Raw genomic sequence first — 144,179 nt, 5'->3', positions numbered from 1 at the left:
TTACTATCACTTTACCACGTGCTCCGGAGCTTGTCAACTTAGATAGTAACCATTTAATCACAATTTACCTCATCAAACATAATGATCCAATGTCTTACGCTACCATCCCCAAAAGTATCAAATACTTGTGTCACCATATTGGTAAGGCCTTGTAAGTCCCCATACATTTTTGAAAAATAACATCATTTAAATTCAGAAAAACTCTTTCACAGTTCAATAATAACTAACTGGTACATAAGCTGCATAGTAAGGCATTTGTAGAGCTGCCCAAGGTACTCCAAACTGGTCATAGAATGGCGGTGCTGCTGCACTGGCATACAATGGGTTAACACTGTGACCAATTGCTCTTTGAACTGGTTGGCCAAATGCATCATAAGTCAATATTTTCCATGGACATCTCTCCCTCTGAGATCTTCTCGGCTGCGGTTCCGACAGTTCTGGGTTCATTTCACTGGGCTGACCTGACGAAGCAACAGTGTCTGGTGATGCTGAGGTGTCATGTTTAGCGTTACCTTGTCCATTCACCATATCTACTTGAAACTCTTCAGCATCCACTCTAAGCTCCGTGCTCTTTCGCTGAAGGTCCTGGTCCAGTTCAGTAGCAGGTGCAGACACCATTAAATCCCCTTGAGGCTGACAGTGGTGGTGCCTCACTCTCTGAGACCAATACTGCTCTTCATCATCTGAGCTCTCTATATGGTTCGATGCGTCTTGTAGGTCTCTTTGTTTTTGTGTCTGTGTAGTGTGGCTTCGTTCAGTTCTTGTTATTGTGGGAAGCGGTAATGCATTACAGGGCATTAACATGTTGCGGTGGAGGATACGGCCTCGCCCAGCACCACGCTCCGGCTTAACCTCATAGACAGGGCTGTTTTCCCCCTTTTGAGAGATCACTATGTGAACTTGATCCTCCCAATAGGAGCGTAACTTTCCCGGGCCTCCCCTCTTTGACATGTTCCTGACAAGTACCCTGTCCCCAGGTGAGAGTACAGCACTTTGTCTCTTCAGGTCATAATGTGATTTCCCTCTTGCCAGAGTCTTTTTAATGTTTCTGGATGCAATGTCATATGCTTCTTTCATTTGTTGTTGTCATTTGTGAGCATAATCCTCATATGATTTGCATTTGTTCGTCTCACTCAGTCCAAAAATTACATCAATAGGGAGACGTGGATGTCTACCAAAGAGTAAATAAAAGGGCGAGTATCCTGTCGAGTCACTAGTTGTGCAATTATAGGCATGCACAACTTTGTTTACGTAGTCACTCCAGTTTCCTTTCTTTTCCTCATCCAGGGTCCGCAGCATTGACAGCAAAGTGCGATTAAACCTTTCCACCGGGTTCCCCTGTGGATGGTAGGGTATAGTCTTTGAATTGGCTATTCCTGTGTACTTCTGCAGCTGTTTGAATAAATGGTTTTCAAATTCTCTGCCTTGATCGTGATGTAATTTACCAGGAAAACCAAATTTCAAGGAGAAGTCATTAAAAATTTTATCTGCTGCTGTTTTGCCAGATTTGTTGCGTGTAGGGTAGGCTTGAGCAAACTTGGTGAAGTTGTCCTGTAACACTAAAATATACTCATACCCTCCCCTGCTCTTTTCGAGATGGACATAGTCTATTGAGACCATTTCAAAGTGTGCAGTAGCCGGTACATGACACATGGGGGCCCTACACTGAACTGTAGGTTTTTTCTGAATATTACATTTGCACACCTGTGTAATGAAAAACTCAATATCTTTGTACATATTCGGCCAATAAAACCTACTCCTTGCCAAATTCATCACACGGTCCACCCCCAAGTGACCCATTTTGCAGTGAAGGTGTTTGTACACCAGTTCTTTGTGCGATTCCGGAATCACAATCTGAGTGTAAGTCACAGTCTTTCGTATCAGCAACCCGTCATCTGAGATAAACAGCTTTTTCCACTCGTGTAGTAGCTGTTTTCCTTTAGGGGTTTTGAGCGCTGATGTCTTGTCAAAACTCGCACCAGTACTCTTTAAGTTGAGAACATAAGCTATGGCAGGGTCCTGCTTTTGAGCTTGCAATAGCTCCTGCGTTGTGATCCTCACATCTGGCGGATTTTCTGTAAGTATTTTGTTTACTTCTGGATTGCACGTTATGGCTGATATCCAATACAGTTGTTTGTCTTCCTGTGTTTCAATGGCATTCAGTACTGCGCTTAACACTTCAGGCGAACACAGCTCAGTACATTCTGACATGTATGAATCCATACTAGAAGGTGTTCTGGACAAAAAGTCTGCATCAACGTTACTTTTTCCGGGTCGGTATTTCAGTGTTATGTTAAAATCAGCCAGCTCGGAAACCCATCTGTGTCCTGTTGCATTCAGTTTAGCTGTGCCTAAAACATAGCTTAAAGGGTTGTTATCACTGTACACTGTCACTGAGGGAGCATAGAACAAATAGTCTCTAAAGCGCTCAGTCACAGCCCATTTTAGTGCCAAAAACTCAAGTTTCCCTGAGTGCCACCTGTAATTCCTCTCAGCTTGTGTTAATGTTCTTGACCCATATCCAATGACTCTTAATTTACTGTCCTGCCTCTGATACAAGACTGCACCAAGGCCTTCTTCTGAAGCATCGATGTGCAGAATGAAGGGTTCCTCAAATTTAGGATAAGCCATCACAGGTGGATTAGTCAAAACATCCACCAAATAGTCTAGTGCTTTTTGGTGGCTGTCACTCCATATGATTTTTTGGGTGGGTGCAGCATGCCCCGCCTTGGCTGACCGCGCTGGTGTTTGCGTGTGGTCAACTGAGAGTAAATCATATAGGCACTTTGCATGTCTTGAAAAATCTTGTACATAGCTTCGGTAGTATCCTAAAAATCCTAAAAGCTTTCTCAGCTCTTTAATGTTTGTTGGTGGGTTGTCCTTCAAAGCTCGTACTGCTTGTACCTCTTTCTCATCCATTTTGTAGCCGTCTGCTGAAATGATTTTGCCCACATAGCGGACCTCATTTTTAAACAAGTCACATTTATCAGGTCTTAGTTTTACTCCCCAAGCCCGCTGACGTTTGAGAACTGATCTCAAATCTTCAATATGCTGTTCAAATGTTTGACTGTACACCAAAACATCATCTAAATATGGAGTGCATATTTTGTCCCTCAAGCCTTCCAAACTTTCCTCCATGCTCCGCTGGAAAGCTGCAGGTGCATTGGTGAGTCCAAATGGGATCCTATTCCATTCGTACAGCCCCCAGGGTGTTGTGAAGGCGGTATATTTTTTCGAGTCTTCGCTGATTTCACCTTGATAGTACGCTTTGCCTTGGTCAAGCACACTAAACCACCTATTGCCGCCAAGTCCATCAAGGATTTCCTGTATTCGTGGAATAGGGTGTCTGTCTGGAATGGTCTTTTTATTGAGGCCCCTATAATCGACACACAGTCTCAGGCCTCCATCCCGCCTTCTCACACACACTATTGGAGAGGCATATGGTGAGGTTGATTTGTGAATAAAGTCTTTTTTTAACAAGTCCTGAATGTGACTTTTTACTTCATCGTAGAGAGCACGTGGGACTGCATTATAGGATTTGGCTACAGGAATCTGATCAGTGAGTTTGATATCCATTTTTAGATTTCTTATGTAACCAACTTCCTCTTTGTGTTAAGCAAATGCGCCTGACTCCTCCCTTAACATTTTCATGACGACCGCCTGTTGTTCTGTGTTAAGGTGGCCCAAATTGACAGGTGGTTCCCAAGGCTCTTCTGCTGAGCTAGGTGAGTTCTGATTGTCTTTTTCTACAATCGAGCCTATCTGAGCTTCTTTGAGATTTACAGGATAACTATGTGTTACCCTCTCTATGTTACCTAGAAGGGTTTTAGGTGGCAACACAATGTCATGTTTGGTAGCATTAGTGTCATGCGCCGTGGTGCGCGGGCACGAAAGGATCCAGGCGCAGACTCCGAGCTAACAAAAAGACACTTTAATAAAACAACGAAAGGCGACCCGGGGAAAGTAGAGAGCAAAACAGAAACTAAAAATCCGGGGAAACAATGACACGAGGAAGCCGGGATCGGGACGGCGGGGGGCTGCAATAGAAAGGGGAGATGATTACTAGGGAGCCAGGAAGCGGGGAGAACATATCAGGACTGAGTTAGAGTAGGGGCTTACGATAGAACGGAACCGTGGGAGCTCGGGAGGGAAGTGTGGCAGTCCGTGGGGGCAGGAAGTCCGTGGAATGGCGAGTGGGCCAGGTGAGCACCGCGAGATCCAGTTGAGCCGGAGGACAGGCAGGTAGCAGACGCCGAGTAGAAACCACTGTGGGGATGACTACGAACTGGCGTGGAGCATCCGTCAGCGCCGGATTAAGTGGATCTCCGTGTAATCACCGGGATGGAGAGCAGGTGTGCTGGTGATGGCCCAGCCCGGGGGTGTGGCTACCCGAGCATCACGCATTCCACAGACACAGGACCACGGACCATGACAATTAGTAACATAGATATTGACTTTGCAGGTGCTGCCTGATATAGACAGCAACTGGCAGTTAGATTTCAGACCCTCATCTAAAGACAAGTTTTCATCTGGCTCGAAAAGCATTTCACTTTTTACCTTTAGGTCTGTTTTGATGGAACAACTAACGCCGTACATTTGCCCACCCGGTACGACAATAGCTTTGCGTCCTGATCTGATAGGATAAGTAACTATCTCGTTACTGGTGGTGTGGATAAGGTTCAACAGTGCTTCTGCTTTGCTTGATCCTACTCTTAGAGAGTTTCTGAGTAGAGACAAGCTTTCACTGGACTGAGTAGTGTCTTTTTTGATCAGTTCCTCAATAGCATTAAACCCTATTATTGGTTTTTGCATCACATCCTGACTTACTAGGATTGGAACCCAAACCTCATTCTGAGCTGCAGCTTTTCCTCTCACAAAGGCTAAGGCTAACTTCTACCCAACCCTGGAAAGGGACTTCAGATCCATTTACAGCTCTCAAGTCTAAAAGTTCATCCTTACTTAATAAATCGCTGATGGGGTGAACTTCTAAGTGAGGTAAATTGTCTGATTTCCAGCATGCACTCATTATTGAAACTTCGGCTCCCGTGTCCCACAGTGCCTGTGTTTTGCAGTTATTCATTCTACACCATACTAGACACTTTCTGCCCACGAGCTGTGCTACTTTTCTTTTTTTGGTACTTAAATTGAACACGTTTGGTAGTTGGTTCCTAATTTTAGGATTTCCTGAGTCAGTTGGTGATGCAAGGGATAAGCTTCGGGCCTTGGGAATGTTATCACATTGGGACATTGGTGCTGAAGCTGTGGCTTGTCCCGCAGTCACAGCCCCGCCCAGTTTTCCTGCTTCTGAGCTCCCCTTACTTTGCATCCCTTTGCCCAGTGAGAGTCACTGCCACATTTGAAACAATGGTCACAGTCCATGTTTTCTTGTTGACATGCAGAGCATCGCCTTTTTGGTCTCTGAGCTGCCTTTCTGTACGCCCTGACTTGTCTATCACCATCACCACTTCTATGTCGTTGGACAGTTTGCACTAGTGAAGCTACCTGTCCTGTGAGTTCCCTGATTGCTGAGTTACTTTCCTCAATTTTTGCAAATAAGGAGTTATCTTTGAGGGTTTTAGCCGGTTTTGTGTCAGGCTGGCTTGTGCGGGGATCAGTAAGCGCTACATTCTGCTCAACTACATTTAGTCCTGTTCTAAATGACCTGTGGGCTTTTGCCTTTAACGCTCTCTCGCTTTCATTGTACTGGGCTGTTTGCATTTTCATTAATAAGAGTTCATCGCTACAGTTTTCATCCTGCAAATATGCTCTCATTTCTGCTCTGACATTGTCATTTAGAAGACCCGTTCTAATGGACTGAAAACATTGACTTTGAACAAGTTCTTTGTTATACTTTAGGCTAGACTGGGTGCGCTCAGATGCGAAAAGGATTTTTTGACGCAAATCCAGCACTCTAATCAGGAACTCAAGTGGTGTTTCATTTGCCCCCTGTGTAGCTTTGGTTAATTGCTGGTACAGTACTGTTGCATCCGTTTCTGCATAATGGGCTTTTAGAACTTGTCTCAGGCTGGTCAATGTGAGATCTTCTTTCCCTTCCAAATAGCTCCTTAGTTTTAACCCAGGACTGATGCACGTATGACAGCCTCCACAATCTCAGCTTCAGAGTAGCCCGTTTTTAAGCCGCTTTCCATCTGGTGCTCTAAGCTACTGAAACTCAGCGTGTCTTTAGCTGTCGACTTATCCATGTCCACTTATCCTGAAGTCTTTTCTGAATCCACCTGATGAAACATTACAGCAGCTGTTGCCAATACAGTTTCTCCCCCTGCGCTGTGTTTCGCCGTCCAGCGACGTCTTCATGGCCACCTGCTGCTCTGCTGATGTCCCTTGAGCCGCCTGATGCTCCAGCGATGTCATCGGCCCTGTCCGCCGCTCCGGAGGTGCCCGCGCCGCTGCCAGTTGCTCCTCGTGCACAGCCTCCGCCGTCATCTCCGCTCTGTCTGAAGATGAAGACCGGACCACCGCTCCTGCGCCGACAGCCGCTGACCGCGCCTCCACCAGCAAAACCAGCACATCATTTAGCTCCAGAAGCACCGACATGCCTTCATCCTCTCGCTGTAAAAACTCTTCTCGTTCACAAAACTGGCTAATAAGCTTAACGAGAGCTCTGCGAGATTTGCTTTGTATTTCTTCGCTGCCCTTTTCTGTAATATTACATAGTTCACATACTCTGAGCAGTTCTTCCAAAGAAAGTCCACATAACTTCTGCTCCAATTCCAACAAAAAATCTTCACGGTTCACAGACATGCTTGAAAGATAACTAAGATGAATAAAACTCTCTCAGTGTATCCGACCGGAGAAAACACAGTTTGCGTGGCATTAGCTAGACTGTCGCAATCCGTTAGCATTAGCTCCTTTGCTCTGTCATGCTCCTTTACCGTGTTCCTCTGTGTGAAGTAGTCCCAAAACGATCTCGGTGGAACCTCCAAAATGTTACACCACTCCAGGACAACTTGGTGTAAACAGCAGAACCGAGTTTATTTGGGTACTTCAGAACCGTGGCTTTCACATACAGAGCCCAAGAATACACTCTTCTCTCTTTTTCTTCTCTTTTCTTTTTTTTTTTACATAGTTTTTCTTTTTCCGTGACTGCCCCCTACTGGTGGAAAAACATGTAGCAGCCAAAAATCCAAACATATAGTTGAATAACACAAATACCAACAGATTCGTGCAATGTTTTGGACATATTTTAGCTTTACAATAACAAACCCTGCCGCAGTCATGCTGTCCAAAGTCCCTGTTAATGTTGGAAAAAAATTAAAAAATAAATAAAAATAACTCTTCCAATTTTTTACAGTATAATGATTTTTACTTCTGTCATCCTAAATGGGATTAAACAAGTCTTAAACAATGCAGATGTTTGGTTTGAAACCTATGAGCCACATTTTAAGGGTTTTGTTCATGTTAGAAGTGATTCATTTCTCATATAAGATGCTGTAAGGACTCATTCTCAGGATTGATGAGAATGCTAATAAGTAATAATAATAGTTACAGAGGATTTTTAACCTCGCCCATATGTGTGCTATGGCTTCAATTGCTTGAGGGGAAACTTAATCGCAAACCTTTGCTAAGAAAAGTTTAAATGAAATTCATCAAATCAAATGCATATGTAACATACAACAATACATTTGTTCTTTTATATTAAAAAATGTGATGTTTGCATGTTTGCAAAGCATGTAAACATGTAAACATTGCAAAGCAATAAACATCTAAAAAATTGACTTCTTGTTTTCGCAATTATTTCATTTTAGCTAGATTTCATGGCCATGGTGCAGTGGTTAGCACTGTCACCTTGGAGCAACATGGGGTTTTTTTGTGTGGAGTTTGTGTCATGGCTGTGTGAAGGCAGGCAGGAATGGTGGACCCAAGAGCAGGACTCACGGAGGCAAAGGTGAACTCAAAACACTTGGCTTTGATGGGAGATTGCAGACTGAACAAAAAAACGAACTAAACTGAGAAAGCAAATAAACAAACAGGCAGGCAAACGGAGCACTGGAGAACACACACTATAAATACATAAGTAGGAACATGAGGGAACAAGGAACAGGAGGCAACACAGCTGGAACTAATTGGGCAAGATGAGACAAGAAGCAAAACAGAACACACTAACATGAGACACAGACCTTCAAAGTAAAACAGGGCACAGAACTAAACCTCAAAACTAGAATAGAAAACAGAACTCAGAACACTAGAAGTTATATACAAAGAAGGAATCATGAAATAACAACAATAATACAAAAAACACTGGGTCACCGACCCAGGACCGTGACAGTTTGTGTGTTCTCCCTGTATCTGCATGGGTTTCTTCCCACAGTTCAAAGACATGCAGTGTGATTGGTGACTCTAAATGGATGTGAGGTAGATAAAGAGAAAAGTGTGGACAATGAAGCACTGTATGAACTTATGGTTCCGTGTGGCCTGTAGTCTAAAAGTACTTTGCATGACCAGAAGGATCAGAAAAGTGATATATAAATGAGGCTTGGTCCAAAAGTCCATTAATCACCATAGTCTCCCACGTTAAAATGCAGCTTCACTTATAGTATAAACCTCAGTATTCACCACCTGTGTGGCAAGTGGTGTGCTGGAGATTTTTGGCTGTCACTCGGTGAACCTGGTCACACAGGTGTTGCACCAAGAACTGTGGTTGCCTGTAGTTTGCAACGAAGACACTAATCTGTCTAAAGACAAGTGCTAACTGAGTGGCTGAAACACAAACCAGAAGTGTAAGCTGTTTGCCTACAAATTTGCATAATGACTGAAACCAGCCCACTGAAGGAACAATGGGCTGGGAGGTCAACCCATTGTTCCACTGAAGGAACAATGGAACAAAGGAACAACCTCCCAGCTGATTGTTCCTTCAGTGGGCTGGGTTTTAGTCATTATGCAAATGTACTGTTTATAAGATTGGGGAAACCTGCCGTCAGCTGAGACTGAAGAAGTCACTTGGATGAGTGACAAAACGTTTCTCCCCCAAAACGCTATGTCCAGATGAACAGAATCAACTTTTGGAGATATATCATATATTATGATGTTATGTTTTCTAACAAACACCTAAGAATGGCTTTAGCATTTATGAGTCTATAACACCTTATGAAATCATTGTATCATTTGATTTTCATGGCCCGCTACCAAAACAGGCCAATCAACACAGTACCATGGGTGTGTACTATTAGGGTTAGAGAAGTGGAGGCAGCTGGGCAAACATACTCAGGTAATCCAGACAGTCACAGGGGAGGAAGTAAAACACAGGTTCAGAAAAAAAAGTCCATGAAAGACACTGGAGCTCAGGAAACAGTTCACACGCAGTTCAGGGGGCCGGCCTGGAGGTTGACAGCACAATAGTCCATAACAGGGCAGTTCAGGGGGCCGACCCGGAGGTAGATAGCACAGGAGTCCAGACCAAAACAGTTCAGCGGGCCGACACCGTGGAAAGCAGTAGTGCAGGCACAGTTCAGGGAGCAGACCACGTGGAAAGTGGCAACACAGGCACAATTCAGGGAGCCAACCTCGTGAAAAGCGGAGGTGGTAGCAAAGCTCCCTGGTGGATGGCCAGTGTTGGTGTGGTTTGGTGTATAAAGAATGTTGGTGTGGTTGGGTTGTTGGACAAGGACGCGGAGGCCAAACAGGACATGGATAAGGACACAGAGGACCAGATGATGACGTGGCAGCCGCAGGCCGTTGACCAAATGGTGGCCTGGAAGCCAGAGGCGGTTGAACGGCTGGCGGCGTGGCTGTTGCAGGTGATGGATCTGATAGCAGCGTGGCTGCCGCAGTCATGATCCTGGTTCATTTGACCCAGAGTTTTTTTGTGTTTTTTGTCATTTTGTATTATGTTTAAGTTTACTTTTTTATTCTAAGGATTTATATTATAGTACCTAGGTTATTCTGTTTAGCTTTTTGATTATTAGATTCCCCCTTGTGTCTTTGCCCTCTGTGTCTCCCTCTGTGTGTTTGTGTTTATATAGTTTTGTGAATTCTTGTGTTTTGTTTTCCCTCCTTGTGTTTTATTCCACGTTTATCCAAGTTTCCCCTTCGGTCATGTCTCCTCGCTCTTTCCCTCGTGCTCCTTTGTGTTCCCTTGCTCCTGCTCGTCTGCGTCTCCTCCACTCCTATGTCATGTTCCCCAGTTTCCTGTTTTATTATTATTGTGGCATGGAAGCCGCGGAGTGTTGGAGCAGCTAACCAGAGCCCCCAGTGGAGATGAGGAAATGCTGGAGCGGGAACAGACAGCTGGAGAAGTTCTCCAGAGGCCCCAAGCGGGTATCAAACAGCTAGAGCGGCTCTCCAGAGCCTCCAGCGGGAACAGACGCAGGACCAGCAGGTATGGAGACCTCTGGGTGAGGCGGAGCAGGGCCAACAGGTGCAGAGACCTGAGCTGATGACTGAGCAAGTAACAAAGCTAATGATTGAGCAAGGGACAGAAGTGGCGGTTGTAGTGGTGGTTGAAGTGGTTGTTGTAGTGGTTCTCCTGAGCCTCCAGAAAACAAGGGAAATGGCTGGACGGGCTCACATGAGCCTCCAGCGAAGACAGGAACGGGTGCAGACATCTGCCGGACATAGCCGCTCCAACCCAAGGAGTAGGTAGGGGTGCGGAGGCCGGCTGTATCCTGGCTGGCCTCACCTCAGGGACCGGCACGGGTCCCGGGGCAGACAAAACACCAGCTGCTCCCACCCAAGGAGTAGGTATGGGTGCAGGAGTAAACTGGTTCACAGGTGCCTTCACCCTGGGATCCGGAACAGGCACCGGCAACTGCTGGCCAGCTGCTGTCCCCACCTGAGGAGCTGGTACAGGTGCAGGGGCTTGCAGAGCTTCATCCGACCTAGAAACTGGATCAAGGACCAACTGGGCCCTAGCTCTCCTCACCCAGGAAACTGATTCAGGTGCAGGGGAGACTGCCTCCCACCACTTGTGCAGCTCGAAGTCTGCTGGGTCCATAGTATGGTCAGATTGTACTGTTACGGTTAGCAAGGAAAATGAGAGAGGAGTGGACCCAAACACAGACAACGGAGAGACAGGTGGAGGTTTAACAGAAAGCGAGCCTTTATTTGGGCTGCACAAAAACGCTATAAACAAAAGGCGACTGGAGACTACGATAAACTAACAAAGACCTAAACTGGGACAGCTAAATTTAACTGTGCGAAATACATAGAAAAACAATACAGAAAGTAATAATACAAAAACTCCTGATGCTGGGAATGAGGAACCTGAGGCATGGAAAGACAGAGGAAGAAACAGGGGATGATACGCAGGAAGATGAACAGACAATCTGCTGAGGAACAGAGGTAAACACACACAATATTTACACACAGAGAGAAACGAGGAAATGGTAAACAGGAAGGAACACAGCTGTGACTAATCCAACATGACGAGACAGGGAGAAAGCAAAACAGACTACACTGACACAGGACACAGACTCGACACTGAGACATGGCGACATGAGGTGCAGAACCAGAACAGAAGCCTAGAAACCAGAAACAATAAATCTAATATAACAAAATAACATAATTCCAAAAGGAAAACTTAAACTAACAACACGACCATGACAAGATATTTCATTATGCTTTGTCTTTTGAGCAGTTGACACTCTGAAGAACATTTAACTTTTGTACAAACAAATAATTGATCACCTTATTTCAGGATTAGTAACTTTAGATCATACCTTGTCACTGAAATTTGTTTCATTCCAGGAAAACAACTGCCATTTTTTTCTGTACTGCTGTAAGATAACAAAATAAAACTGAGGTAAAATCACACTACAAGATCACCTCATCCACCCATTCATAGAGCACTTGATCTAACATTCACATACGTTCTCACGCTTTGATAGATATATTGTTATCTTACCCTTCAATATGCCAGTACTTCAATATGCAGACTGGAGGAACCAGGGATCAAACCATCAACCTTCCGATAAACAAACATCCTGAACCACTGTCATGCATTGTTCATTTAACAATCTAACAATTATCTAACAATTAACTCAATTAATTCACCCATCCATCCATTCGCTTCCGCTTATCCTTTTCAGGGTCGCGGGGGGCACTGGAGCCTATCCCAGCTGTCATAGGGCGAGAGGCAGGGTACACCCTGGACAGGTCGCCATTCTGTCGCAGGGCCAACACACAGGGACAGACAACCATTCGCACTCACATTCATTCGAACATTCACACCTAGTGACAATTTGGATTATCCAATTAACCTATCCCCACAAGCTGCATGTCTTTGGACGGTGGGAGGAAGCCGGAGTACCCGGAGGGAACCCACGCAAACACGGGGAGAACATGCAAACTCCACACAGAAAGACCCCGGCCTGGTGTTGGAATTGAACTCAGGACCTTCTTGCTGTGCGGCAACAGTGCTAACCACCGTGCCACCGTGCTGCTGCAATTACTGTGCTTCCTAAATTTGTCCAGTTTGTGGACTTTGCTACGAGAGGAGAACACACTTTGGACCATGTCTATTCAAACATCAGGCATGCTTTCAGAGCGACACCCCTCTCCCACCTGGCTGGATCTGACCACCTCTGCATGTCCCTCACCCCCACCTACACCCCCCTGCTGAGAAAAACAAAGCCCCAGTCAAAGACAATAAAAACCTGGCCTGAAGGAGCCCTTTCTCAACTGCAGGACTGCTTCTCAACAACTGTATGGGATTTATTCTCCAGCCACAACCTCCAGGAGTACACGGACACTGTACTCTCATACATCAGGAACTGTGTTGACAATGTCACCGTCAACAAAAGGGTCAGGGTGTTTCCAAATCAAAAACCCTGGATGAATAGCGAAGTGCAATCCCTCCTATAAAGCCGCAACACTGCCTTCAAGTCAGGGGACAGGGCTGCGTATAGGGCGGCCAGGGCAGACCTGAGTAGAGGCATCAGGAAAGCTAAGGCTGCCTATAGGAGGAGGATTGAAGATCACTTTGCTGACAACGACCCCAGAAAAATGTGGCAGGGGATCAATCACATTACCAACTACAGAAGCAATAACCAGGCAACATCTAGGACTGATGCCTCACTGGCTGAGGATCTAAACCGTTTCTTCGCCCGCTTTGAGACGACCAAGCCCTCAGCTGCCACACCACTTCCACCCGCCCCCAGCACTGGCACACTAACACTTAGGGAGCACCAAGTGAGGTGTGTTCTAAGGTCAGTGAATCCCAGGAAGGCGGCAGGTCCTGATGGAATACATGGAAAGGTTCTCAGAGCATGTGCTGACGAACTGACCGGAGTCTTCACTAAAATCTTCAACCTTTCCTTGTCATCAAACACCGTCCCGCCCTGCCTCAAAACCTCCACCATCATCCCCATCGCCAAGAAGACAGCTGTGGCCAGCCCAAATGACTACAGGCCTGTTGCACTTACGCCTGTAGTGATGAAGTGCTTTGAGAGACTGGTCTGTCAGCACATCAGGGCCGGTCTGCCTCCCACTCTGGACCCCCACCAATTTGCCTACAGGACAAATCGTTCCACCGAGGACGCTATCACCATAGCGCTCCACACTGCGCTGAGTCACCTGGAGCACCGAGGAAGCTATGTGAGAATGCTCTTTCTGGACTTCAGCTCAGCATTCAATCATATCATCCCGGAGATCCTGGTCCAGAAACTGTCTCACCTGGGACTCTCCACCCCCATCTGCCTCTGGATCAAGGACTTCCTGACAAATAGACGACAGTCTGTCAGACTCGGCCCCCACCGGTCCAGCACCATCACACTCAGCACCGGGTCTCCACAAGGATGTGTTTTGAGTCCCCTCCTGTTTACGCTCTACACATCCGACTGCTCCCCTACCCATCTCTCAAACACCATCATAAAGTTCGCGGATGACACCACAGTGGTTGGACTCATCTCAAGGGGGGATGAGTCGGACTACAGAGATGAGGTCAACAGACTGACTGAGTGGTGTTCAGTTAACAACCTCCAACTGAACACCACGAAAACTAAAGAACTTATCTTGGACTTCAGGAAGGGCAGAGCAGACCCGGCCCCACTTTACATTCACGGGAGCTGTGTGGAGAGGGTACACTCCATGAGGTTTCTGGGCGTGCAGATCTCTGATGACCTCTCCTGGACTGCAAATACTACAGCGGTGGTTAAAAAGGCCCAGCAGCGTCTCCACTTTCTGAGAGTGCTCAGGAGAAACAACCTGGAGGAGAGGCTGCTGGTGACATTTTACAGAGCCACCATAGAGAGCATCCTAACGTACGGCATAACAACATGGTATGCAGGGTGCTCAGCTGCAGACAGGAAAGTACTGCAGAGGGTCATCAACACAGCCCAGAAGATCACTGGCTGCTCTCTGCCCAGCCTGGAGGTCACTGCAAACTCTCGGTACCTCAGCAGAGCTGGCAATATCATCAAGGACCACTCTCACCCCAGCAACCAACTGTTTGAACTATTACCGTCAGGCCGACGGTACAGGTCACATAAAACCAGGACAAACAGATTCAGGGATAGCTTCTTTCCCAGAGCTATCACCGTAGTAAATAAGCACAAAAACAATTGAACCTATTCCATACCGTCACTGTCATTATATTATGCTGCTATTCATACTGTCATTATATTAATGCTGCTATCCTGTATATATTGTACATACTATTGTTTGAGTACTTACGATTGTTTTTTTTGTACCTTTTATATTTTACATTTATATTTATTATTGAAACTTGCACCAAGGGAGTGGCACTCCAATTTCGTTGTACTCTGTACAATGACAATAAAGGCTATTCTATTCTATTCTATTCTATTCTATTCTAATTCATTTAAGTCAATTTCCTCACAGAAAGTACCAAAAACTGCGAAACAATTATAAGTCCTATGTGAGGTTGAGCATGACAGTTTGGTCTGAGTGCAGTCAGTTGCCCATAGACATTGCCTGATGAGTGCTAATGACTAAAACAAGTGCACCTCTGTGTAATCTAATGTCAGTACAAATACAGCTGCTCTGTGATGGCCTCAGAGGTTGTCTAAGAGAATATTGGGAGCAACAACACCATGAAGTCCAAAGAACACACCAGACAGGTCAGGTATAAAGTTATTGAGAAATTTAAAGCAGGCTTAGGCTACAAAAAGATTTCCCAAGCCTTGAACATCCCACGGAGCACTGTTCAAGCGATCATTCAGAAATGGAAGGAGTATGGCACAACTGTAAACCTACCAAGACAAGGCCCACAGGGCGAACAAGGGGAGCGCTGATCAGAAATGCAGCCAAGAGGCCCATGGTGACTCTGGACGAGCTGCAGAAATCTACAGCTCAGGTGGGGGAATCTGTCCATAGGACAACTATTAGTTGTGCACTGCACAAAGTTGGCGTTTATGGAAGAGTGGCAAGAAGAAAGCCATTGTTAACAGAAAACCATAAGAAGTCCCGTTTGCAGTTTGCCACAAGCCATGTGGGGACACAGCAAACATGTGGAAGAAGGTGCTCTGGTCAGATGAGACCAAAATGGAACTTTTTGGCCAAAATGCAAAACACTATGTGTGGCAGAAAACTAACACTGCACATCACTCTGAACACACCATCCCCACTGTCAAATATGGTGGTGGCAGCATCATGCTCTGGGGGTGCTTCTCTTCAGCAGGGACAGGGAAGCTGGTCAGAGTTGATGGGAAGATGGGTTGAGCCAAATACAGGGCAATCTTGGAAGAAAACCTCTTGGAGTCTGCAAAAGACTTGAGACTGGGGCGGAGGTTCACCTTCCAGCAGGACAACGACCCTAAACATAAAGCCTGGGCAACAATGGAAGGGTTTAAAACAAAACATATCCATGTGTTAGAATGGCCCAGTCAAAGTCCAGATCTAAATCCAATCGAGAATCTGTGGCAAGATCATTTCCTGCAAGAATCTGACAAAAAGTTTGAAGTTTATTTAGCAATTTTTGGCATTACAAAAATAATTAAATCAAACCCGCTTGTTAAGTGATGACGTATCAGCTCTGCTTCCGAGTCCAAGTGTGTGCTGTGTTGATTGAGGCTTGCTTGGTGTCTTATTTTATTTAACTTAAACAAGCTCAGAAAAAAATAATCAGTGGTAATTTTTGGCCTTTTATTAACACTATTTATTTGTCAGTCTATATTACATCCCATGGGCTCATGTGAATGCTTCAGAAGAGAATCCCTCTTGGGTCAACATAATTTCAGTGTGGACATTAGGCTTAGGATCATAATCCCAGCAAGCTGATTTTGATCATCTGGAGATTGTGTTTTCAGAGGGGGGAATGTTTCATCGCTCATACAAGTGATTTTTTTCAGTCTTGACACTGGGATTGAGCATGCATCAAGACTTAGGATCATAATGTTTTTCATAGTGAGTAATCCAAACCACACAGCAAGAAACTAATGACCAACCACGTGTTATGGATTGGCTCTTATCTGAGGTTTTCTTAGCTGGAGTTGGGTCCATTTTAAGTGTCTTCTTCCTGCCATATGATGGGCCTACCTATCAGGGATCCTCCAAATAAACTTTTCCCGGGAAGCATTAAACCTCCATCCTATATGTTCTGCTCTTTGATTTTAGCCTAACCACCTATTAGCCTAGCTCCATAGCTAGCTACCAATTAGTACATCATTATATATGTGAGCTAGCCCAAATTCACTAATTCACCCTCCAAACTTTATTGCTATTTTGTTTTCCATTTTTGTTTACTTGCAAAGTGGTGGCAGAGCTGCACACTAGTGAGCTAACTTCTTGCTTATTCATTTTTATGTGGCCTCTTGCCTGGAATGCTGCAATACATTATTTACTTGTTAAGCTCAATTTAATCTTACACACAACAAAAAAAATAAAGCTTTTCCTTACCTTCAAATCAAACATGCTGTAAGTCTCACATCACTGTGTTAACTTTACATCTGTTTGTATGAACAACGACATGAGTTCAAAGAAAGAAAGAAACATCAAACATTGATATTTTTTTTGCATGCCTAGACTACAATCAGCTGATTTCAGTTCATATGTAGAGAGGGGTAAAATGGCAACGTGGTCTAGAACTTTGAGGAGTAGATATTATAAAGATCGACCCAACACACTGTTATTATCTACAGTTGAGGAGTGTTTATTGAAGCACCACACCTGTGATTTTATGGTTCGGCACCGTGTTCACCAACTTTCCAGTTGCTTGTCCACTTCCAGACACACACACCTCTCTCCAGGTTTCCAGCTTCGCTAAGAACCTAGAGTGATATTATAGCTGAGTGTATACCGATGCCAGCCCGGCAGCCAGAGCTCGATATATGACAGGAAACAAAAGCTGTGATGAGCCGTCAGGCTTGTAGCTTTGTAGCCTCCATTTCCACCTTTACACGTTTCTATGGAGACAGATTATGTGTGGCGATCTCTTTTAGGTATCTTTGGGCTGGTTTTAAACTATGCTTTGTGTTGTCGGCTTTGTATTCAAATGAAAACACTAAAAGAAAGATCGTGTGTGTTCTCATTAGGTTACAGGTTTGTTGAGTAACAACCCCAGCACCGCACATGTCTTGGCTTAATGTACAGATTTGGCCACAAAGTCTTCAGGAAAATATATACCCTTGCTATGCCGATGATAATTATCTGTATATTTTGTTTTAAATAAAAAGATTTCCTGCTTGTTATATTGTATATGGTCAAAATGACACAAGGCAATTTAGCACCGTGGCTGTACAAACCCAAGGTGCTGTTGTTCTGTCTTCAGGGCAACAGCATATGCAGCTTAATTGAGGCTCATTCATTTAATAAATCAGCTTGAAGTTCATGATGATGCTATAGTTTCACTTGGATGCATAAAACTGGTCCAGAAGAGCATTCAGTGCGCTCTTCTTAACAGAATGAAACTCAATGTTCACACAGTATTAGTGAAACCTAGCCAAGCCTGAAAGCAATTCAAAGGCCACATTGCTTGCCTCACAATTTTAGCTTAATTCCTTCTTGTCACTTATTTGTTTTTGTCCTTAAAGGAGGATGTGACAACTGGAAAACAATTAGCATATAAAGTGCAGATGTATTAACGCATACATGCGGTAAGCATCAGGTAAGCACTTTACAGGTATGTGAGAGTGACTCCAAAAAGCCACCTTTGAGAACTGAGATGGCGGCTCAAATATAAGGGGAGGCTCTGCAACAGTGAAAAGAGCGAGAGACAAAGGTAAGTCTGAGGCAGGATCATTGAGGTAACAAGAACTAGAGTTTTACTAAGTGTAACTGTGAGTGTGAGTGAGATTTTCACACAAGTAGATGGAACGATGTGATGGAGAACAAGATGATGAGCTGGTGCTTAAGAGCAGGAGATGAGTGGAGATTGGTTGCAGGTGTGTCAGTCGGCAGCGTGTGCGAACCAGAGGATGGCCATGCCACTATTAAAAAGGTAAGAAAGAGAGCGAGAGAGATTAATAAGGGGGGTTAAAAAAAGGTAGATCGATGCTGGAGGACAGGAGTGAGAAAACATGGATGTTTGTATGAAACAAATGCTGTTATTATAGCCCATACTTATTTTTTTAAAGTAAACGGATCTTTAACGCCCATGTTAATCAGTGCATGTAGAATGTGGTCCACATTATTGGGGCTGAAATCAGCACATTAGTAACCTTGTCTCTTTGTGTCTAATCATACACAAATAGTAGGTGAAAACAAAAGTAAACAGCAAGTATTGTCTCCACCTTCCTCCTAGTGGGGATTTTTTTTTTCTTTTTTACTCCTTTCAAAGTAAAATCCCTGTAGTATGTATCCAAGAACACTCAGATGGTTCGGAGATTGTAGGAAGAGATTACCATTAGGATTTTCTGTTATACCCGATATCAACAATCCTATGATGCCTCTTGAATATTTCTAATATGTGTATAAAGTAGCAGTATCAATGGTGCTAATAAAGTGTGCTATTGTTTTTCAGCTTTACTAACATAGATAGATGGATGCTGTAAACATAGACAAATGCAGATTTTCAGACTCTCTCAGATGTGAGAAAGGCTGAAGTGTGGCTGCTGCACACAAAGAAGTTGAAGCAGAGAAATGCCACAGCGCACACTGAGTGACGTCAACCAGGAGGCCCCGTGGGGATGAGGTGAGTCAGAGCCAGGGCCGCGGCCTCGCCAGCTCTCCGCAGCCATGAGCGCGTCATCACCAGTCTCACTGACACCCTCTCACATTTCTCTGCATCTGCTTCAATGTGCCTCTGCCTCCCTCCATCCCTCCACCTCCTCAGGAGGATCTCTTCACATCCATGGCATACGCCAGTCCTAGCTATGCTTGTCTATCTTTGTCTCTCTCCACACCTTTGGGGTGGGTGCTCATCAAGCATGAAATGTTTTATTTCTAATTATGATAAAAGCTTTAAATAAAAAATAAAAATAAAAATAAAAATTATATATATAGTCAAAAATGCAGGATAATAAATAAAAGAGTTGACGTTCAAGAGAAGTTCCAGGCTTTGTCATCCTGTGCTGTGTACAAAGGGATTTGCTTTTTCTTTTAGATATCTTGACAATGTGAAAGTGATATCTTTGTATTGATAATATTCAGACAATAGCACAGTTCGGTGGTGGAAACGCAGTGAGTCACACCTTTTCTCTGCACTGCGAGACAAAGAACAGCACAACAGGCCAGCAGCCTGTAATATCTTTCAGACCTAACAGTGTTCAGGTTAAGAGAGCAAATGCTTTTGTAGCTCTGCAGTGAAGGTTTATGTTTATAAAGAGTTCATCAAAGCAGAAAAAAGACTGTTTGTGATGAACAGGAGCTGCTACATCAGAGCTGGGATGATTCACCCATCACTTGCAGAAAAACACTTAAAATATTTTCGTTGAACTACTCAGATACAAAGTGCGGCATAAAGCTTCATAACCCTTTGAGCTCTTTCTTAACAGTAGTTGGCAAAGGATCGCTGAGTGGTGGTAAAACAAAAAAATAAATTTAAACAAAAAACCCCCCCCATAAGATCATTAATGCCTCTAGGTTCACTTCAGTAGCATTTAAGCTAGAACCTTTCTCTGACATTAAATGGCACGTTAGATATTACATGTAAAGGTCACAATGTGAAAGCTAACAGCAAGAATAATATTGTAGAATAACTAAATGTCTGTAAATGAGTACAAATGACAATGCTTATATTGCCATAGCGATTACATTTTCCAATGGCTGCTTTTAATTCCATTCAATTCAATTTTATTTATACAGCGCCAAATCACAACAACAGTCGCCTCAAGGCACTTTATATTGTAAGGTAGACCCCATAATAATACATACAGAGAGCAACCCAACAATCATATGACCCCCTATGAGCAAGCACATTGGCAAGGAAGGAAAAACTCCATTTTACCAAGAAGAAACCTCTGGCAGAATCAGACTCGGGGAGGGAGATCTGACGCAACCGGCCGGTTGGGGTGAGAGAAGGAAGGCAGGATAAAAGACATGCTTTAGGGTGCATTTCCTAATATACAGTGGTGTTACGTTCCTCTGCAGCCCCTAATGTCCTCAATGTTTTCAGCTGGTGCTAATTGGCCACACCTAGTCAGGTGTGGATAAAAGCATACCTGAGGCATCAGGTAAATATACTTTTATTTATTCACTCCACATAAAATGTAATAAATGAATCATATTATCCAAAAACCAACTATTCACATTTCAACTTTTAGCTATTTAAATTTTCAGTTTTTTCCTTTTAAACAAATTTAAAGTGAAACAACACAAAACACTGCAAGCCACAACACAATTAAATATAAATTAAAATATGAAAACCAAAAGCAGATGCACATTCTAAGTCATATGGGCCTGCATGAATAAACTTTCTGAATCCTTTATCATCTGCAACTGAAAATTGCAGATGATAAAGCGGCTGTGGTGTGCGAGACTTGTCAGCGGTCTGGTTGAGCATTTGTAGCCTCACTATGTGCTTCCAAACTGGCATTTAATCTCTTAGAAAGCTATCCCAGAGAAGTAAGGCAACTGAATGTTTGTAAAGCACTCCCACGTTAAGCTTAACAACCAATATATGGAGCCACAGCTGGACTGGCCATTGGCCGCCGATGTTGATTTTTCGTTTTTATGGGCCGATGTTTATTATTATTATTGTTGTTGTTTTTGTAACAGTATAAACAATGAAAGGTGGTGGATTGGGCAATTGGTCATGATGGACTCTGGGCTGGACCAATTACAGCCGAGGAGTTCAAACTTTAAAGTATTGAGGTGTATTGAGGTGAAAAGGAATGCGATTTGTCCCATACTTCAGCTAGAGTGAAAAAAAGACACAAAGCTGGAGTTATTCTGTGTCTTTATGCTGCGCACCTGCCTCTTCTTCCCCTTTCTCTCCCCTTCCTCTTTGTGCACCCCTTTCCCTGTTAATGCCCTACTTGGCCCCCTGGCAAAGCTTTGCCAGACCAGACCCTGCACAGTTACCAGCTGTCAGCTACTTAGAAAAGGATCATGTCAGAAAGGTAGGCTGATAGGAAAAAAAAACCAACGAAAATACATAACATGAGGTAAGAGGAGGAGAAAAAAAACTCCACTCAGACTGAGCTCCTAGTGGGAGAACAGTTTGATAACAGAAAAAACACCTCAGCACAAAAAGCACATGACTATCAATACACCATAGAAACACAAGACAAAAAAAAAAAGAAAAAAAAGAATGCCAGTTCTAATATTTAACCCTGTAATGTACAAAGCTGCATCATCACAGTTCATTATGCTCTCTGATCACATTGCTGCAAACCGCTTACATTTTGTAAGACTTTATCACTGGATCTGTTGCTGGTTCTTCTGAGCAGCTGACCTGAATAGAGTCCAGAGTGTGGAGAACTAATCTGAGCAAATAAACAATGACATCCAGATGGGTTTCAGGCCTGAACAGGACAGCTGAGGAGATGAAGCAGTGTGGACGCTGGATGAGAGGCTGTGGGTTTGATGACTGGAGGCAGAGGTGGAACAATTGATCAACTGTGATTGTAGCCAATCAGCTCTTCAATCTGTTTCAGAGTGAGCACTAACTTCACTGGCATGCAGTGATCTTAGTGCAACTAATGCCTCACATTATCAGAAGTTAATTTTTAAATTTTCACAATGTTCTTCCTTTTTTAAAAATTAAAATAATTAGCTGCAAAAAAAAAAAAAAAGAAACACAAGACAAGCAACAGGGGCAGGTAAAGGGTGAGAGAGAGCCGGTGTAGACAGCGCATCCGGTCCTGCAGCATGTCTGCGCTGGTCCAGTTGACTGCCATCTTCCCCGGTAGGGCACAAGCATCGAAGGCATTTCGAAAGGGAGGGGGGATCAGTGTGTGCATATCAGTGTATGTGTGTGTGTGTCCAGAGTTCAGCTGAGACAATGTCCTTTGCCCCGACAGGCTAAGTAAACAGTCTTCCAGCCAACCCAGGTTGTTTTGCATGGGATGGGAAGAACAGCCATAACACAGTCGTTATCAGGGAGTGATTGTTCGGCTCCAGCCTTGGGCCTGCAGCTGGCGCCGTGATGGGGGTCCGCAATTTTGATATTGATTTTGTAAATTTCCATGCGAGCAGCCCAGGAGAATTTTCAGGTTGCTCTTTAACATTCCGACACTGGTCTCTCAATCTCCCGTTGGAGAACCGCGAGCCTCCCCATGATGGTATCAAACTTCTGTTCCATGGTGTTGTCATTCTTTTGATTCTGAGACCTCACAACTGCAGTGATCCGTCCCGCGATGTGTTCCAACTGTCGCTCAAGGATCTCATTCTGAGCAGGCCTCTCTCTGATGTATCCCCCCATACGCTCAATGGTGTATTTGATAGCTTGCTGCGAGACCTCCCACCATGCACATCTACTGCGGGTGTGGTGCCTGTTATCGGACCCGGAGTTTGCAACATCCCCCAAAAACCCGAAGAGTAGAGTCCTGGCCCCTAGCCCTGCCAGTGTAGCAGAAATGATGACGGATGATGATGGCAGCAGCAGCCGTTCTTCTCTGCGTGAGTAGCTTAATGTTGTTTGTGGGTAATTTACGTTGAGTAGGCTAACCACGTTATTACATTAATGCATGTAAGGTGAACTAGCAAACATCATCATAGCTACATGCGGTTCTCTTCTTGTTTGATGGCAGATACTCCCTTCACCCTGGCCAAAAAGGCTAAAAAGACCAAAGAAAAAGTGGAAAACAGTTAAACATGAGAGGTTTTTGGACAAAGTTTGTGTTTTTTCCATTGTTTAAGCACTGCTTCCAACCAAGAATGATACCATATATGCCCCATAGCTGCAGAAAAGGCAAACATTGTTATCTTTTTACAAAAAAACAGTTGAACATGAGAGGTTTTTGGACCAATTTTGTGTTCTCCATTCTTTAAGCACCGGTTTGAGCACCGTTTAAGCACCGGCACCATTTCAAAAGTACCGGTTTGGCACCGGTATCGGATAAAACCTAAACGATACCCATCCCTAGGGACAAGGCGCGACTTCTCAGAACGGGCTCATTGAGAGCAGCATGGTTAAGACCTTGGAGACACTTACAGCTGCCATGAATACTCAGAATAACACCTCTGAGCATATATTGGGTTACATCAAGGAGAGGCCTGCTCTGAATAACACCTTTGAGCGAAAGTTGGATTACATCGTGGAACAGCTAACTGCAGTCGTGAGTTCTCAGAATCGGCTCTCTGAGCAAAAGAATGACAACACCACGGAACGCAAGTTTGATACCATCATGGGGAAGCTCGCGGTTCTCCAACGGTAGATTGAGAGACCAGTGTCGGAGTGTTAAAGAGCAGCTTTGAAATTCTCATGAGTTGTTGCGAAAGAAAAATTACCATCATAATCCGGCTACCCCTTCGGCGCCAGCTATGGGCTCAAGGCTGGAGCCGAACAAAAACTCCCTGATAACAACTGTGTTGAGTCTGTTCCTTCCCATTCCAAGCAAAGGCCACCTGGGTTGGCTGGAAGACTGTTTCTTAGCCTGGCAGGGTGAAGGACACTGTCTCAGCTGAACTGTGGACATGCAAACACATACATATACTGATACTAATAAGCACTCACTGACGGATCACCCTCTCTACCCCGGATCCAACGCCACCTCCAACGCTTACCTCCCCTCTGATGTGGACATCGGGTCAGCTGGAGGCGCAGTCGAAGATTGCAGCGGTCCCAGATCAGATGTACACACTGGAACACTTTCCCATGTTGCTTGTCTGTGTTTATTGTGCTATGGTGTGTTGATATCTGTGCATTCCTGTATTATCCTTTTGTGTTACACATTTCGATGTTTTTTCCTCGCTACCTAGCCTGACCTGTCTCCCCAACAGAGATGGGCAGTAATCAGATTAATTTTTCAAGTAACGAGTAAAGTAAGGGATTACTATTGCAAAAACGGTAATTAGATTACCGTTACTTTCCCGTAGGAACGCTGCGTTATTGCGTTACAAAAACCTTTTTTTTCTTTGTGAGAATGTCTCATGACAGTGACGTAAGCAAGTGCGTCGTTTGTGACAACAGCTGTGTGCAGATCAACAATATCGAGTGCAGGAGAGAGTAAGAGCGTGCAGCGTTTAAAGCGTGGAAGTACTGACCTTACTTTAAGTTTGATTCCATAAAAAGTGACAAAAACATTAGCGTCCGTTGTGTGTGGGAAGAAAACTTCTTTTTACAGCGAAAAACCCTAAACTTCCCTAGCAAGCACCGAGTGCGCTACGACGTAATGGGAAATTCACAGAGAAACTCGCGGATTCTTCAACTGACCGCTGCAGCACACCTGCACCAGGGTAAACCTCCGCCTACGCCACTCCTGCTTTACAGGTGAAAATAGAGGAAAAGGACCGCTAGTCTTTGACTTTATTTATTTTCTGCTGTGTTTTACTTGCATCTATTTGAAAGAGTGAGTGTAAACACAAAAGAAAATTTGCTTGATGCATGAAGTTAAAAGATTAAAACTAATAAAACAAGTTTTAAAAAGGGACCTTTCCATTTGATTACATTTTGTATGATGGATTATGCAGAAAAAGTAGAATTGGGCTGAAAGATCTATCGCTTTATCACCTATTCAGGTTGTAAATCGTGTTTTTAAAAAGTAACTAAGTAACTAAGTAATTAATTACTTTTGAAAATAAGTAATCAGTAAAGTAATGGGATTACTTTTTGGGGGAAGTAATCAGTAATTAGTTACTGATTACTTTTTTCAAGTAACTTGACCAACACTGCTCCCCAATGTGATGTTAGTGTATTGTATGTACGGTCGGCAAAGTCTGTCATCTCGGTTGTGGGCAAAAGACCTGCAACTGACAAATAAAGGCTATCTCATCTCATCATCTCATCTATAAAAACACCAACAGTATATTTCTTATTATCTAATGTAGTAGATATCCCTTCGACAAGTTCCATCACTGCCATCAAAGTGGACCTTTTTGCTCTAAAGCCATATTGGGTGTCACCTAAAAGATTATGTTTCTCAATATATTTATCAAGTCCTTAAACAAACAATTTTTCTTTTCTTTTTTTTTTTTTTTTTTTTTTGTGTCCCGTTTGGATCTTTAGCCATCAGAATTGTTGTCTTAAGGCCAAGAAAGATGCCAAGCGGATTTATTTTACCAAGTGGATCATCATGGCCTTGCCATATTGGTCCATTTGATTGACCTTTATTATAATTATGAATTTATTTTATGTTCAGTTGCTACAAACGGGACAGACATGACTGGGGGATAGGACAGGGAGAAAGAATGAAAGAAAGAGAGGGAGAGAAAGAAAACCAAAGGGGAGAAGAGACGGTGAGAAGGGGGGGAAGAAAGAAAAGAAAAAAAACAAACAAAAAAAACAAAACACCTGGGTCACCTGTATGGAGAAAAAAAACAGAAGAGAAAGCAAACAACAAAGAGCAACATAATAAAAAAAACGGCACCATCACAATAAACTAGCTAGCAGTAGATATCAGTAGATACTAAATAATAAATGATATTGTGCAGCACGCAAGATAGACAGCGCACAATGTGCTTTGAGGCAGCAGCCAAGAAAGCTGTAGTCCGCGTCTGTGAATACCCGTGTGTACACCTGTGTGCATACCTGTGTGGATCAGCATGCTTGCATTCCAAAGGTTTCTCCATGTAACGATCTGCTAGGGAGTGTGGGGAGCCATAGCCCCGTCCTCCAGGGTATGAAGCAGGTATGGAGGAGATCAAAACTCCAGACATCCAGAGGCCCCCAGAACACAAGAGACCAAGGAAGACAAACAGAGGGGCAGCCGCGCCACTGTCCCAGTAAGAGCTGAGGAGAGTCGCAGATGAGGGCTCACTCAGCAGCCGCGGAGCAGAAGCCAGGGGGAGTTGCAGTGACGCGCCCGTGAGCTCCGCCGGCAGCCAGCTGTGCCTGAGTGACCGAGCCCCAGGCCGAGAGGCCGGGGGCACCCCACCTCCGAAGTGGCCCGAGCGAGCCCCAGGCTCCAGGCCCCGATAAGCGGCCGCCAAGGAGTGAGCCGGTGTGTACCCGGACGCCCACCCCCAGACACAAAGAACCACCAATGCACCGACACCTGAGGGAGTCCGCCACTGGCAGGGGAAGTGGTGGTGGGTGGAGATAGGCCTCCAAACCTTGGAGGGCCTGAGATGTCCCCAGAGAGGTGGCGTCTGATACCCAACCTGACATACAGACACAGACATACAGGCACACACAGACACAAACATCCATTCCCACCCTCATGCTCTCATATGCACTTACTCCACACTCAACCAACGTGGAGACAGGCATAAAGAGACGCTGTACACACGATCACACTCCCCAAGCGTACTCTACGAACCGGATCTAGGTACCCTTGCCCCTGGAGGGGGGAACTGCACCCAGACCCAGGTGGTGTTACCCTTTTCCCTGCGGTGGGGAGAGGCAGACCGCCCCGACTCCGCAGCAGCAGGGAGGCCCCACACTCCTGACCGCAGTCGGACGGCCAACTCCTCCTAGCCCCCCCGCTCCAGCAGGCCGCAGAGAACGGGGGTGAGAGAAGACTCCAAACCTCCCTCCACCCGCTCATTGTAGTGTTGATGCATGTGTGTTCTAAGGTGCAATTAAAACCCAGGAGGGCATGGAGCTACCTGCCAGAGAGCAGCAGGTAAGCGCATGGTCCCTCCTGCTAGCCCTCAATGTCTACGTGTATTCAAAATTGAGAGGTGGGCAGGGACGCCAGGGGTGGGGTGTACACCCTGATGGTAATTTGGACTCCGTGTATCGTGCCCACCCCCAAGATCCTATATGTATGTGTAATGAGAGTGTGAGTAATGTGAATGTCTAAGTTGTGGGATAAAATTGAGGCAGAGGCAGCCAGAAGGGGACAGAAGGGGGGGGGGGGGGGGTAGCCTCCTCTGCACCCTGGTGACATACCCCTACTCCAAGGCCCTGCATGTGTGGGTGGTTGTGGTGGAGCGGGAAGAGGGAGGCAGCTGGAGATGGGGAGGGAAGGAAGGGAGGGGCAGGTGACCCCTCCCTGGGGCCAGCTCCCCCGCTGACCCCAGTAGGCACTCCCATACTCCGCGACCCGCCAGGGAAAGGGGGCCCAGGCCCATCCAGACCGGGGCCCAGCGCAGCAGCGCCCCCTGGCCCCACAGAGCCCGGGACAGTCCACCCAACCCCACCACAGAGAAAACTGCACCCACCCCACCATCCATTCATCTTCCAGACTACATGAGACAATAGACGCCCAGGCTGAGATCTTCCTCCACCTCTCCTGTATCTCCCCCTCCTGCAGAGAGTTCCTGAGGAGAGGAAAGCTCCTGCAAGGTGTGACAATCTCCCCCACCAGTTGAAGAGCCCCGCAGGCGGCTCGACGCACCGGCGGCACCCTGCGCCAGGGATGGGCCCCCATGCACCCACCCGCCCACAACCCCGGCAACACACAAACCAGGACCCAAGGCCCCGAGGCCCGGCCAAGGCCCCAGCCCAGAGACGGAGCGCCCCCAGAACCTCACGCCCATCCCGGACCCACCCAGGGGCAGACAGGCTACCAGGTCAGTAACCCACGTCCGTCAGCACAGACCCTCCCCTAGCTCCGTTGCACGCAGCCACGAGGAAACAGTCATCCGAGAGCCAAAAGAGCCCCCACCCGGACATGACCGCTACCCTGGGTTGAGCCCCCCAAGGAAGATGCCTCCGGGGAACCCCCCGACGCCCTAAGCCCTAACAAACAATTTTTCTAAGATTTCTGAGAACTGCAGAAGTAGTGATATTGGTCTAAAGTTGGTAAATTGACACCTCTCTCCATTTTTATGGATGAGAAAAACTTTTGCTATTTTCATTTTTGAGGGAAACATACCAGTTGGAAAGGACAGGTTACAAATGTATGTGAAAGGTTGCACTATATATTCTATAACAGTTTCAAGCAATAGCATATCATTACCAAAACAATCAGCATACTTTTTAAGTGTTTTCACAATATCAGGTATTTCTCTATGACTTACAGCACCAATAAACATGGAGGACAAATTTTGAGTAATATGTTTATTTATTTCATTATTATTTCTTTGCTCTGGTATTTCTTTTGGTATATTATAGCCAACATGTACAAAGAAATCATTAAATTCATTTGCATTAAATTAAAGCATTCTTTCCCCTTTTGCATTGTTTCTTTTCTTTTTAAAGGCAGATGAAACCCTTTCTGGCAGTGGAGGTTATATTTATTACACATATACCTTAATTTAAATCTCTCACATGACACATATAAAAATGCACTTTTGTCTTTTACAGAATCCTTCTGCGGGGGGCAAAAGTATTTCCACTTGTGTGACACAGGAAAACATTTTGGAGCACAGAGAAAATCTAACCACTGTGGGGTAGTGTTTCTCTTCACAAGAATTTGGCTACACCCACAAATACATTAATAAAGAAAAGATCATAAAAATAATATGCACTTTCACCTCACCTGTCTTTGCTTGGACTGAAATGTCATACTACATGGACTTCTACTGTGTGGACGTACAAAATAAATGCAGATCTCAATGTTTTTTTTGTTGCAAACTCTCAGTAAATAGTGCTCCTATTCAGTAATATTGTTTACAGTTCTTTTTTTTTTTATTATTATCTCTTTTATTGGGACAGCTGTTGAACATAACAGCAGTTTGCCTTTTTACATTTTCTTTGCTGTCACATTTTAACTTATAATTGAAAAATAAAGAAGACAGAAAAAGAAGAGAAAAGAAAGAAGAAAAAAACAAAAACAAAACAAAAACAACCCCCCCCCCCCCCCCCCCCCCCCACAAAAAAAAAAAAACCCAACAACAAACAAAAAAACAAAAAAAAAACAAAAAACTAAGGTTAGGAGGCAGCAGGGCTGGTAGGTTTACGTAGAACTCAGGGTTGTAACATCATACACAACATCACACCTCATATGCTTAACATAGTCTGTCCATTTAGACCATATTCCGTAGAAGGTATCCCTCTGAAGTTTAAGAGAAAATGACACTTTTTCCATCGTATAGATCTCTTGTACAGAATGTATCCAGTCTTCTATCGTTGGTGGTTCAGGCTTAAGCCATCTTCTCGTAAGAGGCTTTTTACTTGTGGCCAGAAGGATATACAAGAGTCTTCTGTCGTTGGAATTCAGTTTATCCACTGGTGCATTGCATAAAAACATGGTCTCAAAAGTTGAAAGAAAAACAAATGAAAAAACATTTTGTAAATGATCATGGATTAGAGACCAATACTGGCGAATATCTTTACAGTCCCAAAAGATGTGGAAATGTTTAGCTCCATCTCCCCCACATCTCCAACATTTATCACCAATTCCTCGATATCTTTGTTGAGCAGGGGTAATGAAAAATCTCATAATGCTTTTCCAGCAAAATTCACGCCAAACATTAGACCCAGTGGTAGCCCACTGTATCTTGCATGCGTGAGCCCAACACTTCTCTGTAATTGTCAAATTACCCTCCTTTTCCCACTTCGCTTTAATATACAGAGTGCTGTCGTTTTTACACCGCCGGATGCTGTTATATAATTTAGAAATAATTTTACTTTGCACTTCAGATTTGGTTAGTAATAAGAATGTTTCTACAAATTGTAATTTGTTTAGGTTCACTTTTAAGTTTTGATTAAAATAATTTCTGATCTGTAGATATCTAAAAAAATCATCAGATCCCAAGTCATGTTTACTCCTTATAGATTCAAAGCTTTGAAATGCACCCTTATGGACAAATGAATAATAATTGGTTATACCTTTTGAAATCCAGTTTTTGAATCTATTATCATATTGATTTGGAGTAAAATCTGAATCATATGCACACCATCTTAAAACCTTAGAGGCATTTTCCAAACCACCAATTTTTATTACTTCTTTCCAAGCTGATATCATTATTTGTAGTATAGGTTTATCTGCCATATGTATTTTATTCTGCAATTTTATGTCCGATATTAAAGCTGAAACTGGTATTTCCTTTACTATTGTTCCTTCAACATCTTTCCATCCGGCGGTGTAGTTTGGACAACAGAGACAAATCAGCGGTCTTAACTGAGCTGCACAATAATATTCTCGTAGACAGGGAAGCCCACCACCTCCCTTTTCTTTCTTTAATTGAAGCGTTTTATATTTAACTCTAGCTTTTTTCCCATTCCAGATATATTTTGACAATGTTCTATCCCATACCGCAAACTGTTTTTGTGGTATGGTAATCGGTAGAGACTGAAACAAATACAGCAGTCAGGAAGAATATTTAATCTGATTGATTCAATCCTGGAGTGTAGGTCCAGAAATGGAATAGTGTTCCATCTTTGTATATCTGATTTTATGGATTCATTTAGAGGGGCATAGTTGGCATTGAACATTTTGGTGAAGTCACGATGTATTACCACCCCTAAATACCTAATGCTATCTGCATCCCATTTCCATTTATAACGATTCTTGATTTCGACTGGTGGTTCATAATTTAAAGTTAATACCTGCGTTTTATTTATATTGACCTTATATCCCGATAAAGAACCATACTGTGATAGTGCTTCCATGAGATGGGGGAGTGCCTGTGAGGGACAGGTTAATGTTAAAAGTAAGTCGTCAGCAAATAATGCTAATTTCTGTTCCCCTCATGGCATTCGTACTCCTGTTATATGCTGACTCTGCCTAATCCACTGACTTAATGGTTCTATAAACAAAGCAAAAAGCAGCGGTGAAATGCAGCAACCCTCGTTCCAGTATAAATGATTCGGTGAGGTCCCCATTGATTTTGATTTTAGCTGTTGGTTTGTTGTATAACTCTGAGATAATATCAATTATAGATTTATCAAAATTAAACTTCTCAAGCACTTTGTATAAAAAGGACCATCTCACTGAGTCAAACGCCTTCTCGGCATCTAAGCTTAACACTAAGGTCTCTAATTTTTGTTTGTCAACTTGCCGCAATATGTGCAAAACCTTTCTGATGTTGTCCTGGGCCTGTCTATGTTTAATAAAACCCGTTTGTTCATTATGTATTAACCTAGGTAATATCATTTCTAGTCTCTTAGAGATAATAGATGTGAACAACTTGTAGTCAATATTCAATACACTGATTGGGCGATAGTTGCTACATTCTAATTTATCTTTTCCTTCTTTTGGTATAATGGAAATTATTGCTTCCCTCCATGAAGGAGGGATAATTTTTTTTTCCATTACCCAATTAAATGTCTTTATCATGGTGGGGATCAAATGATCCTGCATTATTTTATACCATTCAGGGCCAAACCCATCTGGCCCTGCCATTTTCCCTCCCTTTAATCTTTTAATTGCCAAGTAAATTTCTTCTTTAGTTATTGTGGACAACAGCATTTTATTTTGTTCCTCTGTCACACCTTGCAACTTTAGACCTGACAAGAAAATATTGACAATAGAGTTGTTATCTACAGGAGATTGGGAGTAAAGTTTTCTGTAGTAATTCTGGAAGCATAGTTTAATTTTCCCCAGTTCAGTTTCTATTTGTCCATTAAGAGGATTCTTATTGTTTACAGTTCTAAACAGGTGTACTCTCTGCAGCACTACCTAAAATTAATAACCTCAGTCTAGAAGTAAATTAAGTGTGTTTTGATCTTTAGCCTAATTTCTTAGTCAATTAGATACCATGCATGAGAAATTAATCTATAATTACAGTGTGCAGATGTTAAATAATCACTTATTTAAAAATTCAATAAATACATTGCTCATAAAGTTGCACATTCAGATGACATTAATCTTTGTGAGGTCCATGGCTTCCTACATAATCACCTGAAAAAGAACATTTTCATAGGAATCTGCAGCAATGTTTGAGCCATATCTATCAGATAGATTCCAATTTGTTCTAGAAAATGGGAAGTCTTCTTCACACACAAAAGTTAGTCATGGAGTTACACTGTGTTCTGTGTTGGGATCACTCTTATACCCACTTCCGTTCAGCAAGATTATCAGAAACCCTGTGCATATTTTCACTGCTGGGCAGATGATACCCAGCTTTATTTGTCCATCAAGCCAGATGACACAAATCAATTAGTTGAGACTTCCTTGAAACATGTTTTCTAATCAGATACTTAATTCTGATGGAATTATTTTGGCCTCCAGCAACACTGTGAGAAATCTTTTAGTCATTTTTGATCAGGATTTGTCCATCAGAGCCCATATCAAACAAATATGTAGGGCTGTTCTATCATCTGCACAATATCTTTAAATTTACTTCCTGTCTCAGATTAATGTTGTAAAACTAGTTCATGAGCTCATTACTTCTTGGCTGGACGACTTTAATTCATTTTTATCAGATTGTTGTAAAAGTTCTGTGAAAAGCTTCAGTTGATTCAAAACACTGTACTGAGCCAGCTAACAAGGACGAGAAAGAGTGGCCATGTTTCTCCTCTATCACCTTCTCTTCCTTAGCTCTCTACTAAATCCAGAATTTAATGTAAAATCCTTTTCCCCACATACAAAATCTTGAATAACCAGGCCCCATCATATCTTAAAGACCTCATAGTAGTTTATAATCCTAACAGAACACTTCACTCTTAGACTGCTGGCTTACTTGTGGTTCTTAGAGTTTCTAAAAGTAGAATGGGAGGCAGAGCCTTCAGCTTTCAGGCCCCTCTCCTGTGGAACTAGCTTCCATTTTAGATTCAGGAGATACACATCATCTCCAGATTCTTTCCTTTTTCATTAAGTCTTTTATAGGGATGGTTATCGTTTAGGTTTTATCCGATACCGGTGCCAAATCGGTACTTTTGAAACGGTGCCGGTGCTCAAACCGGTGCTTAGAGAATGGAGAACACAAAATTGGTCCAAAAACCTCTCATGTTCAGCTGTTTTTTTTGTAAAAAGATAACAATGTTAGCCTTTTCTGCAGCTATGGGGCATATATGGTATCACTCTTGGCTGGAAGCAGTGCTTAAACAATGGAAAAAACACAAACTTTGTCCTAAACCTCTCATGTTTAACTGTTTTCCACTTTTTCTTTGGTCATTTTAGCCTTTTTGGCCAGGGTGAAGGGAGTATCTGCCATGTTTACTAGTTCACCTTACATGCATTAATGTAATAACATGGTTAGCCTACTCAACGTAGATTACACACGAACAACATTAAGCTACTCACGCAGAGAAGAACGGCTGCTGCTGCATCATCGTCCGTCATCATTTCTGCTACACTGGCAGGGCTAGGGGCCAGGACTCTACTCTTCGGGTTTTTGGGGGATGTTGCATAACAGGCAACCCACCCGCAGTAGATGTGCTCGGTGTGAGGTCTCGCAGCAAGCTATCAAATACGGCGCATTTCTCGGCTTTAAAAAAAAACGGTATGCGTCGCCAGGTGTTTCATCGGATTCGAGGTGTTACCTCCTTTGACAGTCTCACAGTATCAGCTTAAAGCACTTGTTGCAGGCTGCTGAGTTTGCATCTGTTGCTGTGAAGTACAGCCAGACTTTTGACCGCTTCGCCTTGGGCATTTTTAATCTGTAGCTCTGCTCTAAAAGACCGTACGTACCTGGGCCCGCCTACTATCCTCGGAAACGTAAAATGATTGGCTAGAAGTGTATCACAGCTCAGGAAAAAAAAGCACCGAAATAAAGCACAGAAATGTGCGCTGCTTTTCGGTCTGGTTACTACCGTTTATGTCAGAACCGGTGCCATCATGGCACCGGACACCGGTACCCATCCCTAGTCTTTTACTAGGATTGGATCAGATGACCCTAACCTATTTCTTAGTTATGTTGGTATTGGCTCAGACTGCTGTGGACTTGTGCATTGAGCACTTTTTCTCCATGCGTGTCTTTTCACTCTCCACATGTTTATATACTACTCCAGCATGTTATTTACTTTTCGGACCATAAGGCGCACCGGATTATAAGGCGCATTAAGCGAAACAAAACAGTCAGATAAGTCAAACTTTACTCAACTCATTCTTCGTACCATTGATTCATTAATGTTGAATTCTCTTAAAGCTGCTCTATTCCCATGTTGTTGCAGTATATTAATGACAAGCTTCGTATTGTGGATGGATGGACTTTCCCACCACTGCAAACCGCTTTTCTTAGGATGTTGTCTGATTGTTGGAGTTTTCCCTTGAATACAGTAATTTGGTATAGACTAGAACAATGACTGTCCTAGTCTACACCATTACCCAACTCGCCAGATGTGGCTCTCTAAGACGTCTCTAAGAACTCCTCTGCATAACAAAGTATTCTACAGGGTGGGCCATTTATATGGATACGCCGTAATAACATGGGAATGGTTGGTGATATTAAAGTCCTGTTTGTGGCACATTAGTATATGTGAGGGGGCAAACTCCTCAAGATGGGTGGTGACCATGGTGGCCATTTAGAAGTCTATCTTGGATACAACTTTTGTTTTTTCAATAGGAAGAGGGCCATGTGACACATCAAACTTATTGGTAATGTCACAAGAAAAACAATGGTGTGCTTGGTTTCAACGTAACTGTCACAGTCCGCTGTGGCAGACCGTGTGGAGAGTGCGTGGAGGACTCAGGTGCAGACACAAGTGATACGGGAGTGAACTTAAACCAAAAGCGAGCCTTTTATTGTGGCTGATGAATACAAAAGAAGCAAACAAGAATAAGGGCAGCACAAGAGCAATAACTAAACAGAAACCTAAACTGGGAATAAACTATGGTAAGACTATGACTTAGAATACAACAGACCGGGCATGGAAACATGGAGGGTGGGAACACAGACGACGCGACACAGACTGTATGAAACACCGAGACTAAATACACATGAGGGATGATCAGGGGAAGTGGCCACACATGGGAGCACAGCTGACACACATGAACCTAACGACAGGACAGGAGAGTGCAACTGAAGCGACAGCATGAACTTGACAATACAAGACACACAGACATAACACACGAAGGGCAAGGGAGGCTTAATACAAGGGTAACATAATTACAAATGGGCTGGACTAACTTAATGAACCTAAACAAACAATAAACATCAAATTAGGCTAAACACAAAACACTGGGTCGCACGACCCAGGACCATGACAGTAACTTTATTCTTTCATGAGTTATTTACAAGTTTTTGACCACTTATAAAATGTGTTCAGTGTGCTGCCCATTGTGTTGGATTGTCAATGCAACCCTCTTCTCCCACTCTTCACACACTGATAGCAACACCACAGGAGAAATGCCAGCACAGGCATCCAGTATTCATAGTTTCAGGTGCTGCACATCTCGTATCTTCACACCATAGACAATTGCCTTCAGATGACCCCAAAGATAAAAGTCTAAGGGGGTCAGATCGGGAGACCTTGGGGGCCATTCAACTGGCCCACAATGATCAATCCACTTTCAAGGAAACTGTTCATCTAGGAATGCTCGGACCTGGCACCCATAATGTGGTGGTGCACCATCTTGCTGGAAAAACTCAGGGAACGTGCCAGCTTCAGTGCATAAAGAGGGAAACACATCATCATGTAGCAATTTCAAATATCCAGTGGCCTTGAGGTTTCCATTGATGAAGAATGGACCCACTATCGTTGTACCCCATATACCACACCAAACCATCACTTTTGTTGTTCCAACAGTCTTGGGGGGATCCATCCAATGTGGGTTAGTGTCAGACCAATAGCGGTGGTTTTGTTTGTTAACTTCACCATTCACATAAAAGTTTGCCTCATCACTGAACAAAATCTTCTGCGTGAACTGAGGGTCCTGTTCCAATTTTTGTTTTGCCCATTCTGCAAATTCTGTGCGCCGATCTGTGTCATCCTCGTTGAGATGCTGCAGTAGCTGGAGTTTGTAAGGGTGCCATTTGTGAGTAGCTAATATCCGCCGAAGGAATGTTCAACTAATGCCACTCTCCAGTGACATGAGGCGAGTGCTATGCTGTGGGCTCTTGCTGAATGAAGCTAGGACAGCCACTGATGTTTCTTCATTAGTGACAGTTTTCTTGCGTCTACATTTTGGCAAATCCAACACTGAACCAGTTTCACGAAACTTAGCAAGCAGTTTGGTAACTGTAGCATGGGAGATGGGTGGTCTCGTAGGGTGTCTTGCATTGAAATCTGCTGCAATGACCCGGTTACTGCATTCACCAGATATCAACACAATTTCGATCTGCTCCTCACGTGTTAACCCCTTCCACATGTCAATGGCTGTGAACAAAGAGAAACTTGTAAATAACTCATGAAAGAATAAAGTTACATTGAAACCAAGCACACCATTGTTTTTCTTGTGACATTACCAATAAGTTTGATGTGTCACATGGCCCTCTTCCTATTGAAAAAACAAAAGTTGTATCCAAGATGGCCGACTTTTAAATGGCCACCATCCATCTTGAGGAGTTTGCCCCCTCACATATACTAGTATGCCACAAACAGGACTTTAATATCACCAACCATTCCCATGTTATTGCGGTGTATCCATATAAATGGCCCACCCTGTAAAGTCACCCATGTCATCTGAATCTAGGTGTTGCAATGGACCAGTCAAAGTCCAGACCTCAACCTGATTGAAATGCTTAACCTTAAGAGAACTGTGCATAAATGAACCCCTGCAAACCTCAGTGAACTGAAACATCATAAAGAAGAGGAGGCCAAAATTTCTCCACAACAAAATCAGAGAAAGATAAATTTAAACAGAAAACTTCAACCTACTATTGCTAAAAGTAGTACAATCTTCTGAATCGTGGGGTGTACTTAGGTTTTCAAAGGACTGCTGAGAGTCCTTTTAAAGTGAATATGCAAGCCTGATTTAGATACCAAACAGTAAACACCACACTTTATTGGTAGTAATACAATACCACTTGTGCCGCAGGTGCGCCATGTGCCTCTGGGTACACAAATACCTAACATAGTCACCACACCCTGTGCGCCTTGTGCCTTATCTGGTTGATTGCCCTTTTGCCCATGGACCACTGATTATCCTATAATGCAAACAGTAGAGATGCTCTGAGTGTCAGGTGCTGTTAAACTATAATTGTATGTAGTTAGCGAATAAGAGGAATTTCTTCATCATGGAAACAAACAAAAAAAGAGTAGTCAAGCAAGTGCAAGGTCACTAAATTGGGTGAAAAAAAAAGAAGTAACTGCTGTGGTGTTTAAGAGAAGCTGTTAATGTAGAAGTCTGTGGGCTTACTCTGGTTGCATTGCAGCTTCTTGTGCCAGTTTATGTTTGCAGTCAGCACTTAATTGAATGATGGTATTGAATGTATGCATATTCCTGCATATAATGAAATGTGCTTGCCATTTAAAGTCACAGTGCACCAAATGGTGCTGGCTCAAAAAATAAGAAGAAAAGAGCTGTTGAATGCACTTTTACAAAAACACATAAAGTGCCTATATTACAAATGCAAGACCATGCCTTACCAGACTTAAGGGCAATTTAGAACATATTTACAACAGAAAAGTTCCCCCTGATAAGTTGAATTTCATCTGGATAACCTGTGTAACCTTACAGTTACTGTCCCAGTCTATACAATTACTTAACTCACCAGATGGCATTCTCTGAGACTTAGTCCTCTTCCCCAAATTGAAATTCATGCAGAATTCAGTGCTGAGGTGCAAACGGTCAGTGCGATAGTGATGGGATTCCGGGCTCTTTTTAGAGAAAAGAGCCGGCTCTTTTTAGAGAAAAGAGCCGGCTCTTTTTAGAGAAAAGAGCCGGCTCTTTCGGCTCCGAACCAGGTCTTCAGGTTGTTTTGTTGCTTTAATTAATTTATTATTAACAATAATATAAAATTATGCACAAAAGAAATTACTAATGTAAAAAAAAAGTGGTTTTATTTATATATGTTTATATATAAATATATGCGGTGGCCCCTAGAGACAAAACATGTACAAACTCCAAAAAGCACGTACAAATTCCAAAACACATTTCTAGCGTTAACTGAACTTCCAAAACAGAGCTACCTAGATCACTTAAATCACACAAATGAAAGCATATGTGTATTATTTGTGTATTTATACACAAGCACTCATATATATTCAAATAATTAAAAAAAAAAGTTCATTTACCTGTTACTACCACATGCCAAATGCAGTTGTTGCTACTTGCTGGCTTGTGTAGCCACTAGGTAACAAAAGCTCAACACTGCGCCTAGTATTCTGAAGCACTTCTGTTGTCTTTTGTACGTGTTTTGGAGTTTTTACGTGTTTTGGAGTTTTTCTGTGTTTTGGAGTTTGGTACATGCTTCAGAGTTCGTACGTGTTTTGAAGTTTGTACGTGCTTTGTCTGTAGGGGCCACCATAAATATACTTTTATTTATTCACTCCACATAAAATGTAATAAATAAAATCATATTATACAAAAACCAACTATTCACATTTCAACTTTTAGCTATTTAAATTTTCAGTTTTTTCCTTTTAAACAAATTTAAAGTGAAACAACACAAAACACTGCAAGCCACAACACAATTAAATATAAATTAAAATATGAAAACAAAAAGAACATGCACATTCTCTGTCATATGGGCCTGCATGAATAAACTTTCTGAATCCTTTATCATCTGCAACTGAAAATAGTTGTGGATGATTACTATACCTTTCTAATGTGACGTTGTTGTCCCTGGCTCTCTTTCTCTCTCTCTCCCTCCGGCTCTGTTCCTGTGCTACTGCGAGTGTAACTACCGCCCCTCCCCCCTCTTCCCAGCGCAAAGCACAAGGCTCGCATGCGGAGTGAAGCGGTAAAAAAAGTGCCAGAGAGAGAGGGTGAGAGAAAGAAAAAAAAAAACCCACGGCTTGTGTCATTCACTTCAAAGATCCGGCTCTGTTTCGTTCGCGACTGACACATCACTACAGTGCGATCCAGGGTGCGATTCAAAACATAACAAGGGTGCTGGAGACGCCACACTTCATAAGAATATCTGTTTAAGAGGGATAATGGACTCATGAAATGTACCTATAGTTTCTGCTTTTTATTTTTCACAGTTGTGAAACTTTTTGATCGCACTTTCTGTAAGCATTAAAACCTAACACAGGCAGTAAATCATCTGAAACTCACTTGGTCATTACAATGTTACATTTCACTATTAACCTTATTCTTTAGAATTGCAGTTTTTCCCAAATTCAGCAGGCCAAGTCTAGCTGATTAGTTATTTACAACATGCCCACATTTTAATGACACACAGACACACAAAGCACTTCAGGGAAAAGCTGTGGTCTGCAAAACAGTTTGGCAGGAGCTGTTGGCGGTTTACTGTTTTCTTGCTCAAAGCTCTTTGATGGGAGTTGTTGATTTATGCTTCGTTAGAGTGCTTTCCTGTCTCTTGCACATTTAACAGACAAGATGATAAAAAAACAAAACCCTAAAAACAACAATATGTAATCCCTTTAAAACAAGGAGTCTTTGACCCTGCCTTCACAGTATTACTTTTCCCTTAATCGTCACATTTCTGAGGTTTGAAAGAAAAAACATGCACACTTTAAAAAAATACATTTATGTGTGATTGTTGTCATATTATTTGAAACTAATTCTCGCTATATGTTTACAATGATATCTACATTTATTGACATCCTCCACTGCATGCACAGTTACCTGGCTCATCCATGCATGTATAATGCAATCTCAAGTGAACTCTGTACGTAGTAAATCTACTTTGACAAGTATACACCCAGTCAATTATCTGTCAGGGCAGATTAGTGAGCAAAACTACTGGTGCCCAGTCACTACATTCAAAGTGTAAAGTAGTTAAAGCAGAATGACATGTGCTTATTCCCATTTTGGTAAATCACATACTTGTACTACATTACCTGTTACATCCAAGATAAAAATCTTACATAATAAATATATTATGTAAAAGACTGCACCTGGATGTGTTACTGTGCTATAAACACAATATTTCGCAAATATTGTGGACTTTTAAAAAAACTTTTTAAAAGATTCATTACTGCTAAAATAGCAGCTTTTTAATTATAAATGTATCATGAACTGATTACTTACATTATACTACTAATAAATTACTGTCATTTAATGGCATTGCATTGCACAGCTACAAGCATTTCACCTCATGTCATACTGTGTATGGTTGTGTGTGTGACAAATAAAATTTGAATTTGAAATTATTTTAAAAAACAATCTTTTGGATTGGTGATGATTATTCAGAGATGTTCTACCTGTATAATAATTTATATCTTATCTTAAATATAATGTAAAACTACATATATAAGACTGGGTTGTGTATTTGCATCATGAACTACCTGTGCATGTAACAACCATTAAAGTACATTAATGCATGTTGCGCGCATGTTCACACATGTTTACTGCACGATTACTCTTGAGAAGTTTTCATGCTTATATACAATTGAAAGGCTGAAGAAGCAGCTGGCTATGCACAGCAGCACAATCATGCAAGAAAATTTGCAGCCGTACTGGTCCTCCATGCATGTGTGAGCACTTTTACCTGACGCGTGTGTGTGTGTGTGTGTGTGTGTGTGTGTGTGTGTGTGTGTGTGTAGTGGGGGAGTGTGCAGTGGTTGGCTGCCTGATGCGGTGGTGCAGGTTTCAGTGTTACACAGGCCGGGCCCAGTGCTGCAGGTTGTCCGGTAGGGTGCCTGCCGAGCTACAAGCATGCTGTTGATGTCAGGAGCACAGGAGAGGAACGTGAGGAATGGCTGAAAACTGACGGTGATCTCCCGCAAGGAAACAAACCGGGACGCAAACGTCCGCTATGTTTAGCTGAGGACCTGACTGCCCCCCGGACCAGCCTTTCAGCGACGCACTAACAAGCACTGCTAGTGTTTTTCTTCTTCTTTTCTTTTACAGAGGGGGGGTTATTTAATGGGACAGCGAAAACGCAAAAAAACGCAAGGTACGCTACCGCTCCTGTCGCCAGCAGAGCTACTTTTATTTTCACGGACTAATACGACACACGGGTTGAGAAATGTTTCCCACCAAGGTAAACTGGCCGTCTTCGAAGGCAGTGTTTGTGTTTTGAGCTAGCTAAACGCTTTTGTGGGTACATTTTTTTTTTTTTGCTTTTTGTTTTCTGTGGTCGGGGTTGTGAATGTATGAAGTGTTTGAACCGCTGGGGTTTTGTTTTGAAAAGCGTCGGTTAGGCTTCACCTCTTCATGGTTCACAACCTACCAAACCACATGAGAAGAAGACGACGTCCGGAGTAGATTAAACCGCAAACAAAGGCCCCACTTCTTCCCCCCTCTACCGTCGCTTCCACCTGAACCGAAGAGGAGAAAATGCGTGTGGATCTGTTTTGGGTCTGTTTGTGGTGTTTGCTTCGCCCCGGTGCCACCGGACAAGGGCAGTCGACGGCCGTTTGTTCGCTCTCATGCAGCTGCGATGAAGATGGGGGTGCAGACTGCTCCGGGAGAGGGCTGACCGCCGTCCCAACCGGGCTCAGTACTTTCACCTACTACCTGTAAGTGACAACCAAGCATCTATGATGAAACACAAGCTATTTGCACACTTAAAACCTGCCTCATCGTTTACTGTACTGTGTTTACGACGTAAGTGAGTGATGGCCATTGAACATCACCGGGTAAACTTAGTGCAGATGGAGGGAATGTCCTGCCGTGGATTTTAGGATTTCGGACTTACAAAGGCTGACCTGTTATCTAAAGCATCACAACACTCAAAAGCCTGGCATAGTTCAGAAACAAACTATACACAGCTGAATCTTCAGGACTTATCACTATTATAGCATCAGTATAGCACCACAGCCTCCATTAATGTTGTAATGACATGTGTAATGATTGCAGCTAATAATTAACTAGATTATCAGTTATTATTTAAAACAGGGAATCAGCTGATAGATGGATCTGTATAAACTGTTTCCAGAAGAGGTGAATAAAGTCATTTTTAAGCACAGGTTGAAACTTTTTGCGTGGTTTGCTACTAAAAGTGGTTCCTTATGAGAAAATATCTGCTACTAATCATAGAGTGAAAGCAGTAGACACTGAGAAGTGAAAGATTTATGATGCTACTATGAAGCTTCCCACGATACATTGATTCTGCAATACTTGATCTAATGCAAAACTGTCGTCTATGGTGCATGACAACATAAAGGAAAAAGGAAAACACACTGCAAAGAAATGAAATACACATATTTACCTATTTACGATTGTTATGGTTAAATACTGCCCAGCTTCAGGAAGCCTTTTTAAAGTACATTTGAACTCCGTGATGTCTGACTTTTGCCATGATCAATGAAATGTTCTCCAGGGGGGTGGCTGTGGCTCAGGAGGTAAATTGGAAGGTTTTGTGGTTCGATCCCTGGATCCCACAAAATACTGAATCCAGAGTTACCCCGATGCATCAGTCAGGGGTGAATGTTGGGTTAAAAGTGTTTGTATGAATGGGTGAATGAGGCTTGTTGTAAGAAAGCGCTTAGAGTGTTCAAATTGAGTAGAAAAGCGCTACAAAACCACTGTCCATTTAGGGGCCAAATACAGTTAAAGTTTCTCTTGATTTTTGCTTTACCTGAACCATGGGTAACCTCCGTCTTACTCTCTCTGTCTTTTGTCATCTGTGCAGACTGCATGGATAGTCTATGTGGAAATATTATATTTAAACATTGGTTTAGCTCCTGACATGTACACACAAGTATGACAAATATATTTAAAATAAATCCTCCAGGTAAAGCCACAACTTATCCAACTGTTTCTCTAAAGGTTTTTGTGGGAAAAATGACTGAATCACCGAGTAATGCACCAAGTGCTGTGATCACAAATAGGGCTAGATTTGGGTGAGTAATGCATGGATGGTAGCCAGCAGTGTCTTGTTCCCTCTACTGTAAGATTGAAACAATAAAATAAGGAGTCAAGCCTGTTCCTTTATCACATTCTCACAGCAAGTCTGGCTATGTTTAACTGCTGCACTCATTTTTACAACAAGTTGAGCAAATAGAGACCAGGTAGGTTTGGTCTTTTATGGAGCAGTGCAGATACAGTTGATGACTGGCCCACGAAGAAAAAGATTGTGTCACAACTTCTGGGTTAATCACAAACTAAAGTAACTCTTTAGTCACTGACTCTGCCAGTTCCCGCGTGAAAAACACACTCGAGCTTCACACATACGAACAGCCATTTTGAGTTTGGGCCTTGTTAAATGTGCAAAAGTGCATGCGACTTTCAGAAAAGTGTAGAGGCTTGTTTGTTGAAACCTCTGTGCTGCTGTGCTGCCTTCTAAGAATGGCGGCCAAAGCCCTGCTGCACCAGAATGGACAGTGTACCACTTGAAATTCCCATTGTTGAAGGTGTGAGGTGAACTAAACAGAGGGGAAATGGTTGCATGGCGCATGAGGCTTACAGCTGAACCTCTCGGCATACTTGCTCCTCTGGGTAAAAACAAAATAAAAGGTTCACCACTGTATTATGACATCTGAATTACAATATGGTGCAGTGTTTTCACAGAAAAACACTGCTGCTCTCCATGCTACTCTGTTGGCTAGTTTTATGCCAAAAAGGAAAACACTGTGTTGTTTGCGAGCTTGTGGTGTCTTTGGTTCTCATAGTTTGTCCTACTCATAGCAATCTAAATGCTCTGTGACACATTTTAAACCGCTTAATGTATTCATTTGAGACTTAAAGTATGTTGCTTGTCCCCCTCTCTTTTTTCCCCTTCCTGGTCTCTTGAACTTTAGTTGTCCTCTCTTACTCTCTCTGTCTTTTGTATGTGGAGCAAGGGGGGGTTAGGGATCATGATGGATTAGTGAGACATATTGCAGCTGCAAAGGCTCCTTCTCTCAGGGCTAATGCACCCACAATGGCCCGCTGAAGTGTAAAGGAAATGTCTCATATGAGCATTTTGTCACTACAGTAAGGGCCATTTGTTTATCATGTGTTTAGAATCAGAAACACTCCAAAAGTAGAACCTTTTATATCCAGGCTGGTGGGTTCCAGCATCAGGAAAGAAGGTGTGTGAAGAAACAAACACAAGTGTGCTCGCTCACAGCAGCAGATTCAGTGCCCAAAGGTAAGGAAATGATCTCAATGTTGTGGAATAGTGTATCGTTGTCATGAAGGAAAAAATAAACGTGGTAATGGGAGACAACGCATTTTTACAATAAATCATATGACATTGTTGGCGTGGACTCTTACCTTCAGCCCACAGGGGCTTGAGTTTTGGCTTCTATAATGGAACCAGGCCTGTCACAGAAAAACAGATGGAAGAAGAGGCCCCTCAGCCAGTGACAAGGCAAACACTCTTGTAGTGTACCTGTCACAGAGTGTCCACATAGGTTTCTCTTTTGCTACAGTGTCTGCACAAACGTGTGTATTTTAAGCAAGCATAGAGGCATTATTAGAGCTGATATCTCAGTAATGTTAGGTCCTTTCATAGCGTGAGGGTGCCTGAGACTTGGGAGGCGAATGGAGGGGTGGCGTCATGGGTCTTGCACTCTGCTGGTAGAGCTTGCCGACTTCACCACTGGTGCCCTCAATCCATTTTTAACTGAATGATACTTTTGTTCTTGGTCAGCAGAGGTGAAAGGAGCCAGTAAGTAGTTCCTGCTTCCAAACAGGATGAGCTGTGGATGGAAGAATATCAACATCCTCTCTGAGTTCTTAACACTGAGCTTTATTGGTATACCTATTTCCGTCCTCCACCTGCAAAGCTTCAAACGTTCAGAGATTTTTCAGAAATTCTCTTCAAACCTCTACAAGAAACTCAGGGTTTCAGATTTTTTACTTAAGTGTCTGGTCTTCTATAATGTCAAAGAGAGATAACTGGAAGAGGTTTTAGGGTAACTCAAAAGGATGTGAGACCACATCCTTGAAAATGAATCTAATCTGTGGCAGGTGATATGCAAATGACAGTCTGGGAAATCAGCTTAGGGGTGGCACTTAGGTAATATGGTGGATGTTAAATGATTGGATTCAGCTGCCTCTCCAGTAGATCTCTTGTCCTGTGGGTGGACTTGAACTACAGCTGTTAGCCTGGTAGCTTACCCACCAACTAGTTGGTGGATTAAGTACTTCAATACTAAAATGAGTCATCCACCATGCTTTGTTGGCCATTAATATACCAGAGCCACCAGTTTGTCTCACACATACACATGAAATGCTTATCATCATGTTGTCTATTTGCTGTCGTGCTAAATTATTGTGAAGTGTTCTCTAGAATTAATCTAATTGTATGTTTTGTGTTCAGTATCTTGAACTGTTTAACAACCTTAATTATATGTTATGAGTGAATTATGAGGCTCCACATCACTGATGTAATGGAGTCATTTGTGAAGGGTGATACTTACTTTTCTTGTAAAATAAGTCAACCAGTGAAGTAGAGACCAGTCATTTAAAATTCTCAAAAAGTAATTAATTTACCAGATTAAAGTAAAAAAAAACAAAAAACCAAACGTTCAGTGGAGCTGTTTCGACTCTCTATTTGTTTTTCCCCATAATAGTTGCTTTTAATTGGGTTCCTTTATTTTAATATTTTTAACATTAAATGACCAAATGTTTAAGAAAACATGAATGATTCATAACTGTTAATCTGAGATTCGAACTGCAATTAAAATTTTTTACCTGAAATTGTGGTTCGTTGTTTATTTTTTTTAATCACTCCAACAGCATTTGCAAAACTTGACAATCAGTTACTGCCCTGTGCAATAGTTTACAATATAACAGTTTAACTGCAGTGTTGCTGTGCAACCTGCGCCATAGCTCAGAGTAATACCCTCATAAATGCCATCGCATATCTTTATAACAGGATGGGCTTTTGTGCACATTTTCAGTTCTTCCAGAAATTGGAATTCATTGCACACTTTAGGTTGCGGGCCAAACAAGATAAACATTTATTGAACACACTAAAACAATGTTTTTTTAAACATAAATATGAATAAAAACAGACAGGAATATTATTCCAGAATAAATAAACTTTAAAAAATAAACTTTAACTTTAAATATTTTGCTCTTCATAAAAATATATCCTGTCAAAATTATGCAAGTTAGAAATATGAACATGCTGCCAAAAACCCCAGAAAAAAAAAAAATGAAAGCATACACAAGGTTCGAGCCGCGTGTAGACTGAGCTGGGGCATTGCTTCAGGAATGGAACTAATAAACTGGGCGGGCCATTCAGTGTTGTACTTTGCCTTGAGTGTACCATTACACTGCAGCTCCATCTGAATCTGCACAGGTGCAGTTTCCACATAAATGGGTTGCGAAGCAGCCCGAAATTCTCTTTATGTGCTTCAAAGTCACCAAAGCTCCGTGCGAACTCAGTGCACTCAGTTTATCAGCAAAGTGCGCATTTGGGAACACTGTTGCGCTGACTTGGTTCAACATTACTTGTCAAAAAGGCAAGGTTGTACTGGTGCATTTGTGATAGCTTCACTTGAAATGCCTTCACCGCATCATACTGTATGATAAGGAATGTCGGCAAATTCTGAATCTATTTCCCACATAAAAGACTGAAATTGACAGTGATTTAAACCTTTAGCTCAGATAAAATTTACGGTTTGCATTACGGTGATCATTACATGCTCCATTTTTAGGACTTTACCACAACATTTCCTGGTGTATGATGAAGTGAGTGATATGCTGTTAACTCACCGGTACAGTTCTCCTCCTGTATATTTACTCACATCCCGCCGACTAGTCCACTTTTTTTCACCGCACAACACCAGTGTTGTAAGTCCAACAAGTTTGTCTCAGGGCAGTTTCATGTCGGTTACACTTTGACATACTTTTTAAAAAATGTCTTTTCCTGTCGTTGTCCCGTGAATCAATTTAATGTCCAATATTTCCACTTCACGGATGAAGATGGCCAGCTGCGCAATGCCCATCATGTCTGTACTTTCATCCACAGCAAGAGAGTATGCAATAAAGGTTTTGCTTCTTTCACACAACTGTGTTCTTAAATCAGTGGCCATCTCACAAACCCGATCAGCAATCGTATTTCTCCCCAGGCTGACATTTGCCAAAATCTGCGTTTTGACTGGACTCAAGACGTCGCACACCTTCATCATGCAGCACTTTAGAGTGGTAAATGGCCGGGCTGATTTGGCTATCTCCTCTGCTACTATAAAACTTGCTTTCACAACAGCTTCACTTTGTGATTTTTGCTCTGGTGAAAAACGTCTGCTGAAATGTCAGATTCTTCTTTAGCTCTTCTACTTTCTGTAGTTTCTGCTCTGCATTTAGGTTTTTCAGCTTATCCTGACGTTTTGTCTCGTAGTGCCGTCTTAAATTAAATTCCTTAATTACAGCCACATTAGCTCCACTAATAAGACACACGGGTTTACCAGCAATGTCTGTAAACATATATTCAGCCTCCCACCGGTGCTGAAAGGCTCTGTTTTCAGAATCAACTTTTCTCTTCGCCGTTGTGAGGGCTAGCTTTGCAATAACAGAAGTTTGACTTGATTGACGCGGGAATGTTCCTGGGTAGCCTAGCATTCGAAAAGGAGGCTGCAGCACTGCATTATGGGATCTGTTGTTTGTGTGTTATTAGCACCTCATATTGCCGGGCCATGCATAACAGTAATAATAAATCTATATAAAATGATCTGGCCCGCGGGCCTTGAGTTTGACACATATGGCTTAGGTAATGCTGACAAATTTCTTTTTACCACAGCAGCATTTCTTTACCACGTATATATTCTCTGAAATAATATTGAAAATGCTCTTCTCTTCTTACATTAAGATTGAGTGTATAGTTCATTGATTAAATGTATAGTAAAACGTATTCACAGTGAGAGAAACTGTAGTTTTACTTCTGCAGCCCACATAAGATCAAAGTGTATAGATTGTGGCCCAGAATTTAATCTGAGTTTGACATCCCTGCGGGAGTGGGTTGAGATCTGGTGACCGTGGAGGGTGTTTGAGTTCTCATTGCCATGTTCAACAAACCATTTTGAGATGATCTGAACTTTGTGACACGGCACGTTATCCTTCAGGAAGCAGCCACCAGAATATAGTCGGGGCCTTGACCACGTCTGCATGCAGCTTTCGTCCATCAGATACACAACAATGCACTATTTTTGGTAGAGCATGCTAGCGGGCCGTCGTCATTACTTAGTTTTTTTTTTTTTTTGGAAAATACGGCACACTTAAAATCAATCCTTTGATTTTTCTGAAAATCGACAGTGCCCCTTATAATCCCGTGTGCTTTATGTATGAATTCTGGTTGTGTTTACTGACCTCAAAACGATTTTATGTGGTACACGGCGCTCGAAAATCTGTCAAATGTTTTAGTACGACTTTGCTAAGCTACGAAGTCGCACCACTTGATGGATTGTCGGAGCGTTACGGCTATTCTACGCAGGAGCCTCGCGGAGTGATGCGTACTATGCTTCAACATAATATTACCATATTGTGCGTGTGTGTGTATAACCTCTTTTTAAGTTTTGTGGATATTATACATTGTTATGCTCACGATATGTCAGCCAATTTTCACTGGAAATGCCTTTTGGTTAAACTGTCGGTGAGGAATTTGCACTGTTAAATTTTTATATAACTTTAATGCACATAAAAAACAGCTGCTTGTTTAAGTGCAAATACATTGATGGTTTTTTTTTTTGCAATAATAAAGTTGTGGAGTTGTAAAGTATTTTGTCTAGTGTCAATTATATCGTCAGTTATATCGTTATCGCAAATTTTCAAATGTATATCGTGATAAATATTTTTGGTTATATCGCCCTGCTCTAGTTGTAATTATCAGTTAATTCTTAGTCCAGCTCAGTGGAGTGGAGCGTTTCAGAGGCCTTTAGCCAGGCAACTGCTCACATGCAAGCTGCTCTCTTCTTTCAGCCCCTCACTGAACAAAGTAGACTCAGAGTAAGGTGCGCTTGTGGTTGGAGGGCTGCTGGCTGTTGCTATATTTCTGCTTCTTTACTGGATAGTTTTGTGTTTTTTTGAGGCCCACAAATAGTCATTCATGAAAGCCAGTGGCTGTTGGGTGACTTTAAGAACTTACCAAGAAGTCCTGCAATTTGTTTGTCACATAAACAAAAACAATAACTCAAATTTGTGATTGTTAGAGGCATCACGAGAATGCCGAGTCTATGGGGATCAATCCCAGCTGACAAGCCTTTAGCAGCACAGTTGAAATTTTTCCATACTCATGTGTAATTGAATCAGTTTTTGGGGCAGTTAATGTCTTCTTTATGTAATTGTGTGGCATGAAAGCATTGCTTAGCTTTTGCTGTGAGTATGTCATGAGGGTATCAGGCACTGAAGCAGAGTATATTTCCACATTTTGAAAAAACAAAGATCTGAATTTAAAAATATTTACCCAGTGAATGACTATTTTAAAAAAGTCAAATATTTCTATTAAGGTTTCTACCATTTTCTGCTTATTGTACATTTCTTTATCTAACTGGTGGAAAGTGTCACACACGGAGAATGCAGTAGATCAGCCATCAATCTACAGACTGAGGAAAAAGGTGGCACAGTGTGCTCCAGTAGTCTGTATGTTTTAGTTTTTTGCTCTTACAACACAAGATCTGGAAAATCCGAGACCTAGGAGCATATAAAAAGGATATAAAAAGTGCCTCACACAACCCCTTTTTTGTGTTTTGGCCCTGTCATGCAAGCTTGATTTGTGAAGCACTGCAGCGATTGTTTTCTCTTCCGGTGAAGTGTCCCACAGGAACCGATGACCTCTCGAGTTATTTTACAGTAGTTCTTGGCATCTTGGCCTCAGACCCTAATTAAAGCCCTTTCACGGTTCCTGTTTAGATTTGGTCAGACAGCTAGCTCTCTGGAGAATCAGCGCAAGTGCTTTTTTATTTCCTTCTTCTTATAAGTCCTCTTGTTCTCTCTGAAATTTTGTCACACTGTTTCCCAAGAGAGATGAATCATGTGGTTAAAGGGGCTGAGCAACAGGTACACCCAGTAGTTATCAGGTGTAAGTACTGACATGTAAGCTTGCTGTTAAGACTGTGTTTGTGGTAATTTAGCAATTTTTATACCTGTACTCAGTTTGAACCCACAGGCTGTAGGTTGCAGACCTGTGCTTTGTTTAATTTCTTAATCTGATGATTTTAAAAAGATGCCAAAAATTGCCTGAAATTGGTTCTAGGTCACAAATAGCTATGTTGTTGTAGTTTTTTTTTTATAATTACTTTTGAATGTAAGAAGTTTCAGAGATGTTTTAAATATTTTAAACAATGTCTGTGTGGGTGCCAACCCTTTCAGCACAGTTTTATATGTAGTATTTTTGTGACATGGCAAGCGCTTGCTTGCCTTGACCCAATTTATCTGGCAGATTTAGATTGCATTTTTTTAAGATCCTATGTTTTGACTTTAAGAATATATATCCCTGCTTCACCTTAGCTCTCCATATTTTCCTCTTCTCTTAGCACATCTCATACCTTTCTCAGATTATCTCTTTCCTTGCTGCTAAAATGAAGCCAAACAGCACACGGGATAGAAATTTGCAGATACCTGTTTGTAGAAGCGTTTAGGCTTGTCACCATTTATCACAGCTGCAGTTTTAGTGTCCTCTTCAATCTGTCTTAGCAGGGACAGGCCAGGACCTTGATGAGTAAAGCAGCCAGACACAGTGGGAGGGAAGGAAGTGTGATAGAGTCATTCAAGCCTCCTGTACTCCCCAGAACGGCATGTGGTTTAGGCCACTCAACAGTCTGCGTGGATGATTTAGTCAAAAGGTTAAAAAATGTGGTTAAGGATGTATCCATCTGACCATTGCAGCCGTGGTTGGGAAACACCACTTGAGATGTTGTCAGTGTAGGAACAAAACCATAAGGACTGTTGATACAAGTGTGTTTGTGTCTATTTAGTCTATATGGTAACTGGATAACCAGGTAAATGGAGATGGGACATGCTGTAGGTTGCAGGGATGATGAGGGTTCTGTCAGGGCCTGCCTTTTAAGGCTTTTGTGTGTGTTTGTGTGTCTGCCTGGCTGTGTATCTGTGTGTGTGTGTGTGTGTGTGTGTGTGTGTGTGTGTGTGTGTGTGTGTGTGTGTGTGTGTATCTGGGTCTGCAGAGGAAGAGCAATATGATCCTTGTAAGATTCAGGGGCCCACACACAAGGTCCAAGAGAGATCTGGCAGTGAAATTCAAGATGGCCACTCAGGGAGTGAAAGGAGTGAGAGGGGAGAGAGAGCGGGGTGCAGGGGGTTGCTTCATTCGCGAATACTGGATGTTTTATCCGTCTCTGTTGTGGATTGATGTCTCTTTACATATTAGGAGTAGGCATCCAGACGTGATATCCGCAGTAAACCCCGAGACGTCCTTTCCGCTCTTTTATTCTAGGGGACGCTTACTTTTCATCACCAGCTGAAAACACAATAGAGTCTTACATTTAAAGTTATTATTATTATTATTAATATGTAAACACAGGCTTACACACACACACACACACACACACACACACACACACACACACACACACACACACACACACACACACACACACACATACTTTAGGTTTGATGGGGAAGCAAATCAAGTCCTCTGTGCATATTTTTCATGCTGCTACATGCCTATCTTTACTTGTTGATTTGAAAAATGAAGATCCCTGCGGCTAAAGAGAAGGGCTTTTTCAAGGGTTTTTTTGGTGGAAGTTGAAGAGTCATGCAGGCACAGTCAAAGATAGAAAGCTGCCGTTGGGGACGAATGATCTAACGACCCTATTGTTTGTGTAAATAGGCTGCAATGGCAATCAAAATCTTCCATCACGGTAATATCTCTTGTCTGCATGTTTAGTTTATGTGATAAAATCAGGCTTCATAGACAGATGATTTCACGTGGAAGTTATTTTGCAACTAAGAAAAACTTTATTTTGCGTATTTTACTATTTAAATCTAGGGTTAAATGAATACTTTACAGCTGTTGAAAATGAGGGGATAACTATTATAATCAACATAAAAGTGAACACTTGGAAAATGAGTGCAAAATCAAGCCAAGAAAGCAACTTAAAAAAAAAAAACAAGAGTCTCGAATGAATGAAAAGTGATCTTTGCAAATGTATCGGTGAACTCAAACAAATTTTTTTCCTGTTTCCACAGTGACCTGAGCATGAACAACATCACTGAGCTTCCAGCATACGTATTCAAAACCTTCCCCTATCTCGAAGAACTGTGAGTACATGCCCCCTCTAAATGATGTATTTATTCTGTGCAGTGTTGACATGAGGGCTGGTCTTTATGATATGCACCTGGGTATTTTAGCTTGCACTGTAAAGTGCACAGAGCGTGCCCTTCCTCATAGCTGAGGGAGATAAGCGTAGCATTAACTGAGGTTACGAATCACTCACCATTCACGAATTGAGCAAGGGCAATAATAAAAGGTGCAGTAATGCTCAATTAAAAAGGTGAGGTAAGACAACATGCATTGAGGCAACGATCATGTGACATCCTGTGTGGATTTTTGCTTTTAAGGGATTATCAGGGTGGCAACAGCACATCTGTGCTCTGGGGCTTTGTTGGAGTGGAGTTCCATCTAATCTTCGTGGGTGTTATTTCTTTGCTCTTTAAATACTTTGCTGTCTGGCTCGGCACTGCTGAGTGCCAGAGATAAAAATCTGTCTACCTGGTATCAGGTAACACGCAGCCCCGAGAAAAATGACCAGCGAGTGAACGTACTCGGGCAGTTCCAGCTCCACTTGACTCGATGCGGTTGTGTACTTTTTTTGTTGTTGTTTTTTCAAGCCCCTTGTGCATCTTTCAGTCGGCAGAATCTTCATCGAGTGTACCACTCAAACCTGCTTTGTGGAAGGGGCAATTTACTTTTCATCGCATTGTGTGTAGGAATGCAAGGCAGGAAGGAAGAGGGCAAAACAATGGTTTCTATGGAAACAAGGCCAAAAAAACCCACCCAGTCTCGCTGCCACTTCTGTCTCGTCTTAGATCATCAAAACTGTCTGACTGCCGATGAGCTGTCTGTTTCCGGAGAAGGCATTTCCAGGGGTCTATTGATAAAAACCCTTAGCTCATTTTTTGTGTTTTTGTTTTTTTACATTTCTTTCTCAGAGCAAATCAGCAGTATCAGTCTTCAGTATTCAGTGAATTCTGGTGGACAACTGTTTCGCTTTAGGGCTTCAGCAGTGTCAGTCAACCAATGCATGGGCCCTGAGGGTAAAAAACAGGGGGAGAAAGAGATCAGGAGGAGAAGGGGGGGAAAAAAGAAAAAAGTGCAGGCCGTCCCTTTACAGAACAGGAGCACAGAAAAGGGAGGAATATTCCCTCCTTCTTAGTCACGCAATCTTCTTCACTCTTTTTCTTTCTTGCCAATGGCGCACAACAAAGCTCAACAGACGTGATGACAGAGGTATTTTCTGTCTCCCTCACTGTTTGTTTATATTCTTTAAAGTAACCTGTGACTGATTGGCTCTCTGTGTATCAAGAGGGAATTGCACTCAACTGAGTCAGTCAGCATTGATATGTTTAGTTTCGTGAAACAAAGATTTAAAACATTAATGTGTTTATTATTTTTAGTCATCCTTGTTAAATATTTTTGGTTGCAGCCACATGGTCCACATCTTTTTTCTCTTTTGTGCATTGAAATGGTTACATAAAAGTTTCTTTATTTCTGATAATTATAAGTTGCAGAATCTGGCATATTATTTTAGTAAATGTAAGCTAATGTATTTGTTTTTTGTTTTTTTAGTTTCTTTTTAAGTAAAGTTAATATATTACAGTGTAATGAAAATTGTTGAGTTATAAAGTATATAAAGAAGAAATGGTGGTTCTGTGATGGGATTTACTCCGTATTCCTGCTTTTATAACATGGTTTCATTTCTGAGAAGTTGAAGTTCCAGCCATTATTGCTGGGCAGAAGACGATACGGCTCAGATCACGTTCAAATTGTTATTGTTCACTATCAGATGATAAACCAGAGGAGTTCAAATCCAAACCATAGGACTGCGTCTGCTGTGTGTAGATAGGAAATGACGTCAGGCCTGTATAATCACAGGTAACTGTACTAATAGTTGTACAAACAGGTGTGCATTACACATGTGTGGGAGGGGGTCCTTGTTTTGATTTACCCACAGTAGTTTACCAGATAGAAAGTAATCGTGTTGTTTTTATTTACTGCTACAAAACTGTGCATTTTCTAGTGAATTTGCTGTTGACAGAGGCAGACCTGTGGGAGTGGTATTGCACAAGGAAAGGATTTAGCCTTTCCTCAGTGAAATCCATCAAAGCCTTGAGGGGACATGTGCTGAATTTGCTGAAAGATGCAAGAGGCGGGGAACCTTTTTAATTTTGAGAAACCTGAACGATTTGTCAAACTGTGTTTGCGCGTCGTAATTAGCGGCTTGTGACAGTCACCACAAGCTCTGGGATGTGTGATCGAATTAGCCACATTGGTCACTATCTGTTGGAAATGAACAAGAGTGACTCAACAGTTACTGACAAGATTAATGTCATGTTTGATTTATAGGCGTCTTTATGCGTGTGCCAACTTGCTACAGTCACGACTATACCTGCAGACTGGTCTTTAATAATTAGAAGTCCAAATTCTGTTGCAAGACATCATTGTGACAACCTTTAAGTCGGAAGTGAAACAAATGTTTAGATTTATTGGTTGATTTGTTGGTGTTGTGAATTACGGGCTTCTGCTTTGGAGGTTATAATTGGGTTTGTCTCAAAGTGTGAGGTAGCAGCCTCTAATAGCTGGCAAACATTCACAGTTAATACTAAATGTTAAGGTCATGTTAACATGCGTATCATGCAAGTCCAAAATCAGAATTTGTCAAGTTATTTAGATGACTCTAACAGAAAAAAAGAAACAAATATTGAAAACATGTTTTTCATGCTTTTTGATTTTGTGATAAAGTCAACAGTGGACCCAATTTGACTATTGAAGCAGGAATATTTAATCTGTCTGATTTGTCTGACCAGGAACTTCACTGCTTCATGTATTGCACTTGATAAGCTTGCAGCAAAGTGGCTGTGCCTGATTTACTGTGATGCATAAAATGGCTTGATGGTATTCTGCAATTAAATTGTAATATTTTTAAGTCTGTTTCATGTGAACAGATATAAACTCTAACAGAAAGCAGATTTAATAAGTTTAATATTGTAGATATAGTTTGCTAATCTACAGCACAAGGCCCATTATGTACAAATCTTGCAAGGTTACCTGATGTTTCTTTGTCCGTTGCATCCAGTTTGTACCACTAGAAATCACCACTAAATTACTTAGATAATGACAAAATATCTTTTTCTCAGGAAGGTTCTGTATTAATCATCTGTGGTACAATATGCGTACATGTAACTATAAGAAAACTGCTTAGTGTTTAAAGAACATGTATAACAAAAAAGTATAACACCACAGTAAATGTATGACAGGTTTGTTACTCAGCTCAAACTTCACCATGAGCTCGGCTCATGTGAAGCGCTTCTTAGAAATCCTGTTCTGACCACTTGCAGGTGCACATTTGCAACGCACCGTTGATTTCCCCCAGTAACAAAATGTAAACCCTTGAACTTGAATTTCATTTTGGAAAGTGTGCGATGACGTTATGGCACACGCCATGGTTTAGAAAGTTTCCGCCAAAGGTTTTCCCTCAGATGCCTCAGGGCTTTACAAGCCTGGGGGTAGTGCACAATCCCTGTCAATGATCAAATGAGAAGCACCCAGTCTGATATTTGCTCTCTGGACCCCAGCCCTGCTTGTATCACAACTGATGGTCTTCTGCATGAAGGTCGGGTCAGTTTGACACAGAAGTTAATGTTTTCTCTCTGCATGAGTTTAAGGGCCATGCTAAAGCTGTGACAAATGAGGATGTGCAGGTGGTCAGCACGAGACTCCTGCAGACTGTTCCAACATCTGCAGCAGTGCCGACAGAGACGCAAGACTTCACAAGGAAACGATCTTGAAGGGGGAGAGCGGAAGCATTTGAATCTATTGTGTTTTTTGCTTCTTATGTGTAGAGTTTACTAACTTTCTGACCTGACCTCTTCCTTAATCCAACCAATTAAATCTCTCAAATAAATTTGAACACGTGACATGCAGAGAAAGACAAATTTTAAGTCGGATAAACTGTCTTCTAATACACTCAGCCTTGATTCTCAGGCTCACACCCAGCAGCTCTTGTTGCAGGGAATTTAGCCTGGCCTGACTCGCATTGCAGAGTGATAAATCTGTTGCTAATCTCTCAGACTAGATAGGATACTTGGTCTCTGTATCCCAGTCAGTCTGTCCCATGCTTATTTACACCCATATTTCCTATATATTTCCTGTTTCCAACAGGAAAGGGAGTTGTCCCCTTAGCCTCAAATTATTCATAAATGCTCTGAAGGAGCTGTGTGATGATAAATGTAACAAGGCAGCACTGTTCAAAGGGAATAACTCTGCTTGTGTCAGCCTCAGAGAGGTGAATTATTTTTCACTCTCTCTAAAAAGAGCACTTCATAGTCATGCTTTGGAGGCTCAGAAAGGGATTTAAGCAGGGGATATCCAGGAACAGCTCTAATCTCTCATGGGTGACAGATGAAGTGACAACAGGCCAGGGGCACAGACGCATGTCTTTGACACTCCAGGCCCCGTGTTCACCCTGAGAGCTGGAACATGATATGCAGAGACGCTGGATATGAAGAAGTCCTCAACTGAATGCATAGCTTCAGAAATATAACAGTCTGCAGTTTTCTTACACTCTGTTCTGTTTTTGCTTAAATGCCTCTTGCAGCTTTTGATCATTTGAAAAATGTCTTAAATACAAGTTTGACTCTCTCTCTCTCACCCAGTCGACTTCCAGGAAATGACCTGTCGTTCATCCACCCCGAAGCCTTTTCTGGACTGCATCAGCTCAAAGTCCTGTAAGCATTTGCCTTCTCTGCCAATCTCAACACTCACATACCCCCGCAAACACACACAGACGCACTTACGGCTGTGACAGTGTTTTCTACACACTGGGGGAGAGAGTAAATATTGCAGTTTGCGGGAACATTGTGGCAGTGTCAGTTACTGACAGGCTGGGCATATACTTGGTTTAAACTAAATGTAGTTTTCCACCCCTTCCCCAACTATGACTGTGTATATGGGAATCCCCAACAGAGAACTGCGTACATGCTCTGCTTTAAAAGCTAGAACTCCAAAATTTACATCAGGCAGCACACCCTAGTGTGCTTGCACACAGGGAGTGACAAACAAAGCACAGTCCTGTAGATTGTGCACTTAGCCAAAAGTTCAAAGTCCTGCTGATATACAGGGGAAGTTTTGAATAGAAACTGCAAACAGAAACACATGGAAACATTATATGTGCATGTCAGATCCAGTGATTTATTCATGTTACTTATAAGTACACAAATGAAAATGGCTTCAGGCAGACTAAGTTAATGTTCACTTCAGGTCAGGGTTTCTTCATATTTGTTTGCAAACTTTAGACTTTAGAGTTATTGTTAGACAGGAATGTGATGTTGTTTTAAGTTTATTAAACACACAAAAGTTGTGGGAGATTTTGTAGACTTTAGGTTGTCTGTATTTGCTCGGGGAAACTCCGTTTTCTAAAGCGAGTAATAATAGCCAAAGTGAAGCCACGTGATAGTGTACGAACGGGAACCTCAGGAAATGAATTTATTTATTTTGTAACAAGAGTTGAAATAATTGAAATATTCAGATATATTTTTTCCAATTTGTCCTCAGGATGCTCCAGAATAATCAGCTGAAGACGGTGCCAAACTCGGCACTGAAGAACCTTCACTCTCTCCAGTCTCTGTAAGTCATTTGCATGAACACACGTACACACACACATGCAGCATGTTTAAGCACGTGCCGGGTATTGTCTAGATAAAAATCCTTCAAGGATTCAAGTGGACCTTCCTCTCCTGCATCAACCTTGGAGGAAGCGATGCACAGGCCTGCTCCAGAGATTGTAATAGTTCTTTGTTATTGTATTACAGTGCTGTTTAGATATATTGTTTGATTAGTTATAAAAGGTTGTAAACTTCCAAACGTGGTCTCACAGGGGAAATAAAGTTTAGCCTCAACTCTGGACTGAAAACTGTCTGTTTTGGATTGCTTATGGAAAATGTGAATGGTGAAAAAGTGGAGATGCTGTTTTAAGTCCTGCTATTATTACTATAAACATACAGTGTTTCTATTAGAGAGGCTCAATCAATAACTAAAAAGCCTGTTTCTTCTAGAATTTACAGATACTGATGTGTTTTAAGTGTGTACTTAGGAATATGTACTGTAGTAACAAAGCACTCTTAGTGTATTAAGCAACTTACGGTGTGGAAATGGAATTTAACGTCAAACTAACAAGCCCATCCAAGATGGGTACTCACAAAGATGATAATGAAGCAACAGTAGCACTGCAGGACAGTTTATCTACTATGATATGTAACGATAACATTTGCTGCTGAAAATTTGCATAACAAATGTATGCAAATGGGTCTGTACTGTGCAGCTGAGCTTTTAGTTTCATGTTGTGAAAAACAGGAAAAAAAAATCGGCTGCGCTGATTTTTACTGGGATTATTTTTGGGGGGAGGGCTGTGTTGTATCTTCTTGCTGTGTTGATTAGTTGGCCCACAATTTTGGTGGTAAACATCTATGAGAGGGATCGCTTTTAAATTTACCACAAAGATTCCCAAATGTCAGATGATAAATCCCAGTTACTTTCGCAGTACCGCTATGTGATTCACAGTACTACCGTGTGGTTTAAACTGACTCCCAAAAGTTGTCTTCAGCAACTAATGAATAACTGAGTATCTTGGTTTTCAGCTTGTGCAGTATTTAGGATGTATTGTGTGTTCAGTACTAACTAGTAAACATTTATTTACTAAGCTGCAAAAATTAAGACAGTGACAGTTGTAAGCACTTTACCTCCTGAGCTTCATCGTGTTAGTGTTGACGTTGCAGATGTGTTGCCGTTAGGATTTAGCTGAACGCACAACCAGCATTATGTGTGACCATTAATAAACAAAAACATCAGTTATGTCCAAGTCTTTAAAAACACGTGCTGAATTTTTCTAATAACTGTTCTAGATGTAAGCATTTGTGCTGTAAACTGTATAGCCTTGTTGTCTCATGCCTGAGTGTGTGGTGGAGTTGCATTTATGTTGCGCACCAGGTGGACCAAGTTCTTGTAGATAGTGGCTCCTGTTTAATGTGTGACTGTACACAGCAATTTTACAGTAACTAAAATGTTGAGAGTGATTGTTGAAATGATTTATTTGCCTAATCTGTTTTGAGGCATTTGAACATTCTTTCAGTCATATCACATTCTTATCACTCCGCTGCTGTATTTGTAGGTGAGTCTTATTCAGCCAATCCGTTTCTAACGTTTCTGTTTGTTTCTGGAGTTTTTACGTTTGCTTGTAAGCATCGGCCTTTTCACAATTATCTTTTCCATTAACCCTCATATGTAGTGTCGTTTCACCAACTTCAAAATACCAGTTTCTTCGAGACACCACCTCTCTCCAGCACCGTGCCTTTGAGTTTGACAGAGACTAAAGTAGGAATGCATCCAGCTGGAGAAATGTGCTGAAAATTCTGCCTTCAGCTATAATCACTCCTCTGTATCCCTCCATATGTCCTCCCTTTTCTTTTTTCCGGCTTTCTTCTTCCTTTTTTAACAGATGTCTTTTCTCTGTTGGGGTTTTAGGGTCTGTAGCTGAAGTATTATGCACTGGCAGAGTAAGGACTTGGTTTGTATAAAGCCTGGAGAGAGCTAAATGTCAATCATGTCTGTTTTTCTTACAGGCCAGACACTTGAGGAATTTTGAGGGAGGGTGAGACACTCAGTTAGGGAGGATAGCAGGAGAACGTAACGTGGTTATGGTGAAAAGAGCACTTGTGCATTCATAATACTGTTTAAATCCTTTTTTTTTACCTTCTTGTTTATTTTTTTTTAATCCCAAAACTGTCAGTGATCAGAATTTTAGGATCTTGTTGGATCATTCATTGTACACGCAGATATTGCTTTTTTAAAATGTAAATTCTGTGAATTGTCTACAAAGAATTTGAGTTTGCTATATATGGCTACTAAATAAACATTCATGTCTTAGCTACGAGTTTGTGGGGACGTGGAGAATTTCAGGTGTTTCACTGTTTCTCAGAAGTGAGGGTTAAAAGTAGGCTGTGAGTTAAACCACTGTGGCAAAAGGGCCTGTCTTATGTTCTATAGAACATGCCAAAGAAACATGATGATATAGGTAATTTGCTTTTGACACCACCTAATATACAACATGGATAGTTTAAGAAAACGAGAGAAAGTAAAGAGAAAGATTTCCATTGTTGTCAGTAAAGTTATGAATGTGTTACGCCCCACTTGTTATGTAATTTAAAATAAAACCCCTTTTCTATGAAATTCTGGTATTAGTCTCCATATTTATGTTGCGGCTTTTAAGCCGGGTTGTAACAGAATGTTTACGTGTTTAATACAATTTCTATCCAATTAAATAAAGTAGTAAGTATTAGTAAAAGTACTGGTTCTTATATAGTGCTTTTCTGCTCTACCTGAGCAATCAAAGCGCTTACTTGCCTAATTCACACAAGCAATTTTTACTGTGCGCAAGTGCTTCCTGTCTAACATTCACACTCTGATCGATAGGGCTGCACGATTTTGCATAAAATGAGAATCACGATTTTTTGGCTTAGAATTGAGATCACGATTCTCTCACGATTCTCTTTTCCAGTATAAATATTTATTGCACTTATTAACTCCACATCAACTTCGTAACAGTTGAGACTGAACATAAAAACAATAAATAAACATAAAAACAACAAATGTCTCACGTTTTGTTGTTGCTGCAAAATGTTGTACTGCTTGAAATTCCGTCTCCACCGTTGCTCGACACTGTGTGTATAGAGCAGGTAGTGCAACAATAGAAAAATAGTTGCGGGACGGCACTGTGTAGCGTTTGTCTAGGGTGTTGATCATTTTCCTAAATCCCTGGTTTTGCACAGTGTTGATGGGAGCCATATGTTTGGTCAGGTGATAAGTAATAGCCCCCGTAATTTCTTTGTGCCTGCGGGAGTTCGACGTGTATAGGGAAGCGCTGTATAAGGTTCCCGTTATTGATGTTTGGGTGGTTGACTGGGACGGATTTTCTCCTGTCACTTTCTCGTCATCCCTGACGTGCTCTCCGTTGTTTTTTTCCCTGCTAATTTTAGCATCACTTGATGGATTGTCGGAGCATTACGGCTATCGTAGGCAGGAGCCTTGCGGAGTGATACGTACTGTGCTTCAACATAATATTACCGTATTGTGTGTGTATAACTTCTTTTTAAGTTTTGTGGATATTAAACATGGTTATGCTGAGGATATGTCAGCCAGTTTTCACTGGAAATGCCTTTTGGTTAAACTGTCAGCAAGGAATTTGCGTTTGCACTGTTAAATTTTTATATTTTTACAGCTGCTTGTTTCAGTGAAAATACATTGATGGGGTTTTTTGCACTAATAAAGTTGTGGAGTTGTAAAGTATTTTGTCTCGCGTCAATTATATTGTCAGTTATATCGTTATCGCAAATTTCCAAATATATTTTGTGATAAATATTTTTGGCCATATTGCCCTGCCCTAATATACTGTATATATATTTGCATAACAAATGTATACCAAGGGCTCAGAGAAAAGCTCAAGAAAATGTAGAGGGTGAAGGTAACGGTGCCATTATTGCAATGTAATTTCTATATGTATTTATTAAATCCAATCCAAAGTACAAATGCGTTTCCTATTTGCTCTGTTTTTTAGTCGCCTGGATGCCAACCATATTACAACTGTTCCAGATGACAGCTTTGAAAGCCTTCAGCAGCTGCGCCACCTCTGGTTGGATGATAACAACCTGATGGAGGTGCCCGTCGGTTCTCTGAGGCACCAGGCGAACCTTCAGGCTCTGACGTTGGCACTTAACCGCATCCTGTACATACCAGACAACGCCTTTGCAAACCTCACCAGTTTAGTTGTACTGTAAGTTATATTAAGCTTCTGTTTAATTGTGGTTTAGAATGAAAATCTGCACAGTAGCATTTGAGCGCAAATGTTTACAGTGTACTTGACAATTGTTTCTGGCCAGTCGGGCCAATGCTGCAGAGTGCAGGGCGGATGATGAACGTCATAGGGCACCAAACCGCCTTGTGCCTTAACTTTAGATGGATATAAATCTATAAATGATCTGTTGATAGTTGGTATAAATATCAAATTATTAACATCATGTTTAAGTAGCCTGCCTGTGAAACAGTTGCCATAAAAGTAAATTCCCCAGGATAGCTAAAGGACCTTTGCATGCAGTTTTCATAGAACTATACACAGAATAACTCAGCAGGAACAACTTGTTGGTGTACTTTTTGGAAAAACTATAATTAAGCAGGCAATGCGACTGCAAACATTCACATGGCCTGAGGGAGATGCCAAAGTGAAACTCCTCGGGGGTGGGTTGTCAATAAGATCAGGACGATTCTCAGGTTATAATGCCAGCACATGTTAACTCTCTATAGGGTGAGTTTAGCTATAGTTTAAAGGTACTTAGGTTTCTGAGTCATGTGTAAATCTCTTCTACTTGGCTGTATAATTAACATCATGTTAGTAAAATCTAAATGTATTGCCTGTGTTCCCATCTGAGTTAAGTAAGCTATAGTATGTGTTTTTTCATATATCATTTGTATTATTCTGTCATCACAAGTCAACATAAAATACCTTTCTTTGAGCTGAGCTTTAGCTATCAATGTATCCTCAGCTTGACTGCGGGTCAAACTCCAAACACAGACATACCATAGTTTATTTCCACAGCTTACAGCTTAATAAGTCAGCTAAACAGGTCGCTACTCATTCTCTGCTGTGTTTATGCACGAGGGCGTTTTTGCAGTGAAACGAGCCACAGGCACTGGACATCGCAAATCAATGTTAGCAAAATCTTTGTAAAAGGAGCTTGATGCTGAGCAGTGATGCAGAAGTTATGTTGTTTTATGTATTAAGGGAAATCCTAAAACCATCCTTTGCCAGGAGCTTGTACAAAAATGCGTTGCACTGCGAATCCAAGGGATTGTTCCAGACCTTTTTTTTTCACTGCTGCTGTTATATGTTCACATAAACACACGCTCAAGAACACACGCATTGAGTGGCATTGCTGCAGGGTTAGTATAAACACGTCAGAATAAACAGGAAGAAAAGACCTTGAATCTATTAGGCGAGGAGGACTCTTTGCATATACACATACAGCACAGACACCTGATTCACAAGCGCCATTCAGAAATCATGCATGGGATATTTTTGCAAAAGCTAAAAAGTAAATTAAAACCCACGAAGAATGATTGAATTATTTTATTTCTCTTTGGTACGACGGTCTTGCAGATCTGTGTTTTACCTTTTTCAGGCATCTTCACAACAACAGAATCAACGAGATAGGAGACAACTGTTTCTCTGGACTTGTAAACCTGGAGACGCTGTAAGTACACAGCAGTATGGTAATTGTTGTCGTGTGTGTGCGTGCGTGCGTGTGTGTGTGTGTGCGTGCGTGCGTGTGTGTTGGTGCTCCCACCCTCCTGTGCTTCAGTCCTCCAGACATCATTGTGTCCACTTCCTCCTTTAATTGCTCTAGGATAAATAGAGCAAAGTACATGATGCTTATCAAATCTGCCCTCCCACTGTTCACTTCCTACTGCCACAGAGCCATGAAAAACCTTTCAGTGACAGCCGTACCTCCTGGCAAATGGTTACTGTACAACACATAATCTGGTGGCACTTGCTCTGAGCCATTGTTGGTATTTACAGACACAATGACACAGCACAGGGGACACAAGTAAGCTTATAAAACTAGTGCAGTATTACATTTCAACAGTTTTTTTAATGTATCTTTTTTCTTTAAGTGTGTAATATCTGTGGAGGCAGGAGGTTTAGCTGCTGACAGAAAGGTTTGGTAAGGACTTGAAGGGCTTTCTTTGCTTTTGCTGAATAGTGATTCATTCATACATTCAGGGGCAGACTCATTGTGGGTTATTGCATATGTTTATTAAGCAAAGAAAAATGCTTATGACTGAAACTGAATATGTCACAGTTCTGGAACCTGAACAAGGATATTGTCAACAATATTTATTTTTTTGCTTAAAATATGAACCGAGTAATAAATTGATTAAAAATGAATTATTAACTAGTTTCTTACAACACAGTGTACTTGGAAGCATTCAGTATTTTAATATTTAATAGATTAATGTGCTTTTGTTATATTTAGAGAAACGAGCAGGGGTTTTTTCTGGAGCTAGGCCTTTTGGGGGAAGAAACAGGCTCAATTGATCAGTAGATCATTAGAGGCAATAAGTCTCTGTTACCTTATTTGACAGAAATCAATGCATTTCCCCATTATGTGTGACCATTAATAAACAAAAACATCAGTTATGTCCGAGTACATGAAACCCCAATTAACAAAAGTGTTTATAAAATATTTACAGGGCTGATAATTTTCCTTTGACTCTGGCTAAAATGTGTGTGTGTGGGGGGGGGCACGCAATATTGCGTGACTCTGTGCTGGCCTTAGTCACAAAACCAGTCTTTCCTCCTAATTGTAGATGTCCTTGTTTGAATGTTGCATTGATTTTTGGATGCGAAACAGGATGGATGAAACTGCACTGATTTCCTGTGTCTCTCTCTGTCTAGAGATCTTAACTTCAACAACCTGAAGGTTTTTCCCAAAGCAATACAGGCCCTCCCCAAACTGAAAGAGCTGTGAGTATACTGCCCCATTTCTACTGCCCGAGAAAGACATTTTGTACTGTTACTAAAGTCAGGAAACTTTTAATGCCTCACTGAGGCAAGTTGCTGTCTTTTTTTCTGGTTTAAAAAAGGACAGATGTGTAATGAGGAAAATATTAATTATATTAAATATTAGAGGATTAGACACATGTATACTGAAATTATTTTAAGCTACCTTCATTTCTGTGACTGTTTCTGTTTGTCACACACAGAAACAAAATATTCTGTTGACTTTAATGCTGTTACATCGTTATATATCTGAGCTTTTACCTTTTGGATATGATGTTTAAAGAGAAATAGATAACATGTTTTTTTGATAAAAGTTTTTTTAAAGCATTTGACACTCACTGATAGAATCATTATGTCTTTTTTTTTTTTAAACTTTGGCTTAGAGTATGTGAAATTAAGTAATGTGTATGCCACGTGTTGAACTGTGGAAAGTTTACTGACACTGCCACCTTCTCTCTTTAGTGGGTTTCATAGCAATGATATTGCTTCCATACCCGAGGGGGCCTTCCACAACAATCCCCTGCTGAAAACCATGTAAGGTCCAACTCTCCCCTCTGACTTGCAGACACTCATTTATAAACAGACATGGCACACTCATAGCTTAACTTTGTAAATACGCCATATACAAGTTTGAGGCTTCAGAAAGATGAATGTCCAGAAGATGGTGCCATTCTTGCATAGTGAATGACTTTTGCTTTGAATTCTCCCCCCTCTGCTCTCCCAGACATCTTTATGACAACCCTCTGTCGTTCGTGGGCGCGTCAGCTTTCCAGAACCTGTCCAGCCTGCACTCACTGTAAGTCCCTCCGTCAGGCTCAACTCCTGACAGATGGTAGTGCTGAATAAAAATATATGAAAAAGGCAATTTGAATGTGCTCTAAGAGTCAGTCAGTCTTATTTAAGTCACACCATCTCACACTTTGATCTCTGTAATAATGATTTTACTATTCTTCAAACTTGTGTTTTCAGGATGTTGCGTGGCGCCAGTATGATGCAGGACTTCCCCATCCTTACATGGACTAACAACCTTGAGAGTCTGTAAGTGAACTCAGATGCGGCATCTTTCTCTGCTTGTGCGATTTTGTGTTTCAGAAGTGACTGAGTAGCTTTTCATATTCAGGACCCTCTCGGGCACCAAGATATCATCCATACCCACTGATCTGTGCGAGGACCTCAAAGTGCTGCGAACGCTGTAAGAAACATTCTCTTTCCTGTTACCTACAGCAGGTAATTGATCATTAGGAAAATACAAAGAGAGCAGAGTAGGTCGAACAGTGCATAGTGTTTTAGTAAGGTCTGTGCACTCATTTTTACAGACCAGTTATCACTGAATGGAACAGTCCAACCTTTTTGTCTTTGTTCTTTCATTTTAATTTGTCCCAGTTGTGCAGTTATTGAAGCTGTTTCTTTTCCTCCATCAGCGACATGTCCTACAATGAGATAAAACAGTTACCTTCCCTCCAGGGCTGCACCCAGCTGCAGGAGATGTGAGTGAAGATCGAAAAGCCATTACACAAAAGAAAGCTTTAAAAGGCAGAAAAAATAAACAAATAAGGCGATTAAAGAAATGTTTGCTTGTTTATAACCTGATAAAATTATGTTTCCCATTTACAGAAACTTTCAGCACAATCATATTGAAAAAATTAACCGAGACACTTTCCAAGGTCTCTCTGCTCTCCGTTTACTGTAAGTCCACTTAGTCATGCACTTCCTTGATGCAATATAAACAAATGTTTTTATGCCTGATTTGTGAATTCACTGAGTTATGTTACACAGAGACCTGAGTAGAAATGAAATCCGAGTTATCCACAGAGATGCTTTCCTCACCCTCAGGGCGCTCACCAACCTGTGAGTAGGACCTTCAGTCACACTGTTTGGTGTCACTCTCTGTGCCCTACAAAATTAAACTGTCTGTGTGCAATCATTTCTGCAGAGACCTGAGTATGAACTCTCTCACTGGGATTCCAACAGCTGGACTGAGCGTGCTCAGTCAGCTGAAACTCTCCGGGAACCCGCAGATGAAAAATGTGCTAACTGCAAATAACCTGCCTAAACTCAGGTGAGAATGACGCTGTGTAGGCTGAGGACATGTAAGTGTAAAATACACTTGCATGCTTAGACAAAGAGGGCAAGTAGTTTTCAAGAACTGAAAAGCATACATGGTGCACACAAGTATAAACTGAACAGTTATCCCTCAGTACAGCAAAGAGAAACAAATCAACAATGGTATAGAAAAACTGAGGAAAACACAACAGCTTCCACGAATGAGGAGGCTAATCCACATCTAAATACTACTATTGGAAGCAATCAGAAGGGCCAGAAATGTATATATGACACTTAAATCTGCCAGTGCTATTAAATGATAAACATTTTCTTTTTTTTAAGGTCCATTTCTGTCCCTTACGCCTACCAGTGCTGTGCATTCGTTGGATGTGACTCAGTGACGACTTCTTTTGAGAAAGAGCACATGAAGAAAACTGCAGGTGGGGATGGCGGACATGTTAACTGCATGTGTTATTGAAGTAAAAAGATTGTTTGCAGTGTTAGTGTTACTCCATCTTACTAACATTAAAAATTGTGCTATATTTCCTGGCTGTCATGAGGTTGTAAAATTCCCCAAAAAAAGATATAAAAAAATGTAAATTACATTTAAATTGAAAGTATCACAGAGAGCTTAAACAGCAATGTTACTAGTTTGGATTGAGTTAAAAAAAAAAAAAAAAACACTTTTCCCTCTTAGTATATCCATTTTCTTTCTTGTTGCAGGTGGGGAAGATGTGGAAAAAATCTCAATGGTTATGCATTGTTCTCCTTCACCAGGTAGTCAGCTTTTGTGTTTATCAATCAGTGTTAAAGATTTGAAATAATCCCAAAAAAGATAATAACTAAATTTGTCATATTGTTGGCTTTTCAGGAGCTTTCAAGCCTTGTGAACACCTCTTGGGTAACTGGATGATCCGTCTGACAGTCTGGTTCATCTGCCTGGTGTCGCTGGTCTTTAACAGCCTGGTGCTGGTGGCCACCTTCTCTCCCTCACATCGAGCTGCTGCCCATTCCCACTGCCCGACCCCGTCTCTTTCTCCAGCCAGGCTGCTGATGGGGCTGCTGGCTCTGGCCAACCTGCTCACGGGCTTGTACGTCGGCGTGCTGACTGTGCTCGATGTTGCTACGTGGGGATCCTTCGCTGAGTTTGGGGTGTGGTGGGAGATGGGACCCGGCTGTCAGATCACAGGAGTTCTGGCCGTCTTCTCGTCAGAGTGGTCAGTCTTGTTGCTGTCGTTGGCAGCCGTGGAGCGCAGCGTGGCCGTGCGGATGATTCTTGGGAAGGTCATGATGTCGCCCAGGAGGAGTGCCAGCAGCCGTCGCGGGTGCTTAAGAGGAGATCGACGCTTCAGCCTCGCTGCAGGATTGCTGGCGCTGCTGGCCACCGCTGGGGCCTGCCTGCCTCTCGTGACCTCCGGTGATCAGTCTTCGTCTCCTCTCTGCCTGCCGTTTGCCGGCGGTGAGCGTCCAGCTTTGAGTGTTACGGTCATTTTGGTGCTGCTCAACGCCGTGGCCTACCTGTTCACCGCAGCTGTGTACACCCAGTTGTACTGCACACTGGGCAGGGTGGAGCTGGCAGATCCGGAGCAGACGGGTGCCCTGAGACACATCGCCTGGCTCATCTTCACCAACTGCATCTTCTTCTGTCCTGTGGCAGCGTTCTCTTTTGCCCCCCTCCTGACTGGCTCCTCAGCTGGTGGCCCGGAGATTGCCAAGACCGTCACCCTCATCTTCTTCCCGCTGCCCGCTTGCCTGAACCCAGTGCTGTACGTGTTCTTCAGCCCAGCCTTCAGGGAGGACTGGCTGAGACTACGCAGTCGCAGAAGTTCAACCAGGGAGATGAAGACCACCACAGAAGGTCACCGAGATGACAGTGGCGGAGGGTCTGAGCTCACAGACGGGGGCTCCTCCACACACCTAGGCTTTGACTGTGGGATGTACTCGCAGCTTTGCGGTGAGGTGGTTGTTTGTGAGCAGTGTGAGGCAGCACTGCGTGCCAGGACCTGCTCTTCCCCCTCGTCCTCCACAGTCTGTAGACACTTGGTCAAGTCCCACAGTTGTCCCACCCTCCTGGCTGGAGCTGCGGCATACCAGCGCTCGGAGGGGTTTTGGGGAGACAGCAGCACGCCGTCTGCACAGTCTGAGTACGCAGACGAGGGGGACTCTTTTGTGTCAGATAGCTCGGACCAGATTCAGGCGTGTGGCCGAGCTTGCTTTTGTCAGAGCAGAGGCCTTCCTCTTGTACACTACTCATACAACATACCTCGAGTCAAGGACTAATGACGCATCTGTGTCATGTGAACTTGGATGCTACAAGAATAAACGTTTTTATATCAAACAGCAAAATGTGCCAACTACCCTACGATTCAGCAAGCACTTAGTTTCTAATAACTGTGTTAACAGACACAGCCAATCATTTAAAGGGAACTTGGTTTTTTGAACTGAGAAACAGTTTCTAGGAGACCTGAACCGAGAAAGTTGCATCACAAACTGGTCGACAAAGGATCTCGCAAAGGAAAATGTTGCCACCGGTGCCTGCGTCTGCAAGCCTCCATGTATGTGTTAATGATTTTTTTTGCCCTGTTTCACCTGTACTTATAAGCTTTTAAATTTTTAATTATTATACATCTTGTCAATTTTTAAAGTTTCTTCACAGCAACTTTTGATTTCAGAATTTTTGTTTCTTTTACAAAAATGTAGCAAATGTAATAATCACGCTAAACTTTCATGTATGAATGTAACTTTCAGGTGGTCTTCACCTAGCGGGGGGGATAATATAAAGTCAGCAATAACTTCTGCCCTGCCTGCGTGTGATTGTAAAGTGTCTAAAATAGTCTAAAACAAACATGTCTTTACTTTAAGAGAATGTGATTAAAAGTAGCAGATATCACTGTTTCAGCAACAACTAGGCACAGCGGATGTGAAAGATTATTTATTGTTTGAGTAGCATTAAGTCTCTGGCTGGGTGGAGACAGTTTCTGGCCTCTGAATGATAAATACAGTGTAATAACAAGCATTCACCAAAAAAACAGCACCTTTATTAGTTTTTACTCACCAAAAAACCAAAACAAGCACTCTCATGCAGGTTCATGTCACAATTTTTGATCTTTCTTATGGAAAATTCCAGTTATTTTAAAATCTGGGCCTTATTTTCATATTTGTTTTTCCTTTTTGAGCTATTTGTTTGCTAAATTACAGAGCGATGCATGCTGTTAGCCTTTTCAGTACAATGACACTTAAATGAGATCTGCCTAGGCCTGATACTCAGATTGGTTGTGGCCTACAGGGTGATTGTTAATGGTGCTGAATGCAGAGTATTTATAAGCATAAACTGCTCAAAAATTGAATCCTATGAATAATAATAATAAAAAAAGAAATCATTTAAATCACAGGAATAAACCAATATTTTGGGAAATGTGCTTGTTTGCTTAGAGCAGACCTTTCCAAAGTGTGGGGCCCGCCCCCCTAGGGGGGGCGCAGAGCCATTGCAGGGGGGCGCGGTATGAAAAGGGGGGGAAAAACAAAACGCATGGACACTGCTAGCACGGGGCAGCCACAGAAACGCAAAGCAGGAGATGAAGCATAGCTGAATATGTTTCCAAGGTAGTTGCCAAGGTAGGTCTCCCCTGCATAATTGGTTTCCCCTTCATCGGGAGCAGCGCTGGGCTCTCCAAATCACGGACAAACAGCATCCCACATTCGTGATTTTTAGTTCACAAACACTTGTAATGACTAACTACTCCTGACATTTTGGAGATGTTAGCTCTTTATACAGTAAAGTTACAGTGGGATACAAATAACATCAGGCTGATCCTGCCACGATTTGTTCCCCTGGTTCAAATCACGGACAAACAGTATCCTACAGCTGTTTATGTTTTTAAACCCATTTTGCACAGAGGCATTTTTTGAAAAATGTATTGATAGCAATGTTGAATATTATTACACAGGAAAAAAACAACTACATGTAAAATAATTACACCGTGACGCCTTTGCCTTTCTAAATAGAGGGACAGTAACTGTGTATGTATATGTAAGCGTGTAAAACCTGCAGATAGAGACAAAATACTGTTAATCTGACTATCTGCCATTCTGCAATTCATCTCATGTAAACAATAACGTGGCGCACAGCGTGACGTGAAAAAGGCACATACCTTTGACGCTGCGTGACGAACTCTGTATTCCTCGTAAACAGGTAGACGCAAAAAAGGAGTTTTAAAAAGTCGGTGATTCGAAACACAGTTTACGTGTGGACGAAACAGCTGCGTTGTCAAAAATACCCGTGTAGGTGCGGACGTAGCATAAAAGAGTTAGTAGTTTATTTTATTACTACCTGTAATTTATTGCAGTTTACTTGTATTTGCTTAATTGTTTACTAAATGTTTGAGGTGTGAAATAAACTGCAATGGAGCAAAATAAGGGTGTGTGCGTGCGAGGGGGGGCGCGAACATTTTTCTTGTAAAACAGGGGTGTCAAACTCAAATACACAGTGGGCCAAAATTCAAAACTGGAACAAAGTCGCAGGCTAACATTAATATTTATTGAAAAAAAAAAAATCTTCCTCTAGATATAAGAATGAATCTTTTCTTATGGACTCAAACAAGTTTTGCTGAAAAACTGAATATGGAACAAGCAAAGCTTAATACTAAACAATATATATATTAGCTGTATAATACCAGTAGGCCAGCTCTAATAGTAATTTGGTATGGCTTCGCGGGCCAAATGTAATTAGGCTGCGGGCCAAATTTGGCCCGCGGGCCAGAGTTTGACACCTATGTTGTAAAACAAAGGGGGGCCTAGCAAAAAAAATTTGGGAACCACTGGCTTAGGGTAAGATGACAGCCAGCAGCTTGTTAGCTTAGCCAGGCTTTTTCTTTTGTATTCGTTTTTTTATCCACCTGCTGCTCTAGCTCTATGTTTAGCAAACATTTACAACCCTGGATTTACTTCAGAGCATGGAAACTCACATATATGTTGCAAAAAAAAAGGCAATAAACAGTCTACGAATTTAAATCAGCTACATTTATGCTGGTTATACTACAAAAAAGTGCAGAGCTACCCGCTGTGGTGACCCCTTGTGGCAATGGAGCAGCCAAAACTTGCTTTTTATATACTATTGATTGAAGTCGTATACATATTAAACAGATTTTGGCTCATGAGCAAGAAAAAAAAAACATGAATATCATCCAAGACAAAAACATGAATGTAATACTGCTTTCACTTTCACGTGATTTGAACACTACACAAGACTGGCAGCCAGCTGAGTTGACAAGATGGTGCATTAGCATTGCCAATAAGTATGAAATGGACGAGGGGGCGGTTGTTAGTCACCCACAGATATTTAAAGACAAGCATCTGCAGTGTGCTCTTGTATTAAAAGGTATTTGTGTGCAGGCTGTGTGTTTCCTGTATATGATGGATTGACTAGTAAATATGTGATGGTACAAAAAAAAAGAAGGAAAATAAGGCCTTGATTTAAAAAGAAAAGGAAGATTTATCTATAACAGATTGACTACTTTAACTCTGCTGTTTGAGACTTCTCAGACTTAACTGAGAAGTTATACTGAGTCCCGTCCGTCTAGCTGATCAGAAAAGCATTTTTTAATGCTTCAAAGTAAAATGTAAGTCTTTCCATCCTGAGAGCTGACCTAAGTGAAGCTGTGTTTGACGAGGGATTGGCTGGTGTTGTGCTAGAGCATGATTGTACACATTGAGGTGGATACACCCTCTGAGCATGTATTCACAAGTGCACATCATGTGAGCGCTTTGGAATTCAGGCAATGTAGGGAAACATTTTCTTCCACCAATAAAAAGTTCTTGTGTTCTTCTACTGCAACTTTCAATTTCGGCGTTTCGACTCCTATCTTCTGTTTTCACACACCAGACAACTGAGTGTGTAAATAAGTTCACTTACTAAAATGTCTCGCTGACTGTTTGAGATGTCTGATGCGCCACGTGGTGAAAATGTATGCATCTCTTTCTTTCTTTCTTTCTTTCTTTCTTTCTTTCTTTCTTTCTTTCTGTGTAGTTTTGATTATTGTTATTTGTTTCTGTGTCTGTCTGTAAATTATTTGAACACAGATAATCAAGAATGGGATGCTAACTACGGAAGCTACCTCCTCAACTGTAGTGGCTACCAACAGTGATTTGTTCATTTTTTTGTTTTTTCTTTTTTTTTTTGCATTCTTGGCTTTACATTGACAGAGGATAGGTGACAAATTAAAGGAAAACTCAAATGCCTGACATCCATGCAGTGGGGTGGATTCGGAGGCTTTGCTGTGCTTTGTTGTTATGTTTAGGTCTGCTTGTCTCTCTGCAAAATAGAACTTTTCCTTGGCGACTAGCTACACAGCTTATCCTGTGGTGACGCATTTCTGTCATCATATGAGCAGTCTCTTCCAGGATGATAATCCCACAGGGCATGAGGGATCATTTAATCGTTAATAATGTTTGTCATGTGTTCACAGTCGCTAGATCTCAGCACCTATGGGAGATTGTAGACTGATAAGTTAGACGGGGCTCTCCGGCACCGTCATCCAAACAGACTTGTAGAATAAATGAATGAATGAATGCCACACCTTACATAGGGCTTAAAGTTGGCCTTTCCTTTAATTTGTCACCTCTGTTTGTACATCGTTTTAGTTCTTTGCAAATTGTGGGAGGAATCTATGTACTGTATACTGTGATTTTTTTTTAACCAACCTTAAACTATGAATTTTTTTGGTTTTATGTTTTATAGGTATGAACCTGCAGAATAATACAGATTATATATAAAGTATCTCACTTATTGTCAGTTTGAATTAAATCTTACTAGTTTTACACGTGAGATCTCCCCGAGTTGTTTTTATTCTGTTAAAGTAGAAAAAAAGCTATTTCTTTAAATTTTGAATGAATAAAATTGGATGAACACAATAATTCTTGTACTTTTGTGTTGCTTTTAAGACCATGAAAGTCCTATTCACAAACCAGCATCTGGCAGTATATGAGAGGAAAGGTCATTTGCTTGCTTGCTTGTACCACATTTGAAGTGACTTGAGCCAGTTGCTCTGTCCACATGTTCAGTTGAGGTACAACTGATGAATTAAAGTGAGGAGTTATCAGTCTTATTACCCAGTATGTGATGGATACACAAAACTTTGTACCATTTCTGCCACTAAATGTAAATTACAGAAACTTAGTTGATCTTCAAGCTAACAATGTGATTAATTACACAATGCTAGTTCTGAGCCAGAGCCTTAAAGCGTATAAAACCAGGACAAGGCTTCTTGGATGGAGAAATGAAGCCAATGTGAAAGTGTCTTCAACCTGCCTGCAGTGTCTCTGAAGGCCACCAGATGGCGATAGTTGTGGTTGCAAAAAGACTGCCGGTCCTGTAGAGGTCTATGGGAAAATTGCTCTCTGTCTTGACCTCTCTGAAGACTTTCTTGCTGAGTTTATGGACTCACTTAACCAATTTGGGTCATGCTGAATGAAATGTAATTCTGTTTTGTAACTCTTCAAGATATTCTATTTCAAAATGGTGGATTATATGTGGTATGAAACCGCACACTCATTGGCTAAAGAGATATCAGTCACTAGTCAGTAGCCAGTGAGTTGTCAAAACACCTTGCAAAAAACAGAGATGCTCTAAAGCATTTATCAAGTATGTTCCAGGTGACCCTGTGACACGTACAAGGCTCTCTGGATCTTTTGCAGCTGTACGCTGAAAGGGCACGGGAAATATTTACATTCAAGGCATCAAAGGAATAACTGTTGAGTGATCTTACAGGAGCCCACTATGGAGCAAAGCCAGAATGTGCTCTACTCTACATTTAATCACATCCCGGCTATTCTAGCCCTTCACATAGTTCAGGCACATGCCTTACAGCTCTGGCTTTAAAAAGGCTTTGTTACAATAAAACTAAGCTCTCAGAAACTCGTATCAATTGCACCAGACTTCTGAGTATCAGTGGCAGGCTTTGGGGGTTTTCAAAAAATCCTTGCTGCACTATAATGTAATACCACCTACATATACAGTACACTTCTTGATTTCTTAGTTTTTTTTTTTCATATTTCACATTACTGTGGATGAATTTTGGCCCACTCTTCTCTGTAGAATTGCTTTAATTCAGACACATTGGAGGATTTTTGAGCATGAACAGCCTGTTTAAGGTCATGCAAAAACAAGTCTGTTGGATTTAAGTCCAGAGATTGACTAGGCCAATCCAACACCTGCATTCATGCCATGCAGAGGTGGACTTGCTGGTGTGTTTCTAATCATTGCCCTGCTGCATAAGTCAAGTACTCTTTACCTCCGGATGTTCTCCTTTACTGGTAGAGAGCAGAATTCATGGTTTCATCAACTATGGCAATTTGTCCAGGTCCTGAAGCAGCGAAGCAGCCCCAGAACATCATACTACCACCACCATGTTTTACTGTTGATGTTCTTTCTATGAAGTTTTAATGCAAGATGTAACAGGACTCAAACTTTCCATAAAGTTCAGCTTTTGTCTCATCAGTCCACAGAATATTTCCCCAAAAGTCTTGGGGATCAACAAGAGGTCTTTTGGCAAATTTAAGATGAGTCTTTGTATTCTTTTTGGTCAGCAGTGGTTTTCTCCTTGGAGCTCCCCTATAGATGTGATTTTTTCCCTTTCATATTGTTGAATCAAGAACTCAGACCTTAACTGAGGACTGAGGTCTGTAGTTTTTTTTTTTTCTTTTTTCCAAAAAGAAAAATGTGATTAATCATAGTTAATTCATGATTTAACACGGTGGTTGTAAGTCTGTTTTGAATTTACTCAGGTTATTTTTGTCCAATATTGTGTAAACTTTGATGATCTTAAATGTAAATGTGAAAAGAAATTAAAAAGTAGAAAGACAGCAAATACATAGTCCTCACAGCTCTGTACACTACATGACTGAAAAAAAATCACTTAGTAATTCTGTTTTCAAGTAATTTTTATGCACACAAATCAGCCCAGACAAGCAGCAAATCAGACAGTAGTTTCCTAAATATTGATACTATTTACTAAACACTGTTATCTCTGTTATCAATACCAAGAACTGGACTGAAATAAAGATCATTGTTTGGGATAATTAATAATAAATACTTATAGCAAAATGAAAATAAAGGAACAGCAAATTCAGTGAGCCCCATTCACTTCTGTCATCCAGTGGTTTACATGACAGTAATATAACAGTGAGGATAACATGATGTGAGATGACTGCAGGAGAGGAAAGCAGCACATAAACATAAAAAGGATGTGGAGCTGAACTCTGAGATGCCCTCTTCTCTTCAGTTGGCTTCTTGAATTTTTTCCTTCTTGGGCTCCTTCTTATCTTCTCTAGTAATTTGAGCTGCAAGGCAGGGGGGATTTTTATTCAGTAAAAACAAAACAAAAAATTACTTAATCTGTTAGGTGCTGAGTAGGTAACATTAATGTCTGTAGTGTGTTTTTACTGTTTTATTGGTTTTTAAAAAATGCTGAAAGTTCACTGAAAGTCACACCTCCACATAACTGAGGAGAGTTGCACAGCTTGGCGATGATTGTCTGTAGATTCAATTAATAATTATTGTTGAATTAAAAATAAATGAATACAGCTGAACTGTTTAAACATTCTCAGTGGACATTTAAAACCTCATAAATGTGGAGACTGTAATAAAGTCCATAATTCTCTGTCAAATCCCTCCTAAGAACTTATCATATTATCATCATATTACAGGTTATTTTGGAGCTTGACAGGGTAAATTATGACAATTAAAAATGCCAACTTTTACTCTGTGCAAATGTGATTTTATTTTTATGTTTGCAGTTATGACAGAAATTGCAAATCAGTTTTTAACAGGATTATTTTTCTGCAGCACAATTTAGAGCTCTATAATTTCCCAATAATCCCCAAGACATTATCTCAGAAAGAACTTCATAAAATGTTAGTATTTAACAGAAAAAACAGAAAAGGCTCGGCGGGTTTAATTCATAATTTAAATGAATTGTTAGTTGGACTCAAAGGACTTCAGCAGAAACTTGTTTATCTCTTAGTAAGTGTGCAGCCTGAGAGCCAATTCAGGATGTGGGGAAATATCAAACTGAATGGGTTTCTTTATCTTTCTTTGTTAATGAATGTCCAATTTTACTCATGGAATAAATACATAAATACAAGACTGTTGTGTCGAAGATTTTCTGGGGTGTGTGGTCAGTTAATATTTTCCAAGAAACCATTTCACATCAAATGTGGATGTTTTTTTTTTTTGTATTCTGCTATTAACACTAAAATATATTTATATATTTTTCTTTAATTATTTGATGAGTTCATGTGTGCGTGAATGTTTTTCTTTAAGAACAAACAAGGGAGGTGGAAGGGGGTGTTAAAGGAGGATGCTGGAGAAAAAGTGCAGTCTAAGTGGGGCATGCAAAAGGGGACACATGCATTTCATGAACTACTTACGGCGAACCTCCAGTTTACACTCCACTGTGTCTTCACCGCTGTCGTTGACTGCTTTGCACGTATACACCCCCCCATCAAATGGACAGGGCTTACGGATCTCCAGCGTCAGGACACCTTGCTTACTGATCATCCTGTACTTGGCTTCATTTGAGATGTCCATTTTGTTTTTGTACCATGTTACTTTGGGCTAATAAGGGAGGAAAAGTAGAATTATGTAAGTATATATTTTTGGGAAAAGATTTTGGAAAGCAGTTTAAATGTTGATTGAATAACATAATAATAATACAATTAATACTACTACTACTACTACTAATAATAATAAAGATTTCAGGGTGGTCAAGATTATAATGATTACAGTTTGTTCAGTGACTTCCTCTCCACCACAGCTTCAAAAGTTTCCAGTTTGTAGCCAATCACAGAGCCAGCTTTGCTGATCTGTTCATTCAGCGTGCTGGAGTCTTGCTCATAGGGGGTCATCTGATGGTGGGGTTTTCTCTGTACTAGTTTAGGATTTGTAAAGTGCTTATTTATTTGCTTATTTATTTGCATTCCTGAAGTTTTTCTGATAGAGTTATTCTTTCTATCTATATCTATCTATCCACACACACACACACACACACACACACACACACACACACACACACACACACACACTTATGGTCTAAAAAATTGTTAAGCACTGTATATAAGCAGAGGAAAATGTTTAACAAGGTTTAATTCTAGTAAAAGTGAATATCTTTGAAACATCTAATTCATACCCTACAGACCTTTGGTATTCCTCGCACGGCGCAGCTTAGGGTGGCGTTGTATCCTGCTATGACAGAACGGTCCACCAAAGGGCGTGTAAACTTGGGAGCCTCTGTAAAGTCATGATCCTTGTAGTTGGGTGGCTTGTATATGATACCTGAGATGACAATTGGATAATTTCCTTTCAGTTCCAAAGAGCATATAATCATAACCACAAGTGCATCACACTGGCTATATTTGCTCACCTGTTTTCTGAATGTAAACACTGTCTTTTGTGCAGTACGGCTCTGGGCTGAGGCCCACAAGGTTTATGGAAAAGACTCGGAACACGTACTCATTCCCCATGATGAGGTCGGACACAACACAATGGGTTCGGCGGTACTGATCATGGACTGTATACCATTCCTTCACATTAATTTCAAAAAACACACGAAAAAACAGATTGAGTGTTTAAGTACCACTTTAAAGACAAATGTAACTGAATGAGTGAGGAAAAAGAATGAATCATCATACTTTTATAAATTGGTTTTATTTAGAGTCCAGAAGGGTGTCATTCATACTTATTTAAGTTTTCAGCTTAAAGACACCTGAAGCTACTCTGGATGGCTATGATAATATTTCATTTTATGACATTTAATCTTTACATTAAGGCACAGCCCACATAAAGTTACACAGGATATATTGTTTGTTCACTGAGACAAGGGTTTATTTAAAGGACACCTGCCCTAAGTGCTTTTATCTATGCCACATAACAGGTACACTGTTTTTGGTAACATGATAATAAACACTCCTACCTCACTATGTTGCAAGCAAACTTAATTTGATCTAATAATAATGGCTGGAGTGAAACATGAGCACTTGCTGTGCTGGCAGGGGAACAATGGTCCTGCGTCACTGTGCAGACAATCTGGACCAGCTCAAAGCTACAAGGATAAGATTAGGACATTCCTGGCTGACACTGTTCCTGGCGGCTCGAGGTGGAGGATGGTGGCAGTTGGAGCTCTTGCCAGGAGGCCAGATATTACATCACTAGTGACCCACAGAGGAAAGTTACTGGGAAGAGTCTGAATTTGACTTTAAAAAACAAGAATTGGGTGTTCAAGATCAAATTTATTTGCAGTTTTCAATAATCCACACAGGATCAAACGTCGGCAAAAAGGCTCAAATATACACAACGGGTTCGCCATTAAAGTCACTTTAATTTTTTAATAAGTGGTTTTGAAAGGTTCTGCCTTATATCTTAACAAGCACTCACTGGAGTAACCAATACTAACAATAGGATCTAGGAAGGAGAATTGTAGAATTGGGAAGGTCTCTTGGAGACGTTTCTAAACAACTGCAGATTTCAAGATAAGGAGTTTACACAATTGTACGTAACTACAAGTTATTTAGATCTGCTACCATTTTGCTAAGGTCAGAAAGAAATTTAAACATCAGATGAGAACCACCAAGGCTCAAAGCTGCCACTAACTGGAAACTGTTGGAACACCAGTGTTACCGTTCACAATAAGGTTTAAATCGCCACAGACTGAGAGGTTATTGACCACAGCAGAAGCCTTTGCTCCAAAATCAGCATTTTCAAGGTGGACTGAAGTTTGCAGCTGCACACCCGAACAGGCCAAATGACTTCTAGAGAAAAGTTTTGTGCTTAGATGAGACAAAAATTAAGATGTTTAGCCAAAATGACAAGAGGTATGTTTGGAGGAGTAAAACGTACCAACTCTTAAGCATGGTCAAAGTGGTAACATCATACTTTGGGGCTGCTTTTCTACCAGTGGTACTGCTGCATTGCACAAAGTGGACGGAATAATCAAACTTGGACACAGACGGATGTTCCAAAAAGACAATGATCCCAAACACACATCAAAACCTGCTTTGCAGTGGATAAAACGTTTAGCTTCTTTCGCGAACCTCCCAACCTAAACCCTACTGAAAATGTGTAGGCCTCCTTAGAAATGGGGTCTGTGTGATGCCAGAGGCTTGTTGATGGCCACCAGAAATATCTGGTCAAGGTGCAACTTGATAAGGGACAATTAACCAAATACCATAGGTTAACAGCTGAAAGAAATTATTTAAAAAACAAATTACTATAATATTACTCGCCTCTGTCAGTGCGCCCCAGGGTGGCTGTGGCTACAATGTAGCTTGCCATCACCAGTGTGTGAATGGGTGGATGACTGGTTGTGTAAAGCGCTTTGGGGTCCTTAGGGACTAGTAAAGCACTATACAAATACAGGACATTTACCGTTACCATTTATGCCCATGATGAGTTTATGTAAACTTAAAAACTGTATGTAAACTGACCACAACTGTAATATACTGACTGACTAAGTTGGTGCTGGGAGCAGGCTGTGGTGGATAAGTAGGGCTTGCTTGAGAGTCCCAAGCCTCATTGATTTAATAAATCTTTGTTAACTGCTGACTTATATTTAGACTTTGTTAACTTAAAAAATAGTTTTGTTACCTAAATGTAACCAAACTATGCAGATGTTTCCAAATACAAATTCCAGAAACCAAACTTCTCCCGTGTGCCAGCAGAAACTGCATGTTCAGCATAAGCTGCTGTAATTAGAGGATATGTTCCAGGAGGGAGACTAAAATATTAATCTGACCTCATCCAGGACCACAGACGGTTGGGCCAGGGAGAAAGAAATTTAGATTTGAGTGTTATTATCTCTTCTACCTAACCTGACCACTGGAGAAACGCACTAGCAACAAAAATTACCAAAGGTTCCCCATGTGGAACATATTGCACAAATTTCTATTACTGGCACAGGTACCATAAAGTTGGAACAGGCATGGTACCACAAGAAAGTGGAGCAAAAGTGCTTCCAATAGATTCTGTCCACCAGGATTTTCCTAACCTGAACGTCTGCTCTATGTAACTTTTGGTACTGAAACGTGGAAAAAGGGACAGGAAAGTATTAGGTAAATTAAAACATTAAATTAATCTCTGCTTTTATTGAATTGAGCTGCTCATTATTGGGTGGAAAAGCATGGAAAAACATGCTAAAAGCAAAAGCGAGAACTAGTGTTTGGATCCAGCTGGACTCCAAAAAGCTTTCTAGCGCAGTCTCACCATAGTCTTTTTGTCGGCTTTCTGAATGGTGTAACCGGTTATTTCACAGTTTCCGTTGTCCTTTGGAGGCTTCCACTCAAGCGCCACATTAAAACCCCAGGTATCAACAATCTTTAGAGCCTCAGGAGGGCCTGGGAGGTCTGTAGAAGGAAAAAAAAATAGGAGCTCTCATTCAGTGCCCACTGACAAAACATCTGTGGTGCTGTTTTAATGCAGTGATTTTTTATACTCCGATTAGAAGTCAAACGTAGCTCTCCATTTGTTCAGTTCTGCTTACCAACGACCTGCAGTGTTACTGCTGCTTTGTCCTCCACGTTTTCAATCTGCACCTGGAGCTCATACTTCCCAGAATGTTTTCTCTCTGTTTTGCGGATGAAGAATATCGTGTCAACTTCACTGTTCCTAACACTAGCTATTGTGGGATCTAGGGGCTCCCCATCTTTGCTCCATGTGACTTTTGGCCTGGGTTTCCCCTGCATCACAAGAAAAGAGAAAGGAATGGCTGTAACTCAGATTGCTTCTGTGTTTGTCTGCAAATAAGAGACAAGAAAAGCAACCTTTCAGCTCTCTCCTGTCACACTTACAAGTTCAAACAGCAGCTCATAAACAGAACATTGCTCAGCGTTGCCACAGTTGGTCAGCTTGTCAAAACAAAACTGCAAACTCCTTCTTTGAACACAATCAGGGCTGAGGTGATAGAGTGAGGGAGATGAGGAGCAGTTCTCTATAGACTTCAGTACAACCTGTCTTCTTTTTACAAACTCAGGACTCACCCCCTGCTGGTCCATTAGAGTGTGGGTTCAAAACATTTCTACTGTGGCTTCCCTTTTCAGACCTGGACCTGGACCAGTCTATGGTCAATATCAAAGGCACCTCATTTTAAAAGTGGTTGACCTCAAAGTGGCATCACTACACTGCTTTGATCCAGAGTTAAAAAATCTTAAATACTTTTGAGGAAACTACTATGAATTTTCCCCCAAACAAGTTTTACAAGCAATTATCTGACCTTACAGGTGAAGTTTCCAGATTCCAAAGAGCAGATTCTTAAGTGGCCTCATTCCTAATTACTGACAGCCTACATGTTAACATGAAAGTGACTTTTGACCTGGCGCCGTCTTTAGACCAAGGTTTACATTTTTTTATGTCCGTGCTGGGAAAGGTGAAATAATCCTACCTTTTTATCCATCCAGTCACACTGATATGACCACCAGATATGACCAATAATGATAAAGACATCAGTCATGTTTTACTTTGATATCAAACATAGGTAACATCCCTTGTTGTGTTTCATGTGTTCATGAAGCCACCTGAAATGGAATCACGATGTTCATGGTGTCTCCAACTTTCTTGATAAGAGTCTGACGGAGATTTCTTGGAAGCCAAATTTTAGGGCGTTCTGTGAAAATAAAACACAAAATAAGAGTATGAAAAAATGGCTGAGTATTGTGTATCACGTCCACGTAGGGAACTAAAGGATGCAAGCGAATAATGAAGCGTGTAATCTATAATTACTCACGCATAATCTCTCTGATGGTGACGGGCTGAGCCAGAGTGGCGGGAGCACTTGGTCCCGCCATGTTGTAGGCTCGCACACGGAACTGCAGCTTGTCTCCGGTGGTGAGGCCTTTGATCACCGTCGACGTCCTCTCTGTCAGACCCTCCATTGCTGGTATCCATTCATCAGCTGTTGCCAGAAACCACAAAAAATTCAAATAAACTCAAATCACAGAGTTATGATGTGGAAATTAGCATAAATGCAACTTGCTCCGGTACGTACTACCCTCCTTGCAGTACTCAATCCCATAGCCCTCAAGGTCAGCTGAGCCAATTCTCTCAGGCCGCCGCCACTTCAACGTGATAGAAGTGTCACTGACGTCGTCGACGCACAGTCCAAGGGGCTCGCTTGTAGGAGCTGAGGAAGAGGCAGAGAGCACATAAATGTCCCTTTGAGTCAGCTAGAGCTTTAAAGCAATACATTACTTTAATTAATTACTCGACAAGTGGATGACAATAATCAGTACAAGATTATTTAACCCTTCTTCAGAGCCATCATCACATTACACTGCAGCTTTCCTTTTCTTTTGTTCCACACCAGGTCAAGTCAGCAAGCTCCAAGTCATAGACAGTAAGAAAAAAAAACTCCCTTCTTAAAGTCTACCTAATAAATTGCATTTCATTACACTTTAGAGTCCTGTTCCAAAAAAGGAGGCCTAGTAAAATTTGTGAACCCTGTAATGAGGAAAAGCTCAAAGCCAGAGGGCTAACTCAAACCTCAGGTTAGTTATGAGGAACAGGTCTTCTCTCCATTTCCTCCACTTTTGCTGCACATTATGTCTTTCTTGAAACCCCAGGTAGATGCTAGTTTGTCATTCATTTTATTTAAAACAATTCCTTCCACAATCAGTCTGTCATCAGTGTCAGGACAGTGACAGAGAGCTTTAGAATTTAGGGATCATATATGTTATATATTAATGCACAATCTTTTTAACTTTTTATCCTCTTACAATTGATCACATCGATGATAAAAAGGCCTTTTGTAGATATTTTTTAGAGATGATGTTAATATTTGAGTGAAGATGAATGTTGTGTTGCTAAATGCAGTATAATGTGAGATTTTTAATATAGGCTCCACATAGTGTGAATGTTATTAAATGCTCTCGACTGTACATTTAAAATGTAAAATCTCCATGACCCCAGATACCTTTTGCATCAGAAATCACCATAATCTATCTTAGTGGATCTCACTGGGTCCTATTTTGTGTGTCAGTTTATGGCTGAATAAAAATATTTAAAACTCTAATGTAAAGAGAATTTAAGGAGAACATGCCAGGTAAGCAATGACTGAGAAAAGAAAATCACTATTTTTCCTCATCTTGTATTTAAATTAATTTATTTTTAAGGCAAAGATCTACACTTAGTTAAAAAGCAGGTTCTAGAGCATTTTAATTGAATTATGACAATGATGCTGTTTGCCTTGCAGTAATTTTACTAACAGACCATCCAGAATTTCCTGTGCTGCAGTTTTGATGAATTCTGTATAGATATCTGGGCTAATTTGCATCTTTCTTTCCTGCAGTGTTCCTCTACACTCTATAATTGTATATATAGCTTGCTAGTATAAGCTTGACTACATCCAATAAGATAATAATCGACAGCATTTATTACATTTCTGTGTTTAAGAAGCAGTGGTAGACCGTCAAGTTAAATTCAGTATGCACTTGTGTAAGTTCTTGTTAGCATACACAGATCATACTCAGGCAGCTGTAGTGGGAGGTATGTGAAGATGAGCTATTGGTCTTATATAGTCCACAGGGTTTAGCACAATCTTCATCTCCAATAATGAAAATCAGCGTCAGGTTGCCTAATCCTGTCCTAACTTGAACAACAAAGACATATTAATTAAATATTAAATGTTATTAGTTATCAAATGGCCGTTTAGCCCATAAGCCAGATTTAGGCATCATTTTCCATCCAGTGAAATATGAGTCTGTGAATATGACTGACCTTGACTTGCCAGGCTAAAGTCCAAGTGGCTGTGATACTTTGTGTGACACGTGATTTCAGACCTGTGGCTCTGGAGCGCTATACAGCTCTTTTGCCTGGGAGTCTCTCATCCATAGAGACCAAGATGGTCGATTTTCGGCCTTACATCTTTGGATTAAATCTTTTCTTTTAGGAGGACAGTTAGAAGAACAGCTTCAATGAGTTAATTAGAATTTGTGTGAAACAGAGGAGGAACTGATTTAGTGGCTAGTTTAGCCCTATTGTTATCACTCTGAGGACAAACTGAAAGCATATGCGGAACTATGAACAAACTGAATAGCTACTCCATCTTGCCCTTAAACATGTAGAAACCAAATGTGTAAAGTTTTAAATATTGTGTGACTATTTCTGTGTGTGTTGCACAGCCAGTAAACATGTTAGGGAATGATTTGCTGAGCAGTCAGTGCACTGACAAATATTTACTTAATCAAAATTCACTGCCAGCATGACCTAAATATACAGTCAGCTATGACCATAATATTTTTGCTAGTGTGGATTGAACCTTTTTCTAAAACCTGCATGATAATCCAGCAAAAAATAAAATCAAATAAAAATCACATCCTAAAATCCTAAATCAAACAATGCCTACTGCAAACAGGCTGTGGGTCTGGCTCAGCGGCAGCAGCAGGCTCCACGGGGGTCTGCACTGCTGGGGCTGCAGCTTCCTCTGCAGGAGAACCACTTTCTGTCAGAGTGACACCTTTTGCTGGTGTTTCATCCTCAGCTGGTGCTCCCTCTTCTCCACTGGGTGCTGCCTCTGCACTACTGGCTCCAGGTTCCTGTTCTGCATCAGGAGGTGGAGGTGCCTCTGTCTCAGCTTTACTGTGTTCACAGTTTGCTTGTGCATTCTCTGGAGCCCCAGCTGCCATTTCTTCCACACGTTCCAAAGACTTCTTATCTTCCACTGGCTTCTTCTCAGCCGTCTTTGAGAGCTTAGCCTTTGTCATATTTTTCCTCGGTGCATAGACGTCCTGCTGTTAATTTAAACTGGTGGTTGTATCTGCTTCTTCAACGTGGTCTTTTTCTTTCTCTCATTGACAGTCTTCTCTTCTCGTCCTGCTGTCTTTGTTGTAATAACGATACTTGTTCTGCAGCAGCCTCCACAGAAGCAGTGACCCCCCTGTGTGTTAAGCAGCTGGTCCCAGCAGAGTCAAGGGCTTCCAGGCCATTATTTATAGAGAGGGATGCCATGGATAGTTTCCCAATCAGCTGTCTTAGGAGTGACTGACCATCTGGATACACTGATGCTCCCTCTTAAATCAACAAGTGTAGGATAAGACTGCAGTTTAGATAAATTAGTGCCACAATAAAAGACAACTAAAACCTGAGCTGCTGAATGAAAAGTGACAGTCATAAAGAGTGCATCTAACTCCAAACCTTGTTTGGCTGTGGAACTGGGCACTTGCATATGTGGCAAGGCACCATCAATGCCTCTAAAGTCTGTATATACAGATTTTAGAGCTACACATGCTCCCATCCAGATTATGTCATATATTTCAGTAAAACAATGCTAAACTGCATACTGCATCTAGTACAGCCGCATAGATTTGGAGAAGAGGAGCCCAGGAGCTGAACTGGTGTGCCTGCAGCCCAGTAGACTATTGATGAATTAGTCATAGACTATCAATTGTTTTAATTAAAAGTCCATTCTAAATCAATATCACAGGAGCCTGACATGTGTTCGGTGTCTCAGTGACTATTTACTCATGTTTGCGTTATACCACAGAAATGCCACTTCTTCCTTATAGCCAACAGACATGCTCTGTACTCCTGAGTTAACTCAGAGATGATCTTTGCATCATCATGTTTTTGTTTTTTAATTTGTTACATGCGCAGTTCACAGACCCGGAACTCATGACCACATTACAAGTCACCCTAGCCCTATGACCTGAGTGAAACGTTAGACTGACTAAGTCACTGGAACTTGCATGACCCAACTTATTCAAGTCAAACATGCCAATGTTATCACAATCTGTCTTTACAACCAAGACAACTCATCAATCAACCTTTTCATGAAAGTGAACTGAATGAAAATGGAACATCCACTTATCCATTTCAGTGTTGCAATTATTTCTGTTTATTTAATCTAAAGATAAATTCACAGACTCACCGATTGGCACAAATGGCTGAGAGGCTGGACTGTGACGAGACATACCAATGCTGTTCACAGCATAGACTCGCATCTCATACGGCACACCTTCTATCATACGCTTGGCTTCATAGGTGGTTTCAGGGTAGGGGTCAAAGTTGAGTCTCATCCACCTGTAGCTCTTCAGCTTCTTTCTCTCCAGCACATACCCTGCAAATTCAAATGTGTGTTGCCATTGGCTTGGTGTCTCCAAGGAAAAATAAAGGAAGATGCAAAAAGAAAATGGCTCATATTATTATGAAATAAAGCCCATTAGAAGTTATTTTTACCAATTATTGGCTGGCCACCGTCCAACAGAGGGGGTTCCCATTGAACGACACAGGAATCTTCACCCACACTGAGGATTGTGGGAGCCATGGGAGGATCAGGAACATCTGGAGGAGAAACATTACTCTTCTTTTTGTCAGAAGAAAGTTTGACATTCATAGATAAATTTCATAAATTTACAACTTTGATGGCTGTTGGTGTGTGTTAATTGGTATTGCTGGGGCTTTGGTAGGGAGAATAATGATAAAAGATGTCTTACCGACAACTTTCACGTGGATATCTGCTGTATCTTCCCCAGCAGGGTTTCGAACCACAACAGAGTAGATTCCCTCATCCTGCCTTTCAGCACACTCAATAGTGAAGACGCAGTGGCCCTTGGTGGTTTCCACATGGACCCTACCATCTCCCTCTGTGACGACCTACATGAGGACAACCATGAAAGTTACTCGATTATATTGAGCAAAGTTTTTTTGGGGAATTTGTGCTGCACTTTCTTAAAAATGATAGTTGTAGCCGGATCAATTATGACTTTTAAGACGAATACAAATAACAATATTTGCTGATTTAAAAAAAAAAAAATCCAAGTGTATCAGCTAATATTTTACACTGCCATTTGTGTAGTTAATATTTGTTAAAATTATTATTTTTTTACACTTTGCCTCACTCTGCTCACATCTGCTGGTTGTTTGTAGTGTTGCAAACATGTGTCGCTGACAAGGAAATTGCAGAGTGCCCTGTGGTGGACAAACCATGCAAATTCAACTCTCATAACGTATTTGAAGGGTGTTTCTCCCCTTTCTTCTTGACTTTGTTGAAGTCATTTATCAGCTTTTATAAATGCAGACACTGATTGCTTTCATTATTATTTCCATGAATATACAATTTAGCATGTCAATTTGCTGCTTTACAACTTGAAGATCTAATTTGAAATCTAATTTCATGAGCTAATTAATTCCTCTTATTTTTTTAAAATAGAAAGTAAAAAACCTTCAGATTAAGTCTCAGAGTAGGTGAACTTTAAAATGCTAATATAACATACTGGTCTGACTGATAGTATTAACCATTTGAATTTTTTTCTTGACCAATACCGGATTGAGGTGATGCTGCTCTTGCTTCCTTTATGACAAACTTAATATTATACCTTGACAATATTTCTCAATTACTACATTTAGTGTTGGAATCTAGTATTTAGTTGCATATTTTATCTCCAGTTGTGTAGCAGTTAACACATTTGCTTGCCAAACAAAAGGTTGCTAGCTCATTTTCAACTAGATACAAATATCCCCATTGGAGTCACATCAGGCAAAAAACTCTGCCAAATCAGACGTGTGGAACTACCTGCTGTCGTGACCCCTTGTGGCAAGAGAGCTTCCAAATGTCGTTTTCATGCTCATATGGTTTATACCTTTTCCATACTGTACACATTGTACTTGCTGCTCAGCCTCCTGTGCCCTCTGTCTGTCTTAGGGAAGAGTCATAACATGCTCTTACCTTAGTGACATGGATGAACTCTGCATGCAGTTTTATCCTGTTCTTAGTGTTTAAAACTGACACAGAGGAAGGAAAAAACCATGGTATTCACTGGAGAAAGTGTTTTTAAGAAAATCCATGTATTAGTTTACAATTGTTACTTCTGCTCTTTGAGGTTTTCTTGTTAAAGTCTTTTCAAAGCTCAAGCTGTAAGACAGCAGGTTTACAGCACATTTCTACAATACATTTGCAAATCTAAATGCATGACATGTGACGTTACTGTTTATGTGTCACAAAAGCTTGTAAAGGTCAGCAAGTGCACATGCGTAGAAACTGAGGCATGCGCTGGCAGTGCTGGCGTGAGTGAAAAAAAACAAACAAAAAATAAGCATATAATGAAAAGTACACTTACTTCCCCATCCTTCGTGGTCCAAGAGGTTGTATGCCCTCCTTTGTCATCTCCACCGGGTTTTACAGAACTAGCCTACATTTGAGCAGAGCAAAGCCTTAAAAGCCAAAGAGGACAGAGAGGGTCCCCTCAAATCAAAGACTTGCAAACTACAGCTAGCATCACTGTTGGAAGCCATTAGCAGCACTGTGCTTACTCGGCTCGGTGAAAGCATCAAAGTTTACAAGCCAAAGCAGGGAGGAATGGAATATGGAATATGGAAGAACTAGCCTGTTCCACTTTAGATTATCAAAAGCAATTTGATGAAAATATACTTCCTTGGCTTGTTTAATATTGGAAGCATGTAACATATTGTTGCATTCATTTTTAAAATGCAGTATTAGTATGTCTTTCAAATATAAAATAATCAGCTACAAATATAAACTAATCAGCTACAACACTGAAACTGCAGACAGGTAAAATGAACAACATTCATCTTCTCATTGCACTGCAGTTACATTATTTAAGGACATGCACCCCCATGATGATAGCACTCCCCGATGGCAGCCAGCCACCTCACCCAGCAAAACCAAACAAAAAGATCTTTTTTCCTGGCTTCTGAGATCCCTGTATCTCAATCAAATTGAGCTTGTAGGCTCCGCTATCCAACCTCGGAGGTCTCACCTGGGTCAGAACAGTTTTGGTGGCACAACAGTGACCTGTAAGCTGTCACGTAGGTGATTTAATGTTGTAATTGATCAGTGTGTCTTTGGTAATGAATGAAGTGGGTTTTTTTTTTCCAGATTTCAAATCTTACCTATATAACTCTGGACTGGTGGCACATGTCTTAATTAATGATTAATAGCACAAGCCTTCCATTTGTCTTACCTTTTCTCCTTTGGTCCAGATCACTGTTGGAGCTGGGTCTCCAGTGATGGGGACGTCCAGACGTAGTTTGTTGCCAGCCACCGCCACAATGGTTGACTCGGCGGTGCGACCCATACAGTCTAAGTGGATCTTAGGAGGATCTGTGAACGTAATGTAAATGGTTAAAATGGAAAAATATTTTGTATTATGACTGGTACAATCTGCGTAAGTTGGTGGCTGTGTACCTTGGCGTGGCACATAATCAATCTTCACCTCTTGGAAATCAAGAAAAAAACAATTAAATAAGTTATTTAAGTAAAATTTGAACATGTGAGTCTCTAAAGAGACTCTAATTTTAAAGTGTAAGAATATAAAAGCACACATTTTACCCAAGAAATTTAGTTTAGCAGAGAGATTGAAAGCATAGCCATCTGGCACAAATGTGTAGTCCCCCTCATCCTCCGGTTTGACGTCATCAATGGTCAGTTTGTGGATCCTACGGGGTCAAAAACTTTAGCTTGTGGCGTCATGGAGTGCAGGCAGCATACCGAACACGCATTACCACGTGCAAACATGTCCTCACCTGCCAATATGCGTGATGTTCACTCTGGCATCAGGCTTGACTTCGACGCCATTCTTGTACCAGGTTCCCCTCACGTTCTCATCTGACACCTCGCACTTGAAAACCGCCTGATCTTTTGCCTTCACTGTGAGGTCTGCGATGCTCTGGTAGACTTCCAGCTCTTTCTCTACATGTTCAGAAAACACAGGCTCAGAGTGCAGATAACAGCAGGCCTTCTGCTTTATGAGACGCCAGGTTTAGTTGATAGCTTGTGAGGATAATATGATTAAAAAAAATAAAAGCTCCAGCGACTGTACGCGTGGATAATGTGATAATGATTTTGAGCATGAGGGTCTCCTCTGTGTGTTGTATCTTAGCTACAGACACAAGAGGAATAGTTAATTAGATTTATAGTAGAAAATAAAGTGGCAAGATATGAGGATATGAGGACCATATGCAGGAGCTTCGGGTTATTACTGTATATCAGATGAAATAATGTACAAGAGGGTTATTAAAGTTGTCCCAGGGAAATTGTTATCTGGGTGAGATATCTCACACCGCGCTCCTTTTAAAGGTTACAACAGTTTCACGTCAGCTCACTGCTAGGTAGGGCATATATGATGGGAATGTCCAATGGCATTATAATGGGAGCTCTACTGTGGACTGAGGTGTTGATCCCTGCAACACGATAGCAGCTGGTATTTCTTGGCAGGCTCGCCAACAAAGAGGCAAAGATCAGGTTTATATCTACACACACCTCTGAAACACACACACACACACACACACACACACACACACACACACACACACACACACACACACAAAAAACAACATATGCAAAGGAGAGAGCATGCATATTCAATATAATGCGAAGAAATTTTAAGCAGATGTTGATGACCATTGTGTGATAATCTTTTCTTTTAGAGGGATTTTGATGAATGTTTTGTTCTGTCAGATAATGGTGCTAAAATGGTTACAGGGAAAACTAACTAGATTTTTCTTAATGAATTTTGCCTACGTCCGTGTATGGATGAGTTTGAACAGTCTCCATCCATTATTTCTAGATCACCTGTGGAATTAAAAATAAAACATCTAATCACCTTCAAAGAGACACTTGTCTTAAATATACCAAAGACCATCATGTTATTGAAAAAAAAAGTTCCAAATCTAACTAATTTCTCAAAAGGAGACTTACAAAATTCAGTTGTGCCCAGCGGGGATCCTACATCAGCATCACCGAGCTGCTGTGACTTGGTACTAGAGGAAAATCTACCATCTAATAATAAAACATACTTTCAAACCACAAAGTACTCTTTGCCCTTTAGGTGATATATGTCTTCTAACTTTAGCTTACATGTGCTCTTACATCTGTGGAGCAACCTTGGGACAATGATAGGTGCTATATCCTAAAGATAGACCACATACCAAGAGTGGCAAGGCCACGGAGCTATTGGTAAGGTATGGGAATACGTCCTTGAAAAATTCATCACTGACAAAAATGGTTCATATGGTTTGTACGGCGTAACTGACACTCACCCTGCACCAGGACTTCTGCCACAGATTCGCCACCGTTTGTTTTAACCTTGTAGTGGCCACAGTCTTCTTTGGTGGCCTCGTTAATGATCAGCACATGCTTGCAGCCGTCTTTCTTGAAGCGATACTTGAAAGATTCGTCTCTTGTCAGCTCCACACCATCTTTCTCCCTGAACAGAAATTAAAACCACAATTAAAATTAATATGATCAACAAACATGGTGAAACGTTTCAGATAAAAAGAGCTAGTTACACTGCTCAACCATTTTTCAGAGGTTGCCTACTTTTGAGGTAAAATGCACTACGTCTTGTGGATGTTGATGTCACTGAATCCTAGTATGACAATTAAAACAGCTAATTGGCTAGACGTTAGATTTTTGTTACATTTTGCATCATATTATGTACAGTACATAATATGTTGCTAGGAAAATGGTAAATAGATGGTGAAACATGTTACTAAACCATGTGCCAACATATGTGGAAATGTAGCATAAGGCAAAATCACAGTAAGTAAGTTGGCACTGCACACTAAATCAAAATCTGAGGATACTTTTCTGTATTTAATCAGTATTTAATTCATCAATCTTTCTCCATTTTGACAAGATCCCCAACACCATTGGCTGAAATGCAGTCCCAAAACCATGACAGAGCCTCCACCGTGCTTTACAGATGGCTGCAGATACTCACTGTTGAAGCTCTCTCCTGACCTCCTCCATATGCACTGATGATTATTTGTACCCACAAATTTTAATATGGATTCATCACTTCATCAGACCTTACTTTCTGTCCAACTGAGGTAAACTCGCTAATCTCAGGCTTCTTTTTATCCTGTTTCACTTCCTCAAGAATGACTTCTTGTCAGCCAAACTTCCACCGAGACCATTTGTGATGAGGATTTGATGAACACTAGACTGATCAACTGAAGGGCCAGTGTCAGGGCTTAGCTGACATTTCCCCTGTATCTTAAGGACACGACTGTGAGATATTGTTAATCTACTGCAGACATTTTTTTAAGGCAGGTTCTTTCTTTTTTTGTCCTCCACTTGCCCAAATTCCTCAGATTTTTTAAGAACACACTGCATACCACGCACCACAAACTACTTATTTTTGCAACAGGCTGCTAGTAGCAAAAAGCTTAAAGAGTTACAGTTAAAATTACTTCTTTGCTTAGTTGCCTGCTATGTTTAGACACATGACTGAGTCATCCCTTGAGATAAAAGAGCTTGAATGATTAATATTTCAATGTTAGGTGGTTTAGCACTGACCTGTGGGATGTTTTGACATTTAGAAATTTCATCTGTTTCATCACTTAAAAATATTATGACACACGCGTTGGTTTCATCACTTAGCAACATGTCTGATTATGGTTACATGTTTAAACAACATGTAACTTTACATTGCAACATTACAGATTTCCTGCTTCCAGAATCCAAGGTCAGAGTACAGGTCAATAGGTGAAATAAAGACAATATCTTAAGTTAGAAAGTTTACATTGCATTTCAGAATTGATCCAATTTGAATTCACATGAGCCCAACTTCAACAAATGGGATACATTGTTTAGTTAGATGGACCATGTACAAATTAATACACATGCCAGTTTGGGCCATTTTTGCAAAAGAATTCAGGTTTGACTATTTGTTTGAAGCATTTTGGCTGCAGTCCTGTGTTATACACTTATTTTATCGCTTTAGCAAAAGTTGGAACTTTCAGATGATTCTCACTTTGTTACAACCACCTGTTTCTTTTTGTTTTTTTGCATTTTAGTTACACAATCACACATTTCCTTCACTCAATTTACTGGCAGGTTTAGGTCTACTTGCATCACTCCATTAAATACACAAGGTGACCTTTCAGATTAACAGGTAATTCAGGAATACATAGAACCACAGAGAACTGTAATACAGAGGTGGTATATCTTTTATCTGTTATTCTTATTATTGTGTATATTTCCAGTTTCTGTGTTTTATCTGTTGTACAGTGTCCTTGGGTACTTTGAAAGGTGCTATTTTTAAATAAAATATATTATTATTATTATTATTATTATTATTATTATTATTATTATTATTATATCTGATACATTTAATCTTTGTACTTTGTTTCAACAAACCTACACTGGCCAGACAATAATATCTTGTATACATTTGTAGCAGCAACTTTCTTCTTCGGGTAAAGGTCATGAGGGACATACTGAATGGCTCATGCAACCTTTTCATTGAGATGATAATTCACAGCTTGTAGCAACATTTCACAGTCTCTGAAGCCTGGTATCTATCTGCAGACATGACATCCTCAGATGCCATCTGTGGGGTGTCTGAGCAACTGTTAAGGATCCAGCAAATTAAAAGAGAGCCTAAATTTAACCCGATTAAATATAATTTAATGGTAGATGGCACTTTGAATACTTTTTTATTCAGTCATGATTCATTTATTTTATTTAATAATGATTATTCACTTTTTTTTTATAAATTGGGACATGGATGATCAGTTACTGGCTGCTTAGCCATGAGTGTAAAGAAAAACATCTAACCATTTAACATTTGCTCCTTCCTCTGAGACTTCACACTCTAACTCCACCCGCTCACCCTTCATGACCATCTGATCCTCCAGATTTTTCACTACCAGGACAGGAGGCTCTGCACAAAACAGATAAGAACATGTGATTTAGCTGAACATCTCTGTTTTTGCATACCTGTGCTGGAACGGGTATGCTGTGAATGTTCTCAAAACATCAAATACCTTTAACAAAGAGCTCAGTGGTGCACTTCTCATCTCCCACTTTACAGGAATACGCTGCATCATCTGCCAGGGAGCAGTGGTTGATGGTGAGGTACCGCATGTTGCCAACACTCTCAAATATGTACCTTGACAGGGAGGAAGATTATCACACAATGAAAACACTGTTTTTATTTGTTTTTTAAAACCACAATATAGCGTGTGAGAAGGAAAGGAAATGTTTTGTATTACTTATGACACTTACTTGCTATCGATTTAACCAAATGACGCAATAAAGGCACAAATTAGGGAAGTTGGTCATGGAGAGGCAAAAGAGAGAAATGAAAAACAATCAGTAATATAGTTAAGTATGTTCTTCCTAAAGTTTTGCAACAGAATATAATAAAAAGCCACCCTGAGCATCTTCTAAAATAATTTAAATAGAATTTCAGATGAACAACAACACATTAAAAAGAACTGCAAAATGCAGAAGCAGTGTGTGAAAACTAAGCACAGCCCATGATTCAATAGCTTGTGGAAAGACCATTAGTTGCAATAATGTGAAGTAATCATTTTCGGTATGACTTTATCAGGCTTTCACATTGGTGTGGAGGAATTTTGACCCACTTTTTTGCAACATTAATAGAGGTCATTGAGGCTTGTGGGCATTTATTTATGCCCATGAGGTCTGGACTTTGACTGGATTATTGCAACACCTTGATTCTTTTGCTGATCATTGTCCTTTTGCATGGCCCAGTTTTGGCAATTTTGACATATTTGACTCCAGAACACTTTGGTACACAAAGGAGTTTATGGTCGATTCAGTGACTGCAATTCCTGCGGCTGCAAAACAACCCTAAATCATCACCCCCTCCACCACATGGCCAAACATCTTCACTTTGGTCTCGTCTGTCCAGAGGACATTGTTGCAGAAGTCTCGTGGTTTGTTGAGATGCAACTATGCAACCTAATCCATGCTGCCAAGATCTTTTTAGAAAGAAGAGACTTTCTCCTGGCAACCCTTCCAAGCAAGCCAGCCTTGTTCAGTCTTTTTCTGATTGTACTGTAACAAACTTTAGCATTTAACATGTAAGAGTCTGAGTTGTAGTTGTTGGGTTTTTCCAAATTTTCTGCCTTGGGGTGAATTTGATGGGACGTCCACTCGTGGGAAAATCGGCAGCTGTTTTAAATGTTTTACAACTGAATATACGCTTCCCCAATGCAGAATGACAGACTTTAACGTGTTTGAAGTGAAGATTGATGTGCAACAATGATAGCTTCTCTAAGATCTCTGATGTTTTCTTTCCTGCTTCTCATTGTGTTAAAATATATCTGAATGCTCCAGATCTAGAAACTGCCAAAACATCTGCTTTTATAAAGCCGCTCACATTTACCGATGATCAATCAAATTCCTGTGGAAGTGTTACTTAGTTTTTCCACACACTCCTCTTCCATCACACCTTAATCTTTGTTACATAAATACTGACACAGTGTAATATATAATATGTGCTGTTGTTCATCTGACTTTAATTGTATTTAACTAATTTTAAGACCTGCTAAAAACCAGATTATTTTTTTGCAGAGTTATTTAAAACTTTAGAAATAAAACAGCGTTCACTTTCTCATTCAGAAGGCTGCATGCATTTTAAGTATCCCTCAGCTCACCCTGCAAACTGAGGCATGAGGCCCTGATTAAGATAAAATACTTGCATCTATAAAAATAAAACTTAGCAAAGGTGCACAGGTAGGGTGTATTCAGACCTTCCAGTTGGTTGAATTTCTTGCCCGTTTTTCAGCCACTTCACCTCAATATCTGAATTGGCAACCTCAACAGCCAGTTTTATTTTGTGGCCCTTTGACACTTGGTAGGCAGGATCCAGCTTTTTGAGGAAAGCTGTGTTTCAGAGCATAAATAAAATAAAATAATCAGTCTCTGTTAGGTTTTCATTTAAATTGTGTTAGTTTTGCTACTATCTCAGTGCACCAACCTTCACTTTTCTTTTCATCTTTCTTCATCTTCTTCAGCCTCTTGAGCATGCCCCTCAGGTCGGTGATTCCGTACTGAAAAGCAATCTTTTCATATTCAGTAGGAGGAGCCTGGCTGAGGATGTTCCACACATCCACATCGGTCTCTGTGTGCACCTGCACGGTTCTAACACACAAAGACAGAGATGTTAAAACCACTCGAGTGACACAAATAAGTGAAAAGAAGCAGGCTGTTAAAACAGGGACAGTCACTGTAACACACTGGCAAAACTGACACAGTCAGATTCATTGATATCGCATGCATCAGTTCATTATTCGATACTGAAAAACTAACAAGCAACCGCTCAAGAGTCATTTTAGTAGATTGTTTACAGACTTGTAGCTAACGATTAGCTTAAACAGATCGATATCGATTGTGTTTTGTAATCTCCTGTTGTGTCATTATGGGCTTGATCTCATTTTGTAGTTATTGTAAAGCTAATTTCAAGAATTTAGGAGTATTACAAACTACATGAACAAAATTACTGAGCCACCTGAGAAAGGCTTTCTATGTTAATGGACAGTTTCTCATAGAGCACTTTTTTGTCCTACTTAGGCATTCAAAGTGCATTGTACAACATGTCTCATTTACAGACACATTTAAACTAGCATTTTTTCCCCTCGCCTAAATGCTTTCTCTCTCATGTTCATTCTTCAACTCAGGGTTCAATATCAAACTTGAGCAGCCAGGGATTTTATGACTAACCTTCCAGTTAGTCGATGACTTGCTCTACCTCCTGAACCACAGCCCTGTACCCTGCTTCATAACAATGTATTATCTTCGCTACTAAATTACATTTGGTAGTGAAGACAACAAAAAACTTGATGATTGAAAAAAAGGTTAAAGTGGTGGTGAAGGCATGGCAAGAGTTTGACTTACTTGTAGTACTATATTTCCATATATACCTACTTTGTATTTCTTCTTCTTCTTTTTTTACTTTTTAAAATTTTATGTGAACTTATTTATTTATTTGGTTATGTTTAGGCACCTAAACTACTTGCCTAACCCCATTAAATAAAGAACTGGCTGCCAGAAAAGAGGCAGAAATAATATAGATAAAAGAAATAGAGAAAACAGCTTTCCCTTGCACCATAATTGAGGCCTGAAATTCATTACTTTTATACAGTCCAGTTGCGCTGCTCACCTTCCATATGAGAGTGTCACTGTTAATAAAAGTTATAGATGTGAAAAACTATGAGATGCTTAAATTTCCCTAGCAAATATGATCCCCATTAAACATTAATATCAACATATTTGTATCAAAATAAGATAAAATGTGCATTTTCTTTTTCTTTAGAGCAGTTTCACTACAAATGAGAATGTCTCCTTTTCATACCTTGGATCTAAGCTGTGCACACTGCTTGTGTACCTCTGTGTACCTGTCATCTGTTTCCTTGTTGCTTACTTGCTGCTGATGTCTTGTTTGGTGTGAGACTGCCTCCTGAGTAAAGTTTTGTTTAACTCTGTCTGCCTGCTCTGTGCATCATGTAATGGGGAATTATTATGCATTTGTTTTATATACTGTCAAAATGACTGACTCTTGCTTATGCTTCTGTAATAGACTAGCAGCACTTAATCAGCTAAGAATGATTGTGATTTCAGCGTTACTATTAATTATTGCAGTCAAATGTTTGCTGTCATGGGGGAAAAAAAACACGTAACACAGAACAACAAGAAGTTTCCCAGTGACATTCAGACAACGTGTCAGCAGTTTCTTACCGATTTGAGGGTTTTAAGAAACTGCTGCTCATTCAGAGGTAGAACCCAAGAGGCAAATATGGCAAAACAAACCAGAAAAGTTAAAACACAGCATTTCAAAAGCAATGCAATCAGCAAATTAGAAATATGCTTTTAAAGCACATTAAATATCATTACAATGGTTAAAATGCACTGAAGCAATCGTGCACACGCTAAACCTGAGTCACAACGTCAGTCAAAAATGACTCATATGCTAACAAAGCATGCATTGTTAGGATTTTAACACAGGGTTTGCTCATAGTGAGGCATATATGCGGATTTTAGGGATGTGACATGTGTTAACCCCGAAGACTTTCAAAGAAAAATGTAGGTGCACGGAGGTGGAAGTATTGTCAGACTTATTATAGACTGAGTGAAATGATCTTCGGGGCTGTGACAGTGGTGAGCAGGGGATTTATTTAAAGTGTCAGGAAAAACAATGGGATCTGACAAAGTGACTCAGGATGTTATGTGATGGAAAATCATGTGTATACGTTTAAAAAATGGTAACACTTTTTTCTATTCTGCGTGACAGACAAATGTATAAGCTCGGAAATAATGAACACATCATGCCACCTTAAATTATCACTGTGCATTGTTAGTTTGTGTTCAGGCTTATTTGGTTGCAGATCCATGATCATTCCAACTTTTAGTTTGCAAATGCAGAAGTAGCTTACTCTCTGAAGATGCAAGGAGATCCAGAAGGAATGAAAGCGTGAGAGTTTTAGATTATAAAGGGCAACCCCCCCCCCAAAAAACAACAACAACAAAAGCTGAAAGACTATAAATAATTAGAATTTTTTTGTTTATTAGTTTGTAATTGCTTACCTCTTTTTTAATAGAGTACTGAAGTCCAGCTCTCCTGAGTCATCATTTCCGTCTGTGCTACTGCAGGAATCAGAAAATATCAACAACCCAGTAGGTTACCTTTTTCTCATTTCTTCAATAAGTAAATGTTATTACTAAACAGAAATAGTCTATTTTAAATAAAACAAATCCACATTCCCAGACTCGGTAAATCATTTCCTGTTTACTCGAATATGCAAGGGAGAGACTTGCATATCAAAATGTTGGAAGAAAAAAAACTGGATTGGACACGCCGAAACTAAAAGAAAACAAATGGAAAGATGTGAAGTGCAGGCAGATGTTTTTGTCTGGAAAGACAGATGTTGCCATGTTTAAGGAAGCAGCTTTCATTTTGGGAAATACACATTTATTTATGCTGGTGTAGTCAGGGGGGTCGGGGTCTGTTTGGTCCAGTTATTGTAGGTGGAAACTTATCCACAAAGCTCCACAAATACTGCATACCGGCTTCATGAGTCCAGCCGGACTCGAAGCAGACTTGGAAAAGTTTAACAGGAATAACTGCTCAACTGTGGTGCCCACAGCTGCCAGTGTGCATCTGAATGTGACTATAATCCCTGCTGAAACTCAAATAGTTTACTGCATGGAAGTTTAGAAATTACACAAGATGGTGTTCTTGTTTTTGCAGAATGGCTGTATCTGTCTTATACCAGCATCTTTTAACAAAGAGCAAAACAGCAAAGCCAGTCATGCCTAAGGCATCGAGGCAAGCCGTTTACATCTCCTTCCATTCTTGTTACATTAGGATAACTTTACTTCATTTCTGGAAACAAAGTCAAAAAGTTGTATTTCCCAAAACTATAGAACTGTTCTTCAAGCCATGAGCAGCAGCATTCATTCACGCAAGAACAAAGCAAAACACTGAAGGTTAAAGCAAACACAAGTCACCGTACGGTATAGGCTCTGTTTGCTGCTCATGAGTGGGATAACAGATAAAAACAAGGGCACAGTAGACGTGACTGTGTATTTGTCTCCTGCCTGTGACCCGGCAGCAGGATTAGAAGGTGAGTCTCTGGTTTATGCGGTGGAGTTACAACACACCATAGCTGCACTTCCTCTGTGTGGCAACCTCTTATGGAAGAGCTCGGCTACTGAAAAGCCTGTGTCTTAGCACATCCTGCACTTTCAGTATGATCAAACCACCGTCCAATTTCACTCTGCCATGTAGCTGTTTGTGCAGCTGGCTTTGGTGTTTTGATGAAGACCCAGGAGGAGATCAGAGGGAGCTGACAGATGCAACTAGCGGCATGTCACTTAACAGTTTAATAGCTCAAATCTCCACATATGGAGAGCCGAAGATTAACACAATCGCAGCTATAATTAGCAGTTGCATTCTGGATTTTGAATTTGAGTCCCACACTTAGCTCTCTCTCAAGGTCTTCCTTCTGTTGTCGTTCTCAAAAATCTGCAAAAGGGAGGCCGTATCATTCACAACACTGGGTTTGTTTGGCAGAGAAAAGGCAGGCTGCAGAAGAGAGAGGAGTCTCTGATCTGCATCCTGATTTCTCTGTTCTTTAACAAAGTCCTCAGAGTTTGAATACAGGCCTCAATTGCTGCAACAAACACTTTTACTACCTTGCTCCTGGTCCACTTCTCTTCTTACCGCCTTCACTCCTGACAGGTTAGCATTTCCACAGTTATTTTTCACAGACAGCAATAATCCACTGCAGTTTATTAGCAACTGTACTTGTGCATTGACTTTATAATGTACTGAGTCCTCGCTATCATACACAAAGCTGACGGCAAAGTGATGGCTGCAGTTTTGTTCCCCATTGACTCTGATTTAAAGCATGTGCAAAAATATATCTGCCTATGGGTACTTAAGTGGTTTTCAGTGTTTCTGTTATCTACCGAAAACATGCAGAAGTAATTAATCCAGCTCATCTAATGAAATAATTCAGTCCTTCCTTTAAATAGCCATCTTTAGACTGTTTAGAAATATTCTGTATTTTTCTACAGAGGGCAAAAACTGGTTTGTTCATATGAAACAAATCCAAAATAAAATGGTTTTCTGATTATAAAACGAGATTACAGAAAACAGATCACAAAAAATGTATCAAAATGTACCCTTCACATATGACAATATTTCACTTTTATTAAAATATAGTCAGCCTGGTAATACAAAATTGAAGAAAAAGTGTGACTGATTACTGGATTATAAATAGTTTTATAAAGGGAATGTGAATTTTATAGCTGTGACATTAAAGAAATGGGATGAGGAAGTTAAACTCTCAATGAACAACTCATATAAACAATTTACTTTTTAAAATCTTTTTAAAAATGTCACATCACTTTGTTTATTCTTGGAATGACATATATTATTATTTAATTTAATTTTTTTAAATAAAACTTACGTGCGTCTGAAAGCTGCTCTTATATCCAGGCCCTCTGGAGCACGAGCCTCTGAAAGAAAGTGTCCAATACCATAAATCACTGTGGTGCATGTATACATGTATATATATATGTTTGTGTGTGTGTGTGTGTGTGTGTGTGTGTGTGTGTGTGTGTGTGTGTGTGTGTGTGTGTGTGTGTGTATGTATTATAAAAAGAGGGTCACATTAATAAAATAAGGACACTCACCATGAACAGTGAGGTCAAAGTTGCAGCTGTCAAACTTATCCTTGGATGAAACCTCACATCTATAACCTCCAGCAAAGTTAGCCTTGGCAGCAATGATGTGCATCTCAAATGTGTAGACCTGCAATCACATGTGTGCAAAGAGATGTGAGATTTAATGTGTTTGGAGATATAATGTGTTTTGCTGTGTGTATGTGGGATGTTTTTAGGAAGGTGTCTGCTGATTTTCCCTGCCTCCTTTCCTTTGAAATCTCTAAGTTTCCCTGAAGTTCTGGGTTTCCGAACAGGTTAGATGTGTCACTGCTGTGTCATTACCTCGAAGATAGCGTGCCTGTGGTTTGTCGTGCTTTCAGGATAAATGCCTGAGGCAAGATGTTGCCCAACTGAGAGTGAGAAGGGCAGGACTTGCAAAACATGTCGGTTGCTTCAGCGTGAAATGCTACATATTCCAGCCTTAAGGTCATTTTAGTGACAAACAACATGAGCCCTTGCGTTTGTGTGTTCCTTGAACGGAAGCATAGCTTTTAACATATGTTATTCCAAATTTCTTCTAGTGTTGCTTGTTGTGATGTCTTTTTAGCATTAGCCCACCTTGGTGTTGCGGTCATATGTCTCCTTCAGTTGCAGGTGTTTTCCAGACTTGCTGGCAAGGTCCATCCACTTCCCTTTGAACCATTTGACCGTGGGTTTCTTCAGCAGCGACTCAGCGTTCACTTTAGCCACAAAAGTGATGTTTTCACCTGTGTGAAAACAAGGCTTGGATTTGATTCTCATATCTGATGGCATCTTTGCCTTTTCTACAAATGATCATCTTACTGAGCGCACATTATACACATTACATTCATTGTGCGATATAGCTTCTTTTTGTTTTTTATTAAAAGGATACAATATTCTACTTTTTAAGTATTTTCATTACAAGTATCTTTGCTTTTGTGTGTCCACCCTTCCTATACATAGCTGGTTAATTCTGTGGGATTAGATTAAGGATTAAATGTATTTAATTTTATATCCTGTATTTTGAAGCCACTCACCTACAGTGACTTCTCCACTCTGAGGTTTCTCTGTGAAGAGTCCAGTCAGGTCCTGTCTGGTGTCTGGAGGATGTGCATCTGAAAACCGACGGGATTAAAATACAATGCTACAGCATAAACTTCAATTATAAAAATGTTTGGGTTTTTCATTATGTTGAAAATAGCACATGATTAGCTTAGCTCTGAGAGTTAAGGCAAACCTATCATGGTCCTGGGCTGCTGACCCAATCTTTTTTATATTTCGGTCCCTCGTGTTCTGTTTATGATCCTCGGGGTCATTCCTAAATTGTTTATTATTGTTTTGTTTTTCAGCTTTGTGCATGTTAATTCGTGTTCACGCTTGGGTTTTTAGTTTCAGTTACTGTTGTGGTCACTATATTGTTCCTCATGTCAGGTTGTCAAGTCTCTGTGTGTGGCTGTTGTTGTGCCTGTGTTACTTCCTGTTTTATTGTGGTAGTCTCTCATCTCTTGTCTTGTCCAGTTCAGCTGTATGTCCTCTTTGCCCCAATCATCCCTCTGCATCTGTCTTGTCTTAGTCGCCTTTTGCCCTTTGTTGAGTAAACTTGCTCACTGTCTTTGAGGTTCATTCTAATGTTTTCTGGCAACTTTTCACTGGCAAATGTTTGGATTTGCTGATTGTTTGAGGTTATTTCCTGTGTCCTGTATTTGCCTCCTTAATGCACTTGTCACATAGAGGCACATGACATAAACCATTCAACTTTCTGCTGTTGTTGTTAAATAGAATATGACAATTTTTGATCTGACATTACTCTACTACAGTAAAAATAAATGTGAAATCCTCTTTAAAAGAAGGTCATTAAAAAGTCTGAGGGGTCCTGTATTTATCCACCCTGCTACATGGAATTACAGGACCTTGGAGACCTTTTCTTTAAACATAGCATGTGCAAAACTTAAAATAGCATCCAGGCAATGCCTTTTCTTACAAATGGCAGCTGTTTTCAAAGTCTTTGTGGAGTACACATGTACAGTTATGGGATATTTGGGGGCATTTTTGAGCATTCGGGGAATGATTTTCACAGCATATTTTATAAAAATGGACAGCTGGTAAGAGAACAAAGGAATCACTGAGTGATAAAAATGAACTTACCCTCAGCTTGTGCTGGGGCAGGAGTTTCTTCTTGTACTGGGGCTACTGCAGGCTGAGAAGGGGCTTGTTCTGGTTTTCCATCAGCAGGGGCCTCAGCTGAAGATAGCAAGAAACATTTGAGAGGCACAGAGAAACGACAATCATACGTTTAGTCCATTCACTGTTCCCCTCTCAACAAAGAATCAGCTCCAAACAGTGAGTTTTTAGTCTTTGAAACAACATAAATAATACGAGAGGTGAAAACATTTTTGTGTTTTGTCAACAAAAACTCTCTGGCCAACATTCATCCAGTCGCTTCCGCTTATCATTTTCAGGGTCGCGGGGGGCGCTGGAGCCTATCCCAGCTGTCATAGGGCGAGAGGCGGAGTACACCCTGGACAGGTCGCTAGTCTGTCGCAGGGCTAACACACTGGGACAGACAACTATTCGCACTCACATTCACTCCTGCATTCACACCTATGGGCAATTTAGATTTTTCAATTAACCTATCTCCACAAAGGTATCTGGCCAACATTCATCACCAAAATATTTTTATCTTATCATTTTTTAAAGGCCCGCTGACTTTCCATGTGTTATCAGCTGCCTCTCATGCCTTTCCTCAGTGCCAGTCAAGTGGTGGTTACTCATGAGGAAATAATGCGTTGGTGTGGGTCAAGGTCGTCATGCAAACAGAGTAAAGGTGGCTTTGATATGAGCCCCAGACAGCTGTGGCCAGTCCCTTATAGCACACTGGGCACTTTGGCCGCTGTCTTTCTTTGACATTTGTTTACATCTTACTAAAGCCAAAGGGCCACACTGATAAACGAACACAAATGCAATAGCACAAATGTTGCTCCGTGACACACTTGGCAATCATCTCAATGTACATTAGAGTGCTGTGCAGGTGCGATAAAATACAGGACAAAAGGAGTGAAGTTAAACGAGTGAGTAGGTGTGTTCACGGCCTCAAATGAAGAGCTGGACTTTTTGGGAAATAAACTTGCTGTTGTAATATCATTTGTATTTAGAGACAACAGTCCCCAGGACACAGGCATGCAACTAACTGAAGGAAGCTGTGTAATTTCTAGTCACGTTACAACGAGTCATCCGACCACTGGCTTGGATGACTTCTCTCTCTCTCTCCACCATCTGTTATGTACAATTTAAGTCTTACTGAAACAACATGAAGGCCTGTTTCCAGTTATAGCGACAAAGCCAAATGTCACAGACCCTTACGCCAGCTGACTAGTGTTCAAGTCCCTTCTGGGACAATTATTTTTGATTTAGTGGACCACGTAGGTTCTCATGTAGTTTCAGTAGGATCTTTTGATGTGTTAAAAAATCACAATGTCATGTTTGGGGAAAACACAGTGTGACGACAGACAACAGAACACAAAACAAGTTTTTAAGTTGATTACTCTAGCCCCATAAGAATGCCTCTCCTAAGTTTGTATGCACAACTACAAAACACATTTAACCACATAACAATTGGCCACTTCTGAGGGTCTAAACCTTTATAGATGTCTCTTTTTAAAAAAGGTCAAGACAAAGTTCGACACAGTCATTTCTGGTTCCCCAGCAACTTCACAGTGAGCTATAGAGGTGCCCTTTCATGCACAGGTGGTCTGATGTTTTTTTTTAATCTTTGGACCGAGTCAAGGTAGCTGCCCTTAATACAGTATGAGTTATATGCTAAGCCAGCTGTCTGCTGACTATAACCTTGAATCTAGCTGTCAAATACGAGAGTTTCATCAATCTTCTAACTTAATTCTCGACAGGAAAAGAAATGATGCATTCCCCAAAATGTCAAACTGATCCTTTTAAAGCAAACATCTCTCAAATGCACAGCATACAAGCTGTTTCAGCGATCTGGTTTTGAGTACTGTCAGAGGGTGCTGTCAGAATGTGCAGAAACATCAAGTGCATGCAGTGTGTCAACTATTTACTGCTTCAGTGGTTTTCTGCATCGAGTGCTCCATTTTGCTTTGTGCACAGTGATGACATTACAGCCCGTAGGTGAGCACACAGAGACCTCAAATGCACAGCAGCAGCATCGCAATCTCCCACCTGGTTGAGACACCACCTTCAATTCAAATTTGACCTTTGAGCCCCCAGCGATCACTGCGTAGACACTGGCGTCTTCTTTGGTAATAACTTTTATAGTGAGCGAGTGCTTGTTCCCGTCGGCTGCAATAATGTATTTGCTGTCGCTGGCAATGTCCTTTGAGTTGCACTGCCATTTTACTTTAGCGTCTGGCTTTTCGGTCTCTGCCTCAAAGATCACAGAGGACCCCTCTTCTGCCTCCTGAGTCTTTGGTTTCCTGGCAAATGCTGAAACTGGGGAGGGTGGGTTGGAAATTAAAAGCAAACCTTTGATGTGTCAATTTAACTTTCTTTCTTTAAAGCTCATATGCTGCCAGGCCAGCAGTGAACACAGATACCATCATCTCACCGACAATTCAGTGATTAGAATTTGATCATGCTGTAAAAACACTAAATGACAAATATCTGTGAGATTTGACATTATTTAAACTTTTTTTCATCTGGTTAATTTCTCTCTGCTCAAAAAACAAAGATCATGCCCGAAGAAATTCTGAAGAAAGAACAAGACATATGGGGGCAACAATAAGTATGAATATGTCAGCAAAGCTAGAAGAGTCATGAGCTCAGCATGGCTGCCCAGGGTGAAAAATGTTGTACAGTCCACAGCACACTGGGTGGGGCTAACTGAAAACCAATAAATTTGCCTTTTGCCACTCCACACAGATCCTGTCAGAGCACAAACATCAAGTTAGAAGACAAAAATGAATTCCGGAGCACATTCTGGAACGTGAACAAGCATTAACAGTGCTGTACTGTATGTGTACAAGCTAAACACTTTTAATCTGAAAGACTGAAAAAATTTCTTCAGCAACTCTTAAGTGTTTGTCATCTTTACAAGAAGCCTAAAAACAGGGAGCGTGACTGACACGACTGACTGACATGTTTAATGGTTTAACGGTTATGAATCGCACACTTTGTGCTGGCGTAATGCAGGCGGACAGTTTTCAGCGAGTCCTCACCAAACCACACACAAACCAAAAAAAGAAAAAAAAAAGCCCTCCACATGTTAACAGATGGCCCCGCAAGTATGAGTTTAAATATAGGATGCATATGTACTGGACTAATAAATGAGGCTGGCAGGCTTAAGCTGCAACAGGGGTTGCAGGTATCATAGTTGAGGGATTAGCTGGATGCTATTTTTGTGACTTTAAAGGGAGAGGAAGAATAATGTGCCCTTCTTGTCATGTTGTCAATCATCTGTACTGTTCTAATTTTCATACTGCTGTCTGGCTTTAAGGTCAAATAGACTCCCTTGAGTTTTATTTTTAGAGAATTTTAGTAATTGTAAAGCTGATTAGTGGTCTTTTAAACCTAATTTCACCTTATTTTTGGATATGTTTAGCAAATTATTTCAGCTGAATCTCACGATGACCGGGTTAAATGTTGGCATTTACAGTTTAATCTCTGTTTAATTCAATCACATTAACAAGTGATTAGTGTTAAAGGTTAGGATTGAGCTGAATGCACCTTCTGCAGCCAAATGTGTTCATTTATATATTATTACAGCTTTTCTTAATGTTGTTGCTGTATTTATTCTTGTCTTTAAATGTTTGACTGAAAACAATCTTATTGACCGCACTGTACTGATAGTAATTGTCAGTAATGTTATGGGCTCAAGACAATTTGTCCTGAACAAGTCCTTGACACTAAAGGTCTTAACACACGCACACAAGCTTGGCCATTTGGGCTGCACTCTTTGTCATCGGATATGTGACATGTCAGGCTTCTCGCTCCTCAAGCGGCCATTCATTTCCCACTCAAGAGCGCAAAGAAAACTGTGGAAAGTCATTTGTCAAGTTGGAATCCTGCGGGGCATTTTTGGATCAGTGAATCATTTTGTGAATGCAGTGATGCTGGAAATGTGACAGTGTCGATTTCACATCAGACGATGTTTCCACCTGCGCCGCGAGATTTGTAAGTGAGCTACTGACGAGACCAAAAAGGGCTTCAAGTTCAGAGTGTTTTCTGATGAGAAACAACAACTGCATGCACACGAATGTAGTAGGTTCTGATTTTCCCTTCCTGGCTACATGATGGCTGATAAAGCATTTTAATAAAGGCACTTGTGGCACCTTAATAAGCCATGGAATATATTTAAATTTGAGGGGATGGAAGAAGAATACTGCTACTTTACTTGGTCAACTGCATTACACATCTTTAAGCTGTACAAAGTGAACATATTGAACCACCTTTCATTTAATAATCATGAAAAGGAAGAGCTACATTTTCTTTATGTTTTCCAAATGTCATTTCTCAGTTACACAGGTTAAAGTCATTGCGTGGGAATAAATAAGCTTTATATTTAAAATGATGTTTTAAGTCTGTTTAGAAAACTTTTCATATAAAAACACTATGAACAAAAAACAAAGGCTGTGTCACCGTCTATAACGAAAATGATATGCAGGTATTTGGCAGGCAGTTTAGTTGTGGTTCATTGCTTAAGAGGGGTGTGGCCCATCTCAGCTTTTTCTCACATGTACTTTTTACACATGTCTTGCCATATTGTTGTTCTTCTGACTAGATATTAAGGTAGAACGTGGTAATATCACAATAAAGAGTGTATCTAAAAGTTTACAGTTATTAAGAGAACTCATATCTATGGCAAACCTTTTGATTCATGGATTAGTTTGCTCAAAGCAGGCATGTGACAGAACAGTAGGAACATTAAATAAGATGAGAAATAAATTGCTCCATCTTTGTTTGCTAAGGTAGTCGAATATGTCCACTTACTTGGTTTTTTGACTGGCTCTGGCATCCTGATCAATCTCCTCTCTTCAAATTGTGTGACTCTTTGCTCCCAAACAGTCTGCTGTCTGTCTCAACACCCCCTGCCTTTAATAGTGGGCCTCTTTCCAAAAATGCCTCCCCTCCTTCCATGAACCATCCCACCTCTTGTGCCATTTTTGCTAGTCCTAAGCCAGTGTCCGCAGACACCACTCCACTCCTACAGCCCATTCCAGCAGTGACCCAGCCCCCACTTCCCAGCCCACCGCCTGTCACCGGTCACGTCTGACCAAGGGCTATATTTCAACCATCCTTTCCTCCAGCACCTCGGCTGAATGATAGGCCTTGAGAGGGAGGGGAAGAGATGTAACGCAGTAGTTTATATTTAGCACTTTGATTCCAAAAAAAGTCTGCTCTGCCCACATCTGTTCTGCCTCCTGTTAGCCTGTATGTCTAAGAGTTAAAACTACAAATAGAGAGACAAACTCTAGTTTGTTTGTTTTTTTTTAATTGATAAGGTCTTTAACTGGTCTGTGTCTTGGACACACATGCATGGCAATCTTGTTGTTTTTTGGCAGCAACTGAGCCATGAGGTTGTCGAGCAAATACAAAGTTGCTTGATCCCTTTAGGGGCCACCGAGGTGGATCATCTGCCTCAATTTCACTCTATCTCTAGCATCTTCCTCCTTAACATGTCCTCCTTAACTACACCCATGAATCTTCACTGTGTTCTTCCTCTTTTCAGCTCCATCTTCAACATGCCGTGTTGAATATATTCACTATCCCTCCATCAAAGCCTTGTCTCTTCATCTCTAAACTGCTCACCCTGAACTGTCCCTCTGATGTACTTATTTCTAATCCTGTCTGTTCCCGTCACTCTCAATGAAAATCTTCAGCTCTGCCTCCTTTTTGTTAATGCCACATACATCATACCATAATTCTACCCCTCGAAGCATTGCTGTTACACCTTTCTCCCTGTCCTGCTTCTACAAACATTTATTCCTCTTTTCTCCACAGCATACCTCCACCTGCCCAGGTTCTCTTCCACCTGCATCTTACTCCCACTACAGATCAAAATCTCAACTGCAAACATCATAGTTCAGTAATGTAATTCCACCCACACCTTGAACCCATCTGTCACTCTTACTACACACCTCACTACTCACTCACATACTTTTCTTCCACCCCTGACTTCCTCATGCAGTACTACAGTTCCTCTCTTGCCACTCGCTTACTCTTTCCTACTGAATGCTTTCTGCAGATTCATTCAGTGATGCCCCGTCTGACCATTTCTATACTTCTTCATCAACACTCTCAAAGTAAACATTACATCTATACTTCTCTTTCTCAGCATTAAGCCATGCTGCTGCTCACTGATCATCATCTCTCTTCTTAAACTAACTCTTTCCTACATCTTTATGATATGGCTCTTCAACTTTATCCCTGTGCAGTTACTACAGCTCCGTACATCATCTTGAAAACTGGCATCAGCACACTTCCTCTCTGATCTTCTTCTTCTTTAGTGTTCAGCCTTACATACAACTCACAATTAGCCTTTTCCTTTTCAACTCAGTTTTTGCCGTATCTATACCCTCTCTGTGCTTGTGTCTCAGATTATCTCACTTTTTCTTTGTTAACATCCTCCTTTGAATAGTTTCATGTACTTGTTCTTTTCACCTCCATTCTTATATGTTACTCCGTGCTCCTCCTCTTCTTGAAGCACATTTTCACCAAGCTTTCCAAGCTCCTTAGACTTTTCACCACAGCCTTTTCCATCCTTTTCACGAAATCCACTACTATCTATCGTTCTGCATTTGTCTCTTCAGTATCATACCAACCTAACACTTCCTAATCCTTTCTGTTATCTTCACTTTCATGAACTTTGGAGACTGCTCCAATCACCACTCTCTCCCCCCGGGGACACTCTCTACCGCTTCATCCAGCTTACTCCAGAAGTCCTCTTTCTCTTCTTACTGACATCCAGCCTGTGTGGCATGCCTCAAACCCATGATTTTGTGAATCAGCCAGCTCTCTCTTTGACAGCCACAGTCCTGAAATTAAATGTTACTCCACACTTCTGCCTTTCGTTCTCTCTTGTTACCTCCTAACAGACCTTTTTTGTCTATGCTATACTAAAGCTGCCATCAGCGGCTCGTTTATTCACAAGGGTTGCCACATCGTGTAGCTATGCATGTTTGATTTGGCAACGTTTTCACACCAGATGCCCTTCCTGATGCACCCCAAAGGGATTTGTGTCTACAAAAGGTTTATACTATATTACACTAACTATATTGTACTATACTCTAATCTGGTGCTTTTATGCATCTCATGTACACAGTTCTCTTCTCTTGCATGAGCTCTAAATTACTGTATTTGACTGAAGGACATTTTAACGCCTACATGTTATTGATATTAATTATAGCTCAGCCATTGTGGGGAGCTGTTGGCTCTTGAGACACCAGGTGCTGTGGTAACTTTATATTTACATATTGCAGATTACAGTAGTAAATGTTGCAGTTTGGCTACTCCCATAATGCCAATGGCCATCGTAACTAGAATGCAACTGTGAGACCAACACACAGACGCTGAGCACTTTAAATGAAAAATAACTCTCAAAGTGTTTTTCTCTGGCCCACGATGAAGCTTCAACAGTACAAGGTCAATACAATATGCCATAAAACACAGTTTCTAAATATCTAATTTCACACATTATACATATTTAAATCTGCTACCCTCAGTAACACATTACATATGTTAATATTTCACATACAGGAGCATCTATCTATGACAAAATTTGCCTTTGACATACTTGATTCTGACATGATAAATAAATTTCGTTCCTATTTTCTCAGTTAAAAAAGGAAGTGTGTGGAAACGGAGAAGTCAGTGAGCATTTCATAGGTCTTCTTTAGACAGTTTGCTAAAAAATGTTTTATGAAAATGAAAAGCAAATAGAGAACAAATGAACAGAGGACTACATTGCCCACTCAGTGATATAACATAAAAATTGTAGTTGTGTAACTTTCAACATAGTGGGTTCTTTATACCCTCTATGAACAGGGGAACTGGTGGCTGCGGTGTGTCAGTACACACAGGCAGATATAAGTACTTGGTGACAAGTGACTTCACCTCCCCAGCCCCATATTAACCTCATAGTTCCTCATAGTTGAACGATTATCTTTTCAGTTGTAATGAGAGATGTCACTTAATCTGTGTGTCTAACACAATTCAACTTTATATAGACTTTGTGTTTCTTCTTCTTTGTGTTTTATCTCCAGTGTTTGCCCAAATCACATCACAATTATCTTTGCAAGAAGCACAATACAGATAAGGTGACGGACAATTTATTAACTTTGTACATGCGATTTGTAATTATAACATACAGCGTTTCATATACGGTCTTCTAAACCATGATATGAAACCTAATATTCTGTTTTAAATATATTTTTTAAAAATCCAGTTTAAATATATACAAACAGTAGTAAAAACATTACAAGAGAACTTGTACGTGTTCAACATGACAAAGAAGTTGAATGTCATTGCTGTGGTTGAATGACATGAAGCAGAATTTAGTTTTGAAAATATATCAGATATTTCCAAACAGAATATGAACGTCTATGTGTGCACCCCCACTTAAAACTGCATAGGGGGATGTCAACATGCCTACATCCACCCCACCCAAGAGAGGGCTCTGTTTCTTTTCCTTAATGCTTTTAAACAGGCAGCGAACAAGTCAAATCCCTCTCATACCAGGAGTTCGAAGAAAAGAGTCATATAGCTGCTGCTTGTACATTTAATATGAAGCTACAAAACAAAAGCAGACGTAACCTGCTGGAACTCATTGCTCCAGATTCCAAATAGCTGAAAAACAATAATCCCAGCTTGCTTTTACATTTCAGAGATGCAATGTTTATCAGAAAGTTCATCTGACTGACTTTAGTACCTTTGAAAAGAAGCACTCAATCTGTTTACCCATGGATTTAAAGTCTTAATGTAAAAGCCATGTATTTTTTTTCACATTTCTGTTGCGTACACAGGAAAACTATTATACTTTCTATCAAAAAGACACAATAAACCAAAATGACAAAAAAGAAATTCTACAAGAAAAATTAAGAGCAAAGATTTATGAATGTGTTTGAAAATGATGTTGTAGAGTTTGATGATCGTAGATGATTGTTCCCCGTGGCTGGTAGTGGTTTTTGTGGTTTAAGAGGTGAAGTTCAACTTTATGGTTGTTTTGTACATGTTGTTTGTCTGTATTTCATTCACAAGAGTTAGGCGTCAGACAAGAGTTGCCTGCAGTTTTTGAGAGACTGAGCTAAAGTCATTAAACTGTATTACTTTAAGCCTGAAATAAACTTTAATCTGTAATAAACTGCACACTTTAAAGCTATTTTGACTAAAATGGCCCAAGGGTAGTTGTAATTAGGAATTCTTTCTAGTTCCTGATATTGACTTTGTCTGTTAGGTGTGTGTATCAAAGGTCTCTCTAAACCATGGTATCACATGACTTTCACTTCCAACTCTGGCCACCTCAACAAGGAACACCAGCAATAACACCTTTTCAAAAGTACTCATTCACAAATATCTATACACATTTACAAACAGCGTGTTACACATAACCGTGTTCGGCCCTGACTTTATTTTCATTGTGATCATTTGGAGTATTTTGTCTTCCAAATATTTCAGACAGACAAGCCAAACTGAGCTTTCTATGGTGATTCTTCTGTACTTATTAAACGGTCCCCCAGCATGTCTTAGAAGGAAGATTGTGGTCCATAGCTTTATGCTGCATTTACTAGTACCTTCAAAGACCCGGTCACACTGTGCAGCAGTACTCATCAGGAAGACTGATTAAATCTATACTTTTCATTATTCAGTGCTAGTATTTGAGCATTCCTCCTGCCTATATGTATGCTTTTCTGTCTAGATGACTCTTGCCCAGCACCTCATCACTAAACTGGTACGTCAGCTTCTTTTTGATCTTTTTCACCTCTCCGGTTTTGCCATAGTTGCGCAGAGCACGAGCCATCTTCTGGTAGGTCATTTTCTTGCGGTTTCCCTTCTGGATTCCCCAGCGGTGTGCGAGAGCCTCCTTGTGTTTGGAAGAAAACTGGAATGTCCCTTTATCTCTGTCCACCCACCAGATACTGTCCTTCATGTCGCCGTTCCTTAAAAGGTCCAACAGAAACTGGTACAAGCGGATCTTCTTTTTATTACCTTTGGAAACAAGAGAGTTGCATCATTAGAAGTGACATATTATAATTTTTTTGTTTTACTTACAGATTAGAAAATCTTATATATATATATATATATATATATGTGTGTGTGTGTGTGTGTGTGTGTGTGTGTGTGTGTGTGTGTGTGTGTGTGTGAATATAAATCATAAAAGATTAAATAAAGAAATGTATAACTTTATACAAATTACACAAAGTCAAAGATCGGTCACTGAGAAAATTAGAACTAAAATTGTTTCAGCAGAGCAGTAGTTGATTTTACAATATCTGTTTTATGTGTGTCAACGTTACACGGCGTACAGTGCAACACTGCAATGACTTTGCACGAAAACGCTTTTAAGTTCTTAGAAGCAATGGAAAATGTTTTTCCTGCAGATATAGCCGTCCATGATTCATCATATTTTTTACACAATCATTCTGTTGTAATGAAATGAACCTAGCTTGACGCACAGTTAACTGTATCTGAAGTAGGTTAACCAATGCTTAGATGTCACATTAACGATGCAGGAGGTCGTTCGTTAATTTATATCACTTTACACATGGCTGCCTGTAGCCATACAACAAAACTGAGGACAATTGACTTCTGTACACATCAAAAGCAAGATAAAGACACTGTTCATGCTGTATGTTATATGGGAACACAACACATATCTTTTTCTAATATCATCATACTGTAGTTTTTTGAGACATTTAAAAATCATTCGTTTGCACTCTAAGATTATTGTGACTAATTTGTTAACAAAATAATTAAATAAAAATCTAATTTATAGTTTAAAAGAGTTATTTTTACAGCCACCTGATCGGGAGTGTAGGTGACAATTACACATGCGACCAAACTATTTACTCCTTGGACAAAATGTCTCTATAGTCAGAGAAATATGGCGTTTTTGTTTTTTTTTCTCCTTTCACTTCCACTCATACACAATCCAAAACTAAAGGAACTCTGTAAAGCCGATGGGGGGGGGGGGGGGGCATTTTACATGGTACCAGTTTAGTATGACGCACATTCACTTCCACTGAAATCCTCACCTCGGTGCTTGGTTTAAAAGAAAAAAATTCCCCCAAACAAAACAAAACACTGCATAAAGCATAAGCCACTTGACTACAGGTACTACTGACACTGGGCACCAGACACTACTCAGGTTCTGTCACATCCTAAATAATATAAAAGAGGAAGTGCACACTACTTTTGGTTAAGCCAGAGAACAATGGTCAACTGTGAAAGGATTTGGACATGATCCAGAACGTCCACTGACACTGAGACTCTGACTCTGGTGTGTGAGTCAATCCTGCTGTGTTGGAAAAAATGCCTATTCAACAAACATGCTGCTGTCTACCACTTTTATACAGAACTTGGTCACAGCAGAAAAAAATGCCCCAAAGACTGACAGATCTCTGTAGATACCTCATTAGAAGGCCAGCGAGGTAGCAAGCTTTCCCACTCTACACACTGCATGTTTTCCAAAATCCAGTGTAGAGAGACAGAAACTTTTAACCGAACTGAACTGAATTGACCTGTTTTCAGAGTACCCCACCTCTTGCCTAGTGACAGCTGTGATAGGCTTGGTGGACGGATGAATGAGTTGAACTGAATTCCATTCTTGGAGACCAAATTCATGATAATTCATAACAGAAAAGAAAACCTCACTGTCTTTTTGTGGCCAATTTCCGGAGAAGATGCAAGACCAGCAGTTGTTGTGCAACGTGTAGCTGATCCTAAAAGCGCAATTTAATTTGTCAGCAGAACACAAAGCTGACATGTCTTATTGACAAATGTCCACTATCCAAGTGCACAGAAAGCAAAACTCATCCGTAAGTCAGACAGAGACTCTTGAAGCACCTCTGATTCATGCATGACCTAAAACGCAACAAATAAACATGCCCCTTGTCTTGGTCAACGCATTCATAGAGGAACTTGGACCACGTCCACATGGTGTTTATACAGATGGTAAATGGTAAATGGCCTGTATTTATATAGCGCTTTACTAGTCCCTAATGACCCCAAAGCGCTTCACATATCCAGTCATCCACCCATTCACGCACACATTCGCACACTGGTGATGGCAAGCTACATTGTAGCCACAGCCACCCTGGGGCGCACTGACAGAGGCGAGGCTGCCGGACACTGGCGCCACCGGGCCCTCTGACCACCACCAGTAGGCAACGGGTGAAGTGTCTTGCCCAAGGACACAACGACCGAGACTGTCCAAGCCGGGGCTCGAACTGGCAACCTTCCGATTACAAGGCAAACTCCCAACTCTTGAGCCACGATCAGATATTATAGAAAGTTCCTTTAGTTTCCAGGACTCAAGAACCTAAAGAAAGAGTATTGACGTAGAACTTCTAGATATACAACGACCTGAGAATCTTAAGAGTGAGACTATGAATGTGAACACGGTCAGAACAGTTGGTGCTTCCTAAAGTATCCATGCTAACTGCCACAGACTGAGTACAGCAAATCTAGTTCCTTACCCAGCTCTCCTGTTGGGATATAAGAAACTCGATCTCTCAAGCACTCCTCATCAGACACCTCCAGTGGCGGACTTCGTGCCCCATGGTCCTCTTCATCAGAGCTGCGCTGGGATATATGCGGTGGATACAAGGTCCGAGGGAAGAACGTTACCTGTAGCATACAAATCAAAGTTAGTTTTAAATAAAATGTTTGCAATGATTTAACTTGTAGACTATCTATTAAATTATTTTCATCTCCAGGTTTCCCCTGAGTTGAAGTGAAACAATAATAATAATAATGAAATAATGATGTATCATTTCATAGAAAAGAGCTTCTTCTTGCGAATGATTTTAAATAATGTTTAGCACCAAAGATGGCTAAAGAATGCAAAATTGCACTTAGCATTTATTGGTAAAAAAAAAAAAAGTATACAGTACAGTACTTTCTACAAGCTGATGCAATAAAGAGCAGTTTGTAAAGCAGTTCAACTAAACTCTGCTGTAACTAAATGTGACATTTAGATACTGCCATGTTCAGAGTGGTCCAATCCAACTACCAAGGGCTACAGAACTTAATGATGTAATCCATCTTTTAATTTGTATTTGTAGCTGTACTTAATTTCCTAAGAGGTCTGCCGTTTTAATTGAGAAAAGAAATTTTCCTTGCAATGTAACATTTTTTCAAGTATGGTATTTAGCCTTTATCTGGTTTTTTCAGACACAGTTTCACACGTTTTATTTATTTAAGTATGTATGCATCTATTTATCTATTTCATGTATGTATGTGTGCATGGGTTTAGTTCTAATATCATTTTTAAGCCGCATGTTTGACAGCTAAAGACTTTTGGAAAGTTTTAAACTACGTTACTAATATAAAGTGCAGACAGAGATGATGGTGCCACTCTCAACTCTGTGACCACTTTATCAGAAACGCCCGTGAAATCTAAAGCCATCCGACAGCTCTACCATAAGTATGAAAACTGAGGTCCTGAGTGGGTAGTGCTGCAAGACCACAACATATTACACTTTTAACGGTATAGCATTTCACTGCAACATTAGAATTGTCATCTTCACAATGCCGATGCATAAGCTTGGCAAAAGTATAATTCATTGCACAGCTATTCGCTATGGTCGTTGGGTACTGTTGTACTGTACTCTATATCAAACACGTACAGTGAAGTGTGGGTTTCCACTAAGATGTTCTCACTGCAAGTGAAAGCGTAAAACAAAGTTTCTCTCTGCATGAGCTGTGATGTGTGGATGCTCCTGTGCGTGTGACAGGCAATAGCTGTCAATGTATTCATAACATCTTTTGAGGCAACGGTCGGTACGGATACCTAAATGTGAATTTCCATGTGCGAACAGTGGTTTTCACATTGTACTTTCCTGTTACACTTAAATTTCTGTATCAACACCTTATCTCGCTCTGTCTCTTTTTTTTCCAAGCACACAAACATTTTCCTCTCGTAAAAAATGGCAGATGTTTTTTTAAAAGGGAAATTTCACTCGCTAACAAGTGAAAACCGTCATGTGACCTATAGGCACACATGCTCTGTGAGGGTTTTTTTTGTGTGATTGCTAACAGCAAAAGCACAAGTTGCTCTTTATGAGGTGAGTATTTTGGTGAAGTTTAAGGTTAATCAAAAGATGTTTTACAACATGAAAAATCCCTTATGCTTTTATGCTACACGTCAGCTGTATCTGCTTGTTTCAGGACTTTACGTCTTCACACTACTGAGTGAAATGTTTATTGTTATAACATCTCTGGACTTAACATCACCTAAAATAGGGAACATGAACTTTGCATGTAGCCATAAATGTCACTATACATGGTACATACATGGTAAGATTTGGGGAAAGTCTCTGATCTTCATCAAAACAAGTCCTTTTTATTGTGATGCACATGATCTCACATGTGCTGAAGATTGAATGTAGGATTTTTGTGGGGTTTTTTCTCCTTTGAAACATGTGAATATACAAGAAAACAGGCACACATGCACACGCTTGCATAACACAAGTTCATACTGAGGTAGGCAACAAAATGTATGGGGTTTGAAACTGACGACGCTGAAGCGGTTAGACGTGCTGTTTTCCAAAACCAGAGATCTCTGTTCTAGTTCACTGGTTCATAACTGGAGGTTTGAAGCATGCAGATGTGACTTTGAGTTTAGCTGAGTCTACAGAGCCTATTCAAAGTAATTTTTCCTTTAACACTGGGAAGAAAGAAGAAAAAAGCACTAAAATAAAAGTGTTTCTTGTAACTCAAAAGATTCACTTCCTGATTTTTGTAACAGGACCTTAAAGGGCCTCAAGGTCCCGAAATCTTCTCTGTGATTTCAATAACAGCCTCGAATTATGTAGATTCTGAAGATGTCTGAATAGAACTAAAAATATATGGTGCACTGTAGCAAAATCGGCTTATGTGTCAATCAGCTGACAGATATCAGTTTCTAGTGAATGCTTTTTCCACTCCACCACAGAGAGCAGAGTATAGTTATGCTTCATACTTGCACAGTTGAATAGTGTAAATGTCAGTGGCTTTAAATAGATTAAAAAAAAATAACATCAAAGTAGTTTAATGTGTTATCATACTCACTGGTGGGTAAATGTTTGATTTCAAATAACTCATTTCGAGTAGTTGATGATGATGCACTGAAAGCCTTAGTTTAAAGAATGCACACTGCAGACCAACAGTTTAAAGCTTGCTGGCAGCACTTGTTCTTTTTAACAGTTTCATTTGCACTTAATTATTCCCTTTAGTAGTCAGCATCACTGTCATTTTAGCCTCTGACTACTAATGACTGCTTGTGTTTTGTGGGTTTGAGGACTTACTGGTTGCTGTAACACATGGGAATGAGCCGCTAGATTTGGATCAAGCAGGTTTTCAGCTTCGTATCGTAGAGTGTCGTGTCGTAAGAGCCCAGATGGGTGGAGAGCCTGCACATTCTGGAGCTCTGTGAAGTTGCTCTCTTGGAGGTTTTCAAACTCTGCAGGGTGCACATGAGGGTGAGCATGGTAGTCCCAGTGTTCTAAATAGAGATGGTGAAAAACAGCATAATGGCCACAACCTTTTCTCTTCTTTTTGTACAGTAATAACTATTTTTGCTACCGCAGAATTTGTAACATGTGAAATTAGAAAAAATGGAAAGAAATTAAACCCATTCAGACTGATTTTTAGACAAATCTAAACTCGGAAAAAAGTCTGTACAAATGCACAAATGACAGTGGAGACATAATAAAAGCCACAATGTATTTCTGTGAAAATCCATATTTGGAGATATTTAAAGAATTTAAACAAACAACAAGTGGAAAACTGGCTTTCTGAAAGTGCCTGAGTTTGCATCAACAGTGTGAAATGAATAAAAGAGAATTCAGCATGAAGCTCTTTCCTGTTTGTTGCCACACTAGCATTATTACCACAGCCACTGACTGTCTTTAATTTGCAATTTTCTTTTTTACAAATTTTCCCTAGTTGTTTTATTTTTAAAACTTATTTAGTTGTTTAGAAAAAAAAACAAAAGATAGATAAGCTAGCTTGAAAAGTACAAGTTTTTTTTTAAGTGTTAACACTGCAAATATGCAAATATTTTAAATGCAAAGTGCAGTCTTATCACTAATAAACAAAAATAGTTAAAAAAGCATGTCCCATGTCAACTCTAGCACTACAACAGTAATTAATATCTATTACCTTGATCGGTATATATGAATTTAAACATTTCTGGGTGTAGATAAAGATTTGACATCTTTCGACGCCAGGTTAGAGCACATCAAAATGACAAGTGATGCCTTCACAGCCAGCCCAGTGTCAACTTGTTTTAGTGCAACATTCAAAACAGTTGATTACAAGAGAAAGTAAAGCACCTTTCTTATATTAACAAAACCCCATGGGGCGAAAGTTGTTCTATGTCTGTAGTTATAGCGGCAAAAAAGAAATGGCATCTGTTTCCTGTGTTCCAGTGTGCTCCAGCTGCACACACTGCAGTCTTTTTATGTACAACAAACCAGAAAAGTCTGCGTTACCACATTAAGCCATGGCCAAAGTTTTTTTTTGAAGGATGACTAAAATATGTTTAATATCAATCTTTTTATATATTTAAAAATACAGTTTAGTTAATGACATCAGTATCTTTAAATACAATCTCCATGCATTGTTTTTTATTTTAAAATTATTTACATTTAAATATCACCGAGTGGATTTTCACAGTCCAAACTTTTTTTCATCATTAATTTACATTAAATTTCTTTAAACAGTAAAAGATTAGAAAAAATCAACGTTGAAGTAAAACTCACCTGCCTGGCTTTCTGGATCTAGGACATAAGGATATGAATATTCTGGAATTTGATGTCTGTAGATCTCAGGGTCGTAAATTTCATCTGTGTGCTGCTGGAACAACAAAAGCAACAACAACAAAATGTATATATCATTAATGAAAAGCGTTAAGTCAATGGTGTATGTGGACTATGCAGAAAATATATTCCTTATCTGCATTTTATCCAATGGATTTGTAAATTATTTGTAACATTTTAAACACCCGTTTAAATCGCCTGTAAATGTATACACATTTAAATTAGCTTCAAGTGTTGCTACAATAATGACGATTTCTTTTCTCTTCTTTGTCCTACAGTTCTGAAACTCTCAGAACTTTTGAGTTTCAATTTCATGTACCTCATCGTATAATACACTCTTAGAGTTTGTAAGCCCTGTATTCAAATTGTAGTAGAAACCACATTAACTCATCTAATTTTTAAAAAAAATGTATGTCATCCATTCTTAAGAGTGTTTCTCTGTTTAGTCCTGCGGTAAAAAAGGACTAGTCTGTCAGCTCTGTTTAAGTTTCAAAGTCTAGAAAGTCTCCTCGGAGTTTAGATATTTGTAATAAAAGAAATTATACTTACAGGCTGAATGAGATAGCTCTCCATTCTGTATGGATGGAACATGGATACCTCTTATCCAGGACCGACTCTCAGATGCTTTGCTGGTAAAATGCTCTCTCAACCTTTCAAAACTTTTGCGGCACCATTGCACAATGTTTCAAAATTTCCTCTCAGTCAACGAAAACCAAAAAATGTCTCCCTCTCTTATTGTATAGCACAAGCTTATAACACTTACTGCTCAAACAGGCCTTTCAACTGCATCAGATAAAATTAAATAAACAAGGCCCACTGTTTAACTGTAAAATGAAAAAGGAACTTTTGACTTCTGTAAATTTAGTGTGGGTGGGAGCAATAGAGTGTGTCTGCAAAAGGTTCCTGGCCATTTGATGATTTGTCAGGGGAGACCATGAAACTTCACATTTATCAGGGTCTATATGCTGTCCCATGCCTTGGTAGCCAATCATCATCGAGGGCTTTCCTCACTGTCAGTTTCTCCCCCCATCAAGTGTGAGGTGATAAATGTGGGCAACAGTGTTTGCAAGCGTTTAACGTGTTGTTGTTTGTGCTCTTTGTCAATGTCTGCGCTTTTACAACGTGTCATATTTAAGCAGATGGACTAGTATATATAAACATTTATGTTTTAAAATTATTTCTGCACATTATAATGCATTTTTAAATCATGTAGATTTAAAATAAACATTGCTATTTTTTTCACAATTGCTACATCATGTTTTGTTTTTAAGCTTTAAAATCAACCCTTGAAATGATGTCAACTATCCCTTGCAGTTTACAAATAGACAACAACATGTTATAAAGCATGTATTACATGGCTATATGGTGCTTATAAATGCTCAGCTGCTTTGTCTCAAGGGCTCAAGTAAAAATTCCATGCTATTTTACCAACCTTGCTATGTTTAGTATGTAAATGGCAACCATGTGCCTGGATCCTGACTGCAGACCTGAAACCGAGAGACTGAAGGAGTGCTTTGTAGCAAAATGACTACTACATTTGTTTTGGTCATGTAAACAGTGGCTTGCTGAGGAAAATGTGGCCCCTACACACAACACACACGCATGCAATGCACAGCTGTGAGATAAGATGAAGGTACAGTGTCTGTGCTGTAACCTCACCGAGGCAAATGGAGATTGTGATTATCACACAGAGAAGATACGGTTGGAATAATTCCTGAGGGGGAAGTGAGTACCTCTGTTGCCAAACAGTAATGACAGTCTATGAAACTGAGAAAACACCTGTTTGTTTTTAATTCAGTAATGCATTGTTATGCCATATATTAAACTAATTCTTTTGGCCAACATGTTCAATGTTTAGGAAGACATCGGGCTGCCATCAAATTTAGATGTTAGATGATCGACCATATATATATATATATATATATGTATGTATGTACGTATGTATATATATATATATATATATATATATATATATATATATATATATATATATATATATATATATATATATATATATATTAAATTAGTGTTTAGCCCGCTTTCACCCTAACAGAACAGCTTTGACCTCTTCTCTTGGAGTGCAGTGAGATGACGGTGGATCCTCTCGGTCGTGAGCATTGAGGTGTGGGTCCTCAGTGAATCAGGTTTGTTCCAGCACATCCCACAGATTCCTATCTAGATATCAATCTGGAGTATTCTCTGAAGTTGTAGAGCATGTTTTTTGCAGTATGGCAGGCTTATCGCCGCTGCCTCCCAGGTCTGTCATGGCAATGGTCTGCCTTTTCTTTACCTTTAGGTGGATGGTACATGTCAGAGTCTCATCCTCATGATTCCAAGGGCCCAAAAATATTGAGATGTAACAGGATGATTTTATTCACCTCACCTATCAGTGGTTTTAATGTTGTGGCTGAGTGTTGTAGCTGCATTGGTTGCCAGTTTCGAAACATATCATGTCAACTGTAACATCTGAAAATAAATGCGTATTTCCCAGATGTTGAAATAACTGATAAATAATACAGTAACAGTGTAGCATAAATCTGAGTGCATATTGTTAGACCTGCCTGCTTAAGAGGAAGAATGCAGTATTGTGATAAGGCATTGTGCTGAAAATAAAGTCCGGCATAGGATCAAAACACCGAGTTTATCTTTATCTTCGAACACAGATCACGGTCACACAGATTCAGAGATTTCAGCTATACATCGATCAGTCGGTCAAACTTCATTTTAAAATAACACACATGCGACACACATGCACATAGACATCATAGCAAATGCACACTATTAGTCATACGGAGTGCACATATGCATTTATCTCTTTATGGAAGCTTTTTTTTTGTTACAGTCCGTCACAGAAATAGTGCCACCTCAGGGTCTTTTGTAAATTTAAATGCTTTTAATCCTTGTGACCTGCTTTCCCCTTGAACTGATGAGGGATCATAATTGTCTCACTTTAGGGAGCTGTTAAAAACACACAGACGGAGGCCTACCCCCAAACCAGCCCCCCTCTGAATCACAGCTGCCTGAGCTGAACCAACCATATGTACAGTAGCATTTTCCAGGAGTATTAATACACTGAGTGAGCTGCAGCAAGACCGGAACTATTTCTATCACAACTATTTTCAGTGACGCCAAAAGATAATGTTTGGTTCTTTCCCCCCCCCTCACTAAGCAACATAATGACCATTTTTGGCATAACATTCAACGTCCATTTAAGCTAACTCAAATATGATCATTTAAATATAGGATACGATTTAGATTACTCCGTTATGTGCTCCATATCATAAAAAATATAATAAAATTAATACAGCATTTCATAACAGAAGTTATGTGTTATCATTTTCAGAGGTGAGAGAAATACTTTAATGTGTTACTTTTGTAAAAGTAGTTTTGGTACACAGAACAAATACCAAAGAACTGTTGTATTTGTAGATTCACCATCAATGTGTATTTAAAAATCCCATCGTGGGCGATGGGATTGGGCGATCGTGGCTCCAGAGTTGGGAGTTCGTCTTGTAACCGGAAGGTCGCCGGTTCGAGCCCCGGCTCGTACAGTCTCGGTCGTTGTGTCCTTGGGCAAGACGCTTCACCTGCCGCCTACTGGTGTTGGCCAGAGGGGCCAATGGCGCGATATGGCAGCCTCGCCTCTGTCAGTCTGCCCCAGGGCAGCTGTGGCTACAACTGTAGCTGCCTCCACCAGTGTGTGAATGTGAGAGTGAATGAATAGTGGCATCGTAAAGCGCTTTGAGGGCCCCGAAAAGCGCTATATAAATCCAATCCATTATTATTATCGTAAGAGTGCTCATTATGCACAATAACACATTTCTAGATCATATTTATTATATTATTTCACGATAATTATTAATGCAAAATTGTTCTTCATTTTAATGCTGTAACTGGCAAAGAGGCAAGTTTATTTGTAGTAGTTTGTACTACAGGCATAATCAGTGACTTGAGCTTTAATAAAGGTTTACAGTATTTTCCTCTGAACTGCTACAGAGAAGTACAATATTGCAAAAGATTGAAATACTCAAATACTGTGAGTAATTGTACTACATTATGGGTTTTTTTTGTTGTTTTGTTTTGTTTTAGCAACACCATCTTGAATCAGAGAGCCATGTTAAATGTTTTGGTGACCAATTAAAATAAACCTAACAATCCTCACAGATAAAATGACCTGATACTTAGGAATCTTAAAAGGAATTAAAATGTGTCATGCTTGTCTCTGATTTTATCAGCACTCTAATATATGTAATGCAGTAAATAAAATGCAGTACTGTGCCGAGTGAGTGTGAACATGCTGACTAAAAAAATAAGTCAAACTATCCCTGTTGAACTTGCTTAAGTGTAACATAAAACTGCATTTTCAGTCTGTGGTTTCATTTCTGTCGTAACAATTGCATCAACACTGTGTCCAAAGTAGGTAAAGACAGAAAAAACAGATTAACATTTAATGTTTTTATACATGAGCATACAGTCAAAGTTTTTAAAACTGCACTCGACGTCAGTGTTTTAATCGTCTCTTCTTTTTGGTTTTATAGTGTTAGTTTGTTTTCCTTGTGGCCTGAGTGATGAAGTACATTACATGCACAACAGCAGTATTATACTATTAAATGAGGAACTGGGAACTCTTGTTTCAGATTCAGTTCCTTGAAGGCTGACTTTAAATGAATCCTTTTACGTGTCATACAGTCCGGATTGTCCAGGTCTCGATAAGAGCGGGTCACCTCTCTGCTGCATTTTTATTTTAATTTGCGTGCTATTTTCTGGTCGGTTCAGCAGGTTTAATGCAGGCCAGCTCCAGATGAGGCCCTTCTATGCAGTTTATAAACAGACAGGCATCAGGCATATAAAGGTATTATTAAAAGAGTGGCAATGCCGGCGTAAATAACAAAACAAAGCTGACCGTTGACACGTAATTCGCATTGTGCAACATAACAGAAACTGCAGTAACAGAAACATCTGCAGTAAACAGATGGCTGAAAACAAACTAGTTTCCACACAGCTTTGAAACTTATTGCAAGTACAGTCACAAACTCAGTAGTCATATTGCTTTAAGAAAGAAATACTGACAACTTATTCAGTGTTCAGTAAAACCTTTATTTTTATTTTTACTCCAACATCATACAGATAGGTTGCAACATCAAAAACACAACATAAAAACCATTGCCACAACACATCACATGCAACACAGTGTTTCTCTGAAAGCCTTCCATTTGTCATGTGTGTATGATTTTACAGTGACTTTGACTAACCTCTTGCTGAAATACAGTCAGAGGTCACTTTATTAGGTACATCTGTGAACTGTAATACAATCTAAAAACTTCTTTGCAACCTTTGGAAAAGTATCCCTTTACTTAACACTGTGTGCATGCGTTTATTTCTTAGGGCTCTGTTATACCACTGGCAGACATTTTGCTAAAACATGACGAGGCTCAGCACAGCTGCTCTTAAAACAGGTGCTCCTAATGTCCAGTTTCAGCGTGATCGCTGTGCCAAAGTTGTTTGTACTTATCTCCGTTGGCAGAGATACTCCCACATTGCAGATGTGAAAAAAAATAATGACCATGAAAAAATCTAAGCAGACTGGAATAGTATAAATTAAAGGTACTCAGAGGGCTCCATATTTAATCTTCCATCTGCTGCAATGTACGTGTTTGTACATTTTGTACCCACTCTTAATGACATTTAAGGGTTACTGAGCAAGGCATTAACCTCGACTCAGCATCAAAATACAAGGCAGCTGCCTAAGTTTCAATATCATTAATTCATTTGTATATTTTACTAATGCTGAATGCAAATGAACCTCCTTTTTGAATGTAAATATTAAAGAGGCTGGTCCATTCATGGCAATTTCATTCCTAATAGTCCTTCTTCCTTCAGTGGCTTTGTTAAAAAGTCCCATATCACTGCTTGAATACTTTTAAATCCTGTTTTACTTCTGGGTGTTTTACTACCACTTGTTCAACGAGAATTACACAAATCAATATTATTTCCTTAATTAGGGTAAATTGAAAGCTGCAGTCAGTGGATGGTTAGCATAGCACAATGAGTTTCTGCTTTATTTTCTTGTACAATTCAATCCAAAAAAAAGGAAAAGCTCGCGGTAAAAGATTTTGTCAACAGAACCACCTTTGTTGGGAGTGTCCATGTTTTCTAGGGACTTGACCTACTTTTCTTTTGTTCGTTGATTTCCTGGGCGTTGAGTCAGCTAACAATAATAATATTTTATTATTAATAAGAATAACCAATGGCAGCAAACCAACTGCAAATCTTTAGCTGCCCGATTTCATCAACAATAACATCAAAGAGTAAAAAGTGGAGGTGGATTGAATAAGTTCCATAGATATTAACTTCCATAACATGCCCCAATAAGCCACAGTCGTTAACCAACATACACAACAGCAGGACATCTGCTAACATACCTGCACTGTCCCTGCTGCTGCACATTAAAAATGTACACCCAGTAACAGGGCATGCAGCATGAGATGTCTTGTACCTAAATAGAGGCTGCTTATTCTAAGGCAAACAGGTCCAGTGAGATATAAAATAAGGCTCTCAGCGTTGATAAATTTAAGTGTAAGTGTAAGTGACACACTGTGAAATTACATACTTGTGACCTGCAGCAGCTCAGACCAAGGACTGCATTCTGGTTTGGCCGCAATACAGGGTGTAACTGAGCACTTCACAGTTTTCAGTCTGAATACAGTCACAAGATACATATCTGCAAGTCCACACATGTAGGCAAACAGTTAAATTGCCACCTCTTAATTCACGGTCGCGTAGCGTGGCCCCTCATGTCTTGTCAAGGCCAGCAGTGTGGAGGTGTTAGTGTTCTCATCACTGCCTGTATGTGCTTATTTTAAGGTATTACTAATATTTTGAGGGAAGTAATCTGCTGCTTATCAAATGGTACTGTTACAGCTTACTTAACACTGCAAAACACAGGGATTATACAGTCCTTCACTGAAGTCAAACACATTTTAGACTTTTAGTCTTTTCTTAACAGACGTGCATAAATTCTTCGTGCCGTCGTAGGCCTGCAGATTTTTTTTTCTGCTGACATTTAGAGTTTTTCTCAGACATGTGGAGTCTCCCTTGATTCAGTCTCAGAAAATTCACAACGCATGGTCACGAGGTTGTGCCCACACAGCCTTGCTGAGGGGAATGACATGCATGACCACTGACTGTGGAAAACAGGATACAGGGTACGTCGCAACAGGAAGTGTTGCACTCCCCCTGCACAGAACATCAGTTTGACCAGAATGACTGCAGGTTGATGTCCACACTCTGTAACTCCTGTGGCAGTATTCGAATTTCGTAATCGTCTTCGCTCACCATTTCTCTGAGAGAGTTGAGTAATTCAGTTAAAAAAAAAAGGTTATAACCCCCACCCTTAAAAGAAAGTCCCCAGGCAGACTACACTTTCTTCACAGCAGATGCTTGTAGATATAAACTTTGGTTAACTCTGTGCAGCAGAAAATATTAAAGCTATGAAAGTAAAGCACAAATATTTGTATATAAACATATTCTGCGGGCTTTTATTAAAGATTAACACTCTAACACTAACCAACTTACAAAAAAAAGAAAATAAATAAAAATAAATAAGCAAACTCAGTCACATGCATTTCTTGCACAAAATTGTGCATTCTGAGTAAATACAGTGACGTTACATGCAAAAAGGCAAACAGTAAAACAGACGAATATCTATCTGCACTTATATTTAATGTTAACAAAACAAATTAAAATCTTCTGAAAATTAAACACATCCAAATAAAGAAAACCAAATTACTGAAATAAAAGATGTGAACTATGTTGGTTAAATGCTTGAATATATTTGGTTCTAAACTGCACTTTTAAAAACCTGTACAAAAACACAAAGTATTACTAACAGCGAACTCGTATCAGTTAAGAAACGCCCACATTCTCGCTCAGAGAGAACAAAAAAAAAAAAAAATACTGCTTGGGTCTTACCATCACTTGATGTACAGCATCCAGCTGTAAATTCTCTACACGGGAGTTGCTGAACTACTGGAAGCAAATTGCCAAAGGTGGCTGAAAAATGCAGGCTTTCTATATATCTCTGAATTAGCAGGGGAACTAAAAACTTCCTTAAATCTACCAATTTAGGTTGGTACCATAAGGCTTCTTCTTCTTCTCCTTCTTCTTCTTCCCTATTAAAACAAGAAGGTGACAAACTTCCTACAAGACAAGTTGTTACAGCTGTGAATCCAGCGCGAACTCCTAATGTTGATGAGTTCAACTCATTCGGCCACATCAGCAGTCTAGTTTCAAACCTCTTATTATTATTTCTTATCAGTTTGATGCGCATTTGTTGCAAAGAATGAAAGAAAGGTGGCACAAGAGAAGTGACCTTTGATTGGCGTTTTAAGCAATTTTGCTTTAAGCTTAGTCTATTTTATCCACTACACTTCTGTGACAAGGGTTGCAATACATGTAAGCACAAAAACAGCTTAAACAGAAGTGTTGTGACAATATGAACTGAATGGTAATCGGCATGGCTAAAACAATAGATGCTTCCCCTTTGAATTAAATCAGTGGCAAAGCAGGGTGGCAGGAGGAAAAAAGACAGCGTGAAGTTAGATAGATGCATTTTGATTTGTACTTGTTCTCACGGAATGATTGCAAGAAGCATTTAAAGCATCTGTTACCAGGCTGTTGCCAGGTTATACCAAGGGCTAAACACATTATTTCACATGTCTAACATAAAACAAATTGCAATGAAGAAGTCACCATGTAAACAAGACAAAGCAACTTTTTAAACACTGAAGTGTGTTTGTTGCATGCATGTTAAATTTGGCAAAATTCGATTAATGGTGTGACAACGTGTAAAGATCTATCGTGTATGCACATGCATCATGGCCTGCTATCTGCAAAAACAGCAAAGTATATTTATTTACAAGAATAGAAATATACGCGTGAGACATTTTTTTTGTATACTGACACTCTTGCAGGGCTAATTACAGCCACAATTTACGATCAGATACTGTCACTTTGTCGTGCAATGCAGTTTTGCACAATGTGATCTGAGCCCACACCCGACAAAACATCATCACTGAGTGGCAAGCAATCCAGCATTTATGTGCAAGGGTTGTATTAGCCTACAGAAAACTGGGCCCCCCGGTTTGTGATTCGTGTCAGCGGGTGGGTTTTGGACAAAATGCATTCTGTTTCACTTGCAATTTTCTCAAGAATTGTGGAAAAACACACACAGAATATTTCAGTTCTGTGGGTGGACACTTCACAACGAAGGCCTACATTTCCTGGCTGACAGTCCCCAGAGGTTTCAGTGGCCATCATGTGTTTCACAATGACATGGAACGGTCGCTTGACAAGCGTGTAAGGGGACATCCAGCCCTCTCACTTCTTATTCCTGATTCCTCATTTTCTCTGGACTCCACAAGCATCAGCTATTAGACTTGGCTGTGGGTATTATTAGACAAGGCATCACAAGGCAAGCGGACATGCGCACACGCACCCAGATGCACGCAAACGAACACACGCAACCGTTCACAGTGGAAAGTTACTTTTTTCCCCTGTTTCGCCCTTTTTCTATTTAGCACAACAAGAATAATCTATCATCACGGTCAGTTTAACAGCTTTTAAATTTAACTTCTTTTTGAAACTCTTCATTGCTATACAAGCACAGAAACCCATAGATAACCATATAAGGTTGTGGTCCTCTATCCCACCAAAAAACCAAGTTCCTCTTTCTTAATGTATTGCTCAAGTCAGACAAGGATGACTCAGTGCGGACATTAATCATGTTTTTTTTTTGTTATCTTCACATCTCACTCTGCTAAGTCCGCCTGTCAGAGCCACAGTTATTTTTAAAAATCTGAGAACTTAAACTCTGGTTAGACTTCAAATGTTAAAAACAACCTCAGAGCATGTTGTCAATTTGACTTCAACAACATGCCCTTGAGAGGGGCTAAGACTGTTTGCGCAATCCTTTTATTTACGTATATTAGCGCTCATTCTGCAGCTTGTCCATATTCTGCTTTTAAAGGACTAAAAAAGTCTTACTTTTTTAGGAATTGATCGAAACAAAGAATGTGGGAAATAGTGGTGGATAAGCTGGCCCACTGAAATGTTTTTACCTTTGAAAAACAAGTGTAAAGTCATTGCACACAAAAAGAAATAGGAAAAGAAAAGCATGTGTTTATGTTCAAGGTGTTTTATGGATTGTATGTCTCATAAGACTGATTTGTCATAAATAGTACGCATTACTCATGAGACTGGCTTCTTCCACATTTTCTAATCCTACAGAATCAAAAGATTTAAGAATGAATCAATGATGCTGCATTGCAAAAATGCTAAAGTTGGGGGGGAATGAGGACTTCTTATAGTTTTTTAAAAGTAGTTTCCACATGCGTCCAGTCTTAAGTTAAAATCTTGTCGGCATACAATGGCCATTTTCTTGACTGTCAGGGCAAATGTCACACTGTAATTTAAAAAGTAAACTCCTGTCACATGCACCACCTGGTGGTCAGGCAGTTTATAAAGAGAACTTCTTGAACAGCTCCACTGAAGGAAAGATGAGGAAGTGGACCCTCTTACAGATCCATATATGGTAGAAACAACTCTAATGTGCACATTTAAAATAAACGAAACACTAAAAAACATAAAGAAGACACCAAACCTCGTTAAGCCGAATTTTGTTTTAGCTACTGATTGAGCTGCATCCAGTTTTAACTATATATATTTCATTACAGAGATGTAGCTCAGTGTCTCCCAAACTCAGGTCTGTCAGGTCTTCTTTCAAACACTCACTTTTCTATTATCTTTGCCTTTTGTGTGTGATATTGTGAAGCCCAATTTTACCTCTTTAGTTCTCAGACAGTTAACTGAATCACATATTATTTAAACATCATAGGGGAACTCTGTCTTTCAGGAGCTGCTGGCTACTGCAAAACTTCTGAAACTTGACCAGTTATTTTTTAAGAGGTCATAAAGCTAGAAAATTGCAAAGCATTGGTTTAATTGTTAACAACATATTTTATAATCTTCTCAAACTGGTTTTAAGTTTTAATAATATCCAGAACAACAACAAGTAACTTATTCATTTGTGACCCACTGCAATTAAAAACTTTAGTTCCTCCCTTATTATAGTGGACAAAAGTAAAAACATAGGCCTACCCACAGTTGCTGATAAGTCATGACCACCTAGATGTGTCCATGAACAAACAAAACAGGAACCCACACATTAAAATGTTCCTCTATTGCATTAATAGAAGCAGGAAACTGCACAGGGAACCTGTAATAGTGATAATAAGACCTGTTTGCCTACTTAGCTTTGATTTCATAATAAAACACATAATGGACATAAAGGTTAACAGTATACCACGTTCATTTTCTAAAACTTTTATTAACTGAATTTAAAGATAAAATTGTACCAGCTTTTAAATATGAAGACAAGCCAGAACTTAAGTGTTTTTGATTCCTGTAAATAAATACAACGAAAGCAGCAAAGGAGTAACTTGCTTGTAGTTTACACTCTCTTCCTTATTTATATTAAGTAACACTGTCTGCAATAAGACCTGCATTGTGTAATGACACTTACAGTCATACTGTATCTAACAGCAACAATAATGGGACCGATGAGGATGATAATGACAGTATGCATCTCTCTTTTTGACCATTATTCTATTTTGTTTTGGGGGGGGGGGGGGGTTTCACACTCTGGTTTGTTTAGTTTTGCAGTGATATTAGGCAAAAAAATCCCTCAGATACTAAAAATATTCCACATGAAGGCAGTAAGATTAATCCATATATCTAATTATCGTAAGCCACAATGACTATATACAGTTGTGGTCAAAAGTTTACATACACTTGTAAAGAATATAATATAATGGCTCTACCGAGCGTCCCGTTATTTCTAAAACTCTGATTTTTCTCAGATAGAGTGATTGGAACAGATACTTCTTTGTCACAAAAAACATTCATGGAGTTTGGTTGTTCAATGACTTTATTATGGGTTAACAGAAAAAGGTGATCACATTTTCTGGGTCAAAAATATACATACAGCAACATGAATTAGCAATTTTGGTGACTTAGAAAGTTGTCAGTGAACTGAGCTTCATAGCATAGCCTCTTAACTGCTTGTGAGTGATTATGAGTGACGACAGCTGGTGACTTCTCTTAGGCCAGTTAAATAGGGCTCATTGGATACAAACGCCCACAAACGCTACAATGGGAAAGTCAAAGGAGCTCAGCATGGATCTGAAAAAGCGAATTATTGACTTGAACAGGTCAGGAAAGTCACTTGGGGCAAAGCAGCTGCATGTCCCAAGAGCAACAGTGCAAACAATTGTTTGTAAGTATAAAGTGCATGGCACTGTTTCGTCACTGCCAAGATCAGGAAGAAAACGCAAGCTATCACCTGCTGCTGAGAGAAAATTGGTCAGGAGGGTGAAGAGTCAACCAAGAATCACCAAAAAGCAGATCTGCCAAGAATTAGAAGCTGCTGGAACACAGGTGTCATTGTCCACAGTCATACGTGTTTTGCATCTCCATGGACTGAGAGGCTGCCGTGCAAGAAGGAAGCCCTTGCTCCAAAAGCGGCACCTTAAGGCTCGACTGAAGTTTGCTGCTGATCACATGGACAAAGATAAGACCTTCTGGAGGAAAGTTCTGTGGTCAGACAAAACAAAAATCGAGTTTTTTGGCCACAATGCCCAGCAATATGTTTGGAGGAGAAAAGGTGAGGCCTTTGACCCCAAGAATACCATGCCTACAATCAAGCATGGTGGTGGGAGTATTATGCTGTGGGGCTGTTTTGCTGCCAATGGAACTGGTGCTTTACAGAGAGTAAATGGGACAATGAAGAAGGAGGATTACCTTCACATTCTTCAACATAACCTAAAATCATCAACATGAAGGTTGGGTCTTGGGCGCAGTTGGGTGTTCCAACAGGACAATGACCCCAAACACACATCAAAAGTGGTAAAGGAATGGCTAAGTCAGGCTAGAATAAGGGTTTTAGAATGGCCTTCCCAAAGTCCTGACTTAAACCCCATTGAAAACATGTGGACAATGCTGAAGAAACAAGTCCACGTCAGAAAGCCATCAAATTTAACTGAACTGCACCAATTCTGTCAAGAGGAGTGGTCAAAGATTCAACAAGAAGCTTGTGGATGGCTACCAAAAGCGCCTAATTGAAGTGAAAATGGCTAAGGGACATGTAACCAAATATTAGCACTGCTGTATGTATATTTCTGACCCAGCAGATGTGATCACTTTTTTCTGTTAACCCATAATAAAGTCATTAAAGAACCAAACTTCATGAATGTTTTTTGTGACAACGAAGCATCTGTTCCAATCACTCTATCAGAGAAAAATCAGAGTTTTAGAAATAACGGGACACTCGGTAGAGCCATTATATTATATTCTTTACAAGTGTATGTAAATTTTTGACCACAACTGTATATAGCTGTTTCTTCTACATTTTACACCTGTGATGGACTATACTGATGGTAGCCAAACTTTTCTTTATAGATAACATGAATTATCTGTTCTGTTATAGGCTAATTAAAATTATTATTATATATACTTAAAGTGTAAACTGTTAAAGCACAATAATAGTTATTGTCTTACTTTGCAGAACAAACAAATGCTTATTCAGTTTACTCTCATTAAAAAAAGAAAAACATGGGAGGCATGTTTTTTTTATATTTGATGCAAATAATCTTTTTTTTTTGTTCGACTAATCGGATCAGTCGATTCTGAAATCTGTTTCAAACACTCTTACCAATTATACAATTCTTTTGGGTTAGGATTTGATTTTTTTGTGCTAGTGGTATCTAGTTACATCCCGCCATTTCACTGAAGTAAAAATAAAAATTACCCGAGCAAGAAAAGTATGCTGATATTTGGCCTTGATTTAGAGAGCTTAAGGGTCCCGAGTGAAAGAAGGGAGGGGGGCAATAAAGTTACTTCCTGGAGCGTTTTGGTGGGGCGGGATCCATGCTGTGCCTCTCCTCTGTTGTTTATGTTTCCCCTCCATGATCCTGATACGTGGCTGTCTGGAGCAGCGTATGGTTCGGAGACTGGGGAAGCCGCGGTGACCCGCAGTCTCTGGTGCGCTGCAGCTAACGGATCCCTGTCTGCAGGAGCAGCAGCAGCTGGAGTCTGGAGGAACTCAGCCTGCATTTTATCAAGCCGGCCTGGATGGCAGGGACACACTGGTGCAAAGATTGCCGAAATCACAAGGTATTAGAGATAAATAAAAAAAAAAGCCACATGCTGACTGCTATTTGTTTTGGTTTCCTGACCACTGACGCCATCTGTAAGTTTGTGAAATTGGTGCTAGCTATAGCAGGGTTAGCTTTAATGTGAAGTGGCTGCGTGTCAGCGAGGCTAATCTCTGTAGCTGTGCCCGTCTGCACGTTTACGGGCTAACGTTAGCCTGCTAACCAGACCCCAAGTGTAAACTTGGCTGACACAACTTTGAGTTAACCGCTTTTTTTTAAGTTGCCGCACTGCTTGCGACTTTTTTCACCACCGTCCTTGCATCTTCTCTGCGGTTAATATCACAGCGCAACTGCGTATGTTCCGTGCTGCTTAAATCTGCAATTCCAGGGAAATCCCAAGCAGGGAAGTGTCAAACTGGATGTTTAACAGCAACGTAAACGTGTTATACATTTCCCCCTTGCAAAAATGTGATTAATCGATAATAAATTAAAGGCACTTAAACTTTTCGCAGTCACTGTTAAAAAAAAGGCTTGTACAAAAATATCAATAGGCTCCTGCCAGGAGGAAGTCTGTCTGCTATTTCTGGAACTTTCTTCCTCCAGCATAGCTGAACTTTTGTCACATGTATGCCAAAGTCTTTTTAATGCCTCCAGTGTTTACCGAGAGTTTAAAAAGTTTCTATTTATTGATGGAAGTTGAGTAAAAATCAAATCCACAGATGTTTTAATGGGACCAGTATGTGTAGTGCTACTGTTACCTAACACCATATTTAAGTTACAGTTTATCCTAATAAATACAGGGATACTCTTGGCTTATGTTTGAGGGTATTCTTGTATATACAAATTATAGGAAGGGTTTATGAATTACAGCTCTATAATTTATAGTCTCGTTTTTGTTAGTGGACAAAAGCTGTGGACAGATACAGGCTGTAAATGCTGTAAATAGTAGTGCTCGGCCAGATTGCAAATTTTGGTATCAATCAAATATCAAGTAAATACAGTGCAGGTATTGGAAATATCAATATCAATACTGATATTTTTAGCCTACAAGGCAGCTTATGGAGTGGACCTCAGTGTGTTATGACTTATGAGTTAAGTATCATCATAGCAAATTGAAGCACTTGATTTTTTTTCTCACTTTTCACAATAATTTGGTAACAAAACACACCTTTCATCTTTTCATGCATATTAAAAGTGGAGTTTTTTTGTAAATGCTCTAAAGCAGGTCAGCTTCTTGTGTTTAAAAGTTCAATAGGTTATAAATACAATGGACGTGGCAGTCAACACAAAAAGTTTCAGACATTTTTCATAGTGCATGTTTGAGGTGTTAACCACCATTGCTATTGATACTATTGATATTTGGATCAGTGCTCCCAGTTCTAGTAAACCAACAACAAGAGGTAAAAGCAGCTTGTATTATTTAGAATGATTTTATTTAAGTTTTTTTTTTTTTGAGGCAATAAAAAATGGCAGTAATATCTTAATATCTATAGTTAGTATGATAGTTTTCATGAAACCGTGGATTTAACTCTGAAAACCTGCACTTGAGTTTCGTCTTGACATGTCTAATTTCAGATCTCTTGTGGTGGCGTACAGCGCCAGTAATAAAACTGTGTCATCCCCCAGTACTTACATACACAGTATATAGTGTATACTGGTCCTGGTTTACAGTGCTGGGCAAATGTCTAAAGTCACCTTTCATTTCTAAATATTTTTCCACTTAAATACTAACACAAATGGAAATATAGGAATAGTTCTCCAGGCTTCCTGAAAGACATTCAAAGCTCTTCTTTGAATGTTGCTGCTATTTGTTCTGTTTGTGTTTGTGTGCTTTTTTTCTATCCAGGTATGCTGTTACTTCATTGGCAGTGTGTTTGGAAGGTGTTGCAAAACAGACACTTTCCAGGTGGCATTGCGTTAGGGCTGCTCAATTAATCGAATTTTAATCACGATTACGATCTGGGCTTTCAACGATCATTAAAAATGACTGAGCCGATTATTAGCCCCTCCCTCATTTATCCGCGACCCCTTAAAGGCCGGTCCGTGAAAATATTGTCGGGCATAAACCGTCCGTGGCGCAAAAAAGGTTGGAGACCGCTGATTAAGAGGACCCGAAGGAAGCTCGGAAAACTAAGCAGAAGTTATTTGGAGAGTGACTGCCGTTGGTTGAAAAGAGTTTAAAAAAAAAAAACTTCAGTGGTGTTGCACACTATTTTATATTATTTTTTAAAGTCATTGTTAACCCTTTAAAGCCGGTCAGAGCAGCACGCTCCGTTTTGTGTAACTATTTTTAAATCCCTGTAGAACCTGAACCGCGTAAGCTAGCGCAATAATTTGTTTTGCATATGAAACCGGAGGAGTTGTACTTACATCTGATGTCATCAGCTTGTCCTCGGTCACGGTTTCCTTCCACATAAAGCTTTGCAAAAACTGCATAAAAAGCGCTTGCAGGAACAAAAACATAATATTCCAGAAACACGCTTTACCGATCCGATCAGCTGTTCATAACACTTCCTACGTTGGAATAGACGTCAGCGCGAACTTTTGCATTTGTAGTCTTTTGTGTATGTAGTTTGCCATACATACATACATAAAATGTAGTCTTTTTTACTATCAGGGCCTCAGGGCCTATACTCGTCTTTTTAAAAGTTATCTTTGACTTTATGACTTTCTGTGTCGTTTCTGGGATGCTTAGGACTCATATTGCACTGCTGGAAATAGTTTATTTTGATGCATATGCTGCTTTTTTGCAAATTTGCAGTATAATATTCAGTATAATATAACTGTCGCATGTCCGCCATTTCCTGGCCGAAACCGGAAGTGACGTCATTTTCGCGGAAATTGTAGTTTTTTACTTGTAGGCCTTAAAAACCTCTACTGGTCATGTGTGACTTTTCTGAATAGTTTCTGGGATGCTTAGAACTCAAATTGCACTGCTGGAAATAGTTTATTTTGATGCACCTGCTGTTTTCTTTGCAAATTTGCATCATAGGATTGTTTTTTTGTTTTTCCTGCAGTATATAAAAATTGGTGTATCTCCAAAATAAAACTATGAAGACACTCAAAATAAATTTCCTGTTGTTGTAAACTATTTTTTGCAACTTTTTTGTATTTAAAGTTTTGAGGGATAAGCCTCTTAAATTTCTCCAAGTAGAAATATATGTAAAAAAAACAAAAATGATTTTCAATTTTTTTTGTAGTTTATTGCACTTTTTTGCAATTAATGTAGTTACTATGGACTTAATGCATACATATTATTAAAATATGGGCTATAATAGTTGTATAGCAACTTGAAATGCTCCCACAAATGGCACTACAGCATGTAAAAAAATAATATAAGCTCTGGTGGACTTGGTTCTATGGTAGGTCTTAAAGGGTTAAATAAATATCGTCAAATAATCGAGATCTCAATTTCAGTGAAAATAATCGTGATTATCATTTTTGCCATAATCGAGCAGCCCTACATTGCGTGATGGATCAAAATCAGATGGTACTTCTCTGCGTTCATAATCCCATCAATTTTGACTCCCAACACCACTGAAACGCAGTTCCAAACCATGACAGTGTTTTACAGCTGGATATAGACACTCTCTGTTTAGTGTCACACTCTGTTCTGATGAGGATTTGAACCAAAACTTAAATATCTGGATTCATCGCTATATTTTACTGTCACTACTTGTCCAGCCAGTTAATGTGTAATTACATACTTCAGCTTTTCCGTTTCCTTTACACTGAGGTCATTTCTGGTGAGCCTTCAGTGAACAGTACCGGGATCATCTTAGGTCCTGTGTCAGGTCTTTGGTGTGTGTGTTTTTTTTTTCTTTCTTTTTTTTTATATATGTCTTAAAGACATTACTCTTTGGGAATAATTTCTTTCTTTCTTTCTTTCTTTCTTTCTTTCTTTTTGAGGACATGATTTTTAGATACTGTTCCATCCGTTATAGACAGTTTTTAGGCCTCCCACTTCTTCTTTTGTCCTCCACTTGTCCAGTTTTCTCAAATTGTTAAGGATTCTCTTCATACCATACTGAGATATGTGAAGTTTTACGGTATTAGGTCTGTGGGAATCACCTTCCTAGTGCAAAAAAAACCAAACAAACTTTTTATGCTTGGCAAACTGTGAAATCTTTGTTGTTTTTAGATTCTCTTAAAGAAACTGGAATAAAATTTTGTTTTTTTGGAACTGACTAAAGACATAATTTGAAATTACTTCTGGTTAAAAGTTGTCCGATATGTGTAAACAGAACACTTGTTAATCTCTTTTTATGCTTCATAGGTCAGTGTTAATTGGCTCCAAAAAAAAAGTCCTATGAAAATGTTAAGGGTCAAGAACTGGGCTGAAAAAATGAGTGGACACATTTTGAAATAGCTTGAGAGAGCCTGGCTTCCTTTGAGCGAAATAAAAAGAAATGAGGGGTGACTCAAGATTTTTTTCACAGTACTGTGTGTGATTTATAACTTTTAAGAAATTGTTCCATGGAAATAATCGCTGTTCTTCAGAAGGATGTTTGTAGATTGTGTTTCAATCTTTCTGTTCATTTTTCATTTTATTTTATTATAAAAATTAAAAAAAACTGCAGCAGAAACACCAATTCCATCTACTCAGCTGCAAAGATGAACCGTTTTGAAAGGTTTTAGAAGTTTTCAGTTTAATTATATGTTTTTTTTGTTGTTGTTTTTTTAAAAGTACATTTATAAGCTACAGAGAAGACCTGTTTTTGTTATAGTTTCCTTCCTTTACAGAATTACTGGTTGCAAGTATTTTTCGGACCTTGGAACGGATGAAAGGTGGATGTTACTGGAGGCCCAGCTGGGCTGTAGCGGCTCTGTTTATCCCGGTTGCCCTGCTGATGCTGACCTCCAGGGGGGCATCGAGCAACCAGAAGATGACACAAACAGTTATGGCTCATGCGACGGCCACAGCTGCAGGACCAGGCCCCAGCCTGACAGATGACCTCCCAGGCCTCCAGGCAGTAGCAGACTTCTTAGCCAGTGAGCGTGCTCATATTTGGCTCCTGTCTCTCGTGGGCTCTGTTGCTGTAGGCCTCAGTGGGATTTTCCCCCTTCTTGTCATTCCCATTGAAGCTGGAGCAGCCCTCAAAACAGAAGGTGAGAGAGACGATGTGCAACATCAGTATGCCTGTGCATTATTTATATTATAACATGTATTTTATAACTGCAATGATAAACCTGCATAGACATTTACCATATGTGACGCTATGCAAGAGAAGCCGATCACACATATTTGTGTAGGTGAAACAATAGACAATGCTGTGAGGGTCATTTGGCATAACAAAAGCTAGGGTGCACCTGTTTTAATGGGCTGCGTTTGTGTCACTGTTTCATGTTCATGCATCTGACAGTGAAAACAAACAAAACACACATGTAAACAATAACACAGTTGGCGGGACTGTAATTGTATTAAATATAATCAACATGCACACAGAATGAAGACAACAGATGGTAACCCTTGTCACGCTGGATGTTGTTAACCTTAAACATAAAAAGATTTCTCTTGAGCTAACATAGCTATTACAGTAAAGGTCGCCCACTGAGTCTTCAGTTGCTCTGATGTCGAGGAATGCATGAGCAGTCTTGTGTTTGGTCTTGCAGCCAACAAGAGAACATTTCGTTTTATCATTCTTTCTTTGAGGGCACACTAAATAATTGCTCTGCGGGGCTTTATGGCATTGCATTGTTACTTGGTGATGTAAATATGGAAGACCTCAGTCACATGGGTGTAGAGACTGCTTGGTGACCATCTGCCAACCAAAAATATGTGTATTCTCATAAAAGTTCGCCGACCAGTCTGGGCATTCCCTAGAGGGTTATTTGTCCCTAGTTGTCACCAATTGGCCAAAACTTTTAGATTTATAATCCTTTTTACTTGCTCAAAAATACATTTGACAATAGTATAGTCAATAGTCAACATAAACCGAGATGGCAGTGTTTTAAAGGACAAGAGTTCAGACTTCAAATGCTTGTAGTGAATCAAGGAAGTATGTTACAGTTACAGAAGTCTGACCTGGCATCGCTGATTCTCAAAGCTTCTTACAACGATATAGCTAAAATCTCCAGATTTCCAGCTGTTGAATAATAAATCCCGGTATGATCAACAAGTAGTTCTGGTCAGCCTCTCCTAAACCCAGCTGCACATTCCTCATGGTTTAATGTGAAGGGTACTCAAACCTTTTGGAAAACTGCTGCTTCCTGGTAAACAGATCGTCTCCTGTGGTGACCTCATGATAATGATTCCACCCCCCTGCCACGAGGCATTAAAATACCATACTGAACAGAAAGACTCTCAAACTGTCAGTCTAAAGGTCACCCAGGTCCACACCAAATAAAAATGAAAGGAGAAATGCCCGATAGGCGGGAAAATGGAAGCCGGACCAACAGCTCTGTGAGGCTGCACTGAGGCACTGTGATGTTTAGCACCTTAGTCGTAACTTATTCACGTACCGACATTTTCTAATTGGAACCAAAATTTTGTACATCTGAGACTAATAGATCTGGCACTACTTGTGCAGTGGATTTTCAATGAGAAATACTGAGTTGTGCAGTCACATGCAGTATTTTCCTTGTTTTGGACATGGCAGTGGAAAACGACATTATCAGTAAGTGATGTCCGCTAGATATTTCAAGATATTAGTCATTTCTGCCCTGACAAGAAAAGACTTGCAGCGCTTGTGGCAGTGAGTGGTGTTGAATTCTAGACACATTTTTGTATGTTGCATTCTCGTTTGTGGTTGTTATTAAACGAAGGGTCTCGATACATGTGCAGCATTGTGCCAGTGGGCCTCGCACGCAGTCTACAAGAGAAGTTTCTAGATTGGAAATGGTGAAAATGCATTACATCCTCCCCCAGTCCTGAGAGCAGAACCAATTACGTCAGAGCTTATTCATTATTTAACATTTCACCCCATTGCCTGTTTAGTACCAGGCATTAGTACCCATCCCTGGCAGGCAGTAATGTACCCTTACAATACCTGCCTGTAATTTTAACCAGTTAACATATGGTTGAAGAGTGAGAGAGGTTTTTACTGTTGAGCTTCAGTAACTAGACATGTTATTGTAGGTCAGTCTGAGGCCTCTTTCAGGTGCCCCACCCTAAAGAACGTGGCAGGCCAAATGTGTATTTTAGGCTGTGAGACATTAGTCATTACCAAGGAAACTCCTCAGGAATAAAAACAGGGCGCGTGAGTAAGCATGGTTAATATTAGTAAGGTGAGCCAGAGATTCTCTTGTGTATTAATGTCTCTTGTGACAAAATGATTAGTTGATGAGTGGAAAGTGGAATCAGTTTGTGCTTGTAATTGTAAACCAAAAACATGAAAATTGTATAAAATTATTTATAACTTTTACTCTGCAAAATAATTGTTACCTTGATATTTTGTGTGTGTGTTTTGTCAGCTGGATGCCATAAGCTGAAACAGCTCTTGAGCTTTGCTATTGGTGGTCTCCTGGGTGATGTATTCCTCCACCTACTTCCCGAGGCTTGGGAGCTCTCTGGCTCTTCAGGTGGGTCTCCTTTCCACCAGTGCCTTCACCACCTCTATTCAATTTGACCTATTCTTCTATAATTGCTAATAATGTTTACTATCATTATAATATTTAGACACCAGCTTGCTTTCACTGTTAACAGTCTGCTTCTCCTGAAGCATCTTATGAAGTGTATTTGCTCTCTCAGCCTTATTTGCAGTCTGTTTGCTACCCTTCCAGCTGGTAAACAAAACCACTACATGACACAAGGCTTGTGGGTAATCATCGGTCTGCTGGCCTTCCTGCTCCTGGAGAAAATGTTCCCAGACCAAGACAGCCCCAAGAACTCCACTTCAGTTTCTGACCTGAATTTTAACTCGACTGTAAGTATTTCTGCTGAAATGCTGCGTTTTCAGAAGAATATGCTCAGTGCTGCGCACACACATGTCAATACAAGCCTTCACATATTTATCTTTTCATTGGTATGCTTGGTGCAGAATGCATTTGTGTTCAGTCAGCATAATTCTGCCAGTTTTTTTCTATGACTGAAACATCACATGACGCTTTCACCAACAGCTTGAGATTTTGGGAAATATGCACATCGGCATTCTTGTTCAGTGAGAGAGAAATAGCCATCTATCCATTTTGTGAGCTATTTGACCAAATCGGGGACAGATACTGGACAGAATTCAAATTCACATCTATAGCCAATTTAGAAGCATCAGTTCACCCTGGAGGATCTGGGAAGAACCCCAATAGGCACAGAAAGAGCAAGCAAAGTCCACACAGAAAGCTAATGATGCTAACAGCATCACTGTGCTGTCAGAGATGGATTTTAATGTCTTCTCTTTAATTTGCTCATTTGTAAGGATTTGTATATTGGACAGGGTCATTGTTGCCAGTTTTCCAGCGTTGTATTTAACAGGCTAACAAATTACACAAACACTGCTCATGTCCGCACTACTATCAGCACAGAGGGGAGGACAGCTACGTGTCGTACAGCTGAGTAATAGGGTTATGATGATCAAAGTGATTTGGGGTAGCTTGACAGTCAGGTCAATTTTTATCTCATTTCCAAATTGATGCTTCATATTAATATTGTGATTATTCTGAGATTCATGATCAATTTAATCTGCCAAGCTATGCTTTCGTGCTGCACTTTTACATGTAAGTGACGCTCCCAGCAGATGTGACTGGGTCTGGACTTCTGCGCACTTTGAAATTGGTGTGTATGTGGTGCAGCTACACTGATCCCTCATACCTATCATCAAATGAGAGACAACAGGAGGATAAAACTGACTTTTGGACTGATTTTAAAATTAGAGCATAAGGTTGTACTTGCACATACACTTGTGTATCTGGACCCCTAATTAAAGAGCCGAAAAATATCGTGACTCAACGTTGTAGCTCTTTATCTGATATCCAGCTACTTATGTTCACTAATTAGCATTTATTATTATGGTTGGGTAAATCCCTCCGCTTATATCAGTGTGCAAACATTTCTTCACGCTGGACGTGAGAAATAAACTCCCGTTGTGTGTGCGTCCCTTTTTCATCCGTGCACTTCTTTATTTGCACGTCTGGGCCGCACATTTTTTCAGAGGTTGGATAGCACTAC

The 144,179-nt window shown here is 40.4% G+C and overlaps 4 protein-coding genes across 8 annotated transcripts in view; 2 read left to right on the top strand and 2 right to left on the bottom strand.

The window, feature by feature from the left end:
- The first annotated feature begins 40,575 nt into the window (after positions 1 to 40,575).
- Positions 40,576 to 72,783, top strand: lgr4 (leucine-rich repeat containing G protein-coupled receptor 4). Its single transcript, XM_082530145.1, has 18 exons — positions 40,576 to 41,704; positions 52,263 to 52,334; positions 56,949 to 57,020; positions 57,847 to 57,918; positions 61,901 to 62,116; positions 63,519 to 63,590; positions 64,796 to 64,864; positions 65,363 to 65,434; positions 65,625 to 65,696; positions 65,870 to 65,938; positions 66,021 to 66,092; positions 66,322 to 66,387; positions 66,515 to 66,586; positions 66,677 to 66,748; positions 66,834 to 66,959; positions 67,286 to 67,383; positions 67,667 to 67,720; positions 67,815 to 72,783. The coding sequence occupies exons 1-18, from the start codon at positions 41,523 to 41,525 to the stop codon at positions 69,221 to 69,223; spliced, it is 2,937 nt and encodes a 978-aa protein (XP_082386271.1). The 5' UTR covers positions 40,576 to 41,522; the 3' UTR covers positions 69,224 to 72,783.
- Positions 72,784 to 75,862: 3,079 nt separating this feature from the next.
- mybpc3 (myosin binding protein C3) lies at positions 75,863 to 108,924 on the bottom strand. Its single transcript, XM_082533506.1, has 28 exons — positions 108,841 to 108,924; positions 104,029 to 104,124; positions 102,921 to 102,998; positions 102,481 to 102,629; positions 101,893 to 102,010; positions 101,667 to 101,715; positions 99,277 to 99,336; positions 96,674 to 96,837; positions 96,447 to 96,579; positions 94,710 to 94,834; positions 94,501 to 94,606; positions 91,977 to 92,143; positions 90,462 to 90,627; positions 90,268 to 90,374; positions 90,124 to 90,153; positions 89,900 to 90,039; positions 87,413 to 87,572; positions 87,156 to 87,260; positions 86,848 to 87,036; positions 82,972 to 83,106; positions 82,711 to 82,878; positions 82,502 to 82,590; positions 81,472 to 81,667; positions 81,195 to 81,334; positions 78,361 to 78,520; positions 78,136 to 78,272; positions 77,369 to 77,555; positions 75,863 to 76,279 (listed from the first exon to the last, which is right to left on the bottom strand). Exons 1-28 carry the CDS (start codon positions 108,863 to 108,865, stop codon positions 76,218 to 76,220), a joined length of 3,441 nt encoding a protein of 1,146 aa, XP_082389632.1. The 5' UTR covers positions 108,866 to 108,924; the 3' UTR covers positions 75,863 to 76,217.
- A 3,238-nt stretch (positions 108,925 to 112,162) lies between these two features.
- spi1b (Spi-1 proto-oncogene b) lies at positions 112,163 to 121,804 on the bottom strand. Of its 4 annotated transcripts, none has more exons than XM_082530300.1 (5): positions 121,419 to 121,804; positions 120,813 to 120,906; positions 119,355 to 119,551; positions 116,544 to 116,694; positions 112,163 to 114,054 (listed from the first exon to the last, which is right to left on the bottom strand). In XM_082530300.1, exons 1-5 carry the CDS (start codon positions 121,458 to 121,460, stop codon positions 113,741 to 113,743), a joined length of 798 nt encoding a protein of 265 aa, XP_082386426.1. In that variant the 5' UTR covers positions 121,461 to 121,804; the 3' UTR covers positions 112,163 to 113,740. The 4 variants fall into 4 exon arrangements, with proteins under 4 accessions (XP_082386426.1, XP_082386428.1, XP_082386427.1 ...); XM_082530302.1 differs by having other exon boundaries at positions 119,355 to 119,509; XM_082530301.1 differs by having other exon boundaries at positions 120,813 to 120,903.
- Positions 121,805 to 134,587: 12,783 nt separating this feature from the next.
- Positions 134,588 to 144,179, top strand: part of slc39a13 (solute carrier family 39 member 13) — a 20,048-nt gene continuing 10,456 nt past the window's right edge. The window contains exons 1-4 of one of the 2 annotated variants that reach the window (XM_082528630.1): positions 134,588 to 135,098; positions 139,807 to 140,188; positions 142,493 to 142,600; positions 142,802 to 142,944. In XM_082528630.1, coding sequence (XP_082384756.1) covers positions 135,057 to 135,098; positions 139,807 to 140,188; positions 142,493 to 142,600; positions 142,802 to 142,944 — 675 coding nt within the window. In that variant the 5' untranslated portion in view covers positions 134,588 to 135,056. The remainder of the gene's footprint in view (positions 135,099 to 139,806; positions 140,189 to 142,492; positions 142,601 to 142,801; positions 142,945 to 144,179) is intronic. The other variant, XM_082528631.1, reaches the window with a different exon arrangement.

The sequence above is a fragment of the Aulonocara stuartgranti genome (genome assembly GCF_965226115.1).
Source record: "Aulonocara stuartgranti genome assembly, chromosome: 1".
Taxonomy (NCBI): Eukaryota; Metazoa; Chordata; class Actinopteri; order Cichliformes; family Cichlidae; genus Aulonocara; species Aulonocara stuartgranti.
This window is presented reverse-complemented; position numbering and strand designations above follow the sequence as displayed.

Coding starts and splice junctions, on each gene's coding strand:
- mybpc3 (XM_082533506.1), bottom strand. CDS start 108,865: ATGCCAGAGCCAGTCAAAAAACCAA. Junction 92,144..94,500: donor GAAGGAGCAAATGTTAAATG/GTTAGATGTTTT, acceptor ATTTCTGTTCAG/GGAGAAAGATGGTGTGGAGC. Junction 81,335..81,471: donor AGTAACACTGCAGGTCGTTG/GTAAGCAGAACT, acceptor TTCCTTCTACAG/ACCTCCCAGGCCCTCCTGAG.
- spi1b (XM_082530300.1), bottom strand. CDS start 121,460: ATGTTCCATCCATACAGAATGGAGAGCTATCTCATTCAGCCT. Junction 120,907..121,418: donor AGAGCTATCTCATTCAGCCT/GTAAGTATAATT, acceptor TTGTTGTTCCAG/CAGCACACAGATGAAATTTA. Junction 116,695..119,354: donor CCCATGTGTTACAGCAACCA/GTAAGTCCTCAA, acceptor TGTATGCTACAG/GTAACGTTCTTCCCTCGGAC.
- lgr4 (XM_082530145.1), top strand. CDS start 41,523: ATGCGTGTGGATCTGTTTTGGGTCTGTTTGTGGTGTTTGCTTCGCCCC. Junction 65,435..65,624: donor AATCCCCTGCTGAAAACCAT/GTAAGGTCCAAC, acceptor CTGCTCTCCCAG/ACATCTTTATGACAACCCTC. Junction 67,721..67,814: donor GCATTGTTCTCCTTCACCAG/GTAGTCAGCTTT, acceptor TTGGCTTTTCAG/GAGCTTTCAAGCCTTGTGAA.